Source organism: Myotis daubentonii, chromosome 5, assembly GCF_963259705.1.
Source record: "Myotis daubentonii chromosome 5, mMyoDau2.1, whole genome shotgun sequence".
In the NCBI taxonomy this organism is placed as follows: Eukaryota; Metazoa; Chordata; class Mammalia; order Chiroptera; family Vespertilionidae; genus Myotis; species Myotis daubentonii.
The window spans coordinates 80,852,633-80,988,405 of record NC_081844.1 but is presented as its reverse complement, the minus strand read 5'-3'; the positions used below and the strand labels follow the sequence as shown (position 1 = coordinate 80,988,405).

The window sequence follows — 135,773 nt, the reverse complement described above, 5'->3', positions numbered from 1 at the left end:
CCACTATTTCCTCATCTACAGAGGAGATGCCAATGGAAATACCTAACTTAAAGGTTTTGCTTTTTTTAAAAAATACATACAACATTAGTAATTTAATTTTAGCTAAAAAACTAATTGGCAGCCCTAGCTGGTTTGGCTCAGTGGATAGAACGTCAGCCTGTGGATTGAAGATTCTGGTCGGGGGGCACATGCCCGGGTTGTGGGCTCAGTCCCCAGTGGGGTTGGGGGTGGGGGGGTGCAGGAGGCAGTTGATCAATGATTCTCTCTCATCATTGATGTTTCTTTCTCTCTCTCCCTCTCCCTTTCTCTCTGAAATCAATAAAAAAATATTTTAAGAAAACTAATTGGCAATATCAACTAATGTTTATATCAATTTTAATGGTTTGGGTTGGCAATCTTTGGGCTTCTTATTTCTATAAAAGCTTAATAAGCATGAGGAATTTATGCTTGTTTTGATCTCCATAAAAATATTTAAAACCTATCAGAGTTGTTTTGAGGACTGGAAATAATTATAACACTTAGCATAGTGCCTGATACAGCATGAGACTCAATCAGTGACAGCTATTACTGTTATTTCTAGGAGAGGATCTGTGGGTACCATGTACTCCACTCCCTGCACTGGAGTGATGGTGAGCGATGGTGCTGGCTCTCCCTCCAAATAGGCTGAATTCTGGGAGATTCACTATTCAAGGTCTGAACTCCAGGATGAAGCCAGAGCTCTGGGTCTGTAGCTCAGGCCCGGAGGGACCTTGCACAAGCCATGGACTCAAAGAAAATGCTTTAATCAAGGGTCTTTTAGCTGCAAGTAACAGAAACATTGGAATTACTTGCTAAAAGGGGAGTGTCATGCAACCCAATCCCGGGAGTACAGCCAGGCCTTAGGGGATCTGGAACTGGCAAGCTAGGAACCAGTGTTTTTTTTTTGTTTTGTTTTTTTTTTAAGCTAGGAACCAGTTTTGAGCCCTATTTATTGAAGACCTAGACATCATGGACCATCTACTTCATTCTCTCTGCAGACCTACTTCTTCTGCATGACATTCCAGGTCCAGCAACTTCAGCTACATGACCTCCTATCCCAATTTCAAACTCATGGAAAATCTGATTGCCCGTACACAGGTTCTAGATTGGCTTTTCTGGATCGAGGGTCCATCTCAGGCCTATCAGCTGGGAAAAGAAACTAGTTCCATGTGCTAGCAAAGTGATTACAGGATCCCAGGCCTATTATTGGAGGGCAGTTCTCAGAGAAGTCAGTATGGCTCACTAGTACCCCCAAAGGCACAGACTTTTGTCAGGGAATTGGGGTGAATCTTAATCACCTGAGGTCCAGATTTGCTCTTGTGGCTTCCTCCCTGACCTAGAAGTGACTTTTCTGAGCTTCCTTCTTGGATGCCCTGAAGGGAGGGGAATGTAGAAACACAGGGCAGGTACTGAAGCTCCTCTGGGTATGAGAATCACTCTGGGAGGTAGATCTGAGGGATTCTTTATGGCTGCAGACGAAGGCTTTGCTGCCATGGGGCTTGCTAGATTTCTGATCCTTGCAGTTGAAGAAGAAGCAAAGTGAAGACAACCAGAATATGCCACCTGCTCTAGCTGATTTGGCTCAGTGGGTAGAGCATCAGCCTGGGGACCAAAGGGGCCCAGGTTCGATTCCGGTCAATGGCACATGCCTAGGTTGCAGGCTCAGTCCCCTGTAGGGGGCATGCAGGAGGCAGCTAATCAATAATCTTCTCTCATCATTGATGTTTCTATCTCTCTCTTCCCTCTCCCTTCCTGTCTGAAATCAATAAAAATATGTTGAAAAAATATGCCATCCAAAATATGCCACTTTGGCATAAGGATTGTTTTTACTTGAAGGCAGTTGAGCTCTCCTCTGAGGACACATCTAATTGCAGAGCTGCTGCCCTGAAAGCCAGGCCTTGTGGAGCAGGCAGGAATCTTGGGGAACTGGTGTGCAGAATTCTGGCCTGGCATGCTTGACCTCCTGGCCCCGGGAGCTCCATGGCTCCTCACCCCCTCGGTGACATCCCAAGGCACAGAGGTCAGTGTATATGGGTCAGAAGATGAAGTGAGCCTTTGTCTGGGCTGGGAACAGTGACAAATAGGAAGGGAGAGTCCCTCCCCCACAGAGAGATAGAAGCAAATAGCCCCTCCCCATGCTGACCTCTCCACCGTTGCTGTGGTCAGCTGAAGTGTCAGGACATTTGTCCCCAGAGTCTAGTCTCCCCAGGCTTTGGTTGGCTTTCTGGTTCCCATGGAGGCTTCTTCCTGCTGAGTATTCACCATGGGCTGGCAGGACAGTAGGTTGGCACAGAGATGAGGACAAGTTTTGTGGTGGAGGCTTCATTATTTGAGCATTTGATAGGTCTCAAACACTGTGCTAAGAACTTTACATGTGTATCCTTTTAAAAGCTGAGCTGCCTCGTGGTCTCATCTGTACATGGTATCAATCTTGCATCTACATTACTTACATAATAATGTAGATGCAGTTTTTAAAAAATACAGAGCAAAACTTAAAATTCACTTTCCCCATCTCTCTGTCTGTATAGTATACAGAAGCAGCCACCCAGCCAGACTCTCTCCTCTCTCCCCATGCTCCTCAGAGGACAGATTTAGGCCATGAATATACATAGGTAATATATTTTCACCTCACATGCATAATTCAATTTAAACTTCTTCATGGCCCTCTGAGAGCAGGCACTATTATCCCAATTTTACAGATGGAGAAACATGTCTAGAAGTTAAACTTGCCTAAATTCACAGAGCTAGTCCCTGGCACATGGATTTGAAACAGGCTCTGTGCATATGATCCAGGGCCTATGAGAGTCCTGAGGGAGGGGCAGTTAATTCATCATGGGGGGCTTCAGGAAGAGGCAAAGTTTCAGTAAGACCTCAAAGGATAAAGAGAAGCTCAACAGATAGAGATGGGCAAAAGAAACGTTTCTCAGGAAGGGAAGGAAGTTGGAGAGAGGAGCGTATCCTATAGTGGGATGTCAGAAGGGAGGGCCATCTCATTCCTCCCTTTCAATGGTGGTGGGCTGGCTCGGCATTTAGATTTGCCTCATTTCCCAACTGCCCCAGGCAGATTCTGCTTGCCCTTTAAACAGTCTCCATCACAAAGCCTCCTTGTGTCTTCTGAAAAAGACCATCTGATTCAGGCTGGCTCCCCACCCAACCTTCTTCCCCTGGGGGAAATCTGTGGTGAAGGATCCTAGAAATGAACTCCTTCTTAGGCCAAATCAAATACACTTAATTCCTCAGGAATTGCATGTCATGTCTTAGGGAATGCAGCCCTCTGTTCAATGAAAGCATGTTATAGTGAGAACACAATAGAAAGTTAATTCAGCTTGATCTGGGTGTGAATCTCAGCAAAACTACAATTGACCCTTGAATGATGTGAGGGGGGAAGGGTTTAGGGACGCGAACACCCCCGCACCCCTCAGTTGAAAATCCAGATATAACTTTTGATTCCTCATAAACTTAAGTTGTCTGTCAATATCCACAGAGGGGGAATGCTTCCAGGACACGTACCCCCATACCAAAATCAGTGATGCTCAAGTCCCCTATATAAATGGTGTAGATCAAATGCATACAGTTGGCCCTTGTCATCTTTGATTCCAACAGGTGTTTAAAAAGAACATATACATAAGTGCACCCATGCATGCAGTTCAAACCTGTGTTGCTCAAAAGTCAACTGTACCTTATTAGCTGGATGAATTCAAGCAAATTGCTTACTCTTACCATGCTTCGATCTCTTGATCTGGAAAATGATGGGCCCTGTTGCTAAAAAGTGGTGTCTGTTATGTTTGCCAGAGGAAGAGGAAATGTTTGGCTGGGGATTTATTGACATAATATTTACTTCAGTGTTGGGTGCTTCCGGGAGCCGGTCCATCCTTGCTGTTTCAAGGGACCTGGCATATATGGCATACTGTTCTTTTTTTTTTTTTTTTATACTGTTCTTAATATGTTTGCTCACCTTCTTAGCACTATGTGTTTTAACCAAGGTCACCTCTCTGAGAAAGGTTGTTTCCCCAGGTAGGGATTTCCCCCTGAAGTTAGGGAGGGAATAAAACCCCTTAACTAAGTGCCAGGTGGGTAATTAATCACTTTAACTATGAACAATCATGCTTAAGCTACATAATCTTTACTCCCTGGAATGGAGATAAGAAATGCCCTAACCTTTGGAATAGAGATTGATAGGATTGGAATCAACTGGTATAAATACAGATGTAACAAGACAACAGACACAGAACCTAGAGCCTAAACAGAACCTAGACACAGAACCTACACAGAACCTAGAGACAGAAGAACTTCGCTGGAGAGAACATGGCAAAAGATCCTGGACAGAAACTGGCCACAGAACCTAGAGACAGAACCTAGAGACAGAACATGGCAAAAGATCCTGGACAGAAACTGCCAACAGAACCTAGAGACAGAACCTAGCGAGAGAACCTGGCTGAAGATCCTAGAGACAGAACCTGGCAACAGAACCTGGCTGGAGAACCTGGAGAACCTGGTGGAGAACCTAGCAAGAGAACATGGCTACAGAACTTCGCTGGAGATCCTGAACAGAACTTCGCTGGTGATCCTGACCAGAACTTGGCTAGAGATCCTGGCTAGGCTGCTGATCAACTGGACGCTGTCTCTATGTCATTCCTTCTTCGCCGACTCCGTCCACACCTTTGGGGATCCCTGGACCGCTGGGGCTGGACCCCAGCAGGGTGCTAGAGACTTTTCAAATATGGGTTCCTTCTGCAGGAAGTGGACTGTATGAGATCTCAGGACTTGGGTGGGAAGGTGACTCCCAGCAAGCGGAAGTAAAGAGAGGAGATGGTGGACAAAGCATGGACAGAGTGTTTCCATCCAGAGTTCAGTTCCATGAACCTCTCCCAGCCCCAGTTTCCTCACCATCAAATGTCAGTTCAACTTCATGAACATTGGCCAGACACTTGAATTGTTATTTCATCTGTTTTATTTTCAAATGTAGTTTTCATATTTTGCCTTCTCCCAGAAGAGAGTTGAGGTGACATAAAAAGTACACAATACAACAAGATGAAAATAAAGGCATGGAAACCAGGGTGAAAAGAGAATCAGTGACAGCCAAGTCATTTCGGTAATTTGTGATGCATGTGAAAAGATCCATTACCACAAAGCCCCTACTATATCATGCTTGCCTGGTGTAGGGGTTAGAAATCGTATCTTAAATAGAACTAAAGGTAATATTTCTATTTTATAAATGAAACTGAGGGTAAGTCCTGCCCTGGTTACAGCATATACTGTGCATTTGTGTCTTTAAGGAAGACGAAGAACCCCTTTGTAAATTATACAAAGTTTAGGACTCCTGTGTTTGTTTGGCAAGAGGTCGCAGGCAGCTGCCTCTGTTTTCTCCGCTGAATTACAAAATCCTGACCACGTGGTTCAAATGGGCATCCAGGAGGGGGTGGGTAAAAGGAGAATAAACCTACATTAGTATTTCAACAAGTTATTCTGCCACACAAAATGTGAGTGTTTATTATGAGTCTGCTAAGCGCTTCACACTTAGTATATTCCGTATTTAGTGTGGTCTAAGTTACATATTGGAGGGTAGGTAGCCTGGGAGTTAAGGACACAAACTTGGGTGAGACAGGTGGGAGTCCCGCCTCCCGCTGCTCGTCCTGGGGTCCTGTGAGTGCTCCTGCACCCGCCAGCGCCCATTTCCTCTTCCTGCCTGTTGGTGAGCCGCGGGACTGAATCCGTGAGCTAAAGCATGCTAAGTGCTATGCCCAGCGTTAGTACACAGTAAGCAACAACACAACGGCAAACGTTTTTATACTGTAAGATTGGCAGGGGCATGGAAACCCTCAAACATTGTCTCCCAGTAGCTGCACCCTGGGTCTAGTTAGGGAGGGAACTGCAGCGTCCCACACGACGCGCCCGCGCAGGCGGAATCGCGGTTGGGGAGCCGCAGGCGGCGTGCGGAGGAGGCCCGCCGCCTAATGCATTTGTCAGTTAATTAGGGTAGGAGGTTATGTCATTAACGGCGGGATCGATGCAAAGGGAATTACTAGTAAGAGGATCTGGCAGCGCCGCCGCCGCGCTTTGTGCGGGGGCGGTGGGCCCAATTCAACAGAAATTCGATATGCATTAGCGGACTATCCACGGCTGCCGGGGCGCGGGGCTGCGGAGCGCGGGGGCTGCGCCGGGGTCTGCGCCGGGGCCAAGAAGGGCAACCCCACCTGAGCCGCTCTCGGAGATCCTGCGTGAGGTGCGGGAATCCTCGCGGGGCGTGGGGTGCGGCAGGTCCTCGCGGGCGAGCATCGCAGCCTGACCCTGGAGAGGCTGGGGCAACGTTTAAACGTTCCGAAGTGCGCCTTGTGCTCGTCCCTGTGCGCTTTGGCACAGGGAAGCCGCCCTGACCTCCCCAGAGTAGGCCAGGCCACTGTATAGCCCACCCTCCCAGTACTGACTTCCTTTCATGGCCTTTATCACAGTATCATCTGTACAGCTTCCTGGCCTTGTCTTTCTCCCGACCAGATTGTAAACTCCAGGAGAGCAAGGACTGAGTGGGCCGGCCTTGCACCCACAGAGCCCCAAACATGACAGGTGCTCAGTAAATATTCGCAGGGAGAATGAAGCCCCTCACCAGCCCAGTGAACTGGTATAGGGGGAGGAAACGGAGGATCAGGCAAATGAAGTGACCTGCTCAAGTGACCTACCCAACATGAGCAAATCATCTGATCTGAATCTTGGTTTTCCCATCTAGGGAAAAATTACAGCTGCCTCCATAGTACGTGCTAGGGACTGTGCTAACATTTATTTAGATTTGCCTCTAATTTTCACAACAACCCTGTGAGACCGAAATATTTTATAAAGGAGAAATTTGAAATTAGCAAGAGTGGGGCCCATCATTTGCCTGTTTGCCCTCGGATCCATCGATCCCCTTCCGATACTCTGTCACAGGTGGGCCACCCCCACTCCTTACCTGCATCCCACCTCCCAGCAGGCTGCCTTTCCCAAGCTTCCTTGTCCACTGGCTTTTGGCTGGGTTTGGCCATCGGAGGGCAGGGCGGAGGACAGGAGGAGCCAGGATACCCCCAGCCTTGGCAGCTTGGGGGAGGAAGACACTTCTCTCTACTCTCAAGGCTCTTTCCGCTTGTGTAAGTATCAAATAGGCAGGAGGCAGATTAGCAAGAGAAAATGACCAAATTTAATTGCACATATGGGTGGGAGCCCCCCATACATGAGGGAGTCAGAGAGGCACATGGATGAGAGGTGGAGGGACGGGAAGAGAAAATGAGGAATATATGACATTCTGCCCTGGGGCTGAGGTAAGGCACCGTGGGGCTTCAGAAGATAGTTTCAGGGAGAGCACATGTTCAGCAATTAGTAGTTTGCCCTCCATATAGATAAGCCATAATGAAGTTATTTTTGGTGGTAATCTGATCATGGGCCAGGCTCCTAATTTAAATTCTTCTAGGTAGGTATGGGGTGGGTAAGTTTCTCTTGAGCCTGCATGGCCTTGCTTGCGTTTAGCTCAAAACAATCCATACACCACGGAGGCACACGCTGCCGTGTCTCGTTCTGAACTGGGCAGCAGCTTCTGGGCTGCAGCTCCAGACGAGGAACAGAATGGAAGTGGTTTCCTGCTCTGGCTAATCTCTGGGTTACCTCACTTTCCCCTTGTTTGGCTTCTGTTTCTCCATCACCTGAGTGGCCACAGTGTTAAATTCTCAGCGTTAAATTCTTTCTGTTTGAAATACTGAGAGTGAATTCATTTTCCTGATTACCTGAAGAGCCATGATTGAAATACAGATCTGTCTGACCACAAAAGTGCACTTTAAGCTTCTTATGGAAGATGACAGTGGGGCAAAGCAGTAAGAGAGTGATAACCATTTAACCACCCTGCTCAGAGAACTCTTCCCAGGTCCCTTCTTCTGTAAGAGAAATTAATTTTAAAGAGAATGTTCCACTCATAAAACCGCCTCATAATTTATTATTGTGTTTAAGAAACCCTACTTTCCATAGTTAAAATAGTTTATATCTGTAAGTAAAGGTATTAATAGCATCAACCTACTAGAGTTGTAAAGATTAAATGAACTAATGTATGCCAAATACCTGGCATGTGGTAGATGTTCAATGATAGCTCCTACCCTGACTTCTTTAAAATCTGGAGAATTTTTAGTACCTTCAGCTTTCTCAGCTCGATAATCCTGGAATGTGGGGGACAGCAGCTCTGTCTGCCATTCCCTAGCATTCTCCTTATCTCCTTGTAGACTCCCCTTGCCCATTGAACCAGTGAGCCAGTGAGTGGTAATCAAATGGCTTGCCTGGCAGTTACAATACACAGAAGATGTGTGCAGCGAATGCTCCTAAATCAATTGCACTGCCCCAGAGACTTGGCTGGCAATGAATGAGAGTGTGAGGTGCTTTTGACACACGCACACAAGGTCTGATTTGAGCGAAGATGTCTGCTCAACAGTCCCAAGGGCAATTTTCTCCTGATTGATTTGCAACCTTCAATCTTAATGGAAAAGAAGCCAAGTGTAAAGGAGGTAGTTTTCTCCCTGAACCAGAAATCCTGTTGTGTTTTCCTTTCTGAACTTGATGGGAAAGGGGGTAGGAGTGGGTACCATCTTTTATTACATAGAGGCAAAGTTTACTGGGGGTGGGTGCTTTAGGGTGGGAGTGAGAGTTGGGGAGAGGAACTTCTTAACCTATATAATCTCCTATGATCCCAGAGAACCGGGAGACCAGAAACTCCTCATGATGACTGAATAATTTGCAGTTGCAGATCAGGTCTTCAGGTACTACAGCTTAGAGCAGTGGTCACCAACCAGTGGTCCGTGAGGTCCGAAAGGTTGGCGACCGCTGGCTTAGAGCCTGGGGCTGGGAGTCCCACCTGTGGACAAGACACTTCATTTGATCCTACCCTGACTACTGCACAGGTGGCTGGGGGCTCATATGAGTCATTGAAGTAAAGGCAATTTGAGGAAGTCTGTTGACCTTATAAATATATTTGATATTGTGGTTCTAAGCTAGCAAGCAGCAGCCGAAACCTGCTTTTTATCACAATAGCATAAGCCTCCTACGCCAAGAAGTTAGGAGCACAGGACTTGAAGTCAACTAGATCAGTGGTCGCCAACGGGTGGTCCGCGGACCACTGGTGGTCCTTGAGGTCTGAAAGGCTGGCGACCGCTGAAATAGACACAATCTTCAATCCTAGCTCATTGTGACTTGTCTGCTTCTCATGTAACCTTCCTGAGCCCCAGGTTCTTCATCTGTAAGACAGAAATGCCTATCAGGAAGGGTTTTGTGAAGATTAAATTAAACACGAGGGGGAGAGCTTAAGAAATGGTAGCCATTATTAAAACTGTTCACAAATTTATCTGTCAGGTAATGTTTTGGAACAAAATAGGGAGTTTGTTCAATTAAGTCATTATAGTCTCCAGAACTGTTTTTATTCTTTTTATTGCTTGATTTATTTTATTATTATTATTTTTAATCCTCACCTGAGTATATTTTTCCCCATTGATTTTTAAAGAGAGAGTGGAAGGGAGGGGGAAAGACAGAGAGAAACACTGATGTGAGAGAGACACATCGATTGGTTGTCTCCCGCATGCCCTGACCAGGGCCGGAGCTTGCAACCAAGGCATGTGCCCTTGACCAGAATCGAACCCGAAACCCTTCAATCTGCAGGCCGATGCTCTATGCACTGAGCAAACCAGATAGGGCTGCTTGATTGATTTAAGAGAGAGAGAGAGAGAGAAAGGGAGGAAGGGAGAGAGAAACATCAAATTGTTGTTCCACTTATTTATGAATTCATTAGTTGATTCTGGTATATGTCCTGACTGTGGATTGAACCTCGGTGTATCAGGACGACACTCTAACCAACTGAGCTCTCTGGCCAGGGCAAAACTGATGAATATACATGCTTTGGTTTGTCATCCCATGCCCCGCTTCTCCAGGAATTGTTCCTACTCACAGTCCCTGCCCAAAAGCTAGACCTGGTTAGCCAACTGTGCCATATGATCCGGTCCCCTTGGCCACCTGGGGACCAGAAGTGAACACTCAATATAAGCTGACAAATCAGTTTCCTCTACTGGGAATGGGACCAAACAATTGTGGGGAATCATGCAGACCAGAACTAGTATTGCCACTAAAAAATTAATAGATGTTTCTATCTCTCATTCTCCCTTCCTCTCTGAAATCAACAAAGATATATTTTTTAAAAAACTATTATTATATACATTTTGTAGATGAAGAACCTGAGACGCAGAACTAGCTTGCCTATAAACGCACAGCTAGTCAGTAATGGAGCTGAGCCTGGATGTGAGTTGGCTTGAGTCTAGAGCAGCGGTTCTCAACCTGCGGGTCGCGACCCCTTTGGGGGTCGAACGGCCCTTTCAAAGGGGTCTCCTAAGACCATCGGAAAACACATATATAATTACATATTGTTTTTGTGATTAATCACTATGCTTTAATTATGTTCAATTTGTAACAATGAAATTGGGAGTCACCGCAACATGAGGAACTGTATTAAAGGGTTGTGGCCTTAGGAAGGTTGAGAACCACTGGTCTAGAGTCTATATTCTTTGGTCCCATGCTCCTCTGTCTCCTGAGATAGTACTGGGTCTAGTACATAGAGAAGCTTGTGGAATATTATGTGTGTGTGTGTGTGTGGGGGGGGGTGGCGGGTGGGGGGGGAGAGAAACTTTCCTCTACCCTTAAGGTTCTTCTTGCTGCTTTAATAATCAAAGATGAGACAGATTAACAAGAGAAAATAACCAAATTTAATACACACATATGTATGGGAACCATGTATACCTGAGAGAGTCAGAGACCCTACATAGAGGAGAGGTTTAGAGACAGAAAGGAGCATGGGTATATAAGACCTTCTGCCCTGGCCAGTGTAGCTTGGTTGGTTGGAACATCGTTCCATGCAACAGAAGGTCATGGGTTCAATTTCTGATCAGGGCACCTACCTAGGTTTCAGGTTCAATCCCTGGGGCATGTACAGGGGGCAACTGATGGTGATGTTTTTCTCTCACATTGATGTTTCTCTTTCTTGAAGTTTCTCTTTCACTCTCTTCCCCCCTTCCTCCTTCTCTAAAAAACAAAAAACAATTTGAGCCAGGCATGAGGGGCTATCACAAGGTAATTGTAGGGTGCAGGGAGGACATGTATGCAGTAATTAGTAGTTTGCCCTTGTTGTAATGTACCCCCGCCAATCACAGAAGGATGCCTCAAGAAGTCGAATTAAAGAATCACATTTATTGCAATCCGGGACTATGAGGGGCCATTCCCCAAATCTCATAGTGATAAGATGGTGGCAAAACCAGACTTATATAGGCAAAGATCACAAAGGTATTGATTACATCTCAAGGTTTGGAATGAGGAACCTGGTTTGCAAAAAAGCAGTTTACAGAAGCAGAATTAAGCATGTTAATTATAGTTTTGGGTATCGGGGGTCACTAAATTGACAGAAACACCTTATCTAGAGCCCTGGGGTCTTGAGACCACTGAGTTGCCAGGAACTCATTATCTAGAGCCATCAAGGTAATTTAGGGTAATTGCGCTGTCCTGGTCTTGGGACCACTGAGTCAACTTGAACGCATTATCTGTGGCCACTAAAACAATTTAGGATAATTGTGCTGTCCCATTTCCCAGGTACAGAAGAATGTGCTTTCTAAAACCAGTAAGATAACAATTACTGGGATAGTCATTCAATCGAATGGGATGATGTATACAATTCAGAAAATCAAAATAACTTTTCTATTGTTAAGCCAAACAGCAGGGTTAGAGTTAAACTACAGTTTCTACCTGAGATGGTTGCTACCATACTTCACCCTGTCATCTAGATAGGTAAAAAATTATTTCTGATTTTCACTCTTATCACAGGCCAAGCTCCTAATTTAAATTCTTCTAGACCAGTGGTTCTCAACCTTCCGGTCCTTTATTTTTTTATTTTTTCTTCTGGCCCTTTAAATACAGTTCCTCATGTTGTGACCCAACCATAAAATTATTTTCGTTGCTACTTCATAACTGTAATGTTGCTACTGTTATGAATTGTAATGTAAATATCTGATATGCAGGATGGTCTTAGGCGACCCCTGTGAAGGGTTGTTCGACCACCTAAGGGGTCGCGACACATAGGTTGAGAACCGCTGTTCTAGACAGTTAAGCAGGGAAAGTTTCTCTTGAGCCAGTAGAGTCTTGCTTACCTTTAGCTCAAAGTTATCTGCACACCATGGAGGCACGCACATCATGGGGCGGCTTATTCTGAATCCCTCCCCTTGTCTGACTTAGTCTCATTGTAAGTGACATAAAAGCTGCTGCTTGTTCTGCTTGCATTTTCCAGTTCAGAATGAAAGAAAAGTGTCTGGAATATAGTAATTTTCAGTGTTAACTGGTATGACTATTAATATTGCATTGTATGTTTTCCTCTCTGGCGAGGGAGGTAAATCCGTAGTCTATTGCTAACAGTGGGTACTTATTGTTCTTGGATGAACAAGACTAATGGGGTAGGGGCATGGAAAGCAAAGTTGATCTAGAAAAAATGAGAAGTGAGGGTGGGAAGGTTGGGGGGTGGGGAAGGGCGGGGAGGGCGAGGGAAGTGGTTGGCAGAAGGCCAGACCTCACTTTGCCTTTGGCGTGGCTTGCCCCAAGGGCTTGGGAGTTGCATAGCCCCTCTGCTTCTGATTGGTCAGCTCACCTTGCTTTATCCTTTATTTCTTTCCTTTCGGAGTAATGGGGAAGCTGCAGTTTGTGGTTACATAAAGCTTCCTGGAATTATTCCAGGAAGGAGGGAAGCAAAGGAGGTGTTGGCAAACAAAGATTCCGGGAGGGGGTGGGGGGTGGTGAGGAGTGTGTGAGGAAGAGTGAGGGTGTATGGGCAATCAGTGCCCTGGAGAGGCTGGAGGGCACTGAATCAGGATGATTAAGGTGTAAACTCCAGCTCTTCCCTTTTAGCAACTGTGAGACCTTGGGCAGGCAACTTCCTATCTGCCTGAGTCTGATTTCCGGTTCTGTAATAAGGATAATTACCCGCTGCACAGACATTTTGTGAGGGCTTAATGAGAATGTGTTTAAATGCTTTGTACAGTGCCTAATAAATGCTAGTTATTATTCTTGTTATAACTTTAAGTGTTATTAAGAATTTCATGTCCTCTGTGCCTGAGCATGCGTCTTTCCCTCCTGTTTGCTCAGTCATGAAAATTTGAGTCAAATACCCCTGAGTGTCTCCTGATATGTCCACTTTTCCCTAGGCCAAACATGCTAAATTCACAGCCAGCAGGCCACATGCCTCGTTTAAATAAACCAGGCATGCTGCCCCTCAGTCTCGAGTCTGACATGCTTGCCCTAGGCCTTCCAGTGGGGCCAGGCCTTTAGAGACACTTGGGCAGCCCCAGGGCAGTGCAAAGCATCCCTCTATGACTCTGGGAAGCCCTCCCCACCCCCAGCCCCCAGCCCAGGAAGGACCGATAAAAGCCTTATGTGAGTCACATTCCATTATGGGATTAAATCAGACTTGCTCTGGGTCCTCTGACTGCCACGTGAGGCTGGATGCCTGAAGCTCCTGGTGATTGCCTTTGGCCCAATCTGAGGTCATCACACCTCCCTGGGCCCAAGGGACCCTCAGAGGCAGGGGCTTCCGAGAGACTCTGGCAGCCTTTTGGGATTAGTTTCAGTTAGCCAGCACCGACTACGCATGGAGGCCAATAGCCAGGCACACACTGGGCACCGTGGGAGCAAACAGGAGGCTGGGCTCTTAGCCAGTCAGCTCCAACCTGAAGCAACAAATGACAGTCTCTATGAGGGCAGTCAAATTGCTAAATTTCTGTGAGCCTTGGTTTCTTTGTGAGTTTGGAACATGAGCATTTACTATAAAAAGGCTAATTTAAGTGGAAAGGTCCTAGTTAAAACAACAAAGTTTTTAGATGTAAACCTGGGTTTGGATTCTGCCTTGGCCACACACTGGTGTTGTGCTATGGCTGTCAGCTTCTCAGAGCCTCAGTTTCCTCACGTATGAAAAGGAGGAAATAACACTGCCCTCCCAGGGTTGTTGAGAAAACTAGGCATAGCAGTTAGCATTTGCTCACTGCACACCTCCACCCTCACCCCCAGAGTGGCTCAATAAATGGGCACTGTTGTGGAGCGCGAGTGACAGAGTGACCAGAACTCCAGACTGATTAAAATTTAGAGAGCCTTTATTGACTGGCCAGTGTCCGCTCCTCCACTCGGGAAGCCCAAGAGAGAAGCGGCCCCGATCATCTGCAGAGTCCAATATATTTTTTTTTTTTAAATATATTTTATTGATTTTTTACAGAGAGGAAGGGAGAGAGATAGAGAGTTAGAAACATCGATGAGAGAAACATCGATCAGCCGCCTCCTGCACATCTCCTACTGGGGATGTGCCCGCAACCCAGGTACATGCCCTTGACCGGAATCGAACCTGGGACCCTTCAGTCCGCAGGCCGACGCTCTATCCACTGAGCCAAACCGGTTTTGGCGAGTCCAATATTTAAAATATATATTTTATTGATTTTCTTACAGAGAGGAAGGGAGAGGGATAGAGAATTAGAAACATCGACGAGAGAGAAACATCAATCAGCTGCCTCCTGCACAGCCCCTACTAGGGATGGGCCTGCAACCAAGGTACATGCCCTTGACTGGAATCGAACCTGGGACCTTTCAGTCCGCAGGCCGACTCTCTATCCACTGAGCCAAACCAGTCATGGCAGAGTCCAATATTTAAAATATATATTTTATTGATTTTTTACAGAGAGGAAGGGAGAGGGATAGAGAGTTAGAAATATCAATGAGAGAGAAACATCAATCAGTTGCCTCCTGCTCAGCCCCTACTGGGGATGGGCTTGCAACCAAGGTACATGCCCTTGACTGGAATCGAACCTGGGACCTTTCAGTCCGCAGGCCGACTCTCTATCCACTGAGCCAAACCAGTCATGGCAGAGTCCAATATTTAAAGGGGACAACTACATCTGTGTTCAGGTTCCCATAGCAAGCAAAGCCAAGTTACAAAAGCTAATTGTGTAGTTTTAGCCAAGCTATTCATCACCCTCCTGTTATTCATTTCTGGGTCACTTAAAGGTCAGGACTATTCTTAATTTTGATCTGTCTGTTCTTTGTGGGCTCAGGTGTGGGAGCTCAGTTCCTAGAGACTTTGCACAGGCTGTCAAGCTGCTGAGGTGGCTAAGTAATTAAGCAGGCCTAAAAATTTTCCGACTCTGTAACAGTCACTAATGACTTTTCCTGGGTCAGTTTGGACAGGAGTGAGTTTAGCCTTCTTGTCAGCCTCCTCAAGTTAGAGAGGCAGGAGAGAAGATGCAGTTTCTCTTGCTGAAGCCTCAGAGGGTAGGGTTGGGGCTGTGGATGGGGCACATGTCTCTGTGTGTTCCCTGGCATGGACTGAGCCATGCCGCCTCAGTATGAGGTCGGTAATGAGATGTGTTTACCAGATGGGTCAGCTTGGGACCAGTCTCAGTGTGGAGGGCAGAGCAGCAGGGTAGGGAGAAAGGAGGATTTCAGTAGCCTCCAGTAACTAGTGGAGCCTCCAAGTAGGCAGATGCAAGTGTGAGCTGTGTGGGATGCCTAAATCCTCACCGGACAGGATGCCCCAGCAAAGACTCAATCCGGAGACTGAGGTGCCAGCTATGGACTCCTGGCTTATACTTCGGTCTCTCTGCCCAGATCTTTCATCTTCCTGACTCCCTTCCTCTCCCTCATGTTTACTTGCCACCAACCCCAAATTTATTGTGGTTGATTCTTTCCTGACCTGAACCCAGTGGTCATCTGGCAAGTGTATAAGGACACTGGCTCCTGTGCCTGTTGGAAGAGCAAAAATCTTTGTGTACCTACTATGTACATAGCACGATCTCATCTCATCCTAAAAACAGCCCCATGAGCCCTCGCTGGTGTGGCTTAGTTGAGCATCCTTCCAAGAACCGAAAGGTTGCCGGTTGGATTCCCGGTCAGGGCACATACCCAGGTTTTTGGTTGGTAACTGATCAATGTTTCTCTCTCACATTGATGTTTCTCTCTCTCTAAAAGAAATAAAAACATATTTTTCAAAAAACACACCCTATGAGCAGCTTTTCTTAATATCCGCCTATTCCAGTTGAGGGAACTCTCATTCTAAGAGATAAATTGCTCATGGTCACTTGGCTAGGAAGTAGTTGAAGCAGGATTTGAACCAAAGACTGTCCGACTCCAAAATGAAGACTTTTATACTCTGAATCCAAATAAAGAACATTCTCAGGTCTGAGAAGGTCTAAACTTTGCACTCTCTTGACTCCTGGGCAAGAGTGAGAACTCTGCTGTTTTCTCTACCCACAAGCCCACAGTGGCCTCCAGAAACGTGGACTGGTGTGGGGTCCTCTGATGTCTTCCTTGGGGCAGGAATCACGCACTGGGCCATATTGAGAATGGAGATCATTACATGTATTCCCAACTGCAGATCAAAAATATGTGTATCTTGATCTGGGTGATTGTTATATGAGTATGTGCATATGTAACAAAATCATTGAAGTGTACACTTAAGATCAGTGTGCTTTTCGCATTTTATTGTATGCATCTTGTACCTCAACCAAAATTCAAGTACAAGAAAAGCAAAAGGCCGGTGTAGCTGTTTGTTGGAGTGTTGTCTCATATGTCAAAAGGTGGCGGGTTTTATTCCACATTGGGCCTTGAGTTGGGAGGCAGCCGATTGATGTTTCTTCTGTCTCTGTCTCTCTGCCTGTTTGTCTCTCTGTCTGTCTCTCTTTCTGCCTCCCTTCCTCTCTCTAAAATCAATTAAAAAAAACAAAACAAAAGGAAGCTCTTGTGAGTCAAGGTTAGTAAAGTGAAAGGATTCGATTAAAAAGAAGCTTGCAGCCTAAGTAGGGAAAAATGTATTATTGAGATATGTCAGGCAGTTAATTAATAAAAATATATGGTGTCCCCCTCCCCTATTTTGTAACGTTTGTCCTATTTGTCAGTTTTCTTAAATGTGTCATTTGTATGACTTCTTTTATTATTCTAAATAAATATTCACTTTAGTAGTTAAAAAATATTAACTCCCTCCTGCCCCCCTTTGGTAGGGACTAGAGCAGTGCAGGAAAGCAGGAGTTGCCAGGTTGGGTAAGGATGGAGCCACACCCAGCTTGGAATCATGGGTAGCCTGGTGTGGGGTCCTGTGGCTGTCCTGGGGGAAGTCACCATTCTTGCCTACCCAATGGGAAGCCTGCTGCAATGAGGCTCAGCCTGTTACCCCTGCAGTGGAAGCCCTTCTGGAACATCTTCTTGAGATAAAGAGGCTGAGCAACACAATGATGTCAGCCTGATCAATTATCCTGCTTCCTAACAGTTCTCAACAGTGACCTTGGAGGTGAGGCATCCTTAGGGGGACCTTATTGAGTAACAGGGATGAAGGACACTGAGAAGGGGGGGTACCTAGGCTGCATGCCCCTGATGAGCAGGGCTGGTAGGGAGGTCTCCCATTACATCCTGGGGCTATTACCTTGGGGAGATGGAATTGGACAAGCCTGCCTTTCCATTATGCAAAGAAAAGGCTTTTCAAGTAAATTTCCATTTAAGTATGAGCTTAGATCAGTAAAGATGGGGCCATAATAGCTTAGATGGTCATCACAGCTATTAAAAACACATTTTTCCCCAGTGCTCAGGCTGCTTATCATCTTCATATTCTTTATCCCCAGAAGACTATGACTCAACCTTTCCCAAGCTGCAGGGAGGCAGGTTAATGTCCATCTGTATTTTCAACTTTTTAATTCTGCCCACATCCTAGCACATGGGTCTACACTGGCAGTTGGACATTCCTCTCCCAATCTGGGACCCCTCGCTCCTTACGGCTCCTTACTGCTTGGCTCGCTGCTCCTTAGCACTGCTGTTGATGCAGGAGAGGCTCCCCCCACCACCACTATGCTTGCTAGCCAAGAGCCAGGCTTCCAGCTGAGCTGAGCGGTGCTCCCGCTGTGGGAGCCCACTGACCACCAGGGAGGAGCTCCTGTGTTGAGCATCTGCCCCCTGGTGGTCAGTGCACGTCATAGTGACTGGTCCTTCTGCCTTAACGGTGGCTGGGCTTTTACTAGTATATATACAAATAACCCCCACCTCATAGAACAATCTTAAGAATGTATGTTTCAAATTCACATTTGCTCTCTCCCCTTTTCTTTGTGACCCTCTTAGCTTTTCCTACTCATCAGGTGAGGGGGGCTAGTTTCCTTGTTTTAAGGCTCTTCCCACAACTACCAAGCTTTGGAAATTGAGCTTTCAGGGCAGGTGGCCCTCAGAGTACATCCCCCATTCTACATAGGCCACTGCCCCAACACCATTACTGGCCCAAGCTAGGGTTCTCAAATAGGGATGATTTTGCCCCTCCTTCCCCAGGCATTTGGCAATGTCTGAGACATTTTCAGTTGTCACAGCTTAGGGGAGGAGCATGCTACCAATATCTAGTGGGTAGAGGCCAGGGATACTAAACATCTCACAATGGCACAGGACGGCCCTTCCCCATCCCCAACAAAGAACCAGTTCAAAATGTTAAGAATGCCAAAACCCTGCTGGGAAACTGACTGTCTTTCAGTCCTCGCTGGGTTTATTTGTAATAACTTCTTCCTGGTAGTAGTCCGTCCTCGCCCTTCTTTGGCCTCCAGTGCTGGGATGGTCACAGTCCTGCCATCTGCGGACCACATGGCTGTTAAGCAACCGCTCTTCTGCTCGAGCGGTTTGAAGAGTGGGGAGGGAGGGAATGGCTCCATCTGTTGGCCAGAGCAGGGATCACAACACAACCTCACATAAAATCGCTGAAAACACCCAGCTCTTTAAATGCTTGGATTCCTTTTACAAACATTCCTGCGAAATAAGCAGTCTGCTCCCCTCCAGTGACAGGTCACGACGTTTTGGATTGATGGGGAGCAGTCCTTACCTCTGCAGCAGACGGAGGCAGCTGCAGCTCGACTAGAGGCAACGCAAGAAAGAAGGCCGGACTTGGGGAATTGAGTCTAAACAACCAGCAGCATGGCGAGGTAGGAAAGACAACATGTCACCCCGGAGTTTTGCAAGGGATTGTATTCATCGAGTAGCGGGGTGGGGGCAAAGATGTAAGTTGTTCTCCAAGGATTCGTTAGATACCTGCATCATTTTGGTTCATCAGTGGCACAGGATCCGCTCACAAACTACACTCTTTTCATCTTTAGTCCAATCACATCATCCCAAAGGTGCAGGGCACGCCCTCTTCTGCCCTCTTTCTGGCTCCTATTCCCACCTCCCGTTTTCCAGTCCACCTTCCCCAGTCCCTTATTCCTCTCAGTCACGCCCAGAGATCGTGGCTTCCCCATCCCCGTGTCCTGCTTCTAATTTTCCCGCCCCAGTAGCTCTTCGCCAATCGGGGAAGTAATGGTCTCCTCTTTCCCGGCCTCTCGGTGACGTTGTAAGAAGTGAGAGCTCTGATTGGTTGTTCCGGAGCAAGAGCGCACCAATAACAGGCAAACTTTTTTGGTGCCGGCGCACAGCTAGCATCGTCGCTGCTGATTGGCTGGAGCGGCTGAGACAGAAAGATGGCCGCGAGCCCCTCGGTAGTCCCTGTGGCCCTGACGGCGCCGGGGGTCCCCATCTTGTCAGCTAGTGGCGATTTCTCAAACTTGCGGGAAATTAAAAAGCAGCTGCTACTTATCGCTGGCCTTACCCGAGAGCGGGGCCTACTGCACAGCAGCAAATGGTGAGATGCCGGGGTGGGGCGGGACCGGGCTTGGGTCCTTGGTCTTGGGGGGCTGGTGGAGCTGATTGAGTTTGCGGGGTGTTCCAGGTCCGCGGAGTTGGCCTTCTCCCTCCCGGCGTTGCCTCTAGTCGAGCTGCAGCCGCCTCCGCCTATGACAGAGGTAAGGACTGCTCCCCATCGACCCCAGAGGTAATGACTTGTTGCCGGAGGGAGCCGACTGCTTACTTCGCAGCAATGTTTGTAAAAGGAATGCGAGCATTTCAAGAGCTGGGCGTTTTAAGCGGTTTTTGTCTGTGTGGTTGTGTTGAGCTAGGAAAGATCCGGTGGTGCGTTTACTTAAGCTGAAGAGAATAAGCAAACAATCCTCGCTTAAGATTTCAGCCCTTTAGCTTTTGTAGCCCAGCCTAGACAATGAGCCAGAATCGGAGGTTTTTACAACAGTGCGAAACTGGCTTTGGATCCGCACAGCTCTGGGTTCACGTCTCAGCCACACTAGGGACCTTCGGCAATTTAACCTCCTGAACCCCAGTTTCCTCATCTGTGAAATGCAGATAATGGTATTTACTTTATGGGGATATTGAGGGAATTAAAGGAGATGTGGCCCTACCTGGTTTGGCTCAGTGGACAGAGCGTCGGCCTGTGGACTGAAGGGTCCCGGGTTCGATTCCTGTCAAGGGCACATGCCCAGGTTTCGGGCTCCATCCCCAGTACAGGGCGTGCAGGAGGCAGCCAATCAATGATTCTCTCTCATCATTGATGTTTCTGTCTCTCTTTCCTTCTCCCTCCCTCTCTGAAATCAATACAAATATATTAAAAAAATAAAGGAGATGTGAATATGTTTTATGTCACCTGTAGTACATGTGTTTACATAGACTGTATTCTGAGTGCTTTTCATCACAATCCGTTTTGTTACTTGATTCCTCCCTCCCTTTAAACACAATGACTATTTTTTACTCTGAAAGGTATAATGCAGCCTGGCTGGTGTGGTGCAGTTGGTTGAGTGCCCTCGGTGCACTGAAAGGTCGCTGGTCCATTCCCGGCCGGGTGGGTACATGCCCAGGTCACAGGCTTGATTCCCTGGTCCGGTGGTGCTTGTGGGAGGCAGCTGATCTCTGTTTCTCTCCTTTTCCCTCTCCCTCTCCTTCTTCCTCTCCCTCCTTCCCTCTCTCTTCCTACTTTTCTCTCTAAAATAAATAAAAACATATTTTTAAAAAGGTGTAATGTAGGTTGAGAGGGGGCAGGGGAAGAAATAAGCAAATGGTAAGTGGATATGAAAAGGGCCACCAGAATCCTAAGCTGAAGAGCCACATGTAAGACACGTTCGTTCATCCAGTGAAGAAAACACTGAGTATGTTTTGGTTCCTGTTTTGTGCTGGTAATATTTGGGGCAAGAAGGATGAGGAGAATGAAATTATTAAAGTTTTAATCAACTTATCCCTAGAGCTTGGGATGTGGATTATATGTGTTTAACCTAAATATGCATTATTTCATTTTTTCACATAGAGAATTATAGCTGTATTGTAGTTTTTTGCACTAATATGTCAAAATGTTCTTGAAGTACAAAAAGTATAAGTAACTGCAGTATATTGCATTTATGTAGAAATTTAAAAGCCTGGGGAAGGAAGGGAATGCCAAATATTAATGCCAGACATTTTCTACGACTTTCTCTTTCACCTTTTCCCTCATGTCAAATCTGTATTATTGGCTCCATTTACAGATGAAGAAGTGAATACTCAGAGAAGCCAAGTAACTTTCCTACTGATGTCATGAAGCCAGAAAATCAAAGAGTTAGAATTTGAATATAGGTCCCTAGTACTAAAGCCTATACAACTTCCACATTGGCAGAAACAATACAAGTTTCTGAGTGTGTTGGTTTAATATTTTACAAATTTTTATTTTTTCCTCTAACTTTAAAAAAGTTGTATTTTTATTGCTTTCAGAGAGGAAGGGAGAGGGAGAGAGAGCTATAGAAACATCAATGATGTGAGAAGGATGCACTGAAAGGTCACAGGTTGATTCCCAGTCTGGGTGGGTACATGCCCAGGTTATAGCCCCACGTCACGCCCCCCCGCCACACCCCCACCTCCAGTCATGTGCCCTGATTGGGAACCGAACCGGGATCTCCTGGTTCATAGGTCGAAGTTTGACCACCAAGCCACTGTAGCTGGGCTCCCATAACTTTTTGTTTTGAAGAAAAAGTTATCTGACTTCATTATATATATATGGTTTTGGGAGGAGGAAAAGGAGAGAAAAATTATTTCTTCTTACATCTTAAAATTGGATTTGAACTTTTTTGTCTTACTCCCAACCATTTACAAAAATTTGTCTCTTCTAGGAAGATGCCCAGGATATGGATGCTTACACCCTGGCCAAAGCCTACTTTGATGTTAAAGAGTACGATCGGGCAGCACATTTCCTCCATGGTTGCAATAGCAAGAAAGCCTATTTCCTGTACATGTATTCTAGATACCTGGTGAGGGCCATTTTAAGACATCATTCTACTTTGAACCAAGTGGAAAAAGTTAAACCTTTTAAATAGCATAGCAATAACCTATTTGGTGAATGTACTTTATAAATGTTTGACAACAATAAAGAAGTCATAAAATTAAAAAAGTAATGCTATGAAAGAAAATATTTTAAAAACTGATAATCATTATTGACAAAGATGCGAGGCAGTAGACTCCCCCCCACGCCCCTATTTGAAGTCAGTTTGGGTAGATTATGTTAATTTGAAATACTATGACCAAGCAATTCTACTTTAAGTAACTTTAAATACCTCTGTTCATTGAAATATTTTTTGTAATACCCCCAAAATGTGAACAACTTAAATATCCATTAGCCAAGAAATTCATTGTTAATTCTTGCCTGAAGTATTTTTTACTGTGATGTTGCAAAATGATGATTTTCCCCTCTAGTACTCTCCACATTTACTGCTCCTCATTTGGCATTCTATTCTAAGCAAGAGCCTTTCCTTCTCTTTCCACTTATCTATTTATCTAGTATGGACTTAAGGATTCTTTTATTTTTAATTATTTATATAATTCATTACAGTACTTCATTATTTGGTGCTCAAATTATTCCAGATTTGACCAATGGGAGCCCCTGAATAGTTACTTAAAATCAGTGACCAATAGTAGATGCCATTTTGGTTGGTTTTGGGCCCTTTAGGTAGAATCAGGCGGCTAGTTTTAGAACAGGTTCAGAATAAACTGGTCAAAAGACCTATGTTTGGATTTTCTTTTACAGTCTGGAGAAAAGAAGAAGGATGATGAAACAGTTGATAGCCTAGGTATGAACTTCTTTTTTTTCCCTTTTAGATTAAAGCAGGGGTTGCACACACAAATGCCTATAGAAGCCAGGCAGGTAGGACAAATGTGTGAAGTGGTCCGAGGAGGGCTATTGGAAATTCGATAGCACTACTGGCTGATTGTCTCCCAGCTGCAGCTGAGGGCTGCCTTGTGGCCTGGTCAAGGCTTTCTTCTCTGACTCTACTCCATTCCCTGCAACCTGAAGCTGGAAATTCAGATTTCTAGTTGAGGCGTCTGATTTTTAAATGTTGATACTGATTCAAAACTTTAAAAACCTATGTGGGCCTAACAAAATATGACTGCAGACCAGTTATCAGTTATTTTTTTGGGGGAAAAAAGTTGTGTAAGATATTGACCACTTGTGAGTGCTTGCTGGAAGTTTCAGGTGTAGCTGTTTGATGCCAAAAGGAATATTAGGTCTATAAAATGAAGACCAGCAGCTTTCTCTTAGATCAGAGACTTTGTTTCTTTTCTAGGCCCCCTGGAAAAAGGACAAGTAAAAAATGAGGCTCTTAGAGAATTGAGAGTGGAGCTCAGCAAAAAGCACCAAGCTCGGGAACTTGATGGTTTTGGCCTTTATCTGTAAGTGTTGGAGTAAGTTGGAACTTTCTATAACATATTCTCCTGAGCAGAAGAGAGCTGTTATAGAGCATTACCTTCTGTGATTGTTTCCTTCTTTCCTAGGTATGGTGTTGTGCTTCGAAAACTGGACTTGGTGAAAGAGGCCATTGATGTATTTGTGGAGGCTACTCATGTTTTGCCTTTGCATTGGGGAGCCTGGCTAGAACTCTGTAACTTGATTACAGACAAAGAGATGGTAAGTGAAGATGAGCTATGTGGCCCTAGCTGGTTTTCTCAGTGGTTAGAGTGTCGCCTGCGATTGAAGGGTCCTGGGTTTGATTACCATCAAGGGCACATGCCCAGGTTGTGGGCTCGATTCCCAGTGGGGAGTGTGCAGGAGGCAGTCAGTCAATGATTCTCTCTCATCATTGATGTTTCTATCTCTCTCCCTCTCCCTTCCTCTCAGAAATCAATAAAAATTTTTTTAAAAAGATGAGCCATGTGAAAAAGTCTGCTTCAAGTTTTATATAATTCTGCAGTAATGGGTTGGGTGGAGAGAGGTTTGCTAAGCCTTTGATTATATAGCTAGCTCTTTGCTCCTTCTCTGGTCTCTTTCACTGTTGGGATTTCGCTCTTCAGGTCTTTTTTTTTTTTTTTTTAAATATAGTTTATTGATTTTTTACAGAGAAGAAGGGAGAGGGACAGAGAGTCAGAAACATCGATGAGAGAGAAACATCGATCAGCTGCCTCCTGCACGCCCCCCACTGGGGATGTGCCCGCAACCAAGGCACACGCCCCTGACCGGAATCGAACCCGGGACCCCTGAGTCCGCAGGCCGACGCTCTATCCACTGAGCCAAACCGGTTCGGCTTCAAGTCTTCATTTGAAAGACAAATGTCTAGCTCTTATTTGGTAGTTGCTGTTGGATTTGCATCCAATTATATTAGGACTAGAGGCCCGATACACGAAATTCGTGCAAGAGTAGGCCTTCTTTCCCCCAGCTGCCGGCACCGGCTTCCCTCTGGCACCCGGGACCTGGGCTTCCCTCTAGCTTCCGGCAGGCACCCGGGACTCGGGACCCGGGCTTCCCTCACAGCCCCAGCTTTGTCCGGAAGGTCGTCTGATCTAATTAGCATATTATGCTTTTATTATTATAGACTAGAGGCCTGGTGCACAAAATTCGTGTTTGGGGGAGGGGGGGTCCCTTGGCCTAGCTTGCACCCTCTAGCAATGGACCCCTCAGGGGATGTCTGACTGCCGGTTTAGGCCCGATCCCCTGTGGGATCCCTCTCGCAATCCAGGAACACTGGCTCCTAATCGCTCGCCTGCCTGCCTGCCTGCCTGATCGCCCATAACTGCCTCTGCCTCAGCCTCTGCCGTGGTGGCTTATCTGGAATGATGTCTGGAAGGCCATTTGGCTGTCCGGTCTAATTAGCATATTACACTTTTATTTAATTTATTTTTTAAAATTTTTAATATTTTACTGATTTTTTACAGAGAGGAAGGGAGAGGGATAGAGAATTAGAAACATCGATGAGAGAGAAACATCCGTCAGCTGCCTCCTGCACACCCCCTACTGGGGATGTGCCCGCAACCAAGGTACATGCCCTTGACCGGGATCGAACCTGGGTCCGATGAGTCCACAGGCCGACACTCTATCCACTGAGCCAAACCGGTTAGGGCAGCATATTACACTTTTATTATTATAGATATCTTTTCATATTCATGTGTTCACATTCAAGTTTTACTGTAACTTATTTTATAGACTAAATGCTGTTACAGTTTCTCTCTTAATTTCAAAGATGCTATTATAGGAAAGGTTCCTCTGATATCAAGGATCATATTTATCCCAGCCGGTGTTGTTCAGTGGTTAACACCTATGTATGAACTAGGAGGTCATGGTTCGATTCCCCATTAAGGCACATGCTTGGGTTGCGGCTCTGTCCCCGGTGGGGGGAATGCAGTAGGCAGCCAATCGATGATTCTCTCTCATCATTGATGTTTCTATCTCTCCTTTCCCTTCCTCTCTGAAATAAATTAAAAATAGATATTTTAGAAAGGGATCATATTTAAAACATTTTAAGTCTCTGCTGAGCTCATAGGACTCTGAGAGGATACAGAGATTTGTTAATTAAGGAAATGTATATGAAATTGCTTTATAAACTGCAATCAGTTTACTAGTCATTATTAGAGGATATTGTCTATACAGTTTATTTGCTGTTCTTCAGTAGTTAATGGAAATGATAACACATTTCTTTTTTGCTCTGAAGAGCCAAAGTCTGGTTGGTTTCTGCTAATAATGATATATGCTACTAAGTCTGTATCTGAAACCTTTGTTTACTTATATTCACCTATCTAACTGCCTACTAGACTTTCATTGAAAGTTTGTTTTATCTCTGAATTCATAACACACAAAAGTAGATTTTTCATCTTACCTACCAAATTCTCTCTCCCAACTTTTTTTTTTTTAATATTAGTTTTTTTATTTTTAAAAAATATATTTTTATTGATTTCAGAGAGGAAGGGAGAGGGAGAGAGAGAGATAGAAACATCAATGATAAGAGAGAACTATTGATCAGCTGCCTCTTGCACACCCCCTACTGGGGATTGAGCCTGCAACCCAGGTATGTGCCCTGACTGGGGATCAAACCATGACCTCCTGGTTCATAGGTTGACATTCAACCACAAGCCAGGCTCTTTCTCTCAACTTGATAGATTCTCATTAGCATCACTATTTCTCAAGACACCCAGTCTTAATGCCTCAGAATCATATTTGCCTCTTCCCTTTCTCTTATCTCCTTTATCTATTCAACCACTAGACATGCCATGGTTTCTTTTTGTACCCATCTCTTGTTTTTGGCTTCATTTGCCATCTTGTTTATTTCCAATTTGGATTTCTTATAAGTAATATATACTGTCTATCTAGCTTTCCCATCTTTACACTTCCTTTTCCAAGCCCTTCGGCATACAGTTTCCAAATTTATTCTCAAAACACCCGTGTCATCATGATTCTCTTGCATAAAAATTCAGTGGTTTCCTATTGCATACCATTTCCTATTGCACTATAGGAACCACCCTACTATTTCAGTCTTGTTTTTCCACTGCGTCCCAGCACAAAGCTTCCCTTCAAACAACCTAGTTTCATCAACCTCTTCGCCCACATTCATCATAACTGTTTTTCTTTTTTTTATGTTGTCCTTGCCTAGAATGTTCATTTTTTTTCTCTTCCTCTCCCCTTTTTTCTATTCAAATCTACCCACCCTCCAAGACACCTCAAACCTTATTTATTGTTTGAAGCCTTCCCGAACTGGGCCTTTCCTCCCCATTGTGCTTGTAAATCCTATTACACTTGAAATGCCCTGTGTCCATTATTAGGTGCTGTAGTAAAATTTCCCATGATAAACACCTTTAGACAAGTGATTTTCAAGCTTTTTCATCTCATGGCACACAAACCAATTACTAAAATTCTGTGGCACACTAAAAAATACAATTTTTGTCTATCTGACAAAAAAAAATAGATATAATTTTGGGTCATTCATACCAGGCGGGTACTGTTGTGTTAACTCTTGTCACTTTTTTTATTTGACAGTCTAAGGCAGGGGTGGGCAAACTTTTTGACTCGAGGGCCACAGTGGGTTCTTAAACTGGACCGGAGGGCCGGAACAAAAGCATGGATGGAGTGTTTGTGTGAACTAATATAAATTTAAAGTAAACATCATTACATAAAAGGGTACGGTCTTTTTTTTCAATAGTTTTATTCATTTCAAACGGGCTGGATCCGGCCCGTGGGCCGTAGTTTCCCCACGGCTGGTTTAAGGGAAAAGGGGTCAGTGCCCCTGACTAAATAGTCAGGTGTTGCACGTTTTAAAAATTCTTTCGGCATAACACTGTGCCTCTTGTGGCACACTGGTTGAAAATCGCTGCTTTAGACAATAAAAATAGTTCCTGATGTTCTTTTGGGAGAGGTCAAAATATATTAAGTCTGTCCTCTCTCTCCTGCTGCCAGCTGAAGTTCCTGTCTTTGCCAGACACCTGGATGAAAGAGTTTTTTCTGGCTCATATATACACAGAATTGCAGTTGATAGAGGAGGCCCTGCAAAAGTATCAGAATCTCATTGATGTGGGCTTTTCTAAGAGCTCTTATATTGTTTCCCAAATTGCAGTTGCCTATCACAATATCAGAGGTAAGTGAACAAGGACAATGAAATTCTTCAAAACCTGAAAGTATCACTGTGTTGTTTTCTGAACTATGTTCTTTCTGCAGATATTGATAAAGCCCTCTCTATTTTTAATGAGCTAAGGAAACAAGACCCTTATAGGATTGAGAATATGGATACATTCTCCAACCTTCTTTATGTCAGGGTGAGCTGCTTCCTTTACTTGGACTTGATTAAGCTCTTTTGTGCTTTCATCTGGGTTGGATTGTCACCCAGTTGCATTAACTACAAGAAAAATAATTTAAGAGGTTCATTTTTCATGCTTAGACTGTCTTTTCTTTTCTTCCAGAGCATGAAATCTGAGTTGAGTTATCTGGCTCACAACCTCTGTGAGATTGATAAATATCGTGTAGAAACTTGCTGTGTAATTGGTAAGAATCATTATTCTTTTTCTTTTAAGATTTACCTTTATTGTAAATAATATAAGTATAAAAATAACAACAGTATAAAAGTGTCAAAGGTAACAAAATTATATACAGTAGAATGTGAAAGCTCACTATAACCCCATCCCCAAGATTGTTTGGAGAACGTGACTCCAGAATATTTTTCTGTGTGAATACAAAAAATGTGTGTGTGCAAGTGTGTGTGTACAGTTTGTAAAAACTATATCATTATACACACTGCTTTGTAACTTCCTTTTTTTTAACTTAACATATCTTTTTCTTTTTTTATTGTAGTACATCTAGATTTTTATTATTTTTGATAGTGATCTAATATTTTTTTTGATCTAATATTTTATTATATAGATGTGCCATCATTTTACTTAATATACAAATTGCTTCAGGAAACATTTTTGTATGTGTACATTTATTTTTGCATGTTAATGCAATTATTTCTGTGTAGTAAACAGTAAAAGACTGGATCAAAAGTGTATATATATATTTTAAACTTTAGTACTACTAAAAAGTTTGTAAGGCCTTAGCTGGTGTGGCTCGGTTGGGTGTCATCCTGTGCATCAAGAGGTTGCTGGTTGGCCTAACTGGTTTGGCTCAGTGGATAGAGCATCGGCCTGCGGACTGAAGGGTCCCGGGTTCGATTCCAGTCAAGGGCATGTACCTTGGTTGCAGGCACATCCCCAGTGGGGGGTGTGTAGGAGGCAGCTGATCAATGTTTCTCTCTCATCGATGTTTCTAACTCTGTCTCCCTCTCCCTTCCTCTCTGTAAAAATTCAATGAAATATATTTTTAAAAAAGAAAAAAAAAAAAAGAGGTTGCTGGTTGGATTCCCAGTCAGGGCATATGCCCTGGTTATGGGCTTTAACCCTAGTTGGGTGTATGCAGGAGGCAACTGATGGATGTTCTCTCTCTCCTTCTCTTAAAAAGAAAAATTTGTAAGAATTTCCAATCCTATGAAAAGAGATGAGAGTACCTGTTTCTCTGTATTGGGGTGTCTCAATCTTGGCATTAATGACACTTTGGGGGTAACAATATTTTTGTGGAGGGCTGTCCTATGCATTGTAGGGTATTAGCAGTATCCTTAGCTTCTGCTCACTGCTCCCTCCTCCTAATTGTACCGATAAAAAATATTTACAGGTGCCCTACTCAGTTTGGCACAGTGGATACAGCGTAGGTCTGCGGACTGAAGGGTCCCCGGTCTGATTCTGATCAAGGGCATATGCCTGGGGTTGCAGGCTCGATCCCCAGTAGGAAGCGTGCAGGAGGCAGCCCATCAGTGATTCTCATTTTTTTTTTTTAAATATATTTTATTGATTTTTTACAGAGAGGAAGGGAGAGGGATAGAGAGTTAGAAACATCGATGAGGGAGAAACACCGATCAGCTGCCTCCCGCACATCCCCTACTGGGGATGTGCCCGCAGCCAAGGTACATGCCCTTGACTGGAATCGAACTTGGGACCCTTCAGCCCGCAGGCTGATGCTCTATCTACTGAGCCAAACCAGCTAGGGCAAGTGATTCTCATTATTGATGTTTCTCTCTCTCTCTCTCTCTCTCTCTCTCTCTCTCTCTCTCTCTCTCTCCCTCTCCCCCCCTCTCCATTCCTCTCTGAAATAAATAAAAATATATTAAAAAAATATTTGCAGTATTGCCAAATAACCTCTCGGGTCAGAATCATCTCTGGTTACGAACCATGGTCCTATGTCAGTGATGGCGAACCTTTTGAGCTCGGCGTGTCAGCATTTTGAAAAACCCTAACTTAACTCTGGTGCTGTGTCACATATAGAAATTTTTTGATATTTGCAACCATAGTAAAACAAAGACTTATATTTTTGATATTTATTTTATATATTTAAATGCCATTTATTTATTTACTAGAGGCCCGGTGCACAAAAATTTGTGCACTCGGGGGAAGGGGGGGCCCCTCAGCCTGGCCTGTGCCCTCTCACAGTCTGGGACCCCTCGGGAGATAACACCCTGCAGGCTTAGGCCTGCTCCCGGGTGGCAGAGGGCAGGCCCAATCCCTAGGTGCAGCCCCTGGTCAGGCTCAGAGCAGGGCCGATTGGGGAGTTGGGGCGCCGCCCCCTGTTATGCACAGAGCAGGGCGTATTGGGAGGTTGTGATGCCACCCTCAGTCATGCTCAGGGTAGGGCTGATTGGGGGGTTGGGGCACTGCCCCCTGCCACACTCACGGCAGGGTCGATGGGGAGGTTGTGGCGCCACTCCCTGTCACGCACAGAGCAGGGCCCATCGGGGTTGGGGAGCTCCCCCCTGTCACGCACAGAGCAGGGCCCATCAGGGGGTTGAGGAGCTCCCCCTGTCACTCACAGAGTATGGCCAATAGGGGAGTTGGGGCACCGCTCCCTGTCACACACAGAGCAGGGCGGATCAGGGGGTTGGGGCGCCGCCACTCTCACACTCAGGGCAGGGCCGATGGGGAGGTTATGGCTCTACCCTGTCACACACAGAGCAGGGCCCGTGGGGGGTGGGGGGGTTGGGGCGCCGCACCCTGTCACACACACAGCCGCAGGGCGATCAGGGGGTTGGGGAGCTCCCCCGTATCAGGCACAGAGCAGGGCTGATCAGGAGGTTGGGGCGCCTTCCCTGTCACGAGCAGGGCAGATAGGGAGGTTGTGGCCCCGCCCCCTGTCACACACAGAGCCGCAGGGCGATCAGGGGGTTTGGGCGCTGCCCCCTGTCAAGCTGATCCTGGTGCGGGGAGGCCTCTCGGCTCCGCTGATCCCGGTGCTGGGAGGCCTCGCGGCTCCGCTGATCCCGGTGCTGGGAGGCATATTACCCTTTTACTATATAGGATAGAGGCCTGGTGCATGGGTGGGGCTGGCTGGTTTGCCCTGAAGGGTGTCCTGGATCAGGGTGGGGGTCCCCACTGGGGTGCCTGGCCAGCCTGGGTGAGGGGATGATGGCTGTTTGGAGCTGGTCACACACCCTTCAGGGTAGGGGTCCCCACTGGGGTGCCTGGCCAGTCTGGGTGAGGGGCTGAGGGCTGAAGCTCCCAACTGCGCCTTTTTTTCTTTTTTTTTATTCTGGGCCAGCTTTAGCTCTGGCTCCAGCTCTGAGGCCTCTGCTGCTGAAAACAGGTATCTGGTTTGTTTGGGTTCTATAATCGAAACAATGTATAACTCCAGGTCTGAAATCCCGGCTCGCTGAAAGCAGGTTTCTGGGGTTTTGTTTAGCTTCTATATTTGTTGCAATGTTTCAAACTGCAGGCTTAGAGGCCGGCAAGGCAGGCGGGGAACGTTGTTTTCTTCCGTCACTGAAGCAAGCAAGCCTCATGTTTGTTTCAAGCTGCCTGGCTGCCGGTCGCCATCTTGGCTGGCAGTTAATTTGCATATCGCCCTGATTAGCCAATGGGAAGGGTAGCGGTCATACGCTAATTACCATGTTTCTCTTTTATTAGATAGGATTATAAATATATTTTATTGATTTTTTACAGAGAGGAAGGGAGAGGGATAGAAAGTTAGAAACATCGATGAGAGAGAAACATCTGTCAGCTGCCTCCTGCACACTCCCTACTGGGTATGTGCCTGCAACCAAGGTACATGCCCTTGACCGGAATCAAACCTGGGACCCTTAAGTCCGCAGGCCGATGCTCTATCCACTGAGCCAAACTGGTTAGGGCTATTTAAATGCCATTTAACAAAGAAAAATCAACCAAAAAAATGAGTTTGCGTGTCACCTCTGACACACGTGTCATAGGTTTGCCATCACTGTCCTATGTACTTGGCCATACTAGTATGGCCTGATAATCAGCTTACATAAACAGATGAATGGCCACTCCTGGATAAAAGTAAGCTTGATTGGTTGTGGTTGAAAGTCTAAGTTCCCTGGAGATGAAAGGGCCATACCTGTCTCTGGGTCTTAGGTGACACTGCATCAAGATCATGCATTTGTACCTTTCTAGATCAGGATGTGTTAATAAACTGAGAGAATTTCCACTGAGCCAAACCGGTTAGGGCTGAGAGAATTTCAATTCATCAGTTATTCAGTGAATATTTCCAGCCCTTGAGGAAGTTGTAGTCTAGCATGGGAAACAAGCATTAAAAATATGTAATAAGTCCTATGGGAACATAGGTAAGAGTAGGAACAAATGATCCTTTCAGTATAGACCATTATGAATAAAGTATAAATATAAAGTCCATTAAGGTGAGGATGGAACTTCAATTTATTCAGAAAACATCTTCAAGCATCTACTCGGAGTGCCAGGCACTGTGCTTTGTATTGCATTACCTACCCTAATTGCCTATTTAGGAAGTCCAATAAGAAAACAGCTATAAAACAATGGGCTGAGTGTTATGGTTGAGGTAAACATAGGGCCTGGCCAGTGTGGTGCAGTGGTTGAGCTCGGTCACGGTTCAATTCCCATTCAGGGCACATTCCCCAGGAGTTGCAGGTTCAATACCCGGTAAGAGGGTATGCAGAAGGCAGCTGATCGATAATTCTCTTTCATCATTGATATTCTTTCTCTCCCTTCCTCTCTCTGAAATCAACAAAAATTTATTTAAAAAGAAAGAAAGAGTACATAGGAAAGGCATCTAATTGAGTCTGAGATTAGGGAAGGTGATGCTTGAAGAATAGGCAGGAGTGAAAGAGTTCAGTAGGGGAGAAGGATTGACTTGGGAAGGGCATTGCAGTGCAGAGGCATTGAAGTGTGAAACAGACATTATGCTGGAAATAGTTCAGCATCCTGAAGCATGGTGTGGGAGGTGGGAATGTAAAAAAAGGGCCAGATCTTGAAGAGCCTTTTTTGTTTTGCTAAAAGTTTGGATTTTATTCTTAAGGCAGTGGGAGTCTTCTGAAGGATTTTAAGCCAGAGTGATAAAAGTGTTCAGATATTCTTTTTCAAATGATGACTGGAGACTGTGCTGAGAGGATTAGAAAAAGGGCAAGACTAGGTGCAGGGAGACCAGCCAGGAGGCTTTTGCAATAATCCAGGATGATGAAAACATATGATGAGGAGATATTGGCGGGAGAATTGGAGAGAGGATTTAGAAGATATTTAGGAAGTACAACAAACAGGAATTGGTGACTGGGTAACCAGATTGCTAACAGTGCCTTTTTTTTTTTTTTTTTAATCTAACTTTTAAAAAAATTTGACTGATTTTTTACAGAGAGGAAGAGAGAGGGATAGAGTTATAAACATTGATGAGAGAGAAACATCAATTCAGCTGCCTCCTGCACACTCCCTATTAGGGATGTGCCCACAACCAAGGTACATGCCCTTGACCAGAATCGAACCTGGGACCCTTCAGTCCATAGGCCGATGCTCTATTCACTGAGCCAAACCGGTTTTGGCTGACTTGCTTTTTTCAAGACCAATGATAATATAACTGCTTTGATTCCTGAGGGAGAGCAGAGCTCAGAACTCTACCTTTTTCACCCTTGAGGTATCCTAGCAATATAGTTGGAAAACCAAAATATAAAGCTTACTCTAAAAATGTCCTACCCTTTAAGAAAATATGTGGATAAATGCTATATCCAGATAAAATAAAATGAAGAAAAACTCGCAATGTTAGGGAACACTTTTTTTTTTAAAGCCAGAATGTGTGATAAATGATATATATTTCCCAAGGGACCGATGGCATTTCCCTTATGTACAGTTTGGCTGTTCTACAAGGAATTTGGGGGAATGAGTTATGGTTTCATGTCCACTCTGTGGAATGCTATTTTAGTGGACTTTTATTTCTTTTTTAATTTTTTGTTAATCCTCACCTGAGGATATTTTTCTTTTGATTTTTAGAGAGAGTGGAAGGGAGGGGGAGAGACAGAGAAAAACATTGATGTGAAAGACAAAGATCGATGTGAGAGAGGCACATTGATTGGTTGCCTCCCCCAGGGGCCCTGACTGGGCCAGTGATCCAGAACCAAACCCAGGAGCCTTTAGTCTGTGGGCTGATGCTCTGTCCTCTGAACAAAACCAGCTAGGGCAGTGAACTTTTATTTTTATCTTTCTAATTGTTCATATTTTTTGTTTGTTTTTCAATCAGGCAATTATTATAGTTTGCGTTCTCAGCATGAGAAAGCGGCCTTATATTTCCAAAGAGCCTTGAAATTGAATCCTCGGTATCTTGGGGCCTGGACACTAATGGGACATGAGTACATGGAAATGAAGAACACGTCTGCTGCTATTCAGGCTTACAGGTGAGCTCCTAGTTGTGAGGTTAGGTAGAGCTGATTGCTGTGTTGTTGGGAGCCTCTTTTGAGCCTGCAAGTTGCTAACTTTGATTCTGCTGTCTTACCAGTCTATCTTCCATTTCTTAGACATGCCATTGAGGTAAATAAGCGGGACTACAGAGCCTGGTATGGCCTTGGGCAGACCTATGAAATCCTTAAGATGCCATTTTACTGCCTTTATTATTATAGACGGGCCCATCAGCTTCGGTAAGTCTGTGTTTGTTTTGGGGAGTGCTGACCCTTTTCTCTCTCTTTTGATGGCTACTGAGTGACTAACTGGCGGGTAGTGTATAGAGCGTGGATATACTGGCCAAAGGGATGATTCATGTCCTGGATGGGAAGGAGCAAGATGGTGTGAGATTTCATCATGCTACTCAGAATGGTGTGCAATTTAAAATTTAAGAACTGTTTAGCCCTAGCCGGTTTGGCTCAATGGATAGAGCGTTTGCCTGCGGACTGAAGGGTCGCAGGTTCAATTCTGGCCAAGGGCATATGCCTGGGTTGCGGGCTTGATCCCCAGTAGGGGGGCAGCCAATCGGTGATTCTCTCTCATCATTGATGTTTCTCTCTATCCTTCTCCCTTCCTCTCTAAAATCAATAAAGATATACTTAAAAAAAAAAAAAGAACTGTTTATTTCTGGAATTGTCCATGTAATATTTTCGGACTGCAGTTGACTGTGGAAAGTGAAACCTCAAATAAAGGGATCACTACAGTAGTGGTGGTGGTGGACTTTAGTTATCTATAAGTCTTTGCTTACACTACTATTTTCTTTCAGGCCCAATGACTCTCGTATGCTGGTTGCTTTAGGAGAATGTTATGAGAAACTCAATCAACTTGTGGAAGCCAAAAAGGTATCTGAGATTGAGCCCTTGAGAATTGAGTGGTAATCTCCTGCTTGGAGGAAGGGTGGGGCTATCTGTGCTCTGTAACTTCTCTTCATTCTGGTGCCTCTACATGTGGAAATCTGAATATTTAGAGGTACATAATGGGCTAAAAAAGCAAAGCTTGGGTGACATCATCTGGGAATGTCAGTATGTAGCCTGGACCTATCAGATTTAGTAAAAATGCCTGCATCCTGCAAATCTGAAGTTCTGGGAGGCTTGCAGGACTTGAGCCTTTGTGTGATTAGTCATGGCACCTGGGCATTGGTCAAAGTGACAAGTTTATTTTTTTGACAGTGTTATTGGCGAGCTTACGCTGTGGGAGATGTGGAGAAAATGGCTCTGGTGAAACTTGCAAAGTGAGTGAAAGGAGTAAAACGCTATTGATATTTCTTTTGGCTTCTCTGGTATGGTGGGTGAGCCTTCTATCCATCATCCTACATGAATGTGGGATGTAGCAGCGTGTATGAATATCGATCTGAAAATTTAGCCATTTGACTTGAGAGAATGACACTTCTCTTTAAACAGGGAATTGCTTTCCTATTAGGCAAGGGACCAAGAATGAATTGAAAGGAATGAAATGAAATTTTTATGTCAGAGCAGTCTAGGAAAACTAAGTACTGATCTCCTAATAAGGACTAAGAAAATAAGGAATAACTCAGAAATAGTAGGCAAAGAGGTTCTTAAATACAATTTTATTCATGGCAGTTCTTTTCTGATTTATTAGGAAAAAACCTGAATTACTTGTTATCTTTTTAAAAAATCTTACTCTCTCCATTACCAGTAGCAGAGTAATGATTCTAAGCCAGTGATGGCGAACCTATGACACGCGTGTCAGAGGTGACACGCGAACTCATTCTTTTGGTTGATTTTTCTTTGTTAAATGGCATTTAAATATATAAAATAAATATCAAAAATATAAATCTTTGTTTTACTATGGTTGCAAATATCAAAAAAATTCTATATGTGACACGGCACCAGAATTAAGTTAGGGTTTTTCAAAATGCTGACACACCGAGTTCGCCATCACTATTCTAAGCTTTGACAAAACCTCGCATCTGGGCACTAATACTATTCTGGGTCCCAGTGTGCCATTTATGTAAAAATTTGTACTTGTCAGTGTGTTATTTTGTTGGTGTTAATCATGGGCTGTTACTATTTATCATTATTTAGGCTTTGAGATCTGATTTGTACTTAAAGACCAATTTCTTTTGTAGGCTTCATGAACAGTTGACTGAGTCAGAACAGGCTGCTCAATGTTACATCAAATATATCCAAGATATCTATACCTGTGGGGTATGTGTCCTGGACAGGAGGACTGGGTTGCTGATCTTATTATTATCACCTTAGTCATCTCTGCTTTCCTTATCTAGGAAATAGTGGAACACTTGGAGGAGAGCACAGCTTTCCGCTATCTGGCCCAGTACTATTTTAAGTGCAAACTGTGGGATGAAGCTTCAACTTGTGCCCAAAAGTGTTGTGCATTCAATGATGTGAGTATCAGTTATTTAATAGAGTTTGGATTTGGGGCTCAAACATATAATCTTTACCATGATCTGGGAGTAGAAAGTGGATAAGAAGGTAAGTGGGAAGGCTACCTTGATTTGTGAAACTTACATGAGTATTTTAGAACCTGTTTTTGAGAATATCCTTGGACATATTTTGAAATAGTTGCCTGACTTTGTTTCAGACCCGAGAAGAAGGTAAGGCCTTGCTCCGGCAAATCCTGCAGCTTCGGAACCAAGGAGAGACTCCTTCCGCTGAGATGCCTGCACCCTTTTTCCTACCTGCATCACTGTCTGCTAACAATACTCCTACACGCAGAGTTTCTCCACTCAACCTGTCTTCAGTCACACCATAGTTGACTATTTTCAAGCTAGCACATTGCCAGACCGATGTTAAGCCTTACCTCCATGTAAAAAAAATGGCCATGTCTGTTCTTCCAAGGACCTTAGCTCTTTTTGTGTGTACAGACGGAAACAGCTCCTTGGGGAGAGTTTATAGAATCACCTTTAGAGTAGACTGACAGAAGAATCCTGGCAGGAAACAGACACTGTCTTTTGCCAGTTAGAAGCACTTCTTCCTTATGTTCATAGTAGCTACAGAGCTTGGCCTTCCCAGATTCTCCCCACCCCAACCCACCCCCAAACATCCTTGTACTAGCACTTTAGCACAGGCAAGGCTACAAGAACAGTTTTAATGCTGCTGGGAGTGGATGGTTTCCTGAGAAGTGAGGAAAGGAGAAAAGTTTGTGATTCGATCCTCTGCTGACAGTAGGGGCACTGGATACCCTAGCAAGGTCAGGGCACTGGGTAGACATGATCTTATTCTTGGATTTGCTGAGCATGACTGTTCTGTCAGATTAGGTTTAAATGAAGTAAAATTATACATTTGTTCTTATTCTAGGGAGACATTCTTCCAAAACATGGTTTTGAAGAGTCTCCTAGAATATTTAAAATTCGAAGAAACTTACTGGAGTTGAATAGAAGGGGCAAACATAATCTCACGGAGCATGAAGGCCCCTACCGAGAGCAAAAGATGTCTAGTTATCTATATCCCCAACAAAAGCAAAGTAAGGATACAGGATTACAGATAATCTCATGGCCATTTGGAGATAACTTTTTATAACTACAGACAAGAATAAACTAATTTCAAGCTGGTCTGTTTTAATATTTTTGATGTAATTGTCTTTTTTTCAGGCTAGACAAGGTAAAGGGAATCATTGTTAGTGTGCTCTTAGAGGGTTTCAGGACTTTGCATGCGTATTTAGTAGGAGGAATATGCTGTGGTTATTTATGTATGCTGCAATGAATTTGTACGGATGTTATGAATTATTCTGAGCTCAGGACTCAGCCTTCCTAGTTCATGTTTCCAAAACAGGTTTGTTACCTATTCACCTCCTAATGTGTGATACTTCATTTTATAGTAAGGAAGGTTTAGAATATCTAATGTCCCTTGAATTCATTTCTTACTAAGCTTTCTGGGCAACATTCCTGTGCAGGGTTTCCATGGACCTGAATGATGATAATTTTCAAATTTTCTTCCCTTTTTAATTTGAATGGTTTTGTTAAATTTGGAATTCAAATTAAAAAATGTGAACAATATCTTTAATATAGCTTTTTTTGTGCTGCATAGAAACCATATAAGTAAAAAGCATGAGGTTACATAGGTGACTATATTACAAAAAAACAACTAGTGTGTGAATATTACATTTTGTATAAAGTTCCAGGTAGATGGTGAAGTTTAAAAGAGACCTATTTCTTAAGCTGAGCAGCTGACCCACCTCAGGACAAGGACTGCTCTCTTCTTCCCCACAACCTCAGTATTTTTTGCCAAATGGCCCAGATTTGAGTAAAGGGGTATGCCGTGAGCGCAGAATCCGAGCATAAGGGCTGCAGTCAGTTGAGCTTTGGCAAGTGGGTGTTCGGGGAAGTAAATTTCGAAGAAATGGTTTCTTCCCTGGGGGCTCTTGGTTTGGTTGCTGGTTTTCCTGGTTGGCACCAAGGCGCTTTTTGGTAGAAGCCTGACCTTGGAGTTTTAGCACAGTATGATACTGCTCCGCAATGCATGCCGCCTTCTTCCGAAGGTCCATTTTTACCAACATCATGTTGTTCTGCAGCTCAGCCAGGGTCTGATCCTAAGGAAGATCAGTAAAGTCATAGAAAACATTTATATCTGGTATATGAGAGAATAAGAAGGGCAAGGTGATATATGCCATCCACTACTAAGTACAACTGTAACTCTTTAAGGTCAGAGCTTATTGAACAGTGGGTATTTTAATGTCAGAGCTTAATTGTTAGTGTTTTGTTTTAGAGGTTTCAGGCCTGTGCATAAAATAATGGTTTCTTACAATCTAAGCATCTTGGATGAAATGTGATACTATTTACCTCCCTAGGATTGTTACAACAGAAAATGCCTATAAATTAGTACAGTACTTTATACTTAAAATCTTGACCTTTCTCTTTTGCTCCTCATTCCCTTTTTCACATAACCCTGGAGTGGGCTGATGGGAGAGAAGGGGATATTTGGGCTGTCCTAACCTGTTTGATTAAGATGTCATCACAAGTAGTCAAGGCTTGGCGAAGTTTTCCTGCCCCAGTGCTATGGCAACAGGCTCTTTCTGCTGACTGGAGAGATTCACCAAGTTTCTGAAGCTCTGTCCGTAGCAACCTTATATTCTGAAAAAGGAGGAGTAATAAATTGTGGCCAGGTTCAACTAGGATAATGATCTGGAGGAGTCAGGTAGCCATTTGAAGAGAAGTAAAATAAAGGCAGGTCAGCTGAATAAAGTAGCCACCCTCCAGGACAGTACATAGAAAACTTCTTAGCCTTACATGAACCAGGGATATAGTACTGGAAATCACCTTAGGTAAACGTTTTTTCTTTTTAAAATATGTATCTCTGGCTTAGATTGATTTTTTTTCTTTAAAAAAAAATACATTTTTATTGATTTCAGAGAGAGAGAGAAACATCAACGATGAGAGAGAATCATTGATTGGCTGCCTCCTGCACGTTCCACATTGGGGATTGAGCCCAGAACCCGGACATGTGCCCTGACCAAGAATTGAACTGTGACCTCCTGGTTCATAGGTATCAGACGCTCAACAACTGAACCATGCTGGCTGGGCTTAGGTAAGAGTTTTGGTAACAGAGAAAGGTAATCACCTTCTGGCCCTCCTCTAACTTCTTGTCCACATCATTGGTGAAGGGCTTGGCTGAGGGTGGTGGTTCTAACATTTTCTGATACTTCCGCAGTTCTGAGGGAAGAAACAAACATTAATATGCAGGCTTTCTAACCTTGGACTTATCTCTGAGTTAACAACAGCTTGCAGCACATATAAAAAGGGAGCCCTTGTGCATCCTAGAGTGAAAGGTCTAGGGATGTAGCGCCAAAATAAGGAAATTATGTTGGAGCTGGCGCCAGAAGGCCTAAGTTTGGAGAATAGTTCTGCCTTGAGTCACTACCCTCTTTCCCTCCTCACCGTCAGTGGTAGAGTTCAGCTCTGCTTTGCACTGGTCCAGTTTGGCTGTAACCTCCTGGAGCTGCTGGGTGGAGTGGGAAGCAGCAGCCAGCCTTTGTGACCGCCTTACAGACAATTCAGATCCTGATTGTTGATGAGCCATTGGCTGTTGTCTGGCTTCCTGCACGCGAGCTTCTAGCTCTTCAATCTTCTCATCCCGTTCCTAAGAGGGAAGCAGAAGGCACAATTCCATCCACAGTCAAACACTGCAGAAACAGATGACTGCATAATGACCAAAATCTTCCCTGATACATAAGCTTTTTGGTTAGCACATATACCATTTTCTGGCCAACCAGACCTTTAATCAATTTGCCAAACAGACTGGCACATACAAAGCACTAAGATAGTAGAGAAAAGTGAGTTACATATTCCCACCCCTACCAGAGTTTATAAAATCTGTTAACCTCAAGCAAGTAGTGATGGGAATCTGAGTAGCCAGTTGCGGCTAGTTCAGGGCAACTCACCTGAAGCTCCTCTTGGTAAAAACTTGTCAGTGACTCCTTGAGGATCTTTAATTTCTCTTCATATGTTTCCTCTAAGAGTTCCTTTTGGGTGTCCAAATGTTCACTGTCAGGAGAAAACAGAAGTGAGTGAAGATTCTGAAGAGTGAGCCTGGAGGACAGATTTTTTTTTAAAAAAACAATAATATATTTAATTATACAGGAACTCAGTGGGACTCTTTCCCCCTCCCCATGTGGGAGTCTGTACTGTGAGATTCTTTCCCCTTGCCCAAGTGGGAGTCTGAACTTGTTCTTCAATAAATTCCCACCTTTGCTATTAAAAAAATTATAAAACTAAAATGAATTTAACATTCATTAAGTTAATGTCCAGCTATGACCAGTTTGAAGAATTTTAATGGATGGAGGACAGATATTGATGCACAACTCCATCCTAGTCCCTACTTCCCACCCTCTGGTCCAGGTGACAGATGAAGAGGGGCCACTCAGCTGGTACCTGCACCACTGTTCACGCTGTTGCATCTGCTTCACCATCTCATTGCAAATTTCATCACGGAGCTGCATCTCCAGCTGCAACTTTTCCTGCCGTTCTTTCAAAAGCAGTGCTTTCATGGCTTCCACCACCTGTAGGAGATCCTAGAAGGGACACAAGTCAGAGGTAATCAGACGGCCATGCCCCTTAAGAGGCACAGGCCCACCTGGAAGGCAGCATGGAAAATGTGCAGCCATCAAGCTGCTGCAACAAAATTTTCTTGTATTCTCACCTCTTTGCTATACATGGAGATATCAGCTTCATTTTCAATGTCATCATCAAGGCCTGGGTCTGTCTTAGTTCCTATCTCTAAGCTGGGAGATGCCTGCAGACTGTGTTCCTTGATGAATGAATGTAGCGATGGGAATCCCAGTTGTACAGGTGGAGCATGCACAAGCTAGCAGGGGGAAGATATCTCAATTGAATCTGGGACTAGTCTCTAGTAGCTTTCTTAAAGGTACCATTCCAAAGGTACCAACTTCTCACCTGGCTGGCAATGGCTGAAAACTTGGCCACGTGAAGGGTCTCATCATAAGTAGATGCACAGGGATTCACATTGACAATCATGCAGGAGCGGCCTCGGCCTGTGAAGAAGCCTTGAAACACTCGAGTCAACTTGCTGTCGCGGAAGGGAATCAGGTTCTGCTTTGACCTGGCAGGGAATCAGAAGAGTAGAGCTGTAAGCAGAACTCCAGCCCTTGGGGTATTCTAGCACCATCCCTAGTGGTGACCAGGAAGTTTCTTAGTAAATTGTAGAGCTCCAGACCATCCAAGCCCATGGATTGCAGTCAAAATCTCACCTGTTCTGCTGGTTTTGGCGCAGGGCAGTAATACAGCGGCCCAGGGTGTGCAGAGAAGTGTTAATGTTTCCTGCTTCCTTTAGCCGCTCACCACTCTTCTGATCTTTGCAGCGTTCTGAGCCAGCCAGATCACAGAGTGACAACCTTGAAAGGAGGACAGGATCTGACATAAGGACCTACATGTTATGAACCTTCCAGCCCTTCCTATTCTTGTGAGGAGGGGAAGACCCACCAAGAATCTCTACCTAAGGAAGGAGAATCTATCAGAAGTAATTCCTCTGAGCACCTCCCTTGCCTCCTCCCCCACTACCATTTATGGCCAAGAAGTCCAAATTTCTAAATGGAAAATCTTACTCGCTGATCTTGGGGACTATATCCCCTTCCCCTTGAAGGTGCAGGATCCGAATGGAGAAGATGCTGTGACTAGAAGTTAAGAAAAAGAAAAAGGTCATTACATATCTTCCATGACCAACTGGAGGATTAATATAGAACAAAGGCTGGCTCTCACAACCGACTAACCTGCGGCTGGAGTTCTGGTTCAGGTGTGTGCTGGCAAAGCTCTGGTTTTTACGACCCACTTTTAGGAGTTTCAAGGCCTCCTCAGCATCCTGAACATGAATCCAGTTGAGATCTGAGGGCAAGAGAAGGGCGTACATAAGATGGGAGTACCTAACTCTTTTTTTAGTCTCTGTCCAAGTCCTGTCCAGGGTTCATGTCAGCCTCCCTGCTTTCCCATACCTTTCACGTAGGGATTGCCATTCTGATCCTCATATAGCCGCAGAATCTGCCTCTTGCGCTGTTGGTTAGGTGGTTCTAACAGATCATAAAGCAGTTCATTGTAGATCTCAAAGAAGGAGATCCAGATGGAGAAGCGAATGTCTGCAGGTACACTTACGGGGGCACTGTCTGGCTGTGCCCATCGGTTACTGGTTTCTGGGGAAGAAGCAAATGTACATCAACTCTAGAGTAGTCCATCTCCCCTTTGGCTTGCAGGGTCCTCAGAAGGCAGAGCTAAAGGTTGCAACCTCTGGTCTATACTCCTGGCAGTTGTTGAGAGCAGGGAGTGGGTTCTTACTGTGACTTGGCACTGAGCCCAGTCATGTTACTTACCGTCTAGCTGGCTACTGCTAGTAAACTGACTGGTAGAGGAGAGCCCAGCAATGCCACTGTCAAAGCTGGTGCTGGTACCTATCCGATTTTCAATGTAGACACTCTTCTTCAAGGAGGTAGACAGTTCCTCCTGGAGGGCCCCAGGGAGAAAATAAGTATAAAATTTTCCAGAGATTTGTCCCCTTATCCCCACCTCTGTAGACACTAACTCTTCACCTCTTGGAAGCCTCCATTTAGCAGGGTCAGTTTCTTCATTTCCTCCTGTCGGATCTGCTTGCTGTCAAGCCAGATTACCTCATTACAGAGCAATGGCTTCAGATCAGGTGTGGGATGAAGTTGGCCTTGGAGACTATTGAAGATCAGAGCCAGGGACCGGGGCAGGATCCCTCCGTCTTTGATGGTACCTAGAGGAATGTAAAAGATGGGTACCTGAGGCAAGTGCCTTTCTCCTCCAATTGTCAGCATCCAAAGGCAATGACAATACCATTACAGGCAATCAGCAATCCTGTGAGGCCTACTACTCACCTTGAATCGTGTGGGTTTTTCCTGAGTTGGTGACTCCATATGCATAGATAAGCCAGTTCTGTCCTTTGAGTACGTCTTTTACCATCTCCTTCACAGTCAGGTTGAAGAAGGATGCTTGTCCTACTTCTGGCCCAAAGATCTAGAGACAGACCCAGTTTCTTGGAGACCTTTCATTTCCCATTTGCCTCCGGTGCAGAGCTAGCAGATGTATCTCTTCCTGGGTGGTTGGCCCTGGACAATGCTCCAGCCACTTCTTCCTGCAGTGCTGCCAGCTGCTCCCTGAACACTGAGGACTCAACTACTCTCTGCCAGTCCATCTTTCATCCAGATTAACAAATACCTAAGGTATGCTATCCACTAAGTCCAATGCTGCATACACAATGGGGCAACATAATGGTCATAAGCATCTGTACTATCCTCAGATGGAACCTGTAGCAGATTCAAGTCCTAACTCTACCACTGACTAGCTTCAGCAACATTACCTTCACTGAGCCACAGTATCCTTGTCAGGAAAATAGGGACAATATGATAATTATAAGAGTTGTTGGGAATTAATGCACATAAAGTACTTGACACACTGGCTAGCTCATAACAAGGGTGCCTAAAATTGTAGACATGCCTAAACAGGGTAGGGCAAAAGTAGGTTTACAGTTCATATGGAAAATAATACAATAATTAATAATACAAGAATAAACTCTGTATTTCACACACAACCATAAAAGTACTTACCCCACCCTCTATAAGAAGTTCACAAGCAAGTAAAAAGCTTTCCCACTAAAGAGGGAATAAGGTTGCCCCTACATGTTGGTCCCTTGTTCACAGACCAGTATCTTCATACCTTGGAAAAGGTGAACCTGTGGGTGGCTTGGCCAATTCCCCGCTCGTTACTCTTCTGGGCAAAGGAGTCTTTGGGTGCCTGTAGAACAAGGGTCTCCACATTCTCAATATGGACACAATCCTAAGAAAGGGGAAAACACAGTTGACACAGAAGGAAGCATTCCTGAGAACCTCTTCTGTATCATTCCACCTTGAATCCTCCCTCCTCAGAAACTCACCTGATCCTCCTGCCGTTCCAGCTCTGAAGGTAACAAGGGCCTGACCCTCAGATATACTTTCACCTTCTCTGTACTATCCTCAGATGGAACCTGTGGCAGAATTCCAGGCCAGAACTACAGATTAATCTCAGCAATTATCTCTAAGCAGATGGGCAAGCATAGCACAGTTCCTGAAAATAATGCTAACACTACCCTTGTTCCACCTCAAGTGTCTCTCTGAAGCTATAGCTACTCTTTGGTTCCATAATCATTCCAACCTACAAAGATTTCTTTAGTACTTTGTCCCTTTCCTACTGTCTCTTCAGTATCCTGTAATCCTGGGTTACCACACCTAGAGTTAGAACTGGTTGACTGGCATGACATAGAAAAGCACAGTAGGTAAGCACCTTGGAGGCAGACACACCTGAATTTGAGTCCCAATTCCTTCATTTAGTAACTATAAGACCTTGAACAAGTTCTTTAAATTCTCTTTGCCTCACTTTCCTCATATAGAATGGGGTTAATCATATAGTACCCACCTCATTCTTTCAACAGATCTAAGAGATCTGCCTACTATGGCCCAGGAACTCTAAGAGGCATTATTGAGGCTCCTGCTCTGATAAACCTTTCTCTAAAAAGAGACTTATGGCCCTGACCGGTTTGGCTCAGTGGATAGAGCGTCAGCCTGTGGACTGAAAGGTCTCAGGTTCGATTCCGGCCAAGGGCATGTGCCTTGGTTGCAGGCACATCCCCAGTAGGAGGTGTGCAAGAGGCAGCTGATCGATGTTTCTCTCTCATCGATGTTTCTAACTCTCTATCCCTCTTCCTTCCTCTCTGTAAAAAAATCAATAAAATGTATTTTTAAAATAAAAAAATAAAAATAGTCTTATGAGTAGAGTTGTTCTTAACCAGGGCCATTTCCCTCCCAAAGAACATTTAGCAGTATCAGGACAGGTTTCTAGGTTGTCACAAGTGGGAAGGTACTACTAACATTTAATGGGTAGAGGCCAGGAATGCTGCTAAGCACCTTGCAATGCACAGGACAGACCCATACAACAAAAAATTACCAGGTCCCAAATGTCAATGAGAACCCACCAGCTGCCATAGATGCAGGGCCTTCCACCCACCTCGCAGGTTTCTGGAGGTAAACCTGAAGGCCGTGTAGGGCCCCAGGAGTAGAGAGAAGGGAGTCAAGGGCAGGCCTGATGCCCAGCCTGAACTCCTCTGGAGGAAGGGTGAGGGCTGAGACAAGCCCTGGCAATATTCTGCTATTCTGCTTCCCCTCAGGAGACCTAAATCAAAGTTCTGCATCAAATTTCAAGGCTTTGTGATATTCTGACAAATCAGGGACTACGTGTTAAGAACCAGCCTGCCCCCAATTTGGGCGTATGTTTTGTATATAAATATAGGTCGTTTTATAGATATGGCTGCCAAAACCAACCAAACAAAAAATGTCAATAAGAAACCCCAGCCAAGCACGAAGGCTTCATGAATGGAAGCTATGGTTGGCATTAAGACCTGCATGTACATTCCACCTGTTTAATGGCAGTAGGACCTTGTGCAAATTCTTCAAGGCCTCTGGGCCTCACGGTGGAGAGATAACTATTATCCTTCCCTCAAGGGATTAACTGATAGTGTGCACTTGAGGGTATATCATTAATGCAATGCAAACAATAGTTCTTATGGACACAAACTCTACATTTTTTAACTTGTCATGCTCTTAATTTTGAATTGAACTCTCAGACCCTGAGGAAATGCTGGTCTTTGACCTCATACTAACTACTCAGTAGAGTAGGCTGAGGATATCACTTTCTGCTCCTACCACTTTCCAACTCCTTTACCTGCTGCTTGTCCTCCAGGGAGGTGGAGATGACCGAGCAGTCTGACAGCAGGTCCTTGCGAACCACAGACCTCAAGTCTGCAACTGTGGACTCAAACATGGGGGACACTACGACATCTTCATCCGAGAGCAAGCCGGCTGGTGGAGAAAGGATCCCTCGGGACATAGCTGAGGCAACTTAGGTCTAAAAAGAGACAAAAGTGAGAACCTTAAGGACAGAAAGGGCTGCAAATTCTAGGTAAAAAACAATTCCCTTACCCCAGGACACCTCGGCATCGCCCCCTGAATGTCTACTCTTTTCCCTTCCACTATCAGCAGAGGGGAAGGGGATGCTAGGAGTTAATCATTTAATCCAGTTTAAGGCAGCATTTCTGACCACGTACTGGAATGAACAGATATCTGGCTGAAAAACCAGAAGGTCACGCTCCAAGTAAGGTGCCGTCAGTAGCCCTAGGCACCTTCTCCAACCTCGCCCCCAGGGCCACAGTGAGGACAGAGGTATTAAGAAAAAAGCGATGGCAGCAGCGTCGCTTTCTGACAGCCTGTCCGGCGAGAGAAAGAGCTGGTATCCCAGCTGGGCTCCAGCACAAGCGCATACTCACCCGAAGACGCGACACCCGTTCCCCGTCCGATACCGGCCCACTCACACCCCGCCGCCGATCCCGGGCTCTGGGCTTTATAGAACAAAACTCCGCCCACGAGGTGCACCTTTGTTACTGATACAATGTTTTAAAGTACGCGCTGCCTTCGTCCGCCAATGAGATAGAGAAGCCTGCAGCTACCAATCAGCGCAAGGAAAGGGGGCGGGTAAAACTGGGAAACGGTTTGTTCCGGGTTGACCTTTCCTTTCTAATGTGCGTCCGGGTTACTAACTGTCGGAGTTTGGAGTCGGGTACCGTGGAATTCTTCCCGCTTAACACTTTTTCTTGAACCCTCAGCATTTATTTCCCACGAACGCTCAGGGAAATCCTGAGGTTTCAGCCCTCATCCTTTGTCCTTTAGCACGTTCCTTCTCAGGAGCGCAAAAGAGAGCTGGTTTTGGATGCTTGTGCGTCTTGGGGTGGGAGACTACATTTCCCAGGAGGCACACGAACAAGCGCCCAAACTATTTCCCAGAGTTCCCCACGTTTCGGCCCTACAAAGCGGTCTTCCCTCGGGCGTTGAAGACTTCGGGCCAAGATGGCGACAGGAACGGGCAGTAAGTGTCTGTGCTGTTTTTGCGTGGAAAGCTTTTGTAGAGCCGAGGCCAGGCACCGGGTTTCTGTCACACTCCTGGGGAGTAGGAGCAATGATTGCCTGAGAGCGCAGAGTCTTCAGAGACTTGCGCTCGACGGCGTCGTGGAAGGCCAGTGTTTGGGGGTCGAAAAGTGTAGGGTCTTGTGTCTTAGGGCGGCCGCAGAGGTTTGAGAAGCAGCTCAGCAAATCCTTGCATATTTGGGAACTGTGTGGAGTGAAAGATAAAGCTGCTCTAGAGACTCGGGCGTGCAGACGAAGACGTGTTGTGAGCCATACCGAGTGGCTTGCACCTCAAAGAGCCATTCACACTCCGACCAACGTTTGTGGCCCCTACTCTCCGTCACAGAGAAATGGGGTAGTTTAACCGGGAGCTTTTTCTGGCCCTGGGGAAATTGCGTCTCTTGCACCTCAGCCATTTTCCTCTGTTTCGTGGACTGACAAGATCTTTTAGGCCCGACAACTCAAGAGGGATCGGGGATGGGGATTCTGAAAGCAGTAAACAAGTTTTTGCTTAGAAGGAGGCGGGGCAGTAAGGGGGTGGCTACTCGGAATCCTGGGAAATGAAATAAGTCCTGGCACTCAAATTGGGATAAAGTATGTATTATTAAAACGGCTTTTTGGGAGAACTGCCTTATCTTAATCTGACATTGTCTTTTTTATTTTATTTTTTATTTATTTTTAAAAATATATTTTACTGATTTTTTTTTTTTTTTTACGGAGAGGAAGGGAGAGGGATAGAGAGTTAGAAACATCAGTGAGAAAGAAACATCCATCAGCTGCCTCCTGCACACTCCCCACTGGGGATGTGCCGGCAACCAAGGTACATGCCCTTGACCTGAATCGAACCTGGGACCCTTGAGTCCGCAGGCCGAAGCCCTATCCACTGAGCCAAACCGGCTGGGGCTATTTTATTTTTTTATAAAGCAGGGTAGTCATGAAGAAATTAAATATTTTGCCAGATACTCATTGCAATTCGCACGCAATGAATAGGTACCACCCACACAGTGGTGATATTTTACTAGCCAGGTGAAAATCAAGATTTGGTGATAGAGCTCACTTTGTCCTTACAAGTTGGGATGTTTTGTGTTAGGCTTCTAGACTTCTGGTTGGGGCCAAGAACTAGTGCCTCAGTGGTTGCTTCTAAACTTTCTCTCCTTTCAGAACACAAGCTGTTGAGTAGTGGCCCCACAGAACCATGGTCCATCCGAGAGAAGCTGTGTTTAGCGTCTTCTGTCATGAGGAGTGGGGATCAAAATTGGTAAGATATTTAGGATGTCTGGTTTCTTGGGTCTTAAAAATTCTTGGGTATTTTTTTTTTTTTTTACATTAGTGGATTCCTGTAATTAGTCATACTGATCTGTAAGCAGTATCCTACATAATGAAAGGGTAATATGCAAATTGACCCTAACAGTGGGGAACAACTGGCCACTATGATCAGCACTGACCGCCAGAGGGCAGATGATTAATGTAGGAGCTGCCCCCTGGTGGTCAGTGCCTTCCAACAGGGGGAGCTCTGCTCAGCCACAAGCCCGGTAGTGGGAGTCTCTCCTGCCTCCTTGGTAGCTCTAAGGATGTCTGACTGCCAGCTTAGGCTCAATCCTGGGAGTGGGCCTAAGCCAGCAGGTGGACATCCCCCAAGGGGGTCCCAGACTGCAAGAGGGTGCAGGCTGGGCTGAGGGACCCCCCCACCCCCAGTGCACTAATTTTCATGCACTGGACCTCTATTCTATGTATAAAAGCCTAAGCAATCGGTAGCAGTGATGCACACTGACCACCTGGGGGCAGACACTCAATGCAGTAGCTGCCTCCAGTGATCAGTGCTCTCCCACAGCGGGAGTGCTGCTCAGCTGACGGAAGTGAACCTCTCCCGCCTCAGGGCTACCGAACTGCAGCTGCAGGTGCAGCGGGGCTGGGATGTGTGGGAGTGGTGCCCTCCTGGCTCAGGCTCCTCCCTGGCCGCTTGCAGCTTCAAGCACTACTACATCCCTTGGCAGTCCGACATCCCCCAAGGGGTCCCGGATTGCAAGAGGGCACAGGCGAGGCTGAGGGACCCCACACTGGGCCTCTAGTTTCTTTTATAACAGTTTTTTTTTTAATATATTTTATTGATTTTTTTACAGAGAAGAAGGGAGAGAGATAGAGAGTTAGAAACATCGATCAGCTGCCTCCTGCACACCTCCCACTGGGGATGTGCCCGCAACCCAGGTACATGCCCTTGACCGGAATCGAACCCGGGACCCTTCAGTCCGCAGGCCGACGCTCTATCCACTGAGCCAAACCGGTTTCGGCTTATAACAGTTTTATTAAGATAATTTACATACCATAAAATTAACCCAATGTATTCACAGAATCCTATCTAATAAAAGAGAAAAATGGTAATTGGCGTACGACGATACCCTTTTCATTGGCTAATCAGGGCTATATGCAAATCAACTGCCAACTATGATTGGCAGTTAACTGCCAACTATGATTGGCAGTTAACTGCCAACAAGATGGCGGTTAAATTTGCATATGTAGGCACAATGCAGGGAGGCAAAAGGGAAAGCAGGAAGAAGCCCTCTGCCACTGACAGTGATCAGAAACCCAGGGGGGAGCTAAGAGCTGGGGGGCAGGGCAAAGGCGGCCCTGAGGCCACCTTTGCCCTGCCCCCCAGTCATGATCGGAGAATCAGGCGCCTTTGCCGCCCTGGCCAGTGAGAGCAGGAAGTAGGGGTGGAGCCAGCGATGGGAGCTGGGCTCGGTCGAAGCTGGCAGTCCCGGGAGCTAGGGGTCCCTTGCCTGGGCCTAAAGCGGAGCCCACGATCGCGGGGCCGCTGCAGCTGCGGGTCCCCGCTGCCCGGGCCAGACGCCTCGGCCAGAGGCGTTAGGCCTGGGCAGAGGCGGAGCCTGCAACCGCGGGGAGCTGGGGTCCCCTGCCCAGGCCTGACACCTCTGCCAGAGGCCTCAGGCCTGGTCAAGGGGCTGATCCGGTGATTGGTGATCAGAGGGTGATGAGGGTCAACTCCTCTGGCCGAGGAATCAGGCCTGGGTGGGGGGCGGAGCCGGGGATTGGGGAGATATGATGGTCCCCTTGCCCAGGCCTGAAGCCTGGGTCAGAGGCGTCAGGCTTGGGCGGGGGGTGGAGCAAGCGATCAGAGGGAGATGGGGGTCCCCTGCCCAGGCATGATTCCTGGGCCAGAGGCCTCAGGCCTGGGCGGGGGCCAGAGCCAGTGATCGGGGCGAGATGGGGGTCCCCTGTCCAAGCCTGACACCTCTGGTGGAGGCGTCAGGCCTGGGCAAGGGGCCGATCAGGCGATTGGAGGGTGATGGGGGTCAACGCCTGAGGGCTCCCAGTATGTGAGAGGGGGCAGGCTGGGCTGAGGGACACTCCCCCCCCCCCACACACACACCCAGTGCACGAATTTCGTGCACCGGGCCCCTAGTTTAATATATTCAGAGTTGTACAACTGTCAGTCACTGTACAATCTCCACCTCATCTAATCATTTACTTCTGTTTCTATGGATTGCTTATTCTGGATATTTCATATAAATGAAATAATTTGTGATCTTCTGTGACTGGATTTTTTTTTTTTTTTACTTGGCATAATACTTTCAAGGTTCTTATTGTATCATGTGTCAGTACTTTTTCTTTGTATGACTAAATAATGGTCTGTATGAGTATACCACATTTTGTTTATCCATTCATCAGTTGATGAGCATTTGTGTTGTTTTAAGTTGATGTTTAACTTTTTGAGGAACTGCAAAATTATTTATAGTTTTATTGATTTCAGAGAGGAGGGGAGAGAGAGATAGTAACATCAATGATGAGAATCACTGATCGGCTGCTTCCTTCATGCACTCCACTGGGATCTGAGCCCACACTCCAGGCATGTGCCCTTGACTGGAATCGAACTCAGAACCCTTCAGTCCTCAGGCTGACACTCTATCCACTGAGCCAAACCAGCTAGGGCTACAAAATTACTTTTTTTTTTAACAGTGGCCCCACCATTTTATATTCCCACCAGCAATAAATGAAGGCCCAAATTTCTCTATGTTCAACACTTTTTAAAAAAATGTCATACTGATTTTTAGAGGGAGAGAAAAGGAGATGGATAAAGATAGCAACATCGATGAGAGAGAAACATCATAGGTCAGCTACCTCCTGCACACCCCTTCTAGGGATCGAGTCTGAAACTGCGACATGTTTCCTGACCTGAAATCGTATCAGTGACCTCTTGGTTCATGGGTCAACAATTCAACCACTGAGCTGCACTGGCTGGGCTATATATATGGATTATATATATGGGCTATATATATAAAAATGTGGGTTCATTTTTTGTTTGTCTTTTTTATTATAGCTGTACTAGTGGATATGCAGTGGTATCTCATTGTGGTTTTGATTTGCATATCCCTAATGCCTAATATTGAACACCTTTTCACATGCTTATTAGCCATTTGTATGTCTACTTTGGAGAAATGTCTGCTCAGATCCTTTGGATTACTTATATTTATTACTAACTTTTAAGAATTCTTTACCCTGGACACAAATCCTTGTCAGATAACTTTCAAATATTTCTCCGTTTTTGTGTATTGTCTTACATTCTTTTTTTTTATATATATATTTTATTGATTTTTTACAGAGAGGAAGGGAGAGAGATAGAGAGTTAGAAACATCGATGAGAGAGAAACATCGATCAGCTGCCTCCTGCACATCTCCTACTGGGGATGTGCCCACAACCCAGGTACATGCCCTTGACCGGAATCGAACCTGGGACCTCTCAGTCCGCAGGCCAACGCTCTATCCACTGAGCCAAACCGGTTTCGGCTTGTCTTACATTCTTGATTGGTATTGTTGATAGCACAAAAGTTTTTCATTTTGATGTGTCCAATTTATGTATTTTTTTCTTCTGTTGCTTGTGTTTTTGGTGTCATAGCTAAGAAACCATTTATTTTTATGTTTTCTTTTAAGAACTTTATAGTTTTAGCTCTATACAATTAGGACCCATTTTGAGGTAATTTTATGTATGTTGTAAGGCAGGGGTCTCTTTTGCATGTAGATATCCACTCTCCTAACACCTAGTATTTGTTGAAAGACTATTCTTTCATTGAATTGTTTTGGCACTCCAGTTTTTCTTTTTATGTGTCAAATAGTAGGACTCTGGTTTCCAATCTTTTTTGCTACTAGGACATACACTTTTTCATTTTTAACGTTTCTCTTTTCCCCCCTTCTTTCCCTCAGGATCCAAGGCCATTTTAATTGTCTTAAGCCTTATAGTTTACTATACACATTTGTGTTTACATGGTATGTCTCTACTACTTTAACCATTCAGATGAGTTTACAAAAGCACTGTTATTGGTCATCTTTAGCATTTCTGACACTTTATCTATTTAAAAAATAACTTTTCAAAGATGTAAATGGGGCCATAGCTGGTTTGGCTCAATGGGTAGAGTGTTGACCCTTGGAGTGAAGGGTTCGGGTTTGACTCCGGTCAAGGGTGGGTACCTGGTTTACAGGCTGGATCTCTGGCCCTGATCAGAGCGCACTCAGGAGTCAACCAATCGGCGTGTCTCTCTCATATCAATGTCTGTTTCTCCCTGTCCCTTCCACTCTCAAAATCAATGGAAAAATGTCCTCAGGTGAGGATTAACAATCTAACAGACAAAAAAAATCAGTTCAACTTACATTTGAATTGAGTTATATTTTTTTTTCTTTAAATATATTTTATTGATTTTTTTACAGAGAGGAAGGGAGAGGGATAGAGAGTTAGAAACATCGATGAGAGAGAAACATCGATCAGCTGCCTCCTGCACACCCCCACTGGGGATGTACCCACAACCAAGGTACATGCCCTCGACCGGAATCGAACCCAGGACCCTTCAGTCCGCAGGTCGACGCTCTATCCACTGAGCCAAACCGGTCAGGGCAGAATTGAGTTATATTTAAGTTAAAACTGAGATTTATCAAATTAGTGTGGTTCATTTTGTCTTGGGGCTTACCATTTACTTTGATGTAAGAACAGCTGCTACATAGAATATCTCACACCTTTTTAAAAAAAATATGTTTATTAATTTCAGAGAAGGGAGAGAGAGAAATAGAAACATCAATGATGAGAGAGAATCATTGATCGGCTGCCTCCTACATGCCTTCTACTGGGGATTGAACCTGCAACCCGAACATGTGCCCTGACTGGGAATCAAACTATGATGAAGGGAAGGGCGGCGGGGCAGAGAAACACCCACAGCTCAGACACATCAATCAGTTGCCTTCCACATTCGCCCCAACTGGGACCAGGAATTAAACCTGCAACCCAGGTATGTGCCCTTGTCTGGGAATTGAACCCAAGACCCTATGGTGCTTGGGTCAATGCTCCAACCATTGAACCACACTGGCAAGGACTGAATTGATTTTTTTAAACAAACCGCCAAGTAAATTGGTTTGGAATACAGTCTAATCTGTATATTTCCTCACATTTTTATTAGAAAAATAATGTGAAAACACTTTGAAATTTTAAATTGGTATTTATTTTTTGAGGAAGTACTAAGACATAAGGTTCAAAGTTCAAAATGGTACAGTGTCTTTATCCCATCACTGTACCTCAGTTCCCATGTTAGCAGTTTCTTGTGTGTTTCTCTAGCATTAATTTTGTATATATGAACAAAAATATATTTTCTTTCTCCTTTTTAAATATCTTTTTATTGATTTCAAAGAGAAGGAAGAAGGGGAGAGAGAAACAATGATGAGAGAGAATCACTGATTGGCTGCCTCTTGCACGCCCTTACTGGGGATGGAGCCCACAACTTGGGCATGTGCCCTGACCTGGAATCGAACTGTGAGCTCCTGGTTCATGGGTCGATGCTCAACCATTGAGCCATACCGGCTGGGCATATTATATCTTTTAGGTCTTTGTATAGCTGTATATCAGGATCTGTCTTTTTGCTGCTTTTTTTTAACAGCTGCATGGTATTGTTTTGGGATATATCATAAACTGGTACTGTCTTAATGGACACTTGCTAACAAATACAATCTTGCATAGTTATGTATAAGTTATATCTAAGATAAACTGAAAGTACAATGATTGGATCAAAGACTATATGTTTATAAAATTTGACAAATATTTCAAATTGCTCTACTCAGAGATTGTTTCAATTTATACTCCCATTGATAATATATCAGAGTATCTGTTTTATATGCCCTGGTTCATATGTTGTGTTTTTGATTTTGGACAATATTTTAAAAGGTGAGAAATAGTTTTCCTATTTTCATTTGCATTTATTCTGTGATGAGTGAGGTTGAATATTTTCATGTGTTAAGGAGCCAATTTTATTTCCTTCTATAAACTGATTTTTCTATTTGATTACATCCTTTTAATTTGGGGGGCTCCTTATGTATTGGAGAGATTAATCATTTGAGGTGTGAGATGCAGCTTTTTGTGCCGTCTGACTTACTTACAGTGATATTTTTACCTTAAAACTTTTAAGCCCTCGACAGATAGCTCAGTTGGTTAGAGCATGGTCCCAATATGCCAAAGTTATGGATCCCTGGTCAGGGCACATACATGAATCATCCAGTAAATGCATAAATAATTGGAAAATCAAATCCATCTCTCTCTGTGTGTCTCTGTCTCTGTGTCTCTCCGTCTCTCTGCCCCCTCCCTCCCTCTCTAAAATCAATCAATAAAAATAAGTAAAATATTTTTAAAATGTGAGTTGTTAATAATTTTCTTTTGCAGCTCTTGGATTTTGTGTCATAAATAGAAAGTTCTTCTCTAGTCTGAAATATAAAATAATCTTATGATTTCTTCTAGTACTTTCATTGTTAAATTTTTTGTACATTTAAATCTTTGGTTTATTTAGGACTTTTCTCAGTATAAGTTGTAAATTATGGATCAAATTTTATTTTTTGGTTATAGCTATCCATATAACAATGTTAAAATTAACTTTCCCTTTAAAAAGAGTTCTGTGATACTGTTATCCCAACATAAAATTTAAAAACTTTTTAAAGTTATGAAATATTTCACCCTCATAGAGAAGTATGGAGAATAATAAATCTAGATTGCCCATGTACTCAGTACCTGGACAGAACAAATCTTAATATACTTTTAAAAATATATTTTTATTGATTTACAGAAAGAGGAAGGGAGAGAGAGAAACTTCAGTTGTCCTCTATATGTGCAGTGATCTGGGCCTGAACCAGAAACCCAGGGCTGGGAATCCAACTGGCAACCTTTCCGTGCACAGGATGACACTCAATCAACTGAGCCACTCTGGCTGGGCCAAATCTTAATATTTTGTCATGTTTTCTTCTTAAAGAAATAGACAGTTTGAAGCCCCTTTACAGTTTTGTCTACACTTTTTCTTGATCTCATTCCAGTCTGACTCTTTTCATTTTTGCCTGTTTGTCTTTATACCTGCAACTTTTTAAAAGGCTGTATAATTACTTCATAGCAGAAAATTGTCATCTTTTCTAGTTAATATTATTGTTATAAATATCCATGTCACCACATATTTCATAGTTATATTTATGGACTGTTTAATTCATAGAGTTGAAGAGCCATATGGTAAACATCCTTTTGCAGGCATTTAGGAATAATCTATTCACAATTCTGATCAAGTCTACACCGTACTTCTTGGTGCTTGCTTATTTTGTCAGATTATTTTTTTTTAATCCTCACCTGAGGATATTTTTTCCATTGGTTATTTAAAAATATATTTTGCTCTGACCAGTTTGGCTCAGTGGATAGAGCGTTGGCCTGCGGACTGAAAGGTCCCAGGTTCAATTCCGGTCAAGGGCATGTACCTTGGTTGCGGGCACATTCCCAGTGGGGGGTGTGCAGGAGGCAGCCGATCGATGTTTCATTTTTATTGATTTCAGAGCAGAAGGGAGAGAGAGAGAGAGAGAGAGAGAGAGAGAGAGAGAGAGAGAGAGAAAGAAACATCAATGATGAGAGGGAATCATTGATTGGCTGCCTCTTGCACGCCCCCTACTGGGGATCCAGCCGCAACCTGGGCATGTGCCCTCGACCAGAATCGAACCTGGGACCCTTCAGTCTGCAGGGTGGCGTTCTATCCACTGAGCCAAACCAGCGAGGGCTCCATTGATTTTAATTTTTATTGATTTCAGAGCAGAAGGGAGAGAGAGAGATAGAAACATCAAGGATGAGAGTCATTGATTGGCTGCCTCCTGCATGCCCACAACCAGGAATCAAGGCTGCAACCCAGGCATGTGCTGTTAACCGCAATCGAACCTGGAACCCTTCAGTCTGCAGGCCCGTGTTCTATCCCCTGAGCCAAACCAGCCAGGGCTCCATTGATTTTTAGAGAGAGTGGAAGGAAGGAGGAGAGAGAGAGAAACATCGACATGAGAAAGACACATTGGTTGCCTCCTACACGCACTCAACAGGGGTAGGGGAATGAACCTGCAACACAGGTACATGCCCTTGACTAGGAATCAAACCTGCGACCCTTCCATGCAAGGGCTGATGCTCTACCACTGAGCCATACCAGCCAGGCTGTTACATTATTTTCTTATATTACATTACTAGGAACTATATTTTTGGATCAAAAGAACATTTTTGGGTCTGTGTTATATTATAAATTGCTTTTCAAAAGGTAGATCTTTCTAAGAAGCCAAAATCAACATAAAAACATTTCCCCAAATGAACAGAAATGATGCTTTATTAGGTTCTAATACCTTCACTTCAACCAGGAAATATATCACCTAGGAAAACTGTTTTTTTTTTTTTTTTTTTTTAAATATATTTTATTGATTTTTCACAGAGAGGAAGGGAGAGAGATAGAGAGTTAGAAACATCGATGAGAGAGAAACATCGATCAGCTGCCTCCTGCACATCTCCTACTGGGGATGTGCCCGCAACCCAGGTACATGCCCTTGACCGGAATCGAACCTGGGACCTTTCAGTCCGCAAGCTGACGCTCTATCCACTGAGCCAAACCGGTTTCGGCAGGAAAACTGTTTAGCAATCACTCCTTCTCAATGACTTTAAATTTAGTCATGTCATTTTCCATAGTCACATATTACAGTATACCTCCCAGTGGCAGTTTTTTATTCCAGGGTTTGTACTCCAAACATTGAACTCTCAGTGTACTTTTCCTTCCCCCTCCCCTTTTTTTTCTTCTGTTCGGTGTGTATTAAGGCTTTTCTCATTTTATAGGGTATCAGTTAGCAGAGCAATCAAGCCCTTTGCAGAACCTGGCCGCCCTCCAGACTGGTTCTCTCAAAAAGTAAGTTCCCAAGCAAGTTTTAGAGCAGTCTCTGAGATGTGAAGTGGGTTCCCTGCCTTTTAATCACAAGGCTTTTATACCATGAGTAGGGAAAGTAGTTGAGAATACCTTTTCATTATCCGTTATTTGCTTATCCATGCATGTCAGTGTAGCATAACTGTTAAGAGCCCCCTTTCAAAAAAGAAAAAAATGTCTAAAAGTAAAAAAAAACAAACACAAAAAAACAAAAGACCCCAAGCTTGGGAATTAAATAGATCTGGGTTTAATATGACTCTACTTGAAAACTTTGGACAGTGAGCTTCAGTTTTCTCATTTGCAAAGTAGCGATAAAAGTTGCTTCAGGATTGTTTTGAAGATTCAACTGAGGTAATACCTATAAAACATTTAGTACAGTGCCTTGCATATGGTAACTACTCAGTAGATAATAGCTATAAATATTGGCTATTAGGTTATCTTTTTATTTTGAACTGATTTGATGCTAAGTAATTTGCTCTCCTAGAAACATTCATGTCTCCCTTCTCTAAACTTTAGTTTATGTTGAAATTTTCCTGGCTTGCTCAACTTTCACTTTTTTTCCATAGCATTGTGCTTCTCAGTACTCTGAACTTCTAGAAACTACCGAGACCCCAAAGTGAGTACAAAACCAGGCACTCAAGCTAAATCTCTTTAGTGGAGAGTGTTTACTGAGGAAGTCTGGTTTATATCTATTTATATTACTGGGTGATAAAAGTATTGGAGCAGTTATCTGTGGTTAGGTGGTGGTGGAAAAGGCTCAAAGAAAGCAAATGGGAACGGGAACAGGTGTTCTCTTATTCAAATGTGTATATGTTTTAATTTTCCACAGACGGAAACGGGGTGAAAAAGGAGAAGTGGTGGAAACTGTGGAAGATGTCATTGTTCGGAAATTGACTGCTGAACGAGTTGAGGAACTAAAGAAAATGATAAAGGAAACCCAGGAAAAATATAGGTACTTATCAGAGAAATGCCAAATGATTGGGGAAGACAAAAGAGACTGACTTCTAATACTGGTCAGGATTTTTATTTATTTATTTATTTATTTTTAACATTTTAATATATTTTTATGGATTTCCGAGAGGGAGAGAGAGATAGAAACATCAGTGATGAGAGAATCATTGATCGGCTGCCTCCTGCATACTCCCAACTGGAGATCGAGCCCACAACTGGGCATGTGCCCTTGACCAGAATCGAACCCAGGACCCTTCAGTCAGCAGGCCAAGGCTCTATCCACTGAGCCAAACCAGCTAGGGCAGGATTTTTTTTTCTTCTTCTTCTTGATTTCAGAGAGAGGAAGGGAGAGGGAGAGAGAGAGAGAAACATTAGTGATAAGAGAGAATCATTAATCAGACACCTCTTGTACGCTGGGGTCCCACAGCCTGGGCATGTGGTCTGACTGGGAATCGAACCGTGACCTCCTGGTTTATGGATTGATGCTTAACCCCAGAGCCACACTGGCTGGGCTGGTTGGAATTTTTTAAGTAGCAGATTAAAAATCCCAAGTCTATCTACCTCTCTTTCTTCCTACAGACGACTGAAAAGAGATGCAGAACTAATTCAAGCTGGGCACATGGACAGCAGATTGGATGAGCTTTGCAATGACATTGCAATGTGGGTTATATTATATTATTATTATTATTATTATTATTATTATTATTATTATTATTATGCTCCTTTCTCTCTCTTTACCCCTTTTCTCCTTTAGTAATCTGGCTTATTTCCTCCTTCTGCCATTCCTTTAAGACTTGAGAGATTTTAGAAAGGGAGAGCTGCATAGTGGCCTGGCATTGGGAGTGGGGGGGCGGTGAGGGGGGGGAGTGAGTTCTAGAAAGTAATGAGATGGATCATTTCAATGTGAGAACATAACTTAGTTCTAACTTAAAAGTGGCTTCAGTTTGTGTGGATGAAGAACCAGTAGTTAGACAGTACACTCAAAATTTCCTGTTTTGCTGATAATTCCTTTTTAACCCTTTCATCCAGAAACTGCTAGCCTGGCAAATAATTTCCTCGTTAGGCACTGTGAACTGTGGAGGAGCTAGAGCTGGCTAAGATCTAACCTTTAACTTCCTCTTTAGGAAAAAGAAATTGGAGGAAGAGGAGGCTGAAGTAAAGAGGAAGGCTACGGATGCTGCATATCAAGGTAAGCTGAGCCTAGTGGCCGTCTAGTGACTGACTGTACAGTATTGCATGCTAAAAGCAACTGAAAACCATTATAATGGAGAATTCACTGATTCCAGTTTACCTGCACACTTTCCTTTGTCATCTCTTATCAGAATAAAAACATCCCTTTGGAAATAACTCTTAGGAAATTAGCTCTGCTCAAGTCTCACTAGATCTGTGTCCTTTTAGGACACAAAGGCATGAAAATAAAAACATTGAACATAATTAAGATTTTGGAAGTCAAAGGCCTATAAAAAGATTGAGAATAGCCCAAGCACTGGATATGGAGAGGAACTTAAGCATTTGTAATTCTAGGAATACATGCTCTGAGCTCATGAGGTCTTTCCTTGTTAAAAGCAGAATCTTTTTTTTTTTTTTTAATGTTTTTATTGATTTCAGAGAGAGAAACATCAGTGATGAGAGAGAATCATCGATTGGCTGCCTCCTGCATGCCCCCTACTGGGGATTGAGCCTACAACCCTGGGTATGTGCCCCAGCTGGGAATCAAACTGTGAGCTCCTGGTTCATGAGTTAAATACTCAGCCACTGAGCTGTACCAACCGGGCAAAAGCAGAATCTTAATAATAAGTTGTTAAGGATATTGAGGGATGTTTAAACAACTTTACTACTCCAAGGGTTTTTGGGATAATTGAATAGTTTAAATGTTTGCTTAATGTGCCCGACCGTTGAGGCTCAGTGGTGTTAAACATTGGACCTGTGCACCAAAGGTTGCTCGCCAGTTCAATTCTTGGTTAGGGCACGTGCCTGGGTTGTGTACTCGTTCCTCAGTGTGGGGCATGCAGTAGGCAGTCAATTGATAGATCAGTGTTTTTCTTTCACTGATATTTCTGTCTCTCTGTCCCTCTCCTTTCCTCTCTTTCTAAAATCAATAAAAACATTTAAAAAAAAAATTTTTTTTTTTAGATAAAAAATTAAAAGGTGTTTGCTTAATGTAAGAATTTCTCTTGGGTAAGCTTTCTTGTTTCCCAGAGTGTTAAAAGAAAGCCTTTTAAAAAAATTTATTTTTAATTTAGCACTGCAGTTACTCAGAATAGGCCAAAAGGAAAAAAAAAAAAGCAATTCCAGCCCTAACCGGTTTGGCGCAGTGGATAGAGCACTGGCCTGCGGACTGAAGGGTCCCAGGTTCGATTCCAGTCAAGCGCATGTACCTGAGTTGCAGGCACATCTCCAGTAGGGGGTGTGCAGGAGGCAGCTGATTGTTTCTCTCTCATGGATGTTTCTACCTCTCTATCCCTCTCCCTTCCTCTCTGTAAAAAAATCAAATCTAAAAAAATCAATAAATATATTTTTTTAAAAATTCCATGAGTTCTAGATTTCATGAAAGGACCACATATGGTACTATGTACATTGATTTGATATGCAAGTGTGCAATAAATATATACACATTCCTTCCTATCTGCTTTATGTCATTCTAAAGTATCCATAGGTCAAGCTGAGATTTAGAAATGTGAAAAGGCCATAACAGTGAAAATGAAAATAACAGAAGCAACAAAGAAAGCTTTCTAATCCAAACTCAGTGCTGTTTTAGTAATGCAATATTTCTATTTTTCCTTTATTATATAACTAGGGGCCCGGTGCACGAAATTCGTGCACTGGTTGGGGGGGGGGGGAGTGTCCCTCAGCCCAGCCTGCCCCCTCTCACATACTGGGAGCCCTCAGGCGTTGACCCCCATCACCCTCTGATCACCTGATCGGCCCCTTGCCCAGGCCTGACGCCTCCGCCAGAGGTGTCAGGCTTGGACAGGGGACCCCCATCTCCCCCCGATCACTGGCTCTGGCCCCCGCCCAGGCCTGAGGCCTCTGGCCCAGGAATCATGCCTGGGCAGGGGACCCCCATCTCCTTCTGATCGCTTGCTCCACCCCCCGCCCAAGCCTGACGCCTCTGACCCAGGCTTCAGGCCTGGGCAAGGGGACCATCATATCCCCCCAATCCCCGGCTCCGCCCCCCACCCAGGCCTGATGCCTCGGCCAGAGGAGTTGACCCTCATCACCCTCTGATCACCAATCACCGGATCGGCCCCTTGACCAGGCCTGAGGCCTCCGGCAGAGGTGTCAGGCCTGGGCAGGGGACCCCCAGCTCCCCGCGGTTGCAGGCTCCGCCCCTGCCCAGGCCTAACGCCTCTGACCTAGGCGTCTGGCCCAGGCAGCGGGGACCTGCAGTGGCAGCGGGGGGCACCGCGATCGTGGGCTTCGCTTTAGGCCCAGGCAAGGGACCCCTAGCTCCTGGGACTGCCAGCTTCGACCGAGCCCAGCTCCCATCGCTGGCTCCACCCCTACTTCCTGCTTATCACTGGCCAGGGCGGCAAAGGCGCCTGATTCTCCGATCATGGCTGGGGGGCAGGGCAAAGGCGGCCCCAGGGCTGCCTTTGCCCTCCCCCCCAGCTCTTAGCTCCTCCCTGGGTTTCTGATCACTGTCAGTGGCAGGGGGCTTCTTCCTGCTTTCCCTTTCGCATCCCTGCATTGTGCCTACATATGCAAATTAGCCGCCATCTTGTTGGCAATTCACTGCCAATCTTAGTTGGCAGTTAATTTGCATATAGCCCTGATTAGCCAATGAAAACGGTATCGCCGTACGCCAATTACCATTTTTCTCTTTTATTAGTGTAGATAGCCAAGTATGTCTAGTTTCATTTAGTTAATCTTGAAGACTTAGAAATTGTTCTTATATGTTCTAGCTCGTCAAGCAGTAAAAACACCCCCTCGGAGGTTACCCACTGTGATGGTTCGATCTCCTATAGATTCTGCCTCCCCAGGAAGTGATTATCCACTTGGGGACTTGACTGCAACCACTATGGAAGAGGCCACCTCTGGCGTGAGTATATTTCCATACACAGGAATTAATCAGCAAAGGGACAATAAGCCAGCAGAGAGCTGAGTGATGAGGAAATCACTTTTGGCCTGGAGGCAACTTCCTCTCTTGGTCTGAATGTCAAAGACTTACTTTACCTTGTTCTGTGCTCTAAGATAAGGATGGACCTAAAAACATTGAGGCTTTGACCTTTTGAGAGATAGGTAAAAGACTATATCAAGGAATTGTTTGTAAGTGTATTAGTCCTATGAAATTCCTGCTGAAATAAGGAACAGTTGTTTTGTAATATATAATATTGGTAGTGGGTAAGGAGTTTGTATAAAAGGTAGGTTGGGTGGAGTGATTGGGTCATTGTGGGTTTGAGTAGGTGTAAAAGAAACAGTTGTGGGGAAGAAAGTTGTGGCTGAGAGCAGGAGGGTAGGGGGTTTCTGGGCAGTTCCACTCAGGACTAAAACAATAATAGTTAGACACACTAACCCACCCAGATTAATAGGGAACCTTTCAGAGTTTGAGAAGTCAGATAAAGGTTCTCTGTTGTCTCTTAGGTAACCCCTGGGACTTTGCCGAGTACCCCAGTCACCTCGTTTCCTGGGATTCCTGACACCCTTCCTCCAGGCTCTGCACCCTTAGAAGCCCCCATGACCCCAGTAACAGATGATTCACCCCAGAAAAAGATGCTTGGACAGAAAGCAACTCCACCCCCCTCCCCTCTGCTGTCAGAGCTCTTGAAGAAGGGCAGCCTCCTGCCTACTAGCCCCAGACTGGTATGGAGACTTCTGTGGGTGTTTGAGAGCTGTGGTGATTTAATATTTTGGAAGGGAGTGCCTGGGACCTAAAATATGACATGGAAAAAAAGATTTAAAAGAGAAAGAGATCTCCTAGTTAAATGTTAATTAATTAAAAAAACAAACAAAAAATCCAACACAGTAAGTTGATAGTGCTCTTGGATCCTGAGGTATTTGAAACCATAATTATTTTGGTTCTCTTCTCCAGAGAATTCTTGTTACAAAATTAGAGTTTCCCTTGGGTCTGAAATTACACTCTTTGGATATTAACTTTTATTTTTGTAAAGTTTGGTCAACTGCTGGAGCTTTTTTGGGAAGTGGTAGTAAAGGAAAGCTTGAGTGTAGCCTTCACCTCTATTCTTCCCTGATAGGTCAATGAGAGTGAAATGGCTGTGGCTTCTGGCCACCTGAACAGTACAGGTGTCCTCCTGGAGGTAGGCGGGGTCCTTCCCATGATACATGGTGGGGATTTGCAGCAAACACCCAACACTGTTGCAGCCTCCCCTGCTGCCTCAGGTAAGTCATCACTTTTCCATATTTACTTTACTTTAGAGATATTTAACTTGGCATTGATAGTCCTTGGATTCTAGTCTTTGTTACTAAGCAATTGTTAATCCTAGATTTAAAGCCAATCTTGGAACTATTTACCTGTTAAATCCTGTAGTGTCCCAGATTTTAAATCTCATCTTCAAAATATTGATAGCCCTGGATGATCACAGCATAGATATTAATGAGAGGAATAGAGAAGTTAATAGTGAAGCTGCTCCTCTGAGGCTTGCAAATTAAGATACCTGAGTTTATAGAGGATTGAGATTTGGATTCAGGGACCTGGACTTGAGTCTCAGGCCTACCACACTCTGATTTTGTGACCTTGGCCAAGTAACTTAACTCTTAAGCCTCAGTTTTCTCTTTTATTAATTGCAATGTTTATACTTCACAAAAATGTAGAGAGAATTAAATGATGTAGAAAATGTAAGGCAAAAAAAAGCCCTTTGCAAAATACCAAACAAACATTAGATATTGGCATTTGATTTTGGGTGGTTTATGGCACACTTAACTTTAGCAGAAGGGACATTTATTCACACCAGTTTTTTGTTATGTTTAATTTTTTTCTGAGGAAAAATTACTACCCAGTTTTCATATACATTGTGTGTTCTAGTGCTTTGGGTCATTCCTATCTTGGTATAAGATATTAAGTAAAGTTAGAGAAAGTAAAGATATAGTTAATGAGTTTGTTCAACAGGAATTGCTTTCATCCTTTGAGATTAAAAATTTTCTTGGTTGTGTCTTAAAGTGGCTATTGCTTCTTATTCATGTGCTTCTTTCTTACCTCATTTTGTGTACCTCTTTGTCTGTTAGGTGCTCCCACTCTTTCCCGGCTTTTAGAAGCTGGTCCTACACAGTTCACCACACCTCTTGCTTCCTTCACTACTGTTGCCAGTGAGCCTCCAGTTAAACTTGTGCCACCCCCTGTAGAGTCTGTGTCCCAGGCTACCATTGTCATGATGCCTGCGCTACCAGCACCATCCTCTGCTCCGGCTGTCTCCACTCCTGAGAGTGTAGCTCCAGGTGCGTCCCTGACCCACGCCCTGAGCAGCCGCTAGGTCCAAAATTTCAGTTAGAGAAAAGTGATCAAGAGCATCAGCTCTAATTCACATGCCTCTGTTCTGTTCCCCATGGACATTTGCCATCTTTATCCTTAAGAAAAACAAGAATGTGAGAAAAGGTGGGTGGGCTTTTATGTGTTGGGGGAAAGGCCAAATGTACACATAAGAGTGGGCTTGAGAATATATTCTCACTAAAACTGGGAGAAGAAAACAGGCAGATACAAGAACTTTTTCTGAGCTTTAGTGTATGGGTACTTGACATCTGTCTACATCCTTGATGTGATCTCCATGTGGTCGCTTGGTTCTAAATAAGCTTCTGAGATGCTTTTCTCTTCCTGTTATTCAGTGAGTCAGCCTGACACTTGTGTTCCCATGGAGGCTGTGGGGGATCCACATACTGTGACTGTTTCCATGGATAGCAGTGAAATCTCCATGATTATCAATTCTATCAAAGAAGAGTGTTTCCGATCAGGGGTAGCAGAGGCTTCTGGAGGATCAAAGGCTCCCAGCATAGATGGGAAGGAAGATTTAGATCTGGCTGAGAAGATGGATATTGCTGTGTCTTACACAGGTGAAGAGCTCGACTTTGAGACCGTTGGAGACATCATTGCTATCATTGAGGACAAGGTAACTATTCAGCAACACCCAAAAGAATCTCTCATGGGTCCTACATAGGCTTCTCTCCTCAGCCTCTCCTTGCTTCTCATAGTAACAATTACATAAACAATTTTCCTGCTCTGTCCACCTCCATCTCTGTAGTCCCAAAGCCCTTTGGTGCCGACGTACTAGTTATCTCCCCAGCCATCCTTATGTTACTGGTTTGCACAGGACAGATGCCTGTCCATTGATTGCTTCTACTACATGGAGAAAATGGAGAGAGAAGCTGCAGATTCAGGCCATCTCATTCGGTGCTAACAGAATTGAGGTAATTGAGCTTCTGCGACTTCAGCAGTGTATGTTTTATGGGACAGGTAGATGATCATCCTGAAGTGCTGGATGTGGCAGCAGTGGAAGCAGCATTGTCGTTCTGTGAAGATAATGATGATCCTCGGTCTCTGCCTGGCCCCTGGGAGCACCCTATGCAGCAGGAACGGGACAAGCCAGTACCTCTTTCTGCACCAGAATTGACAGTCAAGCAAGAGAGGCTGGACTTTGAGGAATCGGAAAACAAAGGAATCCACGAACTGGTAGACATCAGAGAACCTGGTGTTGAGATCAAAATGGAACCTACAGAACCAGAGCAAGGCATTTCAGGGGCTGAAATAGTCACTGGGGTTGCTCCAGCCACATGTATGGAGCCACCAGAACTCAGGAATCAGGACTTAGATGAGGAACCCAGAAGTACTGCAGCTGGAGAGATTGCTGAAGTAGATGTTGCCAGTGGGAAAGGCGATGAGACTCCAGTTACAACTGTGAAGACAGAGGTATTTACAATAAGGGTCTGGGAAGATGAAGGGTTATACCTTAGGTAAGAAGTGAAAGTTTAGGACTCTGGTTTTTTGTTGCATTCCTGAGTTTTGACATGTTTGATGTGTCTAAAGTGTATGGGTGTGATGAGTGCTATACATATATATACTGAACCTATATCTGTTAAAGAATATAATAGAATCTAATTACATGGATAGGACTTGGAATTACTTATATAGTCACATTATCATTGAAGAATAAAATTGTGTAAGCTGTAGTGATTTACCAATACTTAGGGTGTTTGTTCTTTTTGGTCTTTAGGCATCCCCTGAAAGCATGCTATCTCCATCACATGGCTCAAATCCCATGGAAGATCCTTTAGAGGCAGAAACTCAGCACAAATTTGAAATGTCAGGTAAATAATAAGGCTAGGAAATCTGTATTCTGTAACTAACTTGGAATCATTTGCTTTGGCTTCTGAAGGATTGTGGGTTGTGGGCAAGTAGAGGAGATAGAATAGGTCAGCATGCAAAGGAGAGCTGCAGGGGATTATTGTCCATAGGAAGGGGAAATCTAAGGTGGAAAACTTCAGGTAGTCTTTCTCTCCTCTGCAGACTCATTGAAAGAAGAATCAGGGACTATTTTTGGAAGCCAGATAAAGGTATTTCAGACTTTTCTTTATTCCTCTTGGTGTGTGACTAGATTTCCCTATAGCACTACCTTTTTAACAAATTTCAGTAAACTCCCATCCTTATTCTCTGAGATGAGACTGGTTTAGGAGTTGCATGGGGAAGAGCTGCAGTGGACAGTTAGGTGTAGTGGGAATATTATGGCAACATGTGCTTCCCATCTGAAAATTGGTGAATATCATACAGACCTTTCTTTGCATATAATGCACAAAGAAGCTTTGATATATTCAAAGAGATATATCAAATGAGTAGGGATACTAGAGACAGGGAGAACATATAAGAAATTAGATTATTAGTTACACTATTCAGAGGAAATCATCCTAAGTCTTCTTTTTAGAATTACTAAAGTAGTAGTAACAAATAGATTCAAAGCGATGTGAGCTTGCTCCATCAGATAAGACACAAAATAAAAGCTATTTTTGATAACTTTGTACCCAGGGTCAGAGTTCCTCTCAAGAGCAAGGGGAAAGAAGGAACGCCTCTTAGCTTAGTCTTAAGTAAGTAGCTTTTTTTGTTTCTTCCTTTTAAAAAGATCCTGGCTTTGTCCAGGTTCTAAATTACTTGATCACTCATTGTCTGTAAGTGGATGGTAGGATAAGCGGTAGAGGGCTCAGTCAGGAAACAATGTGAGGTCATTTTCTAGAACTGATCTAACCCAAAAGGCAGATTATGTTTAATGACGCTTTGCATAATGACTTTGCTTGCATTTGCTAACTGGAGCACTCTGTGTCTAAGGATGCCCCAGGTGAGGATGAGGAGGAAGATGGAGTCAGTGAAGCAGCCAGTCTAGAGGAGCCTAAGGAAGAAGATCAAGGAGAAGGCTATTTGTCAGAAATGGATAACGAACCCCCTGTGAGCGAGAGTGATGATGGCTTTAGTATACACAATGCTACTCTGCAGTCCCACACACTGGCAGACTCCATCCCCAGCAGTCCTGCTTCTTCTCAGTTGTGAGTATCTAAGATTCTTCCTTTGAGGTCAAGGCAGTGAAGGTGAGAAGTAGGAGAGGATCTTTTCTTTAATCTTACTTTTTCATCTTCCCTTTCTTGGCCTGGAACAAATACAGGCATACCTCGGAGATACTGCGGTTTTGGTTCCAGACCAGCACAATAAACTGAGTATCACAATAAAGCGAGTCATAATCTTTTTGCTGGTGGAGGGTTTTGCCTTCAATTTGTAAAAAATGTAACATCTGTGAAGCTCAGTAAAGCAAAGCGCAATAAAATAAGGTATGCCTGTAGTTGACAAGAAATAATTAGGACTTTTTTTTTTTAAACTTATGCCTAGTGGAACTTCTGTATTTTTTTATTTTTATTTTAGCTCTGTCTGTAGTGAGGATCAGGAAGCTATTCAAGCACAAAAAATCTGGAAGAAAGCCATCATGCTTGTATGGAGAGCTGCAGCTAATCATAGGTGAGTAGGGATTTTACCAGTTAGTAGGAACATTTTCTCCTCATTGTTGGTGACTAGAAAAAAATTTGAGTAAGCTTATTTGGGGCTGGAAGCATTGGCTCTTAACAACTTTCAGCCACTTTGGTCAAGTTCTCTCACCTCTGCTTCTGGAGGATAAGCCAGTAATTGCATCTTACTCTCTTTGGACAGATATGCCAATGTATTTCTGCAGCCTGTTACAGATGACATAGCACCTGGCTACCACAGCATTGTGCAGAGGTAAGCCATAATCAATTCAGCATGCCAACTTCCCTGGATTGTAAGTTGTCCAGTCTTAGTGGATTTTTGCTTTAGACAATAAGTTTAAAGCAAATGTTTTTGATGTGAGTAAAGATGACCAACTGCTAAACTGATTATTTCAGCAGTTGGGTCACTAATGATAGTCTAAAAGAATTAACCCCTTTTATTTCCTTTCTCAATACTTGTTATACAGGCTGACTTTGGTTTTTGGGTTCAGTGCATGTTTCAGGGTGAGGGTTTAGTGTTCAAGTCCTGGCAGCTGGGATTAGCAGGATGTGTGAGAAGATCTATATGGTAATAATATATTCAGGGATCCAATTGAGTCCTCTTCCCCTCTCCTAGATTTACCTGTTGTTCTTTTTCAGGCCAATGGATTTGTCAACTATTAAGAAAAACATTGAAAATGGACTGATCCGCAGCACAGCTGAATTTCAGCGTGACATTATGTTGATGTTCCAGAATGCTGTAATGTATAATAGCTCTGATCATGATGTCTATCACATGGCAGTAGAAATGCAGCGAGATGTTTTGGAGCAGATCCAGGTACTTTGAGGATCCTCAGTTTTTTAGCATGGATAAAATGATAATACTCAAGGGAATGATTCACATTGATGTCAGGAAAGGGGTGGCTTTTACTTGGAATAGCCATCAGGCAGAAACACAGGAACATGAAATTTTATTCTTGTTGGATTCATGTTAGGTTTTTAAAAAATACATATTTTTGCCGAAACCGGTTTGGCTCAGTGGATACAGCGTCGGCCTGCGGACTCAAGGGTCCCAGGTTCGATTCCGGTCAAGGGCATGTACCTGGGTTGCGAGCACATCCCCAGTGGGGGATATGCAGGAGGCAGCTGGTCGATGTTTCTCTCTCATCGATGTTTCTAGCTCTCTATCTCTCTCCCTTCCTCTCTGTAAAAAATCAATAAAATATATTTTAAAAAAATACATATTTTTATTTTCAGAGTGGAAAGGAGAGGGAGAGATAGATAGAAACATCAGTGATGAGAGAGAACCATTGATCAGTTGCCTCCTGCACGCCCCACACTGGGGATCGAGTCCACAACCTTAGGCATATGTCCTGAACAGGAATCAAACCGTGACCTCCTAGTTCATAGGTTGATGTTCAACCACTGAGCCATGTTTGCCGTGCTCATGTTAGTTTTTTCATGTTGGTTTGGTAAATGAGTTGTGAGAGAATAGTCTTATCTTTCTTAGGCAAATTTCCTGAAATTTTAAAATAAAATTCTTATAAAATGATGAGTGTATATTTTGTATTACATTAAGTATAAGTATAGTAGACAGTCAATAAATAGTTCATTCTTTCTCATCACAGATAACTTATTTCTAATCTATAATTGCATTGCCAGGCACCCTTTGGAATATTGAACTTGAAGGGATGTGGTCTATCTCTGCAGAGTCTGCCAAATTACTTAAATTACTTGGTGATCTTTGGTTCATCTAGTTTTATTCTTTCTTAGAGAATAGAAATTGTGATCCTATGTTATAGCAAAAGAAAAGAAAAAGTTAGAGCCATTTGGCATTTTTAGATTCTTGAAAATGTACAACAAAAATTAAAAGTGATCTAAATTTCTAGAAGTATTTGAATGCTGATTGCAAAAGGGTGCTATATGAAGTTCTATTTACAAAGCCTAAGGTGTCTTTAATTCTTCCCTACTGGATCTGGTCTCTAGGGCCAACTGTGTTTCTTCTCCCTACAGCAATTCCTGGCCACACAGTTGATTATGCAAACATCTGAGTCTGGGATCAGTGCTAAAAGTCTTCGAGGAAGAGATTCTACCCGCAAACAGGATGCTTCAGAGAAGGTGAGGAGACCAAGAAAGAGCCTTTTTGCCATTGTTCCAGTGCTAGAAGTCTGAAGCATCAAAAGAACTTTGTTACAGCTTGGTATTGTTGGGCTTCTATATTCCAATGGTATACGTACTAGGTGTACCAGTTAATAATGCGGATTTTTTTCCATAGATGGAGTTACACATATGTTGATATTTATGCTGTTTTGTTGTATTGGCAGCAAGCTTCAGAACTTCATATGTCAAATTTGCTGAAGGTGTTAACATCATTGATATTTTTACACTTAAAAATGTTGAATTTCATGCCGAAAAAAGAGCATTTGCGGGAAGTTTTAATTCATTACTTTATTTTGAAAAAAAGTGCTGCTGAAAGTTATTGTATACTTCAGGAAGCTATGATGAACATGCTCCATCTCAAGGTACTTGTGAACGCTGGTTTAAACTCTTTAAAAGGGATGATTTTGATGTGAAAGACAAAGAACATCCAGGTCAACCGAAAAAGTTTGAAGACTAACAATTACAAGCATTATTGGATGAATGATGCGTGTCAAACTCAAAAACAACTTGCAGACAGATTAAACGTTGCTCAGCAAACAATTGCCAATCATTTACAAGCAATGGGAAAGATTTTAAAGGAAGGAAAATGGGTGCCACGTCAATTGAACAAAAGACAAATGGAAAACTGAAAAGTCATCAGTAAAATGTTGCTTCAGTGGCATGAAAGAAAGTCTTTTTTGCATCGAATTGTGACTGGCGATGAAAAGTGGATTTATTTTGAGAATCCCAAGTGCACAAAATCATGGGTTGATCCAGGTCAACCATCAACATCGACTGCAAGTCCAGATCACTTCGAAAGACGACAATGCTCTGCGTTTGGTGGGATCAGGAAGGTGTGGTGTATTATGAGCTTTTAAAACCAGGTGAAACCGTTAATACTGATCACTACCAACAACAAATAATCAATTTGAACCACGCTTTGATTGTGAAACGACCAGAATGTGCCAGAAGACACGGCAAAGTAATTTTGCTTCATGATAACGCACCATCACACACTTCAAAACCAGTTAAAGACACGTTAAAAGATCTTGCCTGGGAAGTATTAACCCACCTGCCGTCTTCACCAGACTTTGCTCCTTCACATTACCACTTGTTCTGATCAAAGGCGCATGCACTTTCTGAGCAGCACTTCAAAACGTACGAAGAAGTGGAAAATTGGGTCTCTGAATGGTTTGCCTCAAAACAAGAAAAGTTTTATTGGGACGGTATCCACAAATTACCTGAAAGATGGGGGACATGTGTAGCTAGTGATGGACATTACTTTGAATAAAGCACTTTTAAAAAATATATCTTTATTGATTTCAGAGAGGAAGGGAGAGGTGGAGAGAGAGAAATATCAATGATGAGAGAGAATCATTGATGGGCTGCCCCCTGCACGTTCCCCCACTGGGGATCAAACCTGCAAACTGGGCATGTGCCCTTGGCCAGAATCGAACCCAGGACCCTTCAATCCACAGGCCCATGCTCTATCCACTGAGCCAAACCAGCAAGGGCTGAATAAAGCACTTTTGATGTTTCTCTTGAAATTACTGTGTTTTCTTTGATTACAAAATCTGCATTATTAACCGGTACACCTAGTACAGATTTTAGAATGTTGGTCATTTGCTTCCATCCAAACAGAAGAAACCTGTGACTGGAAGGCTGGCCCAGTCACATGGGAGAAATTGTGAGCTGAGTGAGCAAATTACTAATTCTTCTAAGAGTGCTCACAAGGTGGAGTAAATGACTTGGCTTGTAATAAGTTCCAGAGGCATAATGGCCAGATTGCTTTTGGATCTCTTTCCTCTTGTTCTTGAGTTTTTAAGTTTTGTCTGTGTGTGTGTGTGTGTGTGTGTGGTGCTTGTGTCTCTGTCCTGAGGTTTGGGGTGCTTATGGCTGAGAGTTTCTGTGGAACCTGATCAGTGTTTGTTTGTCCTCTAACAGGACAGTGTCCCCATGGGCTCTCCTGCCTTCCTTCTCTCTCTCTTTGTAAGTATTGAATGGCTGCAAGGGGTGGTGTTGCCACAAAGATTCTCTGCTCCCGCTGGGGGTGGGTGGCAGAGGGAAAGCCAACATGCAGACTGTAGCAATGTGTTGAACTTCTGTTTATTCAGGTCATTGAATAAGAATCTGTCTCTTCTGCATTCCTGTCTTTCTGCATGTGTGTGTGTGTGGGCTGGGTAGGGACATTTTATGAGTTCACTGGGCTGGAATGAGGTATTGGTAAGGATCTAAGATGTACCGCTCCTCATTTCCTGACTCCACCTTTTGCCAATTCTTTTCTTACAAATAGAAAATTATTCAGAGCAGCAGTTGCTAGCCGGCTTTTGAAAAGTGTTCCTCATACTAGATACTCAACACACAGTTTTTATATTTTCCCCTAATATTAAATTGCAAGACTGATGTCTGATATATAAACATTCAGTAAAATATAAGATAAAGATCTCGGTAACAATGACCACTACATAGAATAGTGGTTGGTGCAAATAGTGATAAGCTTAGGAAAGCTAGCCTAAAGACTTTTATTCCTTTCTCCATGAATTGGAGACCCTCTGACTGTTACTCATTTGGGGGCGCTGAGACATGATATAATGGAAAGGGCATTAGGCTAAATAGAAAAACCACATGATCTTAAATTGACTGGATTATTTCTTGGAGCCTTGTTTTCCTCATCTGTCTGCTGGAGCTAATATATGATGTACCTGTCCAGCCTACCTCACAGGGATGTTGTGAGGATAAAATGAGATAAGAGGTATGGAACTGGCTTGAAAAAAATTAAAGTGTTATACAAATACAAGATGGTATTTTTATTTTTACTGTTGCTTCAAAGGCAACTTGTGTTGGTGAGCTCTAAATATTGAGTCCTTTAATATTAGAAATGTTAAAATGGCCTGGCCAAGCAAAAGTGTTCGTTCATCTTGCCTACAGGCCTCAGCCTGTACCACAGACAGAACACTATAATCTCCGTTCTTTTTTATTGGCCTGCAACAGTGACTGGATCCCCAAGCAATTGGCTGGCTGTTACAAGGCTGGTTAATAGGATCTTTTATCTATGGAAGACAGCAATGTATTGCACAAGAGGAAGGATCTGGGCTGCAGGGAGAGAGCAGCAGATGGAAAGAAGCCTTCTGATTGTCCTGATCTCATGGAAAACAACTGTCAGGAGGTGCTAGGGAACTAGTGCCAGGGTCAGTCTGCAGGAAAGGCCTTTCTTTAGGGACCAACAAACAGCTGGACAGGTATGTTAGCTAAGAATCTCACTATCCACTACCCTTTCTGACTCTCCCACCTTTTACTCTTTCTGTTCCTTTGCACATAATTTGGGGGCTGCGGAGGGGTGACAAATAGTCATTTTGTGGGCCCCAGATGAACTCCAGCAATCTGGTGGGCAGGAGCAAGATACTCTGTACTATATATTCTCTTCCAAACTACTACCAGGTGATTTTTACCACACAATATGGGAAGACCTATATCCCCCTCATTTCCTGGATTTTTCTGCTGATTCCCCTCTCCCCTAAGAAATCAAATCCCCAGCATTCTTGTTCTCTTATTTTTTAACCAACTCATTCATGCTCCCTTTCTTTGTCTGCCTGTCATTTAGGATGGTGGCACCAGGGGGCGCCGCTGTGCCATTGAAGCAGATATGAAGATGAAAAAGTGAAATCTCAGAGTACCCTCATTGAGCTGAACCCGAAAAAGAAATAAACAAGTTAAAGTTTGGGCTTGTGGGCCCAGTTCCAGAATTGGGAGTTAACAGAAGAGGAGGCTCCTGGGCCATGTGACATGATCTGGGAAAATCTCAGAGAGTTGGAGTAGCATAATTGCCTGTTTTAGGGCAAAAATCATGGGCTGTGTTAATGTCCTAATGTGTAACTAACAGATTGTAGCTAATTTGTATTGTCTTGTGAAGTGTACAGACTTTAAAAAAAAATCTGTGAAGTGTTTGTGTTCACAATAAACTCTGAAAGAAAACTCGTCTAGTGTGTTCTGTGTGTGTGTATGAAACCTGTGATTTCTTCTGCATGATAACTGTTTTGTCATTTGTTAGAGAGGGAAAGTGGTCTTATAAAATGAATTATTCTGTTACAACTCAGAGAAGGTAAATAACCAAGATTTAACTTGTAATTAATGTTTTAAAGCAGCGGTCGCCAATCGCACCTCATGGACCACCAGTGGTCTGGTGACCACTGCTCCAGAGGTTTCTTAAATCAGCAGTCGCCAACCTTTTGGACCTCGCGGACCATTGGTTGGCGACCGCTGTTTTAAAGTGTTGCGTTGTGCAGTAAGGACTCTTACTCAGCTTTTCTTGAATATTTGGAAAAACTTAAAGGTTTTAAAAGTTTTGTTCATGTCGTTGCCCTAGATTTGAGCATAGATATATCGGTAGTGCTGATCTTTATTTCATTTATTTATACATAATATTATGCAGATGGTATTTCTAGGATAGTATATTACTGTTTCCTTATCAATTTCTATGTGTGGAGCTCTTATGTGTTTTAGGATTCATAACATTGCTATTTGAAGACTAAACTGAGTTTGAGTTATCAAATTTATTTATCACTTGAGTTTATTCTAACTTCTCTTACTACATAAGAATTAACTCCATGGAAACTAGTTATGAGCCTTTTATTATAAAGAGATGGAGATTAATAGGGTATTGCCTCGTACTTTGAGCCTTCTTGAGAAAGATGGGTTTAAGAAAGATGATTAGGCCCTAGCCAGTTTTGCTCAGTGGATAGAGCATCAGCCCAAGGACTGAAGGGTCCCAGATTCATTCCAGTCAAGGGCATGTACCTTGGTTGCAGGCTTGATTCCTTGCCCCAGTCAAAGCTTGTGCTGGAGGCAACCAATTGATGTGTTTCTCTCACTTCCATGTTTCTCTTCCCCTCCCTTCCACTCTTTCTAAAAATCAATGGAGGATTAACAACAAAAAGATGATTAGAAGTCAAGTCATATACACACACACACACACACACACATTTATATAATTTTTTTTTCTCCTAATTTCAAAGAGGAAGGGAAGGAAAAGCATCAATGAGAGAATCATTGATCGGCTGCCTCCTGCACGCCCCACATTGGGGATCAAGCCTACAGCCTAGGCATGTGCCCTGACTGGGAATCAAACCATGATCTTCTGGTTCATAGGTTGCCGCTCAATCACTGAGCCATGCTGGCCAGGCCAGATCTTTTTGGTTTTAAATACTTTTTAAAGTTTGTTAGGATGCTAACAAGCTAAAACAATACAGTCTTTATGAAGTGATGGAAAGGAGTTTAATGAGCCCAGGAAAATAACTGCAGTATACCCCCAAAGCAGTGCACAGATAGGCATGTAAATAAGCAGTGAAGCCTTAAAAGTTGGAAAAGTATGGACAAGGAGAACCATTAAAGGGACAAAGATTTTGGGTTGGTAGAGAAAGTGATGAATGAGTTTAGCAATCCTGGTTAAAGGTGTAGTATCTATGGTGGGGGCAATAGGGAGACGTAATTAGAACAGGGATCACCTAAGGAATAACGAAGTACAAATACCAGACCAAGGAAGCAAAGTAGGGTTTGATTTATGGAGTACTTTGGCAGATTGATAAGTTTATATTGAGGGAATGGCTGTTGTAAAGTCTTGCACAGGAAGAGTTGAGAGCAGATTGGATTAAAGAGAAATTGACACCCTAACCGGTTTGGCTAAGTGGATAGAGCGTTGGCTTGCGACTGAAAGGTCCCAGGTTCAATTCCAGTCAAGGGCATGTACCTTGGTTGCAGGCACATCCCCAGTAGGAGGTGTGCAGGAAGCAGCTGTTCGATGTTTCTCATCAATGTTTCTAACTCTATATCTTCCTCTCTGTAAAAAAACAATAAATATTGTACATATTTTTAAAAAAAGAAATTGACCAGGGCGGAGGGGGAGGGGGGGAATATAGCATTCATTGAGGAACAAAGAATGGGTATTGAGAAAAATGGTGGAAGAAAACTGGGAAGTGGACTTGCTTACCAAATGCAGGAGATGAGTTAAAACAGGATCAAGAAATAGTGTTGATGGGGATAAGGAAATTGGAGAGAGCAAATGATTTTGGAGATAATCAGGAAGAGAAGTTATCTTAGTTTTTGAAATGTTGAGTTGAAGCAGATGGTAGAGCACCAAAAGGGAATTGACCTTTGGGTACAGGGAGAAATGAGACCAGAATGCATATCCGTTAAAGACAGATTTTGGGAGCCACCTGAAAAGATATCAAAATTGAAACCTCAAAGTCTATACATTTTTAAAAGTATGTATCAATGAGGAAGTAAAAGGACTAAGCAAGAACATAGACAAGGATTTATTGAAAGTTTTAAAGGGAGAGAACAAAGGGGTAAGAAAATCAGGATAGCGTAATGAAAGGAAAGGAAGATATTTTTAAAACGATGTTGCGCTTTTCATTCTGAGAAGTGAGAATTGGATATAACGGGTAATCTTAAAGTGTGTTTTGAGGATTTAATGGTTCATAGGTTCATACCTATACACTGAGGAAAATATCACTTATTCCTCAAATTTATTGCCTTGCAGTTGATTTTAAGAATGATTTGGGATAGAGGAATTTTTTTCAGCTAACTATGGTCCAGTTCTTTATTTTTTATATATTTTTCAATTACAATTAACAATATTATTTTGTATTAGTTTCAGGTGTACACCATAGTGGTTAGATAATCATATACTTGGCAAAGTGTTCCCCCTGATATTTCTAGTACTCACCTGGCACCATTCATATTTATTGCAATATTGTTGACTATATTTCCTATGCTGTACTTAATGCTCTATTTCTTTCTCTTTTGGAGTATAAGGAAGTCCAAGAAAAAAATACTTATCGGGTAATATCTTTATTATACTGTTTGACACGGGACTTTTTCTTTATTCCCAATGACAGATCATTTTGTCTCCTGGTATCTCGTTTCAGCTATTTTTTGTTGTTACTAATGAGTAGAAATACATTTCTGTCCCCTTATCTTTCTAATGAACTTGGGAGATGAGATGCAAATGCCTTAGGAATATTGATTTGAGTGAATTTAATGCTTTTTTTTTTCTGTGTATTTACAGATGGGGCGTGAGTGGGTTTGGTTGGATTCTGAACAAGACTATCCCAATGACTCTGAGTTGAGCAACAACTGCAGGTCCCTCTTCAGCTCGTGGGACTCCAGTCTGGATCTTGATGTGGGCAGCTGGAGGGAAACTGAGGAGCCAGGGACTGAGGAATTAGTGGAAAGCAGCCCAGGGACAGAATCTAGTGAGCTGCTTATGGGGGACGGAGGCAGTGAGGAATCTCAGGAAGAGACACAGCAAATCAGCCACCAGAACCTCCTCCACTTTCTCTCTGAGGTAATGGGGAGTCATTATTTCCAAAGTTGGAAGAGTCTTAATGCTAAGAGAATGCTTACTCATATATATTTTTACCATTCTTAATATTATTTACTGAAATACATGCTCCACAGTGGCAGGGACTAAGTTCATTGCTGTGTCTTCAGCACTTGGTACTAACACAAAATATGCTTCAAATGTGTACTTTTGGGCTGAATATTATAAAATCCAGTTATTGGGACCCTGACAGGAAATGATATTTCTGTATGCTGGTCTACCTTATAAGAGTATCCTTGCAATTCATTCTTTCAGTCATGAGATGATTCTTGCCCAAACTCACCTTAAAGCTTATAACGTATGACATTAAGGCAGTAATTTATAGTGTTTTTATTACCCTAGTTAAGGTCTGAGGATCAGAAATAGAATTTGACAGTTTATATTTATGCAGCAACTACACACACATTCAGCAGAATATAGGTCAAGATCAGCAAGAATCCAGTTCAAATGTTGCCATTTCTGTTTTGGCAGACAAAATTTTCAGCAGTTTGGTAGCCAGTCCCAATTGATCAGAGTTGACACTTGAGGTGAAAATGTAGAACATAAGCTCCTTGAGGCAAGAACAATATCTTGTTTACTGTTAGGTCCTTACCAACTAGTAATAGTGCCTGTGTATCCTTCCTATATAATAAAAGCCTAATATGCTAAGTGTCCGGTTGACTGGTCGGCCGTTCAACGAATCAAAGCATAATATGCTAGTGATATGCTAAGGCCGCTCAACCGCTCACTATGACGTGCACTGACCACCAGCGGGCAGACGCTTCAACCAGTAGGTTAGCTTGCTGCTGGGGTCCAGCCAATAGGGACTGAGCAAGATGGGCCGGACATGCCCTGGAGCCCTCCCGCGGTCCCTTCCTGGCTGGCCAACCTCCCATATCCCTCCCCGGCCCTGATCGTGCACTGGTGGGGTCCCTTGGCCTGGCCTGCACCCTCTCACAATCTGGGACCCCTCAAGGGATTCCAGAGATTGTCAGAGAGCCGGTTTTGGCCCGATCCCACAGGCCAGGCTGAGGGACCCCACTGGTGCACAAATTCGTGCACCGGGCGTCCAGTATAAGATATTGAATGAATTTTAAATGATTGGAAAAGTTAATCTATTTGCCATCTCAGGCTTAGACACAGTGGCAGTGTAATCATGTGGCATTATTGATATATAGATTATGATTTCTATTGATGTTTCTAATCTAACGATAGACTATGATTGCAGGTAGCTTATTTAATGGAGCCATTGTGCATTAGCAGCAAAGAATCAAGTGAAGGTTGCTGCCCTTCACCTGATACCAGACAAGAGGAAAGGGAAATTGAAGCTACTGAAGGAGATGAGGAACCCTGCAGAGAGCCTGAAGAGCTTTCAGCTAAGGTAGAACCATTGGTAGCTGAGGAGTCACTGGGAGAAAATGGAAGGCCAGAGATGGCTCCAGCTCCCTCAGATATTTGTGCAGTTTGGGGACTACCAACAGAGAATGAAGAGGTAAGTGAATAACTTAAATCGGCTGTCTAGCTCTCTGCACAGGGAGGCAGAGCAGAGTGGTAGAGCACATAGGTAACTCCAGAGTTCAACTACCTGGGTCCAGATCTTGGTTTTAGCATCAATTAGCTGTGGGACCTTAAGCATGTTAGTGAACATTTTAGAACCTCAGTTTTCTCTGCTGTAACTGGAATTATTTCTTTCTCTACCTTATATTTTTGCTGTGAAGTTAAATGATAATTCATGGGAAAAACTTCTTATAGGGCCTAGTTCATAGTAAGCAATCAGTAAAATTCACAATTTATAATATCATTAATATTATCTGAACAGTTAGACTAGTTAGCTCCAGGACCACAAAAATAATGAAAATTTTAAAAGGATACAGCGTCCGCCCTAGCCAGTTTTCTCAGTGGTTAGAGCATCACCCTGGTGACTGAGCAGTCGCAGGCTTGATTCTGGTCAAGGGCATGTACCTTGGTTGCAGGTTCGATCCCTGGCCCTGATTGGGGCAAATGCAGGAGGGAACCAATCAGTGTCCCTCACATTGATGTTTCCCTCTGTACCCCTCCCTTCCACTCTCTCTAAAAATCAATGGAAAAAATATCCTCAGGTGAGGATTAACTAACTAGATAAATAAATCTATATAAAAGCCTAAGCAACCTTTTGACCTTTTGCTATGAAGCACACTGACCACCAGGGGGCAGACGCTCAATGCAGGAACTGCCTCCTGGTGGTCAGTGCGCTCCCACAGTGGGAGTATCACTCAGCTGACTGATGGGCGCCAGATGCCAGGCTCACAGCTGGTGAGCGGCTCTGTGGTGCGAGCCTCTCCTGCAGACATTTCCCCTGTGCACCCCTACCCCACCTGGACCAGGACCGTGACCAGGATCAGGACCGACATCAGGACTTATTGGGCGTGAGCCTGCTGCTGCTTCTTGGTCATGGGTGCGCTGGTATTACCCTATGAAGGGTGTGCAGAGACCGCAGCGGAGGGGCAGTGAGCCTACCAAGCTGCAAGCGGTGGTGGTGGTGGCGGCCGGGCTCAGGCTCCTCCCCAACCATCTGCTTCTCACACTACTACATCCCTCGGGGGATGTTGGATTGCCAGTTTTGGTCCCATCCCCACAGGCCACGCCAAGGGACCCCACCAGTGCACAAATCCGTGCCCCGGGCCTCTAGTAAATAAATAAAAGGATACAGCATCCATCTAGAATTGAATATATTGCTTTTTTATTTTTTTCTTGGAGTACAGAGTCAAAGTTCTCCAGCAAGATTGTTAACAAGAATTGACTTAGGTCTAGTTAAGTCATATTTCTCTAATTTCTTTTATAGCTTTATATATTTGGCCTCTTCTCACCTTAAGGTCAGCTGTCATTTACTTCATACATGTAAAATTATCTTGCAGAGGCCCTGAACGTGTAGTTCAGTTGGTTAGAGCACTAACCCAGTACTCCAAGGTAGTGGGTTCAATCCCTGGTCATGGTACATACAAGAAACAACCAATGAAAAAATAAATAAATTAATTTTTTAAAAAAGAAAGAAACAACCAATGAATGCATAAATAAATGGAATAATAAATCTCTCAGTAATAAAAATAAATAAATTAAAATTACCTTGCAGATAGTAAATCTTTTTTTAAAGTTTCCATTGTTTCCTGGCACTCCTAGGGAGAGGTTCAGCAAGAATCCAAAGAAGAGGACCAGGGCGAAGGGTATGTGTCAGAGATGGAAGACCGGCCCTCCTCAGGTGAGTGTGATGATGGCTCTAGCATTCAGGAGGCTCCTCTGGTGGATGTCCTTTTCAGCCATTCTACTTCCTCAAATCTGTAAGTATGGATACTTATCCAAGCTTGTTAGGATTTATGCTTTTACTTCTGTTTATGCCTGTTTGAATTGTTAGCATGAATATAGATTACTTTTGCAAAGTAAAAAAAGGAAATTAGAGTTGGAAAACACTAGAAATAGAATTAAATATAATTTTACTGTATAAATATAAGTCTATATGCTTTCCTCTTACAAAACAAGTCTGTTTTATCAACATTAAGAATCTCTTTCATAAATAATCCTTCTTTCTAATCTTTATTCAGGCAATATTGCTAATTCAGATTGTCCCTCATGTCTATTATACAAACTATACTTCTTTTAAAAATACTAAGGCAGGCTCTAACCAGTTAGCTCAGTTCGTTAGAGCATTTCCTGATACACCAGGTTATAGGCTCAATCCTTGGTCAGGGCACATATAAGAATTAACCAATGAATGCATAAATATGTGAAACAACAAATCGATGTCTTTCTTGCTCTCGCTCACTCTCTCCCTCTCTCCCCCCTTCCTCTCTCTCTAAAATCAATCAACAAATTAATTAATTAAAAAAATACTAAGACAGCTCCTATTAACTTGAAATGAAAAATTATTTTGAAGTTATGATCTCTCTGTTCCTTTTTCACAAATCTTAGTAAAGTGTTTATATGCTTGTCTCATCTTTTTATAAGTAATTATGGGGCCAAAGGTTACATTTTAGAATTTTTTTCTTTTTAGTAAACTGAATTTTTTTCTAAGTCAGAAAACAAAGTTATTTTTGTTATGACAATAAATAATTCCTTTTCTGGGTCTGATCTTTTGTCCATTGAGAGAAGATAGCATGAACAGTTTTGTTTTCACTATATTCCTGATCCACCCACATATCTGTGGAAAGGCAAACCAATAATTATTTTAGCCTTTTTAAATTTAAGGCATACAACTGAACCATGTATATATATTTTTTAAATAGCAGATTTCAAATTTTTGTTATACAAATAGAATACAGCTTAAAAACTAGGTTATTGAAGAATTGCTTCTTTTGCTTTTCTCTAACTGTGTATGAGAAGATGGCATGTGATAACTATCTAAAAAACAGGACATCTCTAATCTGGGATGAATTATTTCAAGATATTTCAGTGTCTTGAATGGCAATAGATATTAGTAATTGAGTTTGCTTGGTCAGATAGTTTAAGGAGAACTAGAAAGCTGAGTTCTTGTGCTGTCATTGGGAAGGTTAAAACTACTTGGAGGGATAGACATTCTCCAGGCCCCTCTTTTCTGTCTTCACCCTTAGTCTGTACTGACTCTCAAGAGTAGAGAGAAGTAGAGCCTTTGGAGCATCACTGCCAGTCTGCAGCTTCTTTCCACTCCCACACTTTTTATTATTATTAAAGTAATTAATTAATTAATTTTAATTTCTCTAGATTCCTTATTTTTTATTTTTATTGATTTCAGAGAGGAAAGTAGAGGGGGATAGAGATAGAAACATCAGTGATGAGAGAGAATCATCGACTGGCTGCCTCCTGCAGGCCCCATACTGGGGATCGAGCCCGCAACCCAAGCATGTGCCTTTGACAGGAATCGAACCCAGGACTCTTCAGTCCCCAGGCCGATGCTCTGAGCCAAACCAGCTAGGGCTCCACTCCCACACTTGTAGTTGCTTGCCATGCATTTCTAAATAGGTGGAAATAAAGATAAGCAGCAGGTTGTTTCTTAAAATATTGCAAAGGCGATTGATTATGAGGTTACATAACCTAGTGCAGTACCTTTCATATAATGGAAACGTATTAAATATCTGTTGCATAGATGTGTGAATAAATTGCACTAGCACCAAGGAGTTATTATTCATTCTGGTTGACTGATCAGAAACAAAGGAAGTTTTTTGCAGGACTTTAAATGCCTTGCTCTGATAGGGTCCTGTGTTTAAGGATAAGTTGATTTTTGTGGTATATAGTTTAGATGCAGGTAAGATATTACATCATGAAAATAAACAGTTATGTGAAGCTGCTCAAATTGGAGAAAGATAAAATGAGATGTGAGTTGTTCTCAAATGGATGCACACTATAAGGTACATAAAGCAAAATGAGGGTATGAAGACTTAGCTGTGAAGAGAACTCATTTAGAGAAAATAATAGGGTGGATAATGTTTAACTTTTGGAGTAAATAGAAAACTTGCCAACTTGGAAAATTATAAAAATAAATAGACCTGATTGGGTAGTTCAATTGGTTAGAGCGTTGTCCTCCCTATATGTCAAGGTTGTGGCTTTAATCCCTGGTGAGGGCACATGCAAGAGGCAACCAATAATGCATGAAGAAGTGGAAAAACGGATAAATGTTTCTCTCTCCCTCTCTTAAAAAAGAAAAAGAAAGCATTGAACAGTTTCATCTCTGAAGAAAAACTAAATAGATAGTTTAACTCAGAGAAGGAATGGCCATGAGAATAAATGAAATTTTCTTAGGTATTTTAAGAGTTACTATATAGAGGAGAGCGAAAGGGAAAAATACTTAAATTGTGTAGCAATCAGACAAAATGTGAGAATTCTTTGGGATGTGAAACCAAGTATTTACTTCTGTGGAGACATAGTTATCAATGTGTCATATTTTTACATAAAAACAGGACTAGATTCATTTATCAGATACTTAATTGAGCACCTACTATGTGCCAGGCACTTGGGAAATATCAGTGAAAAAAGACTACTTTCATAGATCAGTATTTTAGAGTCACAGGTGTTAATGAGCAAATCAGCAAAGAGACCTGCTGGAGGCAATTATAGATTTGTAATATACTTTATAAAATGATAACTACTTCATTGAGTAATAGTGATTAGTAAGAGAATATTTATAGAATTTGGGGTCCCTTATGGAAGCATTATTTTTTTATTCTTATATTGTTATTAAGTAGGAACACTGTCTTGAGAAAACCTCATTACTCCCTAGGAGAGACAGAATGCCATTTTTAAAGTTATTGTTTCTTTTCTGTCCTTTTTTATCCCATAGGTCTGATCTAAGCCAGAGTGATCCTGTTCAGGATCACTTACTATTTAAGAAGACTCTCCTGCCAGTATGGAAGATGATTGCCAGTCACAGGTAGGTCTCCAAACCACTGTTGGTGCTCATAGCGATTTTTCTCATTTAGAGTGACTGGCTTCATCTGACACTGGCTTCATCCTTTCTGGATTTGCCCCCTAACAGGTTCAGCAGTCCTTTTCTGAAGCCAGTGTCAGAAAGGCAGGCCCCAGGATACAAGGATGTGGTGAAAAGGTCAGTGGAAAAGGGGGCAAGAAAGGTTGGTTGCTTTTATGTCTGTCTTTTCTTACATTATTTTCCATCTATTAAATTATTTATTTCATTTATATTACTTACAAACTTAAGATAAACTTTATAACTGAACAAGTTTGTAAAGTTATGGTGAGCTCAGTCTTTTTTTTTAAAAAAAATATTTTATTGATTTTTTACAGAGAAGAAGGGAGAGGGATAGAGAATTAGAAACATTGATGAGAGAGATCAATTAGCTGCCTCCTGCACGCCCCCCACTGGGGATGTGCCCGCAACCAAGGTACATGCCCTTGACCCTTCAGTCCGCAGGCCAACGCTCTATCCACTGAGCCAAACCAGTTCGGCAGTGAGCTCAGTCTTTATTTGAGAAGGAATGAAGGGGAACAAAAAGATAAAATAGGCTTATTTTAATTGTTAAATTTTTGGTAATATGATTCATTTATTATGATCTTACATTTGCCTTCAGTAGTTTTGTTTGTTGTTTTAAATATATTTTTTTATTGATTTCAGAGAGGGAATGAGAGGGAAAGAGATAGAAACATCAATGATGACAGAGAATCATTGATTGGCTGCCTCCTGCATGCTCCTTACTTGGGATCGAGCCTGCAACCCGAGCATGTGCTCTTGACCAAAATGGAACCCAGGACCCTTCAGTCCGAAGTCTGATGCTCTATCCACTGAGCCAAACCAGCTAGGGCACCTTCAGTAGTTTTTTTGACATTGTTCTTTTGGAGCAAAATTTTAAAAGGAACACTGTATTCATTCTGACAGTTATAGGTATGGCTAAGGCAAAGGTGATAATCAAAATGATGTTAAAAACATTGGCTGGTTGCAGTATTTTGGATTTTTATAGCATGTTTCATTTAAACTGCTGTCATAAATAAAGTGATGAACAAAATAGATCCAGAGACATAGAAATATGGAACAGACTGTCAAATATCAGAGAGAAGGTGGGGGTGTGTGTGGGGGAGAGATCAAAGAACTTGTATAGATATATGCATAACCCATGGATTCAGACAATAGGGTGGTAAAGGGATTGGGGGACTGGGGGTGGGCTAGAAGGGATCAATGAGGGGAAAAGAGGGACATATGTTATACTTTCAACAATAAAGATTTAAAAAATAGAAATAAGTAAATAAAAAATGCTGTCATAAACCAGAATGTTAATCCTATCTAATAATAGACAAACATGGTAATTGACCGCACCTTTGCTACGCCTCCTGTAGGCTAATCAGCAAGATACGCAAATTAACCGCCAACAAAGATGGCGGTTAATTTGCATACATAGGTGCCAAGCGGTGGAGCGAAGACTGAAGGTGGCTCCAGCCGGAGCAGTGAAGGCTTGAAGGCGGCTCCAGCTGGAGCAAAGGACTGAGTCCCGGGTGCCGGCGGAAAACTGGTGCCGGCAGCCAGGGGAAGAGAAGGCCTATTGCACGAATCTTTTCATGCAACAGGCCTCTAATAGAGTATAAAAGATCAGGAAAGGACCATTGGAGACAGATTCCTTCATTCTATAGATAAGGAAACTAAGTCTCAGAGGTGGTCTTCACTTGCCTGTGATCAGTGAATAGCAGAGCTGGAACTAAATCCAGATTCTTTTTTTTTTTTTAATATATTATTTTATTTCAAAGAGGAAGTGTTGGGGTCCAGCCCCAACAGGTCCAGGGGTTCCCCAAGGTGTGGACGGAGTCGGCGAGGAAAGAAGGACACAGAGGCAGTGTTCAGGTGATCATCATAGCCAGGTTCCTCCTAGCCAGGTTCCTCCCTTTATTGTCATCTAACATCTGTATTTATACTATTTGGTCTTAATCCTTTACATTCTATTCAAAAGGTTAGGGGTTTCTTATCTCCATTCAAGGTCACTCGATTCTATTAAGCTACAAGGAAGTAACTGAAGGAGGTTATTCTAAGTAAAGATTATGTAGTTTAAGCGTGATTGTTCGTAGTTAAAGTGATTACCCCTCTGGCACTTAGTTAAGGGGTTTACTGATTAAAAGCCTCACCTGGGGAAACAACCTTTCTTGGAGAGGTGACCTTGGTTAAAGAACATAGCGCTTAAGAAGGGGAGCAAACATATTAAGAACAGTATGCCATATACGCCAGGTCCCTTGAAACATCCCTGCAGCGACTGTGTCAAGCAGCCAGGGTGGATCGGCTTCCAGCAAGGAAGGAAGAGGGAGAGAGAGAGAGAAACATCAGTGATGAGAGAGAATCATTAATTGGCTGCTTCCTGCATGCCCCCCACTGGGGATTGAGCCCGTACCCAGGTATGTGCCCTGACAGGGAATTGAACCATGACCTCCTGGTTCATAGGTGGATGCTCAACCATTGAGACATGCTGGTCGGGCTAAATCCCAGATTCTTACCTCTCACTTCAGTCCTCTTTCTACACTACTGTTCCTTCACTTATATACCCACTCTCTGTGTTTCATTAATAATTTGTCTTAAGCCCTAGCTGGTTTGGCTCAGTGGATAGAGTGTTGGCCTATGGACTGAAGGGTCCTGGGGTCGATTCCAGTCAAGGGCCCAAGGGTTGTGGGCTCGATTCCCAATAGAGGGCATGCAGGAGGCAGCCGATTAATGATTCTCTCTCATCATTGATGTTTCTATCTCTATCCCCCTCTCCTTTCCTCTCTAAAATCAATAAAAATATATATATATATTAAAAAATAATAATTTGTCTTAATATTCACTTCTCACTCTTTTCTTCTCCATGAAAGGAGAAAAACAGCCCTGACCCGTTTGGCTTAGTGGATAGAGCGTCGGCCTGCGGACTGAAGGGTCCCAGGTTCGATTTCGGTCAGGGGCATGTACCTTGGTTGTGGGCACATCCCCAGTGGGAGGTGTGCAGGAGGCGGCTGATCGAAGTTTCTCTCTCATCGATGTTTCTAACTCTCTATCCCTCTCCCTTTCTCTCTGTAAAAAGTCAATAAAACATATTTTTTAAAAAAAAGAAAGGAGAAAAACACTCTCAGCTTTTGATTATGCAATAATAAAAGTAGATTTAATATCTAATATATGACTCCACATTGTAAATAATCAGTCAATAACTACCATATGACAAACTGATCATTGGAGTTATTTACAGCTTTGGTACCTGAGGCCAACCCTCCTCCTACAATAGTGACCATAGTGGTTGGGCCTATAGGTTCTGAAGTCAGACTGCCTCCCAATTAGATTCCAGGTTGTGTGACTTTGAGCTAGTACTTAACCCCTTCAGATCTCAGTTTGCTCATTGCCAGTTGGTTGTAATAATGGTACCTACCTTATAGGTTTATTGGGAGGTTTAACTGAGTTAATATGGAAAGTACCTAACTTAGTACTTGGCCTATTTTAGGTAGTAGCAGTCAAATGTTAACTGCTGTTGCTATTTTATTATATGATGAGGGTTGTTATCTTTACTACCATTTTCATTAAGAGCTAGTTACTGCCCTAGCTGGTTTGGCTCAATAGATAGAGCATCGGCCGAGGACTGAAACGTCCCAGGTTTAATTCCAGTCAAGGGCACGTACCTTAGTTGAAGGCTTGATTCCCAGGAACATGTGGGAGGCAACCAATCAATGTGTCTCTCTCACATTGATGTTTCTCTCTGTCTTTCCCCCTCCCTTTCACTCTGTCTAAAAATCACTGGAGCCCTAGCCAGTTTGGCTCAATGGATAGAGTGTCGGCCTGTGGACTGAAGGATCTTGGGTTCGGTTCCGGTCAAAGGCATGTACCTTGGTTGCAGGCTCCTCCCTGGCCCAGGCCCTGGTCAGGGCTCATGCACGAGGCAACCAATCGATACATCTCTCTCACATTGATATTTCTCTCTCTGTCTTTCTCTCTCTTCCACTCTCTCTAAACATCAATGGAAAAATATCCTCGGGTGAGGATTAACAAACAAAAAAAAATAAAGAAAGTGGGTTACTGCCCTGGCCTGTGCAGCTTAGTGGGTTGGTCATCGTCCTGTGCCCCTAATGGTTGCTGGTTCAATACCCAGTAGGAGGCAGCCGATCAATGTTTCATTCCTGCATAGATGTTTCTCTCTCTTCCTCTCCCTTTTTCTTTCTCTAAAAATCAATTTTTTAAAATGCATTAAAAACCCCCAAACTGGTTAGTTCCTCGAGAGAGCATGTTATGTCATCACATGTTCCACATGAAGGTTAGATTTCCTCTGTGTTTTTTTTCTTGGCCACCTGTAGACCCATGGACTTAACTACCCTGAAAAGGAATCTGTCTAAGGGGCGGATTCGCACCATGGCACAATTCCAGCGAGACTTGATGCTGATGTTCCAGAATGCTGTGATGTACAATGACTCTGATCATCATGTGTATCATATGGCTGTGGAGATGCAGCGAGAAGTCCTGGAGCAGATTCAGGTACTGTATGTAGACAGCTGCAAGAAAAATAAGTGTAATCTCTGGAATCAGATTTTAGAAAGTCTGAGAATAAGGGTGGGTGATGTTGAAGTGTTTCCAGAGTTTATGTTTAGAGGTGATTCAAGGATTAACATTTTACCTGCTGGTTTGGAAAATCCTGAGCCTCAGTAGGACCAGTTTTAACAGTGAAGTACTGAAGGGTTCTCAAGAGAGCTGTAATGGTAGTGGGAGCTCCTGCTGCCAGAGTCTCAAACCAGAGGGCTAAACATGTAAACCAGAGGCTGGCGTCACTGTCCATTTTAAATATTAATATTAATGTATGTTCACACTATCTGTCTATAGGGGATAAGATATAGTAGCCAGAAGATGACATTTGAGGGTTTCTTTTCTGGGTAACATCATATTTTACAGAAAAAAAGACTAATCAAATTTCACTGTGGAAAAGAAATTCAAACCTCTGTGGCTTTTAAGATTCATAGCTTGCTATCTGCCTTGACCTTGTAGGTGCTGAGTATTTGGCTAGACAAAAGAAGAAACTTAAATAGTCTGGAATGAGAACCAGCCAACCCAGCGCATGATGAAAAACCTGTTTTGTTAACCTGGAACTGCTACCCTGACCTTTTCTGGAATTTGGACCTCTCATTGAGACTGATCCAGAGAAGATCCCAGTACTTGTTTACCTTCTCTGTTGTCTTTCATAATAAGAATAATACCTTAACTCACAACCTAGGAGTCAAAGATGCCTGTGGACATAATTTTAAGAAAAGGGGGGAAACTTATTTGATGTAATAAATATCACCCATATCTTTGTTCTATATCTATAGGCTCAATTTAGAGGTAATTGGATTAGACCTCTTATGACTGCTCTATAAATAAATGTTATTTCACAAGTATAAGATTGCTTTTTAATGATTACAGAAGCTGGGAATAGAGGGGACAGCATCATTTGGTGAAATGAGGAAGGTATTTGACATGGAAGGGACATGGGGTGGGTGAAGGGAAAGTTTATGCTTTGTCTCATTTATAAAATGGGGATAATTGAAGCATGCTTCAAATGAGTAGGAGGATGAAAGAAGCTAAATTATGACGAAAATGTAAGAAAACGTCTAGTACGCTAAGATTCTTAAGGGGAATAAAAATGCCTGTGGCTGGCTCCCTTGATTAAGAGGAGCCCTCCAGAGGCTGTGAAACGGGCTGCTGGGATTGACTCTCTGCAGCCACCGTCCCTAAACTGGGTTTCACGTCTCCTAGCAACGAGCAGTGGTCGCACAGGACGAGTTAGCACTGAGGTGAGTGCCCTAGACCAACCTCAGACTCAGAATCTGCGGATGCAGCTGGGAGAGGTCCAGGGGACCTGGGATCCTACTTTCCAACCCTTCCTGACCCTACTATGCATAGTCATCCTGGCGGGCCGGGGCGCTGAACCTGTAGCTGTGTCGCGGAGAGTTGCCTACTCAGTCTCCGGTTGCTGCGCCTAAAGTCTTCCGCATTTCCAGCCTTCAAGTTGCCCTGTGGCATCTCCACCTCATTGAAAGTATTTAGGAATCTCTCTCCCCCTCTCCCTCTCCCTCTCCCTCTCCCTCTCCCTCTCCCTCTCTCCCTCTCCCTCTCCCTCTCCCTCTCTCCCTCTCCCTCTCCCTCTCCCTCTCTCCCTCTCTCCCTCTCTCCCTCTCTCCCTCTTCCTCTCTCCCTCTCTCTCTCTCTCCCTCTCTCCCTCTTCCTCTCTCCCTCTTCCTCTCTCCCTCTCCCCCTCTCTCCTTCTCTCTCTCTCTCCCTCTCCCTCTCTCCCTCTCTCCCTCTCTCCCTATTCCTCTCTCCCTCTTCCTCTCTCCCTCTCCCCCTCTCCTCTCTCTCTCTCCTTCTCTCAATCCTCATGGACATAGACAGTAGTGTAATGATTGCGGAGGGATGGGGTGGGGTGCAGGTGGAAGTGGGCATAGAGGGGATAAATAGTGATGATGGGGGAGACGGGGAGAAGAAAAGACAGTGTTCATGAAATCCCAAGGCACAACCGCAGAGTAGAAATTGTATTACAGGCATACCCCCTTTTATTGCACTTGCTTTCTTCACTACACAGGTATTGTATGTTTTACAAACTGAAGGCAAGACCCTCCCTCAGCAAAAAAGATGATCACACCCTTTATTGCGATACTTGAGACAGAACTTGCAATATCTCCCATGTATGCCTGTATCAAAGACACTGCTTATAGAAAAATATATTGCAGTTTCTAACTTTATAAATTAATAAGATCAAGCACTTAATAATGCCCTTCTTAATCACAATTACATTTAATTGGGTCGGGGGAATGCATGTCATTGCAGTTGATACCGTCAAGAATCTCTTTAACTTGTACCTCAAAAAACCAGAATGGAACTATCGATGTCCCCACTTCAGATATATGTAGAAAAAACTCTGGCCATTATCAAACCAGATATTGTTGACAAAGAGGAGGAGATACAAGATATTATTATCAGATCTGGATTCACCATTGTTCAGGTAACTTTTGGGGAAATGATTATGTTATTTTCACTCATTCATCTTTCTTTTTATGTTTATGTAAATGTGTTAACCTATTTAGATCCATAATATTTAGCATTAAATTTAGGTTTATTCTTCTAACTATAAAAGTTACATGAGATAGTTTTAAAGTTTTTTTTTCACACTTCAAAATACGTAAAATGAAAAATAAAATTCTTTTACCTCCTCTCCAAATCCCAGTCTTCAGAAAGGGGCAACCATTAACACTTTCTGTTCTTCCAGGATTTTCTATGCATTCACAAGTATCTCTCTCACCCCTTAAAATAGGACAATCCCCTTCTCTTGACCACCTTTACAAATCCCTCAAATAGCATTTCAGATCATTACATCTGAATCTAGTTTATTCATCCTAACTTTTGTGCAAATACCCCTGTGTGGATGAACAACAATTTATTTACTTGGTCCTCTTTAAAAAAAAAAAAAAGTATTGATTTTAGAGAGAGAGGAAGGGAGAGGGAGAGAGAGATAACATGATGAGAAAGAAGCAACATTGTTTGGCTGCCTCCTGCACACCCCCTGCTGGGGATTGGGAGCACAACCCAGGCTCTCAGATTGGGAATCCAACCAATGACCTCTTGGTGCATGGATCCATGCTCAAGGACTGAGCCACACTGGCTGGGCTTCTTGGTCCTCTATTGATAGACTTTGAGACTGTTGGTATTTTTTTTTTCAATCATTACAAACATTTAATGTTTTAAGCCTTTTTTGTTCTGCAGTTGGTAGAGGTTTGAAAATGAATGTAAAAAATATTAAATAGAATTTAATATGTTTAATCTTCCTTTTTTGTAGCATTTTTATTTGAAATTCCAGTTTTTATTCTCTTATACTGTGTCATATTGCCTATTTAGTCAATGTTTTAAAAAATGAAAAGGAGAATCTTCAGGAAAGAAATGGGATATCAGTTGAACTTTGGATAGGTGGAGGCTGAAGATAGGGATGGTATAAGAAAGTGTAAGGAAAGAATACAGGAGAGTATAAGGAAATATTTCATATAGTAATGAAAGGACTCAGGTAAAATGAACTTTTTAATAAATGTTAGGAAAACCAAGTAGCAATTTTTTAAAAACTTGGATTGGCCTTTTGGGTCTCTGAGCAGCACCATGGCGTTGGGCAAGAAACAGTCTCTTATGAAAGGAGGCAAAAAGGGACTCAAGAATAAAGAGGCCATAACCGGTTTGGCTCAGTGGATAGAGCATCGGCCTGCGGACTGAAAGGTCCCAGGTTCGATTCCGGTCAAGGGCATGTACCTGGGTTGTGGGCACATCCCCAGTGGGGGGTGTGCAGGAGGCAGCTGACCGATGTTTCTCTCTCATCGATGTTTCTAACTCTCTATCCCTCTCCCTTCCTCTCTGTAAAAAATCAATAAAATATATTTTTAAAAAAAGAATAAAGAGATTGACCCATTTTCTAAGAAAGATTGTATGATGTGAAAGCACCAGCTATATTCAATATAAGAAATATTGGAGCCCTCAGTTTTTCTCAGTGGTTAGAGCATCAGCCCTTGAACCAAAGGGTCGAGGGTTCAATTCCTGGTCAAGGGCATGTTCTGTCCCTGGCTCCAGTTAGGGGCACATGTGGGAGGCAACCAATTGATGTGTCTCTCTCACTTTGATGTTTCTCTCCCCCCCCCCCCCGCTCCCCCCCCTATTCCATTCTCCCTCCCTTCCACTCTGTCTAAAAATCATGAAATGGAAAAAATATCCTCAGGTGAGGGTTAAAAATAAATAAATAAATAAATAAATTTTTAAAAAGAAATGTTGGAAAAACACTAGTCATGAGAACTCAAGGAACCAAAATTACATCTGATGGTCTCAAGGGTCATGTTTTTTAAATGAGCCTAGCTGATCTGCAGAATGATAAGTTGCATTTAGAAAATTCAAGCTAATTACTGAAGCTTATTCAGGCAAAAACTGACTAATTTCCATGGCATGGATCTTACCTGTGACAAAATGGTAAAAAAGTGGCAGATCATGATAGAAGCTCATGTTGATGTCAAGATTAGCAATAGTTATTTGCTTCATCTATCTTTGTTGTTTTTATTTAAAAAAAAAAAAGTGAAACAATCAGATTTGGAAGACTCTTATGCTCAGCATCAACAGGTCCACCAAATCCAGAACCTGATGGAAATCATGACCCAAGAGCTGCAAACAAATGTCTTGAAAGAAGTGGTCAATTAATTGATTCCAGATAGCATTAGAAAAGGCAGAAAAAGCTTACCAATCTATTTATTCTCTCCACTGATGTCTTTGTAAGAAAAGTCAAAATGCTGAAGAAGTTCAAATTTGAATTGGGAAAACTCATGGAGCTTCATAGTGAAGGTAGCAGTTCTGAAAAAGCTACTGGGGATCAGACAGGTGCTGAAGTTGAATGAGCTAATGGATATGAGCCCCCAGTCTGAGAATCTGTTTAAAATTCAGACATTTAATGGTGACAAATAAAAAATCCTATTTGTGATTTTTTTAAAAGTTGGATTCAAGTATTATACTACATACACCAGGATAAATGGCAAATGGTTCTGAAATTTAAATATTAAAAATATAAACCATATATATTCTAGAAGAAAAGATGAATTTCTTTTTTTAAAAAAATTTTTTGTTGTTGTTAATTTCACCCTAGAATATTTTCCATCGATTTTTTTAGGGAGAATAGAGAGAGAGGGAAAGACAGAGAGAAACATCAATCTGAGAGAAACACATTGATTGGTTGCCTCCTGCACCAGGGCCCAGGCCAGAGAGAAGCCTGCAACCAAGGTACATGCCCTTGACCAAAATCAAACCCAGGACCCTTTGGTCTGTATGTCAATGCTCTATCAACTGAGCCAAACCAGCTAGGGCAAGATGATTTTCTTTATTCTTAGAGTGGGACAGCCTTTTTTACTTTGACTTAAAGTCTAGGAACCATGAAAGAAAAGATTGATAGGACTATAAACATAAAAAACTTCTGCATGACCAAATAAACACCGTAGGCAAAGTCAAAACACAAATGACAAACTTGAAAAAAAAAAGGTTTGCAACTCATATCACAAAGGCCTAATCTCCCTAATATAGAAAGAGCTCCTAGAAAAAGATAAAAATTCAGCTGAAAATTGGCAGAACATGTAGATGATCACAGAGAAAGAAAAATGCTTCTTGGCCCTGACCCCGTAGTTCACTTGGGTAGAGTGTGGTTCCAGTACCCCAAGGTCACAGGTTTGATCCCTGGTCAGGGTACATAAAAGCATCAACCAATGAATGCATGAATAAGTGGATCAACAAATCAATGTTTCTCTCTCCCTCTTTCTCTCTCAAAAATCAATTAAAAAAGAAAACAAATGCTTCTTTTTTTTTTTTTAAATATATTTTATTGATTTTTTACAGAGAGGAAGGGAGAGAGATAGAGAGTTAGAAACATCGATGAGAGAGAAACATCGGTCAGCTGCCTCCTGCACATCTCCTACTGGGGATGTGCCCGCAACCCAGGTACATGCCCTTGACCGGAATCGAACCTGGGACCTTTCAGTCCGCAGGCCGACGCTCTATCCACTGAGCCAAACCGGTTCCGGCAACAAATGCTTCTTGAACATATGAAAAGATACTCAATCTCAGTATGAAAAAAGCAAATTAAAATAACACTGAAAAAGCATCTGTCAAAAATATAGAAGTACATGGCATGGCCCCTGTGGTAGGGAATCTGGCAAGTTTCTATCGTTATTACAGATGGCATACCCTATTACTCAACAGTCCTACTTTATATCAATACATGTATTAGTATATCTAATGTATGTATTAATAGGAAGTGACATAGGTTTTTTAAAAATATATTTTTATTGATTTCAGAGAGGGAGAGAAAGAAACATCAATGGTGAATCATTAATTGGCTACCTCCTACATGCCACACTGGGGATCGAGCCCACAACCCAAGCATGTGTCCTGACCGGGAATGGAACCCAGACCTCTTGGTTTATGGTCTGATGCTCATCCACTGAGCACACCTGCTGGGAGTGGCTTTATCTCTAATAGGTTCATTCTCCTCCTGATGGATAGATGCCTTGATACCTTTCACAGCTGGATGTTATGTGGATCACTGTTCTCTGCTCTGGTGCTCTGGGCTAAGGAGCCTGGCGTGTGGTCCAGGCCTTGCTCCTCTCCAGGAAAACTCCCCACAACCTAGATATCCTTCCTTACCCTTGGCCTGCAGCCTGTCGGAGCTGGACCCTCTCCTGACCCAGCCTTTCGTACCAGTCTTGAGGTAGTTTCTGCACTTTCTTGTTAAAAATCTCCTCTTCAGCTAGTCCTCAGGGTGAATGTTCCCCAGTTTAGTTTTATTTCCAGTTTGGTTCTGGGAGGAGGTGCAAGAAAGATCCGCCTACTCTGCTGCCATCTTGAAACCACTGCAAATTATTTCTAAGTGCCACAGTGAGACCAGTTCCCTTAAAATACTGTAGGAAATTTTCACAATAAATAGGAAAATTCCACAAATAGATAAGAATGAATCGGAATATTTTAAGGTCCATTTTTGTTACTTTAATGTACACAGAGTATACATCAACAAAATACTGCCCTGGCTGGTGTGGTTCAGTGGTTAGAGTGTTGACCTGCACACCAAAGGGTCAGAGGTTCGATTCCCATCATTGATGTTTCTATCTCTCCCTTTCCCTTCCTCTGAAATCAATAAAAATATATTTTTTTAAAAAAGCATGTGTTGATGGAATAGTTTTTCTTAAGTTGGTTAAATAATTCTTATAATTTTATTTACAGCCTACATTTAATTTTCTTACCTCATCCTTTCTTCATAATACAAAAATAAATGTCAAATTTGTAATCAGGTTGGTACTAATTTCAAGTTATTAATGACAACCAGGTATTATTGAACTGTCACTTTAAATGCTTTTGTTGATTTTGTTTCTCTTATAGAGAAGAAAACTACAGCTTAGCCCTGAGCATTGTAGTAACTTTTATGTGGAACAGTATGGAAAAATGTTTTTCCCCAACTTAACAGCTTATATGAGTTCTGGACCACTTGTTGCCATGATATTAGCTAGACATAAAGCCATCTCTTACTGGAAAGAACTTTTGGGGCCAAGTAATAGCTTAGTAGCTAAGGAGACACACCCAGACAGGTAATTTTATTTTTTTTCTTTGTTGTTTTTTTTTTTTTTTTTTGATAAAAACCATACATCCTTTTTATTGTTAAGTCATAAAGAGGTATCAAAATTAAAAGCAAAAATTACAGGGTTAAGACTTAACATAACTACTAGGAGCATCAAAGGAGGTGAAAATGGGACTAGGCGCAGGGCAATATGAATTAATGAACATGGAGATACAGAGGCAGAGCTGCCTTAAACAGATTGTCAAACTGCAGCGGGAAGGCCGGGGAGGGTTGGAGGGCAGGAGGGAGGGGGGTAAGAGATCAACCGAAGGACTTGTATGCATGCATATAAGCATAACCAATGGACATAAGATACTGGGGGGTAGGGGAGGCCAGGGGATTGTCAAGGGTGGGGGAAAAAAAAAGGACACATATGTAATACTTTAAGCAATAAAAAAAAAAAATTAATGAACATGAGAGGGATGAGATGGGGAGAACAGTGAGCATGTGCTGAAGGTACTAGGGAGAGGATCTGGTGAAAATTTTGATCTTAGACAAGTGCCTACATAAAGAAATAATGGGACAACATTTCTAAACCCCGCTATGTGCTTAAGAGTCATCCTCGCCATTGCGCTGTCCCTCAGGTAATTTTCCTAGGGAAAAATGCAATCTAACTATGAAAATGAAAAAGAAATCTGATTTCTTTGTAATAGGGATTTTCTTTTATTTGAAAGTTTTCCTCAATTTAACTGGTTTTTTTGTTGTTTGGTTTTTTGGGGTGGCAGGGAGGTCCATTTTATGTTTTAACTATTTAAATCTGTATCTTAATACCAAATAACACAAAAGGTCTCAGGGAATGTCTGTTTATGGTTGATTAACCTTATTCTCTTATCCTGGAATTAAACTACCACTGAAGTAGGGTTTTTCATGAGAAAATTGGTGTGGTATTTTGAAAGAATATTGATAATATAGGACCAGATATCAAGATTTCCAGCATTATCATTAATGTCTAGAAACCAGTGGACATTGAATTCTTGCAATTTTTTAAAAAATACATTTTTATTGATTACAGAGAGGAAGGGAGAGAGAGATACAAGCATCAATGATTAGAATTATTGATCGGCTGCCTCCTGCACACCCCACACAGAGGATCGAGCCTGCCACCTGGGCATGTGCCCTGACTGGGAATTGAACCATGAACTCCTAGTTTATATAGGTCGACGCTCAACCACTGAGCCACGCCAGCCAGGCGAGTTCTTGCACTTTTGAATTGATATTGCTTTTTCACTTCTCACAAAACACCTCTTTTTCATCCAGTGAACTCCTATTTTCCCAGTGTATCCCGCCTGAAGATTTTAAAGATATTTGACCCTCATCTAGATTAAAGCTTGAATTCAAGCTTAAAACCATACGTGAGAAGTGGCAAAGTTTTTGTAAAATACCTAAATAAGATGCATATGTGAAAAGTAAGAAAAAGGTTGTCAGGTAGGATGGTTATCATCTCTAACTTGCTTTTAGTCTAAGGGCAATTTATGGCACAGATGACCTAAGGAATGCACTTCATGGGAGTTATGATTTTGCTGCAGCCGAAAGAGAAATTCGATTCATGTTTCCTGAAGGTGAGTTATAGATGAGTAATTAGTCAATTGCATCTCCTTATTGTTTGCTTTTTCTTTTATTTTGGGATGTAACTAGGAAAAAAGTAATTGCTTTTCTCCAATATATTTTGTCGTATTTTCAAGTTGTAGTTAAGTTAAAGCCAAGAATAGAAAACTCAACATTATCTTCAGAACTAAATTGTGCCTTCTAGGAAATCGTTTGAGAACAGTTTAATTTTTTTTCTTTCTTTTCTCTTGGACTAGAAATATTTAGGGTTTCTCTTCTCCTTCTGTGTTGTAATTCCTTCGAGTTATCTATAATGCATCAGTAAAGTTTGTTACACATGAAAAAAAGAATCTTCATTGGAAATTATGATTGGTTTACCATTTTTTAACAGTTTACTGTTTGTCCAGCACACATGCAATTGCGAAATTAATATTTCTTGGCCTTTTTTGTTTGTTTCCATCCTGTTATAGAGATTATAAATCATTTATTTATTTATTTAATATATTTTATTGATTTCAGAAGGGAAGGGAGAGAGATAGATACATCAATGATCAGAGAGAATCATTGATTGGCTGCCTCCTGTACACCTCACATTGGGGATCGAGCCCACAACCTGGGCATGTGTCCTTGATCAAAATTGAACCCAGGACCCTTCAGTCTGTAGGCCAATGCTCTATCCACTGAGCCAAACCAGCTTGAGCTATAAATCTTTTAGAAGTAGGCACAATGAGGACAACACTGAGGTTTTTAGTTTGTTTTCAATAATTTTAAGACAAAGAAAATTTGCTGATTTTCATTATAAAGACAAAATGCGAAGCATCAGGTAGTTTTGAATTTTTTTTTGGCATGCTATTTCTTTTCTAACTCAGTTAGACTTGTTCCTCTCTATTTTATACTGAATAATTATTCAAAGAAAATGGAAAACTATCTTGGATATTTAAAAGTGCTGATTTTTAAACAAAAACTTTTATAGGTATTTGTATCCAAAAGTATTTGCCTACTTATATTTAATCTTACTGATCTAATTTCTGTCATATAGCCATTGTATTAAGGTGTTGTTTTCTTCACAACTGTTTATTGTGTAAAATTTCCAACATACACAAAAGTAGGCAAAATAATATGATAAACCCCGAATGAACCCATCACCCAGTTTTAATAGTTATGGTCAATCTTATTTCATCTGTAACCCCTGCTCCTATTTCTCCTGCTTCCATATTATTTTGAAGCATATCTCAAACATCAGTTGGTGTGTTTTTTGTTTTCTTTTTATTAATATATTTTTATTTATTTTAGAGAGGAAAGGAGAGGGAGAGCGAGATAGAAAGATCAATGATGAAAGAGAATAACTGCTTGGCTGCCTCCTGCACACCCCCTACTGGAGATCGAGCCTGCAACCCAGGCATGTTCTCTGGCCGGAATTCACACTGTGACCTCCAGATTCATAGGTCGATGCTCAACCACTGAGCCACGCCAGCTGGGCAACATCAATTTTTTTTTTTTAATGTTGTAGTACTTTAGATTTAGTCCTACTAATGAATTAGATTTTTCCTCCTTAGCTTTTAACTAAAATAGGATAAAAATTCACTTTATCTTAAGTGGAAGATAAATTTGGAAGCTCTTCTTACTCATAAGGTTATATCCCTAAATTCTTATTTTAGATTGCCTTTTATTTAACCCATTAATTAATCCTCTAGATATGAATTTAAAAGATACAGTTAGACATTTGAGAATCAGCAGTTATAGGATACATATAAGTGATTAATTATCTACCACATTGCAGATCTTTTGCTGCGGGAATATGAAGTTATTTGGCATAAGTTCTCAGAGTTTGTGGTATGAGCTCCATCTTGTTTAGCAGTCAGTCAAGAACTATGTGCAAAACCCTATATGGTGCGTGGCTAAAGCAAGTTGTAAAGATATTCAAAAACATATTGCTAACCCTTAAAAAAATTAGTGCCCTTCCTTTTCCCTTTAATAGGATGGCTGGTAAAGCTTTGCTACCTTCCATTCATTCAACAAGTTTGTTGAGTTACCAACTTAATAAAAATAAAGTCAAATAAGATGTCCCTGCTCTCAAGATGACCTTATTCTAAAAGCCTATGAAAATATACAATGCAATGTATAAATTATAAATCATTAAAAAGTGCAATGAAAGTTTATCAACATAAACATAAAAACACTTTTTATTCTCATGACCTCATTTAGCCCTAGATGCCAGAGACAAATGATAAATGGTCAGCAAAAATAGATGAGGTAGAAATAATTCAAAAATGAAGTTAGGGAAATAATTTTATTTACAATAGCATCAACAATAACAAAATACTTAAGAATAAATTTTAGCCCTACCTGGTGTGGTTCAGTGGTAGCAAGGGTGGGCAAACTTTTTGACTCGAGGGCCACAATGGGTTCTTAAACTGGACCGGAGGGCCGGAACAAAAGCATGGATGGAGTGTTTGTGTGCACTAATATAAATTCAAAGTAAACATCATTACATAAAAGGGTACGGTCTTTTTTTTTTTTTTTTTTTTAGTTTTATTCATTTCAAACAGGCCGGATCTGGCCCGCGGGCCGTAGTTTGCCCACGGCTGGATAGAGCATCGGCCTGCGGACTGAAGCGTCCCAGGTTCGATTCTGGTCAAGGGCGCATGCCCGGGGTTGTGGGCTCAATCCCCAGTAGGGGGTGTGCAGGAGGCAGCTGATCAATGCCTCTCTCTCATCATTTTTAAAAAAATATATTTTATTGATTTTTTACAGAGAGGAAGGGAGAGGGATAGAGTTAGAAACATCGATGAGAGAGAAACATCGATCAGCTGCCTCCTGCACACCCCCTGCTGGGGATGTGCCTGCAACCAAGGTACATGCCCTTGACCGGAATCGAACCTGGGACCCTTGAGTCCGAAGGCTGACGCTCTATCCACTGAGCCAGACCAGTTAGGGCAGACTCTCTCTCATCATTGATGTTTCTCTCTCTCTCCCTTCCTCTCTGAAATCAATAAAAAAAGTATATTTTTTAAAAAAAGAATAAATGTTAAAAAAGAGTGTAATTCTTGTACACTGAAAAGCACAAAACATTGCTGAGAGAAATCAAAGACTATCTAAATAAGTAGACATCCATGTTCATGGATCAGGAGAGACAGTATTATCAAGATGTCAACTGCACATCCACATGCAAAAGAAAATAACTTAGACACTTGTTTCATAGACCTACAACGTCAGAGCTAAAAACATCTAGAAGAAAACAAAGGGGAAAATCTTCATGACCTTGAGTTGGACAGAGAGTTCTTACATATAACATCAAAAGCATGGTCCAGCCCTAGCTGGTTTGGCTCAATGGATAGAGCGTTGATCTGCAGACTGAAGGGTCCCAGGTTCGATTCCAGTCAAGGGCACATACCTGGGTTGTGGGCTCAATCCCCGGTAGGGGGCCTGCAGGAGGCAGCTGATCAATGATTCGCTCTCATAACTGATGTTTCTATCTCTCTCTCCCTCTCCCTTCTTCTCTGAAATCAATAAAATATTCTTAAAAAAATGGCCTGGGGGGATGTTAACTCCTTAAAAAAACTAAAGCATAGTCCATAATAAAAAATATTGATAAATGGGACTACATAAAACTTAGAAGTTTTGTGCTTCAAAAGCTATCATTAAGAATATGAAAAGATAAGCCACAGGCTGGGAGAAAATATTTGTAAATCATAGATAAAGAAGTAGAATTAAAGGGTGGGGCAAAAGTAGGTTTATAGTTGTTCATGTGTAAAATAATACAGTAATTAATAAATAATAATATAAGAATAAACTGTGTTTCATGTACTCCCAGCCATAAACCTACTTTTTAAAAAATTAATATATTTTGATTGATTTTAGAGAGGAAGGGAGAGAGAGATGGAAACATCAATGATGAGAGAGAATCATTGATCGGCTGCCTCCTGCAAACCCCCCACTGGGGATCAAACCTGCAACCCTGGGATGTGCCCTTGTCAGGAATCGAACCCAGGACCCTTCAGTCTGAAGGTCAACGCTCTATCCACTGAGTCAAACCAGCTAGTGCCATAAACCTACTTTTGCTCCACTCTGTATAAAGAACTCTTACAACTCAATAATAACCCAATTAAAAAATGGGCAAAATATTTGAATAAGCATTTCACAAAAGACAACATATGAATGGCTAATATGCACATGAAAAAGTGCTCAACATAATAATTGGAGAAGTGCAAAATAAAACCACAATGAGATACCATGGCATTTTCACTAGAATGGCTGTAATCAATGGTAAGGATATAGCAATACTGGGATCCTCATACATTATTGTAAAATGTTACAGCCACTTTTGTATTTTTACTTATTTGGAGAGAGAGAGGGAGAGAGAGAGAGAAAACAACAACACTGATTTGTTGTTCCACTTATTAATGCATTCATTGGATGATTCTTGTATGTTCTCTGACCGGGATTGAGCCTGAAACCTTGGTATATCAGAACGATGCTCTAACCAACTGAGCTACCTGGCCAGGGCTTATAGCACTTAAAAAAACAAAACAGTTTGGCAGTTTCTTAAGATATTAAGAAACCAGGTAAGTCTGTTAGCAATTCAACTCCTGGTGGAATCTACCACCCATTTTGAAAACATCCATCTACATAAAGATACGTGAATCTTTATAGCAGCATTATTTAATGTACCCCCAAATTGGAAACAATCCAAATGTTAGCCATACAATGGAACACAACTCAATTAAAAGGAACATGATACATGCCACAACATGGATGAAACTCAAAACATGCCAAGTGAAAGAATCCAGGCACAAAAGACCACATATTACGTATATAATCCACTTATATGAAATGTCCAGAAAAGGCAAATTTTTAGAAACAGAAGCACAGTGGTTGCTGGGGGTAGGAGTGGGAGTGGGAAATTGCAAATGGACAAAGGAAATATTTTTGGAGTGATCAAAGTGTTCTAAAACTGGATGATGGTGATGATAGCACAGCTAAACGTTTATTAAATATCACTTGTATACTTCAATGGATGGATGAGTTTTATGATATGTAAATTATACCTCAATAAAACTTTAAAAAATTATAAAAAATGGATGAGGTCTGTGCTCCCATGGAGTTTATAGTCTAGTGTTTGAAAGATAGCCATTAAATAAGAATTACCCAAATAATTGCATAGTTATTGTGTGATAAGTGCTATACAAAACAATTGTAGACTGTAAGGAAGGTCTGACTGAGGAAGTGACTTTTTAGCTGAGATCCAAAGAGTAAACAGTGGTTAACCAGAGTAAAGGGAAGAATGTTCTAGCAGAAGGAATAGCATGTGCTCAAATCATAAGCAGGAAATAACATGGCACATTCTATAAACAAAAAAGATTTTGGTAAAAGAATTAAGATGAGGTTAAAGAGGTAGTATAGGTGACATGGTACAGAGTCTTACGGGCTATAATATGGAGTCCTGTCTTGACTACACTATATATGCAAGCAAGAGCCAATGAAGCATTTTAAGGATGGGAGTGATATAATCTGATTTTCATTTTTAAAATAGGGTCTGGGGCACTGGATGGGTATCTCAGTCGGTTAGAGCGTCTTCCCAATATGCCAAAGTTGTGGGTTTGCTCCCTGGTCAGGGCAAACATATAAGAATCAACCAGTAAGTGCATGGGTGAGTGGAGCAACAAATTGCTGTCTCTCTCTCTCTCCCTCCCCCTCCCCCCTTCTTCTCTAAAATCAATAAATTTTTTAAAAGTAGCATATTGATGGAGGTCAATCTCAAAAGATCTACTCAGCCTTATAAAATACATTCTTTCTTGTATAAATATATTCTTTCTTGTATTGCAAATCTGGTTCACCTCCATAGTGTTCAAATAAGGCTGAAAAGACTAAAATTTCCCCAAGTTTTTAAGTAATTCATTTAAAAACCTGAAAAATAAGAGCAGGAATATTAATACATATTATATAGACAGATATAAGTTTTATGTGTATATTCAGTAGTCTATAAGAGAGCAAGAACTACATACTATTCACTGTTATACCTACCACTTTGTGAAGCACCTGTCATTTTGTTGGCAGGAATTTTTGGATTGAGCGAATCTCCCTGTTTTACATGTTCTTCATGTTTTTCTTTTTCATAACATTGTGTGTTACAACATTTATTGTAAATAACATGGAAATGAAAATGCAGAAAAGGATATAGTTGAAAAAATAATCAGAATCTTACACATGATTACTATTAGCTTTGTGATATGTTTCTTGCCAGTTTTATGTAGTCTTATTTTTTTAATGTGTGTGCTTGTGTGTTTTTGAATCAACTGCTATGCTATGTATCAGTTCTATTCCCTTAAAAACCTTTATAAGTATTTCTCATGACATTAAAATTTATTTGAAGGTAACTTTTAAATGACCGTATAATATTTCATCATTTATGTTAGCTTTAATGGGGATACATTTGTATTTGCAGTGATTGTTGAGCCTATTCCAGTGGGACAAGCTGCGAAGGACTATTTAAATTTATATGTAACACCAACTCTGCTTAAAGGACTCACAGAGCTTTGTAAGCAAAAACCAGCAGATCCTTGTGTAAGCAATCTTTTTATTCACACTAAAGAATATTGAATATAGGTTTCATATCTCAAAGATTGTCTTCTTTGCAACAGTGTAAGTACTGAGAATCATTGTTTTTGTTGTTGTTGTTGTTGTTGTTGTTGTTAATCCTCACCTTTTTTCCATTGATTTTTAGAGAGTGTGGAAAGGAGGGGGAGAGACACCCAGAGAGGAAAACATTGATGTGAGAGAGACACATTGATTGGTTGCCTCCTGCACACACTCCGACCTCAGGCCAGAGATGGAGCCTGCAATCAAGGTACATGCCCTTGTGCCCTTTACCGGAATTGAACCTGTGATCCTTCAGTTCATGGGCTGACTCTCTAGCCACTGAGCAAAACCAGGTAGGGCATGAGAGTCATTTTTAAAAACGTTTATATACAGTTCAGATACTTCCGTATGTGTAACTTTTTTTTAAAATTTAATTTCAGAGAGAGGAAGGAAGAGAGAGAGAGAAACATTAATGATGAGAGAGAATCATTGATCGGCTGCTGCCTGCATGTCCCACACTGGAGATTGAGCCCACAAACCGGGCATGTGCCATGACATAAATGTTACTATATTTAAATATATATTTATAGATATTATTTTAATAGTCACATGATTTCTTTTATTGCCTTTATTATTATTCTTTTATTGTTTGAGTTGTTTGTTATTTAAATACTATAACAATAAACAGCTGAGCATAAAGCTTTTCACATATCAAGATTATTTCATTCGGAAAGAAACCAGAAAGTAGAATTATAATTCAAAACATAAAAAATAATTTAAAATTGACCCTTAAAGAACTTGCTTTATATTTTAATTATTAATTTTTGAATAAGTAATATTTGAATATAGTATAATTCAAAGGTCACAAAAGGATATATAATGAAAAGTAACTCTCTTTGCTGTTCCTGTTCCTCAACCACCCAATTGTGGTCCTTGAAGTAAATTGCTGTTACCAGCCTCTAGTATAATCTTTATGAGAAAATATATGCATATACAGGTAAAAGTAGGTTTGCAGTTGATCATATGGGAAAATATATCATGCAAGAATCTATATATATAAAAGGCTAAGCGACCGGCTGACTGGCGGGTAGGTATGACGTGCACTGACCACCAGGGGGCAGATGCTCAACACAGGAACTGTCCAGTGACAGCAACTCTCTCACTCCGGGACCCCTTGGAGGATGTTGGAGAGCTGTTTCAGCCCAATCCCCGCAGGCCCCACAGGCCAGCCCAATGGACCCAACCTGCCAGAGGGACCCCGCTCACTCTACAGATGCCCTTTGAGCCACGGCTCTGTCCCAGGTGCAGCCGGCCAAGGAGGGACCGTGGGAGGTTGGCTCCAGGGTGTGTCTAGCCCAGCGGTTCTCAACCTGTGGGTCGCGACCCCTTTGGGGGTCGAACGACCCTTTCACAGGGGTTGACTAAGACCAGCCATGGGCAAACTATGGCCCACGGGCCGGATCCGGCCCGTTCGGCTGTTCTATCGGGCCCGCGGAGCCGAAAGAGCGGAGGGTTCTCTTGCTCTCCCCTCCGCTCCTTCACCAGCAGCAGTGTTAACATGTATTAGTTCACACAAACACTCCATCCATGCTTTGTTCTGGCCCTCTGGTCCAGTTTAAGAACCCATTGTGGCCCTCGAATCAAAAAGTTTGCCCACCCCTGACTAAGACCATCGGAAAACACATATAATTACATATTGTTTTTGTGATTAATCACTATGCTTTAATTATGTTCAATTTGTAACAATGAAATTGGGGGTCACCTCAACATGAGGAACTGTATTAAAGGGTCGTGGCATTAGGAAGGTTGAGAACCACTGCTCCAGGCCCTAGTAAAGTAACCTCTCTATATTTCATGTACATGGAATTATAGAATATTTGTTCTTTTGTTTCTGGCTTATTTCACTTAGCATAATGTTTTCAGAGTTCATTCATATTGTAGTATGTATCAGAATTTCATTCCTTTATGTCTGAATAATATTATATATATATATATATATATATATATATATATATATATATATATATATATATATAAAATTTTGTTTATTCATTCATCTGTTGATGGGTACTTGGGTTGTTTCTACCTTTTAGCTATTGTGCTTAATGTTGTATGAATATTGGTGCACAATTATCTATTTAAGTACTTGTTTTTAATCCTTTGGGGCATATACCTATGAGTGGAATTGCTGAGTCATATACTGTGTTTGGCTTTCTGAGGAACCACCAACTTATTTTCCACAGTGATCACTTTTTACATTCCCACTAGCAATGTATGAGAGTTCCAGTTTCTCTACATCCTGGCCCACACATATTCTTTTCTGTTTTTGTTTCATTATAATAATCCTAGTAGATGTGAAATAGTTTATCAGTGTGGTTTTGATTTGCATTTCTCTAATGTAAATTATGTTGAGCATCTTTTCATGTGCTTATTGGCCATTTGTATCTTTGCTTTGTAGAAATGTCTGTTCCAGTTAAAGTTTTTTGCCCAGTTTTAATTTTTTGTTGTTGTTGAGTTGTAGTTTTTTTATATGTTATAGGTATCAAACCCTTGTCAGATATACTATTTGTTAAATTTTTCTCCCTTTCTGTAGGTTAGTTGTCTTTTCACTTTCTTGATAATGTTTTTTTGATGCCAAAAAGTTTTAAAATTTAAATGAAAATCAATTTATCTTTTTTATTTTGTTGCTCATGTTTTTGGTGTCATATCTAAGAATCCCATTGCTAAATCCAAGGTGATGAAGATTTATTTCTATGTTTTCTTTTAAGATCTTAATGGTTGCCTGACTAGCGTGGCTCAGTGGTTGAACACTGACCTATGAATCTGGAGCTCACGGTTCAATTCCCTGTCAGGGCACATGCCCAGGTTGTGGGCTCCATCCCCAGTGTGAGTCCTGCAGGAGGCAGCCTTTTAGTGATTCTCTCTCATCATTGATGTTTCTATCTCTCCCTCTCCCTTCCTCTCTGGAATCAATTAAAAAATATATTTAAACAAGATTTTAATGGTTTTAGCTCTTATATTTCAGCTGTTGATCCATTTTAAATTAATTTTTATATATGTGTTAGGGTTTATTTCTGGACTCTCAGTGCTATTCCATTGGTCTATATATGTCTATCTATATGCCAGAACCACACTGCTTGGATTGCTATAGTTTTGAAGAAGATTTTGAAATAAGAAAGAACAAAGTCAGAAAATCCTCCAATTTTGTTCTTTTTCATGATTGTTTTAGCTATTCAGAGCCCTCTTGAAATTCTATGTAAATCTGAGCATTGACTTTTCCATTTCTGCAAAAATGATTGTTGGAAATTTGATATTGTTTGTGTTGAATATGCTTATCAGTTTGGGTAGTATTGATATTTAACTTCTTAACAGTATTATTAAGTCTCTCTATCAATTAACACAGATATCTTTATTTAGGTCTTTAAATTTCTTTCAACTATGTGGTGGTTGTTTTGTTTTTGTTTTTGTTTTTTTTGTTTTTGTCTTTTAACACCAAGATCTGCAAAAAGCCAACTTCTAACATAGGATACCAGCTATGTTTAATAGTTTTCAGTTATACAAGTTGGTTAAATTTATTCCTAGATACTTGTTTTTCAGTGCTATTATAAATGAAAGTGATTTCTTAATCTCCTTTTTGGATTGTTCGTTAGCAATGTATAGAAACAACTGATTTTTTTGTGTTGATCTTATAACCTACAACTTTGCCAAATTCATTTATTAGCTCTGGTAGCTTTCTTGTGGATTCTTTGGGATTTTCTATATATAGGATCATATCATTTTTAAGTGGAAATAGTTTTACTTCTTCCTTTCCAATTTGGATCTGTACTTGACAGTCTTACATACTGTAAAATTTAATGTTTCAGTTTTTAATGGTCATTTTTTCATTATTCTTAGAGTGATTTTGAAAACTGTTTTAGGTTTAAATTGATATACTATATATTGAAGAAAATATGTAAATGTTTACTAAGTTAAGGTATCTTTTCTTTTTTTCCATAGATTTGGCTAGCTGATTGGCTGTTGAAAAATAATCCCAACAAACCTAAACTTTGTCACCATCCAATTGTAGAAGAAACTTATTAAAATAAAGTCCTCCAAAGAACAAATCATGAACGATCTCATTTTAAAGGCATGCTTCTAGGCTTCTACTTAAAAAACAAATATGATCTCACTCCTATGTGGGATATAATGATCAACATAATTTGACGAACAAGAATAGATCCAGAGACAAATGGCGGGGGGGAGGGAGTGGTGGTTAGAGAGCAACCAAAGGACTTGTATGCATGCATATTAGCATAACCAATGGACACAGACACTGGGGTGATGGGGCTTGCCTGGGGTAGGAATTGGGGGGGGGGTGTCAATTGTGGAAAAAGACATATGTAAAACTTTAGACAATAAATTAATTAATTCATTAAAAACAACAACAACCATAGTTCTTAAGGGTTTAAGTAGCTACATGTGAAATAAATTATTTGTTTTTTTAAATTATTTGTTAAAAATACCTTTTAAAAGAATAGTAGTGTTTTGTGCAGCAGATAAGATTATCTAAGGGAAAATATAGGGTTAGGGTCTGATTTTTAAAAATATATTTGTGTTGATTTCAGAGAGGAAGGGAGAGGGAGAGAAAGATAGAAACATCTATGATGAGAGAGAATCATTGATCCACTGCCTCCTGTATGCTCCCTATTGGGGATGGAGCCCGCAATCCGGGCTTGTGCCCGACCAGGAATTCAAACCGTGATCGCCTAGTTCATAGGTCAATACTCAACCACTGAGCCACACCAAGCAGGCTGATTTTTTTTATTATTATTAAGAAAATTGTATTTATTTAGAGGCATTTAGAATGTCAACAAAACAACTGCAACTTTTTTGGGGGGTTACAAAGTGGTATTTAGTTAATAGATCAGCAATGAATTCATATAAGATGCATTAGAGACAAATGAGTGAAAAACTGCTATCCTTATAAATAACTAATTTGTCCTATGTACAAACAATAACCTGCTTTAAACTTCTATGCCAATTTACAACCCCCCCACCCCCCCCCCCACCCCCGTACTAGGCAAGGTGATTGGCTATTGAAAATACCACCAGGTCAGAGCTAGCTTGCATTTAACACATTTGGTAGTATGTTAACTATACCAAAAAAGATACTACTGTACAGTTTAGAAACAAGTCTTGCATATAGCCTTACATTTCTTTTCTTTTTTTTTTTCTTTAAAGGGAGTGAGATGTGTTAAATGCTTTATAGACTAAAAATTAGAACCAGCTTATTTATCATCATCTTCTGCCTGTCTCCTCTTCATCCTTTTCATCTTCTTTCTTTTCCTTGCTTTTTGCAGCCTTGATGACTCCCTTTTTAGCCTCATAACCTTATGCAAGTATATATTTTTCATGTTTTTCCTTCAGCTTATCAGGCTTATGAACATGGCTTGTCATCTGCAGTATTAGTCCACATCTCTCCCAGTTTCTTTGTAGCATCACCAATATATAGGTTGTCCCCAAAAATGTATACACACACTTTGAATAATTAGAAAGGCAGTGTTTATTAAAATATATTTCATTTTCAAAATTGAGTTATCAGCTGTTACAATGTGTATATATATTTTGGGACACTCTGTATAAGCCAAGGTGTTCTTTGAATTGGGGGCAATAGAACAATAAAAAGACTTAAGGAGGCCTCTTGGGTGCATTGGGATCTTTGAACTTTTTTGTTTACCCTTTAGGAGGAATATAGGTTTTCATTTCTCTTTTATAAAGGGTATTTTCTGCCTTTGAGATATCTTCAAAGTTTCCTTTCTCTAGCAGATAGTCTTTCACCTCTCAGCACTTTTCAGAAAGCTCTGAGAAGGTGACTAAAGCATCTAAGTACTTTTTCTTGTGCTCATCTCAGTAAGTTTGCACAAAGAATGTATATGATGTCATTTTGCTTCTCGGTTTCTTAGAATCTCCTTTGCCCGTGTTTAGTTTTTCTTTTCTTTTTTTTTCCCCTCAATAAGGCACAAAGTCACCCAGTCATCTGCAGTAGTATTAGTCCACACCTTTCAGGCCCTTACTTGCCCTGGAGTTATCTCTATGGAGTTCATGTACTGCAGTGGTTGTCAATTTGGAGTATGATGATTTTTTAAAAATCTTTATTGTTGAAAGTATTACGTAGGTCCTCCTTTTCCCCCCATTAACCTCTTCCAGCCTGCTCCCATCTTTCCCCCACCCCCAGGATATGATTTTAAAAATATATGCTTTTATTGATTTCAGAGAGAGGAAGGGAAAGAGAGAGATAGAAACATCAATGATGAGAGAGAATCATTGATTGGCTGACTCCTGCACGCCCTCTACTGGGATTGAGCCCACAACCCAGGCATGTTGCCCTAACCCAGAATTGAACTGTGATCTCCTGGTTCATTGGTCAGTGCTCAATCACTGAGCCACAATGGCCAGGCTAGGGTATGGTTTTTAACAATGATGTAACAGTAACTATTAGAAGGCTGATGTAAGCCGAACCGGTTTTGCTCAGTGGATAGAGCGTCGGCCTGCGGACTAAAGGGTCCCAGGTTCGATTCCGGTCAAGGGCATGTACCTTGGTTGCGGGCACATCCCTACTGGGGGGCGTGCAGGAGGCAGCTGATGGATGTTTCTCTCTCATTGATGTTTCTAACTCTCTATCCCTCTCTCTTCTTCTCTGTAAAAAATCAATAAAACATGTTAAAAAAAAAAAAAAAGAAGGCTGATGTAAGATGTTGCTATAAGTAGGTCCCCGGGTTACGTCGAAGATCCATTCCTACAGCAAGACATAATGCAATTTTCGCCGTAAGTCAGAACCCACCTAACCACCTGCATAAGCACCTACGTCACTCACATGGAGCACATATACAGCAGTAATGAAGTGAAACAGTAAGAAAAATTTAAAAGGAAGATAACAATTCCTGACCTTTACTTGTGGTAAGTAAATAATAAAAAACATAAAGCACATATGTACATACGTCAAAATGACGAAACTTTTTTTTATATATAAATAAATGGGAGATGGCAACGTTATCAAATAGTTCTTAGATTAATGTTTTACAATTATGTTTTTGTGATGAGGTACTAGTTTGTTTATTATGTTTTTATTGATTTTAGAGAGAGTGGAAGGGAGAGGGGGAGAGAGAGAAGCATCAATGAGAGAGAGAAATATCAATCAGCTGCTCCCTGCACACTCCTAAATGGGGATTGAACTCACAACGTAGGCATGTACCCTGACCAGGAATCAAACCAGCAACCTCTTGGTGCATGGGACAATGCTCAAGCAACTGGGCTACATTGGCCAGCATGACAAGGTACTAGTTGTGTGTTTTTTTAATGTTGTGAAATTATTTATTAAAGAAATTATAATTTACTTTTTAAATCAATCCAGGTTGTGAAATACTTTTATTAAGACTAAATACTTAAACTGGCCTCATCTTTTCAAAAATCAATGTCATAAAGCAAAAAGTAGAAATGGGGAGGAACTGTTCTAGATTTTAAAAAACTAGAGAGGCTTCTGATCAAGATGGTAGCATAGGTAAACACGATAATCACCTCCTTCCACAACCACATCAAAATTAGAACTGAACTATAAAACAACCATCATTCAGAAATCTGGCTGAATGGAAGTTCTACAACTAGAGAATTAAAGAAGACACAACACTGAGACTGGTAATGAGATAGGCTAGTAAGCCAGGGGCAGTGGAATAGGGAAACTAAGACAGATAGTTAAACACAAGCAGTTTATAGCCATCTATTAAATCGAAAAATCCTATCTTGCCTAAGAGTAAATGTGGAATCTTAGAGAGAAGGCGGGGGTAGGTGGGTGGTTGGGAAGAGATCAACAAAAGAACTTGTAGGCACATATGCATAACCCATGGGCACATACAATAGGGTGGTGAAGGAGTAGGGGACGGGTAGGCTAGAAGGGGTCAATTGGGGGGAAGGGGGACATATGTAATACTTTCAACAATAAAGATTTAATTTTCTTTTTTTAAAAAGTAAAAGGTTTACACTCCTCCCTAACAGAAGGTAAATAGCTTAAGTCACCCAACTGTCTGGCTGGTGTGTCTCAGTGGATTAAGCTTCACCTCAGTCACCAAGAGGTCATGGGTTTGATTCCCAGTTTGATTCCCTGTCAGTGCACATGTGTGGGTTGTGGGCTTGATCCCAAGTACGGGGCATGCAGGAGGCAGCTGATCAATGTTTCCTCTCTCATCACTGTTTCTATCTCTCCTGCTCCCTTCCTTTCTCTCTAAAAAAATCAATAAAAATATCTAAAAATCAATAAAAATATATTTTGAAAAAACAACCCTCGCCCAGTTGGTGTTGCTCAGTGGTTGAGTGTTGATCAGGAACCAGGAGATCTCATTCGATTCCTGGTCAGGGCACATACTTGGTTGATCCCCAGTAGTGGGTGTGCAGGAGGCAGCCAATCAATGATTTTTTTCTCATTCATCATTGTTGTTTCTATCTCTCTCCCCCTCCCTTCCTCTCTGAAATCAATAAAAATATGTTTTAAAGCTGAAACCGGTTTGGCTCAGTGGATGGAGCATCGGCCTGCGGACTGAGGGGTCCCGGGTTCGATTTCGGTCAAGGGCATGTGCCTGGGTTGCGGGCGCTTCCCCATTGGGGAGTGTGCAGGAGGCAGCTGATCGATGTTTCTCTCTCATGGATGTTTCTGGCTCTCTATCTCTCTCCCTTCCTCTCTGTAAAAAATCAATAAAATATATTTTAAAAAAATATGTTTTAAAAAAAGAAAAAGAAACATCAATGATGGAAAGACAAACTAAAATCTTTTTTTTTATGTTTTAAGCTTCCACTTTAATAAACTAGAAAAAAGAGAAAAACCCAAAGCAAGCACAAAAGAAGGAAGTAATATAAACAAAAATGAGAACAGATAAGTAATAGAGAAAATCCATGAAACCAAAAGCTAGGTTTGAGAAGATCTATGAAATCTTAACCTCCAAAAGACCATGGTCAGCTACCAAGAATGCAATGCCTTAACAGTATGTATGTTGTCAGGCCCGAGGGCCATGCTTGTTAGAGAGTGCTAACTTTCTCTCCTTTAATACAACACTAAAATCTTAAAGATAAAATATAGATTGCCATATTTTGAGCAATGGCCAAGAATATAGGATAAAGCAAATGGTTTTTACAATGGTGTTTCTGTGTGACAGCTTCAAGAGGTCATTTTCGCTACAATAGCCTCCTCTCGTGGAAAAAAAAGGTAGCATTGTATATAGCAGAAAAATTCCATACTGGAAGTCATCTCTGCCATTTGTGGGTTTTTTTTGTTTTGTTTTTGTTTTTAAGGGAGGGAAAAATAGAGAAAGAAGACTAATTTGAGTTATATTTTGGAGATAGACAAAAATACATGCAAATGAAAAATAATATAGTTAGCCATAGGATTATTTAATTTTGGACTCATTTGAGGTCATTATTTCATGGGCCAGAACTGGAAAGTGTAGCATAGGGTGAATAGGAAAATGAGAGAACTGCTTTCTTATTTACTTCCTAGGTAACTAGAAAGGGGAGATGACTGCTTTCTGACATAAGCGATACTGTACACATATTTGTCATCGTTAAATGCTGGTGATTTTGTGCATTTCTTTCACTCTAAGTGTTGTATACTAGTTAATCCAGATATGTCACTTCATTTAGTTCCTTTCTCCAGTATTCAAAGAACTCAAAGAAGAAAGCAAGCAAGCATGCTTTCTTAGATTTTTCTTTACTTCTTTAGGAGTTTAGATCTGAGGTGAAGCCCCCCTCTTCCTAGGCCTCTTGCCAGTCTTCTTATACTTAGCCAAGAAATAAGGAATATGTCTAACCTGGGCATACCTACCTCAGCTTCTGTTTGGGGGCGTTGAAGGGTAGAATCATGCTTGAAAAAGAGAACCCAGGGCAATAGCCTCTCTGCCCTGGTTTAAGCGTTAGCTTGATTTGAAAGAGTCACAGATACTTTTGAGAAGTACTTTCCCAGCTCAGAAATATTTTAATTTCTCTTATGCAGTTAACTATAAGAACTATTTAGATTAAGCTTTAATTTTTGATTCAGAGGTGGCTCTATTCTTTGCTATTTCTGTGACTTCAGGTGCTTCTCTTGGGTTATTTCTGTTAGTCCTTTCACTGATAACATTCCTTATCCTAATTTTGCAACTTTCATTTAAGATCCATAGTTACTTTCCAAAAATTAATTAAATCTCAGAAACTCCCAGGCTTACAGAGAAGTTTACTAACTAAAGGTAGGGTTCAGTGATTTCTGGCAATTTCACATAGAGGCTGCAAATGAGATAGCTTTCTCCCACCTCACCAAAGCACATGATTAAAGAAAAAGATCTTTGTGGAGTAGTTGTGTATAGCTTTCCTATTAAATTAAGTAGACTCTTTAGTCCTTTGGAAAGGGGAGATGACTAAGTAAAATTATGTTGTCTATTCCTTTCCTGCTTCCCTGGCCAGAAAGTACTCTTCCTCATCCAAATAGAGAGTTGATGACACTGCTGTGATTGATGTCTTTTGTTCCTAGGCCAAATTGTTTTTTTATAGCCCACCCCCTGCCAGCACTTTCCGAAGTGCCACTGCCATCAGCTCCAGAGGGAGCCCCTTCCTTAGGCTTCCTGGTCAGCAGGCTGCATTGTGATGACAGGGAGGACGGAATGGGAGGAGAAAGCAGCTTGCAGACAAATGGGCAGCTAATCAGACCAACAACCTCATCACTAGAATCATAAACTCTCCCCACACCTTTGTTTTTACTTGCCTCATCTGCATTTCTTGGCTGAGATGTGGGGGAGTGCTCCTTGGAAAATTATGGTTACATAGGATATATCAAAGCAGCCTCCAATTCCCCACTCCCTTTTTATCCCCTCAAACCAATTTTACTCATTCAACCCAATATTGTCAAATCATTACAAACTTTACTACAGATAATAAAAGCACAATAAGGGAATATTTTGAACAACTTTATGTGAATATCTATGACAAATTTGATTAAATAGACAAAGACCTTGAAAGACACAAACTACCAATAATGTGTTGACCTAAACTACAATTTCTAAATCCTTCTTTAAACTGTCTATCATTAATGTGGATCTCTTTCAACGTTCAACTCTTTTATTTTGGAGCAGATTACTGAGCTTACTTAATTAGCACTTTCAACTCTTCGACTAGGATCTGGCACAATTTTTATTTAAATTGTGGGTTGGAAAGAGTTAAGCTATTGTATAAGAATAAGCATCTCAAGGGCTAATCTTAATCAGGATTGTAAGATCCTGATCCTTCTGGGTGGCCTTTATGATGGGGCTAGAATGACAACCTCTCTAGACTTTACCTAGTGTTTCTCGTCCTGGCCAATGTGAGAACATTTCAAGGCATCTTTAACATATATATGTGGTTTAGAGCCTCTTGCCCCATAAAATAGTTAGACAAGGACCAATATAAAACAATCAGCCTACAATGAGGTTGAAGCTTTGGAAACAAGGACATCCTTTTCAGCGGTGCTTGTTTTTAGAATGTGTCTCTTAGCAAATGGACTGTGAAGAATTGGTCATGCCAAACTTCTAGTCATCCGATGACTGGCTACAGACTAAACATCTCACGTGAAAATTTTGACTTTAAAGCTTCATTCTTTCAAAGTTCCATTAAAGTAAAATATTATATTTAATAGGACTCTCAAGTCCTAGTCTAATTTAACTTGTTTGCACCTTTCAGAGATACAGGTTCAACACATAAATGACCAGGCATCATGAGTTCCTTCATGCCTCTCAGGGATGTTTGAGAAAATGTAAGATTTGAAACCACTGTGATCTTTGTAGTGAGAAACAATATAATACATTAAGTAAAAATGTAATATTGTTAGGGCATTATTCTATTGGTGAAATCACATTGTTAAATCCCTCTTTCTGTTGCTAATATAATAAGACCCAACTTGGCCACGTCATTGTAAGGAGGATGCCAAACCCTTTATTTCACCTTTCTATGGGTCAGGGTGCCCCCACCTGCCCTCCTCTCTTGGCTCCAGAGATAGTTACCTGTCTCCGAGGCTTGACCCTAGGCTCTCCTAAGCCATCTGAGCTGGCCTTTTGACTGGAATCCATGCCCTTGCATCTTTTCATAATGCTTTTCTTCCTCTTTACAGCTCTATTATTTTGAAAGTCTCTACATGTTTTTTCCTGCCCCCTTCTTGATCGTTTCCCTTTATCTTTTTTTCTAAGACCATTACACTTTCATTTGCATTTATTAATCACTAGAGGCCCGAAATTTGTGCACTCGGGCAGGGAGTCCCTCAGCCCAGCCTGCACCCTCTTGCAGTCCAGGAACCCTCGGGGGATGTCCAACTGATGCAGAGGCGAGAGAGGCTCCTGCCACCACCGCTGTGCTTGGCAGCAGTGAGCCCAGCTTCTGGCTGAGTGGCACTCCTTCTGTGGGAGCGCACTGACCACCAGGGAGCAGTTGCTGCTTTGAGCAGGCTAGCTGAGACCTGCTCAAGGTCACACATCAATCTAATGGCTGGGTCACATCCAGAACACTACTCATTATGCCAGGACCCCCTTGAGAAGTAGTTAAAACCTCAACCTGCGGTCTTATTGGTGGGGTTAATACAATAGTAAACCCTTTAAAAATATAATACACAAATAAGCTTCTTTCAGCACAAAGTTCAAATTAGTGAAACCTAATCATAAGACTGTACATGAGGAACATCTGACTATTGCTATTTTACAGGCTATAAATTTCTAGAAACCAGAAACAGTTCTAATTTTTTTATATGGCAATTGTCATGGGGCATCATTTGAAGACCAGAACTGTCAGGATAGAGAAACTTAGAGGCTCAGAATAGAATTTTAAATTTTGAGAAAAAGAAATTGTAAATATCTAATACTGTTATTAGAGCATCGAACTTCTCCATTGTTCGTGGGAGTGGAGTTCTTATAATATCTTTTGAAAAATGATGTTTCTAAGATTCCCACAGGAGAATGAATGGTTTTTATTGATGTGGAGTTATATTCCTTGGGTTGTAAAGTCCCATGTTCCCTAACCCAGTCCTGAAAAAGGTGCAGCTGGGTTTCCAGGAGAGCCAAAAGGAGGGCCAGTGTCCAGAGCTTCCGTTCCATGTTGCAGTTGGGTCCGGTTCAGCATCGGGTTAATTAAATGCCATCAGTCCTTTGTGTGGGTCCCACATGGCAGTGAGCCACGTGGATGCAGGGGAGCGTGTCCCTGCAACAGGAATCACAGAGGTGCAGGCAAGCAGGAAGGCAGGAAAAGGCCGAACTTGCTTTGTTCAGAAGTTTAAATATTCAGGTTTCTTGCCCTTGCAGTGGCCACGCCTATTCTGGCCAAGTACCTGTTCCCAGGTGTGATTGACAAGTAAGCACCTTCCTATGTCACTCAGACCTTTCCAGACATGCATCCATCCAAGCTGCCTTTGTCCAGTCCATTCCCCATCCATCAGTGGGGAACAGACTTGGGGAGGGTTACATTTGCAAAGCTGTATAAATGGCATGCGTATGTTATCTAGTCTTCCCTTTACTCCTTGCTTGTTAAATACTAACCAAATTATTATAATGGTATCAAAACATTCTAATCCAATCCACTTTTTTTTTATAATAGAGAGATTGAAGCTCAGAAAGTAAATTAGATGGCATTATAGCAAAATCTGTGGTAAAATCACCATCACTTTCCCCACAAAACTGAATTGCCTTGATTACCTGAAACTTAAATTGGATCAATAGTCACAAAAGATGCAGGAATAACTCCTTTGGGGAAAATGTAAGACAACCTTCAGGGAACTAAAAGTAAACATTAACTTAATGTCCTTTTGGAACATGAACCTCATTATTGTTCAGGCAACTTCATTGCATGTGCAGATTTTCTTGGCTGTCTGATAGTCCTTATGTGTTACTGGCGGAATTGCTTTTTCATCAGAAACATAAGAATTCAGCCCAGCCCGTGTGGCTCAGTGATTGAGCGGTGACCTCTAAACCAGGAGGTCACAATTAGATTCCCAGGCAGGGCACATGCCCAGGTTGTGGGCTCGATCCCCAGTATGGGGAATGCAGAAGGCAGCCGATCAATGATTCTCAATCTCTTTCCCTCTCCCTTCCTCTCTGAAATTAATAAAAATATATATTTTTAAAAGAAACATAAGAATTCAGAAAGAGAAAAATGGAATTTTCTTAGCTAATGGGAACTGTGAAAAGCTCCAGACTGTGATCTATTCTAAAGTGGCCTTAGTTTTTCAGAAACTTCTGGACTTGGAGAGGAATCAGAATGGCCTTGGATCATCCTCTAAGAGAATAATTATTTTCTAATATCTTAGCCACAGAGGCAACAAAAAATGCCTGGCTATTCAGTAGAATTTTGTGGTGTGTGTGTGTGTGTGTGTGTGTGTGTGTGTGTGTGTGTGTGTGTTTTAAACGTTTTTATTGATTTTAGAGAGGAAGGGAGAGGGAGATAGAGACATTGAGAGAGAAACATCAACATTGATCAGCTGCTTCCTGTACACCCCATACTGGGGATCAAGCCCACAACCCAGGCATGTGCCTTGACCAGGAATCCAACCGGTGACCTCTTGGTGCATGGGTATGGGTCAATGCTCAACCAATGAGCCACACTGGTCAGGTTATTCAGTAGAGCTTTAACATTATTTTCATCCTCACTGTTTTCTTTAGTTTGTGAATTGTGCAGGTATACCTATTGGAGCCCAGGATTTAAGGGAAATTTTGTATTATTTGTATTTTCTAAAGAAAATCTATTCTTTCCAGTTTGTGTTTCTATAGATTCTGGCCAGATTTTTCTATCACACCATACTCTGGGTCTTAAAGAAATCAGGCTGACAAGGAGGAGTATATGACACAATGGGGAAATGCATCCATACCCTCAGCCCAGCTCTGTCCTTCAAACTCTAGAAATAATTTAGAGTCAATCCCAGGACTCTGGTGAGTGTGGGAAGCTCATAAGGAGTGTGTGTGTGTGTGTGTGGGGGGGGGGGTGCGAGTGCCAGGGGCCCAAAAATCTTCTGAAGCTCCCTGCCAAGCTGGCCTAGGATTAACCCCATCGTTCCCCAGCCAGAGCTATCCCAGCTGTCTTGCTCTCCTGTTAATCTATGGAATTGACCAACTGAGTTTGACCGTGACTGGCTTTGTTTTGCAAAACAAAATTGGTAAGGCAGGCCTCATGCTGACTGACTGAATAGTGTCATCAACCCAATTCAAGGGGTGCCACAAAAGCAAGGAAATGAAACTTCAATTTCCTCCTCATGTTAAATGATAGCTTATCATACCATTATGACCCTTATGCAGCTCAGAGCAAAGTATTTTATTGCTTTTTTTGTGTGAACAGCAATAAACCACTCTCCCATGTTTTCCTCTAACCCCCATTCTCACCCCACCTCTGATTCAGGCTCATTGGAAAGGGCAGTTCTCTATTGTCAATGGTCTGAGAACCAAAGCCTTCGTTTTTTACCCCCACCAACCTGTCATAAGTTTACATTTATTCTAGGAAGCACAAGATTTGTTTTTAAACAAAACAGAAACAAGTAAACAGGAGTGTGTGTGGAGAGGAGCCTCTCTGGCTTCAGAGCACGCTTGTAATGTTCAGCTCCTCTCACTACCTGGATGAGCTTTGCTTCATTTCTGCGCCAGATACAATGGTTGCTTTGATCCCTGCGTTACCCCTGCCCCTGTATACCTCCATTAGAATGTTCATCATACCACATGAGCACAGGTATACTTTCCTCCTTGATTGGGAGGGATTATATCCTTCATCTTTATGTCCCCAGCAGGCACCAAGCATAGTCCCTGACCCATAGAAGGCATTCATTGAATGAATAGAGTGATGAAGTCTCCACAAAGGTTAGCTTATCTATTTCCCTACCTGCCAGAAGTCTGTACCTCTCTATTCCCAGAATCAAAATGAGATTCAGTTGCTCAGCTTCATCATCGGGCACTTGTGGATATTAATGAGAGAGGTGTGGTGTTTCTTAAGACTTGGATCTATGCCCTCTTCCCTTTACTTCCTACTCTTAGGAAATCTCATTTACTCCCAGGGCTTCAGAAACTATCGCTATATTGGTGATTCCTCAATTTGCATCTCCATCTCAAATTTCTTCTCTAATTTGTTATCCAGCTTTCCAAAACTTAATAACCAAATGCCTACTTGATATCTCCACTTGCGTGTCTCAGAAAAATTTCAAAATTAACGTGTTTAAGATAGAATTCTTGGTTCCCATCTTTACATTATTCCTACCCTGGTCCTCTCTCATTTTGCCTATGTCCATAAATGTCACTCAGTTAGTAAAGCTAGAAAACGAAGTCATCCCAGGTCCCCCTCCTCTCACCCACCACATACAACCATCTACAAATTATATTTATTCCACTTCTTTTATACATACTATTCATCTGCCCTCTTCTCTCTATTTACTGCCTCTAAGCTTAGTCCAAGCCGCCATCAGCTCTTGCCTGGCCGAATACAATTGCATCCTTGTCTTTAGGTCTCCACTCTTGCCTTTCTCCAGTCCATTTTCCATAAACAGCCAATATGACTTTTCTTACAAATAAATAGGATCCTGTCACCACTCTGCTTAAAATCTTTTAATTTCTTCCCATTTCTCTGCAACAAAATTCTGACTTTTTAATCTGACCTACTGGATCTTGCATAATCTGGCCCCATCTTCCTTTTCTAAATTCATCTCATGCCATCACATGCAAACCATGCTCCAGTGGCATCAGACTTTGATCATTTCCTGGAATTTTCCAAGCTCTTCTCTGGAATATGCTTTCCTGCAGCTCTTATAACTGGTTTGTTTATCCTTTGGGTATCAGCTTGAATATCAACTTTACAGAGAGCCTTCTCTGACCACTTTTCTAAAGATGTTGCCGCCCATTATAAGAATACCATTTATTTCGTCAGGATGCTTATCTCAGTCTGTAATAATTTTTTTTAATTTGTTCATTGTATAATAACCTTCATGAGGGCAGAGACCTTTTCTACATCATGAACTTCCTCACCCCTTGCATTAGAGCTATCTATGCATATATGCCTGTGCCTATTTATTGAATAGGTTCTCAATAAAGATTTATTATATGAATGGATGGATGAAATGGGTTATAAATAGGGGGGCCACATGATTATTATCAACTTTTTGGAGTGGAAGGGGGCACAATTACAATTACACTTGGGACAACAGGCATAAACTATGAAGTAATAGAAAGTGCACTGGGTTTCCAGAGATATCAGAAGTCAAGGTGACTCTGATTTTGTGCCCACAACATTCCCCTCCCCCCCACCTCACACACACACACACACACAACATTTTTAATCAGGTGAAGCCAAGTTAAGGTGAATACCAATGAAGGGAGGAAAGAATACATGCTGTGAAGAGTAGTATAGTTGTGGGATGGGCTGACATTTTCTGTTGCCTTCGGCTTAAATGGTAATGGTGTGTTTGGGAGCCTCATATATTCTTCTCTTTCCCTTTTTCTTTTTAATATAGCACATCCAAGCCTTCTCCCATCAGGCACCTGCCTGAGTTACTGCCCAAGTGGTTGGTCCTAAAAGTAGCGTGAAGCCCTGACTGGTATGGTTCAGTGGCTAGAGTTTTGGCACACACACCGAAGAGTCGCAGGTTCAATTCTCAGTCAAGGGCACATCCCTGGGTTTCAGATTTGATCCCTGGCCTGGTCAGGGTGCATGCAGGAGGCAACCAGTTTATGTGTCTCTCTCACATCGATGTTTCTCTTTCTCTCTCCCTCCCTCTCCCTGTGTCCCTCCCTCCCACTCTCTACTTAAAAAAAATGGGAAAAATATCCTCTGGTGAGGACTAACGAGAGAGAGAGAGAGAGAGAGAGAGAGAGAGAGAGAGAGAGAGAGAAGTATGGAGCCCCCAAAGCAGAGGACCTAGAGATTGCTTGAACTTGGAATTAGGAGACCTGAGATCTATCCTCAACTTAACCTTTTAACTAGCCAAATGACCTTGGGCAAATTGTTTTTCCTCTCCTGTAAGGTGAGAAGATTGTAGATGACTTCTAAGGTCTTCTCTTTCTCTGAGATTTCATGACTTGTACACTTACACCACCTTTGGGCAAGATTGTTTAATGTCAGGAGAGCACTAACCACCTAGCACATGCAGTGTTGTGAGAGGCTTGCAGAGGCACCAAGAGGAATAACATATCCCTACTTCCAAGGAGTAGACTTGTCAGCCCTATTGTTGAGACAGAAAAATACACATGCTTAGATATAAAGGCAGCGATATTTATAGTCTATCAAACAAAAGGCAGGTAATATCAAGGAGCAGATAGACCTCAAGGAAGAAGTGTTTGGAGTTGGAGGGGAAGTAGGTAGGGCAAAGGTATTTCAAGTAGGGAAAAGGTCTCAACTGGGATACAGAAGTTGCATGGGAAAGGTGCATGCAAGGAACTGTCATAATCTAGTGTGTCTGGAGCTGAGGAAGCAAGGGATAAACTTTGAAGAGCACGTTAGGAGCAGTTACCTCTGGGAAGAATAGTGGGCTTGGGGAAGAATGGAATGAAGATGATTATTCACGTTTTGGTCTACTTCTAAATTGTCTGAATTTTTATGAGAATACTAGTAGCCTGGTGCATGAAATTTATGCACATTAAAAGGGAATTGATTGTCCTAACCGGTTTGACTCAGTGGATAGAGCGTCGGCCTGTGGACTCAAGGGTCCCGGGTTTGATTCCAGTCAAGGGCATGTACCTTGATTGCAGGCACATCTCCAGTGGGGAGTATGCAGGAGGCAGCTGATCGAAGTTTCTCTCTCATCGATGTTTCTAACTCTCTATTCTGTCACCAACAATGGCTTCTTTTGGCTTCAGAGGTATTTTGTTCCAATAGTTGGTCTTTAAACATATTCTCTTCTCCCTGCTGTCAGGGGCCAGGGTGCAGGTGAATAGGATTGCTAGCTGGCAGGCCCCTGACAGCAAACTGGCCACCTGTCGATTCCGTGAGGAAAGGGGCTCCCTCCTCCCTCCTGTCAGAGTCCAGGGTGCAGGAGAATAGGGTTCCTGGCTGGCAGGCCACTGACAGCAAGCTATCCAATAGCGGATTCTGTGAGGAATGGGGCTCCCTCCTTTCTACTGTCAGGGTCTGGTTTGAAGGTCAGCCATGCCCCCTGTTGGGCCAGACCCAGAGTTCTACCATGCCATGGCCTCTACCTCAGCAACCCAGGACTGACTGCTGCTGGGCGCTCCTAGTGCTCTGAGGGTGGGTTCTTTCCTCAGGCCACATGGGAAACAGCTGGGGAGGGCGCAGCCCTTGGCAAAATGACCCAGGATTCAATGGGTCCACGCTCCGAGGGTGGGTTCCTGCCTCAAACCCCGCCCTTGCTGGAAACAGCTCCAGGAAACAGCTGGGGAGGGTGCAGCCCTTGGCAAAGCAACCCAGGATTGAGTGGGTCCACGCTCCTAGGGTGGGTTCCTGCCTCAAACCCTGCCCTCACCGGAAACAGCTCGGGGGAGGGTGCAGCCGTTGCCAAGACAACTCCTGCAGGACTGACTTCCTTCTGCTTGGTCGCGATTCTGATGGTCGTGATGAACACCACCCATAGTTTTTATATAAGTAGATATTCATAGAACAAAATTTGTTAATGCTTACAGTAGGGTAGTGCTATGTTTAGGATACTTAAAATGTTTGCCCAAAGAATTAGGATTTTATTCTCTAGGACATTGAAAGTTTTTGTGTGTTTTTTTAATCCTCACTCAAGGATATGTTTGTTTGTTTGTTTAAAATATTTGTATTGATTTTAGAGAAAGAGGAAGGGAGAAGGAAACATTGTAAGAGAAACATCGATCAGCTGCTTTCCATATGCACCCCAACTTGGGATAGAACCTGCAACCTGGGTATGTGCCCTGACTGGGAATCAAACCTGTGACCTTTTGGTGCACTGGATTAAATTATTGATTTGAGAGAGAGGAAGGCAGAGGGAGAAAGAGAGAAGCATCAATGTGAAAAAGAAACATTGACTCCCCTCTGCCCTACATGCCCCGACCAGGGATCGAACTCACAACCTGGGCATGTGCCCTGACTGGGAATCAAACATGCCACCTTTCAGTGTATGGGACGACACTCCAGCCAACCGAGCTACACTGGCCAGGGCAGTGTTTTTCTTTTTATTTTTAAATCAGGTCATGCTAAATGCGTGAATGTGTGTGGTATACTAGTATTAGATAAATATGGTAACACTATGTTAGGTGCAGAGTTGAGAGGCAAAATACCAGCTATTGAGTTAGTGGGAAAATCAGGTTCAAGGTACAATAGTCAGTCCAGAGTGGAGGCAAAGAGCAAAGATAATAGAGAGGAAGGTATGGAGGACAAATCAAAGAAAGATGACTAAATATGAAAAGTTCAGTAGAGGGAGGAATCAGGGATGACTTAGAAGTAAGCCTCAGTTGCTGAAAGTTTCATTAGACCACTGATGGAAACAGAGAAGTCAGAAGAGAAAATTCTGTCACTTGAGTAGAAGAGGCCAGTGAAACAGAGCTGTGGTGCTTAGAGCTTCCATAGAGATGGGGATTTAGGAGTCCTCAGAAGAGAAGTAAAATTGGAATTTTAGAGTATGTAACTTCTCCATGGGTGAGAGCAGAGAAAGAAGAATGTTCTGACTGTCAAGTTCATACTCTTGCCCCCACACTACCTCAAGGAGGACCTTGATGATTGAGGTCTCAACTGATGGGATTGAGAATCAAGATTACTTGGCTGAGTCTGGCCGGTGTGGCGCAATGGTTGCATGTTAATCTATGATCCAGGAGGTCACGGTTTGATTCCAGGTCAAGGCACATGCCTGGGTTGCAGGCTTGGTTGCCAGTAGGGGGCATGCAGGAGACAGTCCATCAATGATTCTCTCTCAACGTTGATATTTCTATCTCTCTCTCCCTCTCCCTTCCTCTGAAATTAATAAAAATATATATATATATTAAAAATTTTCTTAACTAAAAGTGAGTCATGGAAGGTAGTCATGCCCCAGGCTGATATCTTCCTTAACTAAGATCAATCTTTACCTTAACTGAACCTGTCTGTTGTCTTTTTGCATCTAAGGTAACATACCTGACAACTTCCCTTTGAAATGCCAGAGTATTCAGAGTATTGTCCTCCTCTAGACCCCTCAGTCCACAACCTCCACACCAGAACAAGAGGCCAAGGAATCCTTCATTGTTATCTCCTTCCTCTTCCCCAGCCCCATACCATCTCTATGTGCTATAAATGTTCATTGTTCACTATCCTATACCCACCAATGTAAAAGAACTATTCATCTCTTCATTTCACTCTTTATCGATCTGAGAGATTTTCCCACTTTGCTTTCTCCTGCATCCCTAATCTATCAATAATTAATTTCATGTAACCTTCTTTATGCCTCCTCCTCCTTTGATTATAATGTATAAAATAAGGTGCAAAACTGCCATTTCTGGAGAATGTTCTCAATCTGTTGAGATTTTGCTTCCTGGCAAGTGTTGTCAATTTGGCTCAAATAAACTCATAAAAATTCTTACAGGTTTGACATTTCTTACATTGACATTTACCTGATGACCTTGGCAGGATTCCAAAGAAGCCCACCTAGGACCACCTTGTAAGACCTGGACTTGCTAGGTGCCTGCAGGGGCCCATTGTGCCCCACTGGCTCCTCGTTTTGCACCAGTGAACTTGGGTAGGTTTTGCTTGGAATCCTGAATCTCCCTGTTTCAAAGTAAGAAGCCCTGATTTTGTGTGAGCTATTTATTTAAAAATCCTCGAGGTGGAATTAAAGGTGCATTAAGGACTGAGAAAACCCAGGCTAAGGTAGGGCAGGAGGAAAAATGGGTAACTGGTTTTTCATTCTGGCTTTTCAATTGGAATTACTTTCTGAGAGCCTGAACAAAAAAACCAGCTTAGAGGCTTCCTGGGTTTGACTGGATGTTATTACAACTGGATTCCAAATTTTTATTAATGGCCCCTTTCTTCCTTCTTTCCTTCCTTTCTTCTTTCCTTCCTTCCTTCCTTCCTTCCTTCCTTCCTTCCTTCCTTCCTTCCTTCCTTCCTTCCTTCCTTCCTTCCTTCCTCTTGCTCTTTTGTTTCCTTGCTTTATTTATTTTTTAAAAATCTTTACTGTTGCCCTAACCAGTTTTTCTCAGTGGGTAGAGCATCGGCCTATGGACTGAAGGGTCTCAGGTTCGATTCTGGTCAAGGGCATGTACCTTGGTTGCGGGTACATCTCCAGTATGGTGTGTGCAGGAGGCAGCTGATCGATGTTTCTCTCTCATTGATGTTTCTAACTCTCTATCCCTCTCCCTTCCTCTCTGTAAAGCCATCAATAAAATATATTAAAATTAAAAAATAAAAAATCTTTACTGTTGAGAGTATTACAGATACCCCCTCCATTTCACCTATCGACCCCTCCACCCAGTTCCCACCCTACCCCAGGTTTTTACCACTCTATTGTCTGTGTCCATAGGTAATGCATATATGCATATAAGATCTTTAGTTAATCTCTTCCCATCCCCTGACCCCCCTTCTCTCTGAGATTCATCAGTCTATTCCATGTTTCCATGCCTCTGGTTCTATTTTATTCATCAGTTTATTTTGTTTATTAGATTCTTGTTCGTTTATTTTGATTTTTAGATTCAATTGTTGATAGATATGTATTTATTGACATTTTATTGTTCTTATGCTTTATCTCTTCTTCTTTTTAAATATATTTTTATTGATTTCAGAGAGAAGGGGGAGAGAGAGAGAGAGAGAGAGAGAGAGAGAGAGAGAGAGAGAGAGAAAGAGAGAGAGACATCAATAAGAGAGAATCATTGATTGGCTGCCTTCTGCACGCCCTCTACTGGGGATTGAGCCCACAATTTGGCATATGCCCTGACCTGGAATCAAACTGCGACCTCTTGGTTCATAGGTTGACGCTAAACCACTAAGCGACACTGGCCAGGCTCTTCTTCTTCTTAAAGAACACCCTTCAACATTTCATGTAATACTGGTTTGCTCTTTATCTGATCTTCAATTCTAAATTATAGATTTGCTGGGTAGAGTAATCTTGGTTGTAAATTCTTATTATTCATCACTTTCAATATTTCTTGCCACTCCTTTCTGGCCTGCAAAGTTTCTGTTGAGAAATCAGCTGAGAGCCTTATGGGTACTCCCTTGTAGGTAACTAACTGCTTTTCTCTTGCTGCTTTTAAGATTCTCTCTTTGTCTTTAAACTTTGGCATTTTAATTATGATGTGTCTTAGTGTGGTCCTCTTGTTTGGGGCTCTCTGTGCTTCCTGGACTTGTATGTCTATTTCTTTCACCAGGTAGGGGAAGTTTTCTGTCATTATTTCTTCAGATAGGCTTTCAATATCGAGCTCGCTCTCTCTTCTTTTCCCAGCACCCTGATAATGGGAATGTTGGTACACTTGAAGTTGTCCCCGAGGCTCCTTACACTATCTTCACATTTTTGGATTCTTTTTTCTATTTGCTCTTCTGATTGGGTGTCTTTTGCTTCCTGTTCGAGTAGAGTATATGGGGCGTTATCCAAGACATCTCTTGAGATAAACTTAACCATGCAGGTGTTTGGACATTAAGTAGTTGCTAGTGAAGAGACTACTCTAAACAAGCAGGACTGAGGGTAGGTATTATCATCTGACCTTATATTAACATAGTTAAGACTGCCAGAGGAATTATACCACACAAAAATATGCAGTTGCAAATCACACAGCATACTTTATTACTCACAAGTTTCCTGGTGCCGTGGGCTCAAACTTAACGGGGTTCCCGGGGAAGAGTGCATCCTCTGCTGGCAGTGGCAGATCCGTCTTTGGGTGGCTGGCCGTCTGGTTAGGTCAGCGGGAGGAGGGCGACTGAAGTCTCACGATTGGAGGTTCGGCCGTTCTTCTGCTGTCCGGCGTGGAGCAAGGCAGAGTGGAGCTTGGACCAAGAGGATGATCGATGACTGAAGTCGGGGACCCATTTTTAAGCCTGTTCTGACCCACAGCAGTTCAGGTGGCTATCAGTAACATATATCATCACACAAGTGTTAATCAGAATACAAGCTGGTTATCAATCACAGTGTCACTCAGAAGGTATCTATCAGGTTTACATACGTCATTCCTACGGGTAACATTCAGCTATAATCTTACCTATATGGTGCAGCTAGGGCTTGGCCAGAGTGGTCATTCCCTGTGCTCTTTAATATTTCACACAAGTATTTCACACAAAAAATAATTTTTCTACATTTCCTATAACACTAATTATTTTCTATTGCTATAACATTGTAACACTCTTTACTTATTTCCTATCATTATCACGATGACACTTCCTCATATTCCAAGTCATTGGTTTGATTCTCAGAATCCTCTACTCTACTGTTGAATCACTGTAAATTATTGTTATTATTATTTTATTGATTTCAGAGAGAAAGGGAGAGGGAGAGAGAGAAACAGAAACATCAATGTTGAGAGAGAATCATCGATTGGCTGCCTCCTGCATGGTCCCCACTGGGAGTCGAGCCTGAAACCCAGGCATGTGCCCTTGACTGGAATCAAACCCGGGACCCTTTAGTCCACAGGCCAATGCTTTATCCACTGAGCCAAACCAGCTATGGCTATGTGTGTACAGTCTTGTTGTAGTTGAGTTTTGATTGCTGTTGGTGTCACTGGGAGGAGTTGACCTCTAGGCCAATTGGCTGTGAGGACCAGCTAGGACTACAGTGGAAGAGCTGCTGTGCAGGAGACACCCCTATGGAGTAGGACTTGCTTCAGTGGGAGGCCTGCATGACCGCCTTACAAACTCAGATCAAAAGTATCCAAATAGAATGGTCTGAAATTAAAACTTCTTAACTAAAAACAAGTCATGGCAGGTATTCATATCCTAGGTTGGTATCTTCCTTGATAAAGGTCAATCTTTATCTTAATTGAGCCTGTCTGTTGTCTTTTTGCATCTAAGGTAACATATTTGATAACATACCTTCGAAATGTTAAGAGTATTGTCCTCCTCTAGATCCCTCAGGGCACAATCTCTACATCTACCAATAATGAATTTCACTTTCACCTAACCCTTCTTATGCCTCCTCCTCTTATTGTAATGTATAAAATAAGGCACAAAATTGCCATTCTCTAAAGCATTTTCTCAATCCATTGAGATTTTGCTTCCAGGCAGTTGTCATCAAATTGGCTCAAATAAACTCATAAAAATTCTAACAGGTTAGACATGAACTTGGACAAGGTAGAAATGTAAGTGGGGACTGATAGGGCAATCAAAGTTCTGTGACAGCCAAGAATAGGTAGATTTTTCAGATACTTGAGGGCAAAGACATGATGGCAGTTGAGGTTTGAGAAGGGTACACACCCCACTTGACTCCTCATAGAAACCCAAAGTAGGTGCATTTGAAGGCAGTCTAAGAAAAAGAGTATGAGAGAGAACTAGTGGAAAACTGGAGTAATTAGGGTTATTTGGCTTGGAGAGAAGAAGTGTTTGAAGACCTGACTCTATGAAAGTTCCTAGAAGATTTGGTAGGCTTACAATATAGCAGTGCTGATTCAGGTTAGACATGCAGCAAATGTCCTAATAAGCACTTCCAAGTCAGGAAAAAATGGCTTCCCTCTCCCTAACTGTCTTTCAGAACAGTGTACAATGTGCTTCTCTTCCTTCAGCTTTGAATTAAGAACTCTTAAGAAGCAGGTGGTTGAATCAGGTGACCTGGTATAGACTGCAAGAAGTTCTTGGTGAAGAAATGAGAAGGGATCTTCTCAGGATCACCGAGTTCCATCTAGGTCTGCACAGGTACAGGTCTACCTGTACCTGGTGCACCACCAGGACTTTCCCTTACCCACATCCCTACTTTCATTACCCAAAGTATAGTCTGAAGCTTTCTACAGCCCTGGCCTAATTTCTTTAATGCTTCCCATTGATCATAATACATCCCTTTTCTGATGAAAACAGCAGCCTGACAGGGTGAGTAGAGCACCAGCCACAGAGAGTGTTCAGGGCTAAACCCAGCTTTCCTCCTATGGTAGAGAATGCCTCAGAATTAGGTGGTGTAGAGTCCTACCCAAATATCTTTAACTTCCTCTGGAATTCTTTGCTCTGGTCCTTGCTTTCATTTCATTTTCTTGCAACCCAAACATCTTTATTTTGGTTCTAAGTCACTATCTTTTGTGATCAAGGATTATAAGTAGTTTGTGATCTGTGGCTAGAAATTTGTCTTTCTCTGGATCCTGTTTTTTCTTCCTTTATCCTCTAAAACAAACACCCCTCCTTTGATATTCCTTTTGAAACTTTGACCTCTAATATGGACCATAATAGTTAGCCTTTTTCATTGAGTACTCCCTGAGAACCAGGATCCTGCCCTCCCAAGTCAGCAGGAGTTAGGCTATTGGCTTTATCATTCTAAGGAAGGCCTTTGCATGTCAAAAGTTAGGTTTCTTCATTCTGGAGAAGGGCTGAGAAATGTGACTCTCCTATTTGCAGAAGAGGGAGAAAGAGGACACCTTTCACTGCATATGAATGGTAGTCACTCTACAAAGCTGTCAAGACAGTGAAGATTATCTGGGCTCCCAGGAGTGTAAGCGGTGGGGTACAAGTGGTGATTTATCAGCCAGCCTCAGTGTTGGTAGCTGGCCTGAATTCAAATCCATCTCCTTGTGTTTAATTTTAGGTTGGGTGCTTAACTTCTCTGAGCCTGTTTCCTCAGTAGTAAGAGGGGAATAATTGTAACCTTTTAATTGGATAGTGTTGAGGACTAAAGGAGATAATATATTTTAAGCATGTGACATTTAGTAGGTGTTCAGTTACTTCCTTTCCACCCTTACCTGTATGATAACTCACCAGCAAGCTCTAAGGAGATTGCAAGAGACCAGAGGAAACTCTAGGTAAAGGCCTCAGGATTTTCTTAGGAGTCCTTAATTCTACCCACAGCAAAAGTCAGATGAAGGAAGAGGAGAAGGAGGAGGGGGGAAACCTTTGTAGGGGCCTGACAAGCATAAGCATATTTCCCTTTTTAATCTAGACTGAGAAAATACAGGCTTCTGTTCTCCAGATGATGAAACACAGCACCTGGATTTACTGAAATATGGGAGTAGGCTCAGGAACAGGTTTCCCTCAATGAGTTGATTCCTTTTTCAGCAAGTTTTCAAATCCACCACCAGATTGTGGCCAGTCTTCCTGTGTTGGGTCCTGAACCTATTGAACATGGGGGTTTTAATGTTTTGTCACCTTAATGATAGCCAGCTTGTTAAGGACGAGCCAAAAGGGAAGAGGTGTAGGGTAGTAACGAATGAATCTGAATGACACTTTAATGCCTTGGAATGAATCCCTGACAGGAAGGTGATGGATGTAGAGAAATTCAAATTCCTTTAGTTTCTGGCCCCGGATCCATGTGGGAAGATTGGTTGATGTGATTGATTGCCAGGAGGGTAAGATGAATGAGGATGGAAGAGGCTTGGAAGAAGTAGGACTAAGAGCTTTTTGGGGAAGTTGACAAACTTTTCACAGAATTCCCAATTACTCTGGGTTTCATTAGTGAAAACCTCAGATATAAACCCACAAAAAATATAAGGCATGTTCTTCTTGAGTGACGATTTGGACAGGGCAGCAGGGATGGTTTTCTTTTTAAAAATCCCCTCTAGGGAATGTCAGCAAGGCCCCAGGGAAAATGTCAAAGCCTCTGGTACTTGGGTTCTTTGGATGGAGATTGAGTTAGGAATAAAGGGAGAAAGTCCACGTTGTTCCTTCCCCTAACACAGCATCACAACTCAGGTTTCATGATGGGTTCTTTGGCATCTATGTTTACTGAGGTTTAACCTCAAGATCAGATAATTTTATGTTTTTGGTTTTCTTTTTCTCCAAGTCACAGGGAAATAATCTTTTGGTTGCCTATTTATTCACCACAATTTTGTGTTTAGTATCTCTTCCATTCCCTCTTCTACTAACTCTACACACACACACACACACACACACACACACACACACACACACACACTCTTCCTTTCTGTCGCTAACTGTAGTGTTTTTTACCTTCCTTAGAAGAAGGGAGGTAGAGGAAATGTTTCTGTTTTTTTGACATAGGCTAAATTGTCTCTGGTCTCTGGCATCTGTGATAGTTTTAAAAGCACTGGGGTGGACTCTCAAAGCACCTGCTCATGGTGTCTACTGAGATGCCAAGCTCCTTAATGAACATTTCACCTTCCTTCTCATTAAAAAAAAATTATTTCCTGTTGGCATTTAAAAATAACTTAGGCTTGGCCTTTGCTGAGAGGGGAGACCCCCAAGGTGGAGATGCTCAGATTTATATCAGTGGCTTAGCTCCTAAGGCTCTTTTTGGGAAACGACTCCTCCCCCAAAGATTGCCAGTGGAAGATGTAGAAATGCAAATGAGGAAGGTAGAATCCACAACTTTCCTAGTCTCTTGCCCTGGGGCCCAGGTCCTTGGTGTACAGACACCCCAGGAAGCCAAAGTTAAGAGAGTAAACACACTTTGCATATGGTTCAAGTTCAAAGGGCTTCCTTGTTCCTCAAGTTGCTTAAATTGCATTAAAATAACACCTCTTAATCTGGGAATCTGGATTGGCCAGTTTCTCAGTCTCAATTTTATTATTTGTCAAACACTGTTGTCAAGGTGATTGGATAGTTCTGGTTTTTCACTTAGTTTTGTGCTAATTGGAATACATCATTCCCTTTCTGATCCTAAGTTTTCCAAAGAGAGAAATAAAAGGTCTCAGCTGGATATACATTCTAGAAGCATTTATTGGAAAGTAAAGTTGAATTCTCATTCTGGGAGTAAAACAAAATAGAGTCGTTTTACAGCTCTTTGGGGGGTGAGGGGGGATTTCTCTTGGGGGTTGAGGGTTGTATAGATAAGTTGTAGTCACCTGTCCACTTACTGGGACCATTACTTCTCCATGGTCCAAAGGTGGTTTCTGAGCTGGAAAAGTCCTCAGGTCATGTTGGATCCTGGTTCCCCAGGATTGGGTGGGAAGAATTTTTCAAAAGTGCATACTCAGGTGAAAAACACAACTACAAGCCTCCCACAAGGCAGGTATGTGGTCTCTGCTGCATTCATCTGCATAAACTTGTAGCTGGTCTTTTTGGAGCTAGTCAGAGTAGGGGAAGGTTGCTCCTTCAGGAGCCTGGACAGAACTCTGTCACTTTTTGCTTCCATTCCCTCTGATTCTCAGCGGCACAGCTAGGTTGAACGTGTTCTGAAATTTACAGGGAAACATTACTTTGAAGGTCCCTCTGGATATGGATCCCAAACCAAATAACCTCCAAAAGTACAGGTACAAAAACCAGGAAGTAACTTGTGGGAAGGTACAATTAGGAGGCCCAGGCTCCAATTTCATACTCTGTTAAGAGTATGCTGTATAATCTTGAGCCTCAATTTTCCCATGTATTGCAGATATCAAGACCAACCCTGTGATTTTCCAATATACTCTGTCCAAGGGAGAAGCTGTGTCCCCCTCCATTGTCATTCAACTGAACAAGTAAGTTTGTGTGGAGTGTTATCATGTGCTGCCCTTGCCTCGGGACCAAGCACTGCCCAGGGAGCGGGTGCAATAGTACTTGTTCACCACATGCTTACACTGGTCACACTTGACTATACAGCACCACTGGAATTTGCAGTTACAGCTGCTGATGGCCTCAGTTCTCCTCCCTTCCACCTGCAGGCCACACTCAGTGCACAGGCGCCTGCAGCTGTGTCGATCCCACCTGGATGTGTTGTGGCTGTTCTGCAAACATTCCCGACCCTCTGTGCCCAAGATGCCCAGGCTGGAATTGCGGATACAGTAATTTGGTGATTCTTCTAAAAAGATCAGTTCAGCCTCTGCACTGGGAAGGAAGGCTTCTCTGGGTGTCCAGTGGCCCTCGGCACTGTTCCCAGCTCTTAGCTGCCGCTTATCCATCTCAATTTTCAGTGCTTGGTCATACTTGGCCTTTAGGAAGTCTCCTATCTCCCGTAAGTCAGCCAACTGCATCCAGCATGTCTGGATGCTGCAGCTCCCTGAGATGCCATGGCATTTGCAGGTCCTTTTCATGGTGGCTCTTACGGCCTTCACAGAAAGACAGAAAGACAGTACAAGTGAGAGAATTGCTCTGGATAGGAAAGACCAAATTTTAGAGGATCCTTGGAATTACTTGGGGGAGCCCATGAAAAATATTTTTTCCTGGGTCCTACTTCAGATCTTATCAATTAGAATGTTCATAGATTTAAGGGTCCTGGTATTGGTGAATTTAAAGCTCCACTGGGTGATTCTTAAAGAAAGCCAGGTAAATGTTGAATAGATTATTGGAGTCAGGAAACCGAGACTCCAGGCCCAAACTTCATCACTTGAGCTTGTTGCTTTATCTGCCCAATTGGAATAAGAATGATCCAGAAAGTACTTTGTAAATTATAAAAGAAAATATGATCATTAGCACTGATATTGTTTTGAATCTGGGGGCTAGAGTATTTGTGGGGTCTGGATTTGTGCTCTGAGACCTCTCTCAGAGGGAGGGAAGCTCCTGGAGTTTGAACCTCTACCCCAAAGCAATTACCCACATCTGTAATTGCTTTGAAGACCTCTTCCCCTTGCCCTGGGCAACCAAGACATCTAGATATAGGTTCAAAGGGAAATTTCTATGCTCTTAGCTCTAAATCCAACTTGCTTCCAGCTCTGAGTTCAGAATACCTAGCAGGGGTGG

General features: G+C 42.2%; 6 protein-coding genes and 2 pseudogenes across 23 annotated transcripts in view; 5 read left to right on the top strand and 3 right to left on the bottom strand.

Annotated features, from left to right (window-relative positions):
- The first annotated feature begins 19,513 nt into the window (after positions 1 to 19,513).
- CDC23 (cell division cycle 23) lies at positions 19,514 to 38,365 on the top strand. 4 transcript variants are annotated; one of them, XM_059698492.1, is made up of 16 exons: positions 19,514 to 19,708; positions 19,796 to 19,868; positions 22,044 to 22,181; positions 22,955 to 22,997; positions 23,493 to 23,598; positions 23,701 to 23,833; positions 27,584 to 27,761; positions 27,842 to 27,939; positions 28,084 to 28,165; positions 34,193 to 34,346; positions 34,467 to 34,586; positions 35,156 to 35,231; positions 35,559 to 35,620; positions 36,479 to 36,557; positions 36,635 to 36,754; positions 36,952 to 38,365. In XM_059698492.1, the coding sequence occupies exons 1-16, from the start codon at positions 19,548 to 19,550 to the stop codon at positions 37,120 to 37,122; spliced, it is 1,794 nt and encodes a 597-aa protein (XP_059554475.1). In that variant the 5' UTR covers positions 19,514 to 19,547; the 3' UTR covers positions 37,123 to 38,365. The 4 variants fall into 4 exon arrangements, with proteins under 4 accessions (XP_059554475.1, XP_059554476.1, XP_059554478.1 ...); XM_059698493.1 differs by having other exon boundaries at positions 19,568 to 19,708; positions 19,796 to 19,897; XM_059698494.1 differs by lacking the exon at positions 19,796 to 19,868 and having other exon boundaries at positions 19,571 to 19,708.
- On the bottom strand, positions 38,341 to 47,339 carry KIF20A (kinesin family member 20A). The gene is made up of 19 exons (XM_059698491.1): positions 47,184 to 47,339; positions 46,583 to 46,765; positions 44,763 to 44,852; positions 44,546 to 44,665; positions 43,708 to 43,846; positions 43,399 to 43,586; positions 43,183 to 43,312; positions 42,811 to 43,005; positions 42,592 to 42,703; positions 42,427 to 42,495; positions 42,073 to 42,216; positions 41,759 to 41,924; positions 41,505 to 41,669; positions 41,237 to 41,376; positions 40,747 to 40,849; positions 40,244 to 40,445; positions 39,927 to 40,018; positions 39,302 to 39,439; positions 38,341 to 38,898 (listed from the first exon to the last, which is right to left on the bottom strand). Exons 2-19 carry the CDS (start codon positions 46,745 to 46,747, stop codon positions 38,581 to 38,583), a joined length of 2,676 nt encoding a protein of 891 aa, XP_059554474.1. The 5' UTR covers positions 46,748 to 46,765; positions 47,184 to 47,339; the 3' UTR covers positions 38,341 to 38,580.
- Positions 47,340 to 47,474: 135 nt separating this feature from the next.
- Positions 47,475 to 75,038, top strand: LOC132235686 (bromodomain-containing protein 8). Of its 12 annotated transcripts, none has more exons than XM_059698481.1 (22): positions 47,481 to 47,779; positions 48,979 to 49,075; positions 57,968 to 58,037; positions 58,619 to 58,668; positions 58,882 to 59,004; positions 59,583 to 59,663; positions 60,128 to 60,192; positions 62,909 to 63,045; positions 63,588 to 63,806; positions 64,199 to 64,343; positions 65,187 to 65,396; positions 65,781 to 66,061; positions 66,406 to 66,858; positions 67,163 to 67,256; positions 67,456 to 67,502; positions 68,266 to 68,480; positions 68,851 to 68,943; positions 69,133 to 69,201; positions 69,588 to 69,765; positions 70,914 to 71,045; positions 73,011 to 73,055; positions 74,668 to 75,038. In XM_059698481.1, exons 1-22 carry the CDS (start codon positions 47,761 to 47,763, stop codon positions 74,725 to 74,727), a joined length of 2,883 nt encoding a protein of 960 aa, XP_059554464.1. In that variant the 5' UTR covers positions 47,481 to 47,760; the 3' UTR covers positions 74,728 to 75,038. The 12 variants fall into 12 exon arrangements, 11 of the variants coding, with proteins under 11 accessions (XP_059554470.1, XP_059554462.1, XP_059554467.1 ...); XM_059698482.1 differs by having other exon boundaries at positions 47,485 to 47,779; positions 70,941 to 71,045; XM_059698488.1 differs by lacking the exons at positions 73,011 to 73,055; positions 74,668 to 75,038 and adding exons at positions 53,871 to 54,107; positions 71,252 to 72,998 and having other exon boundaries at positions 47,761 to 47,779.
- A 2,355-nt stretch (positions 75,039 to 77,393) lies between these two features.
- Positions 77,394 to 90,220, top strand: LOC132235691 (bromodomain-containing protein 8-like). 2 transcript variants are annotated; one of them, XM_059698496.1, is made up of 7 exons: positions 77,394 to 78,408; positions 79,652 to 79,915; positions 81,580 to 81,737; positions 84,707 to 84,796; positions 84,902 to 84,970; positions 89,167 to 89,344; positions 89,849 to 90,220. In XM_059698496.1, exons 1-7 carry the CDS (start codon positions 78,130 to 78,132, stop codon positions 89,897 to 89,899), a joined length of 1,089 nt encoding a protein of 362 aa, XP_059554479.1. In that variant the 5' UTR covers positions 77,394 to 78,129; the 3' UTR covers positions 89,900 to 90,220. The 2 variants fall into 2 exon arrangements, with proteins under 2 accessions (XP_059554479.1, XP_059554480.1); XM_059698497.1 differs by lacking the exon at positions 79,652 to 79,915.
- Positions 90,221 to 91,595: 1,375 nt separating this feature from the next.
- Positions 91,596 to 109,237, top strand: NME5 (NME/NM23 family member 5). 2 transcript variants are annotated; one of them, XR_009452886.1, is made up of 6 exons: positions 91,596 to 91,841; positions 96,776 to 96,981; positions 98,469 to 98,569; positions 105,001 to 105,119; positions 105,280 to 105,487; positions 109,131 to 109,237. XR_009452886.1 is itself a non-coding variant. In XM_059695344.1 (5 exons), the coding sequence occupies exons 1-5, from the start codon at positions 91,713 to 91,715 to the stop codon at positions 109,212 to 109,214; spliced, it is 639 nt and encodes a 212-aa protein (XP_059551327.1). In that variant the 5' UTR covers positions 91,600 to 91,712; the 3' UTR covers positions 109,215 to 109,237. The 2 variants fall into 2 exon arrangements, 1 of the variants encoding a protein (XP_059551327.1); XM_059695344.1 differs by lacking the exon at positions 105,280 to 105,487 and having other exon boundaries at positions 91,600 to 91,841.
- On the top strand, positions 92,984 to 94,293 carry LOC132234329 (small ribosomal subunit protein eS1-like; annotated as a pseudogene).
- Positions 109,238 to 114,101: 4,864 nt separating the features above from the next.
- LOC132236360 (U6atac minor spliceosomal RNA) lies at positions 114,102 to 114,213 on the bottom strand (annotated as a pseudogene).
- A 19,735-nt stretch (positions 114,214 to 133,948) lies between these two features.
- WNT8A (Wnt family member 8A) overlaps positions 133,949 to 135,773 on the bottom strand; it is a 5,464-nt gene continuing 3,639 nt past the window's right edge. For both annotated transcript variants that reach the window (XM_059695341.1, XM_059695343.1), the window contains one exon: positions 133,949 to 135,142. In XM_059695341.1, the coding sequence (XP_059551324.1) occupies positions 134,597 to 135,142 (546 nt within the window). In that variant the 3' untranslated portion in view covers positions 133,949 to 134,596. The remainder of the gene's footprint in view (positions 135,143 to 135,773) is intronic.

Coding starts and splice junctions, on each gene's coding strand:
- LOC132235691 (XM_059698496.1), top strand. CDS start 78,130: ATGGGGCGTGAGTGGGTTTGGTTGGATTCTGAACAAGACTATCCCAAT. Junction 81,738..84,706: donor CATTCTACTTCCTCAAATCT/GTAAGTATGGAT, acceptor TTTATCCCATAG/GTCTGATCTAAGCCAGAGTG. Junction 89,345..89,848: donor AAGTCCTGGAGCAGATTCAG/GTACTGTATGTA, acceptor TTGACCTTGTAG/GTGCTGAGTATTTGGCTAGA.
- KIF20A (XM_059698491.1), bottom strand. CDS start 46,747: ATGTCCCGAGGGATCCTTTCTCCACCAGCCGGCTTGCTCTCGGATGAA. Junction 43,587..43,707: donor AAAAACCCACACGATTCAAG/GTGAGTAGTAGG, acceptor ACATTCCTCTAG/GTACCATCAAAGACGGAGGG. Junction 40,850..41,236: donor CAGCGTGAACAGTGGTGCAG/GTACCAGCTGAG, acceptor TTCTCCTGACAG/TGAACATTTGGACACCCAAA.
- CDC23 (XM_059698492.1), top strand. CDS start 19,548: ATGGCCGCGAGCCCCTCGGTAGTCCCTGTGGCCCTGACGGCGCCGGGG. Junction 23,834..27,583: donor TGATTACAGACAAAGAGATG/GTAAGTGAAGAT, acceptor TCCTGCTGCCAG/CTGAAGTTCCTGTCTTTGCC. Junction 36,558..36,634: donor AAGATATCTATACCTGTGGG/GTATGTGTCCTG, acceptor TTCCTTATCTAG/GAAATAGTGGAACACTTGGA.
- LOC132235686 (XM_059698479.1), top strand. Junction 69,766..70,913: donor ATGTTTTGGAGCAGATCCAG/GTACTTTGAGGA, acceptor TCTGGTCTCTAG/GGCCAACTGTGTTTCTTCTC. Junction 71,046..71,251: donor AACAGGATGCTTCAGAGAAG/GTGAGGAGACCA, acceptor TTGTATTGGCAG/CAAGCTTCAGAACTTCATAT.
- NME5 (XM_059695344.1), top strand. CDS start 91,713: ATGGAACTATCGATGTCCCCACTTCAGATATATGTAGAAAAAACTCTG. Junction 96,982..98,468: donor AAGGAGACACACCCAGACAG/GTAATTTTATTT, acceptor ACTTGCTTTTAG/TCTAAGGGCAATTTATGGCA. Junction 105,120..109,130: donor AAAAACCAGCAGATCCTTGT/GTAAGCAATCTT, acceptor TTTTTTCCATAG/ATTTGGCTAGCTGATTGGCT.